This window comes from Helianthus annuus, chromosome 3 (genome assembly GCF_002127325.2).
Source record: "Helianthus annuus cultivar XRQ/B chromosome 3, HanXRQr2.0-SUNRISE, whole genome shotgun sequence".
In the NCBI taxonomy this organism is placed as follows: domain Eukaryota; kingdom Viridiplantae; phylum Streptophyta; class Magnoliopsida; order Asterales; family Asteraceae; genus Helianthus; species Helianthus annuus.
This window is the reverse complement of record NC_035435.2, coordinates 151887407-152031585: the sequence shown is the minus strand read 5'-3', so window position 1 is coordinate 152031585 and position 144179 is coordinate 151887407. Positions and strand designations below refer to the sequence as shown.

The 144179-nt window shown below is 36.9% G+C and overlaps 7 protein-coding genes, 5 long non-coding RNA genes and 3 pseudogenes across 15 annotated transcripts; 5 read left to right on the top strand and 10 right to left on the bottom strand.

Annotated features, from left to right (window-relative positions):
* The first annotated feature begins 2079 nt into the window (after positions 1-2079).
* On the top strand, positions 2080-5133 carry LOC118479288 (annotated as a pseudogene).
* A 4846-nt stretch (positions 5134-9979) lies between these two features.
* LOC110930168 (probable WRKY transcription factor 40) lies at positions 9980-11721 on the top strand. Its single transcript, XM_022173404.2, has 4 exons — positions 9980-10137; positions 10414-10716; positions 10788-10904; positions 11266-11721. The coding sequence occupies exons 1-4, from the start codon at positions 10075-10077 to the stop codon at positions 11518-11520; spliced, it is 738 nt and encodes a 245-aa protein (XP_022029096.1). The 5' UTR covers positions 9980-10074; the 3' UTR covers positions 11521-11721.
* Positions 11722-52709: 40988 nt separating this feature from the next.
* LOC110932291 lies at positions 52710-54882 on the bottom strand. Its single transcript, XM_022175637.1, has 3 exons — positions 54543-54882; positions 54087-54467; positions 52710-52834 (listed from the first exon to the last, which is right to left on the bottom strand). Exons 1-3 carry the CDS (start codon positions 54880-54882, stop codon positions 52710-52712), a joined length of 846 nt encoding a protein of 281 aa, XP_022031329.1.
* Positions 54883-61779: 6897 nt separating this feature from the next.
* Positions 61780-68474, bottom strand: LOC110930167. Its single transcript, XR_002587672.2, has 3 exons — positions 68273-68474; positions 62928-63406; positions 61780-61959 (listed from the first exon to the last, which is right to left on the bottom strand). It is a non-coding gene; the product is annotated as an uncharacterized LOC110930167 (long non-coding RNA).
* LOC110930166 lies at positions 64984-67420 on the bottom strand. Of its 3 annotated transcripts, XR_002587670.2 has the most exons (8): positions 67305-67420; positions 67110-67206; positions 66934-67002; positions 66745-66813; positions 66395-66527; positions 66014-66243; positions 65352-65464; positions 64984-65201 (listed from the first exon to the last, which is right to left on the bottom strand). XR_002587670.2 is itself a non-coding variant. In XM_035987595.1 (6 exons), coding segments are annotated over exons 3-6 (390 nt in total). In that variant the 5' UTR covers positions 66396-66527; positions 66745-66813; positions 67305-67408; the 3' UTR covers positions 64984-65164. The 3 variants fall into 3 exon arrangements, 2 of the variants coding, with proteins under 2 accessions (XP_035843488.1, XP_035843489.1); XM_035987595.1 differs by lacking the exons at positions 66934-67002; positions 67110-67206 and having other exon boundaries at positions 66014-66252; positions 67305-67408; XM_035987596.1 differs by lacking the exons at positions 67110-67206; positions 67305-67420 and having other exon boundaries at positions 66014-66252; positions 66934-67093.
* Positions 68475-71759: 3285 nt separating the features above from the next.
* Positions 71760-74328, bottom strand: LOC118490208. Its single transcript, XR_004888625.1, has 3 exons — positions 74179-74328; positions 72961-73440; positions 71760-71992 (listed from the first exon to the last, which is right to left on the bottom strand). It is a non-coding gene; the product is annotated as an uncharacterized LOC118490208 (long non-coding RNA).
* Positions 74329-78382: 4054 nt separating this feature from the next.
* LOC110932290 lies at positions 78383-79104 on the top strand. Its single transcript, XM_022175636.1, has 2 exons — positions 78383-78779; positions 78902-79104. Exons 1-2 carry the CDS (start codon positions 78383-78385, stop codon positions 79102-79104), a joined length of 600 nt encoding a protein of 199 aa, XP_022031328.1.
* Positions 79105-81969: 2865 nt separating this feature from the next.
* On the bottom strand, positions 81970-84698 carry LOC110930164 (annotated as a pseudogene).
* Positions 84699-90845: 6147 nt separating this feature from the next.
* Positions 90846-93089, bottom strand: LOC110930163 (pollen-specific leucine-rich repeat extensin-like protein 1). Its single transcript, XM_022173395.2, has 2 exons — positions 92804-93089; positions 90846-92713 (listed from the first exon to the last, which is right to left on the bottom strand). Exon 2 carries the CDS (start codon positions 92702-92704, stop codon positions 90980-90982), a length of 1725 nt encoding a protein of 574 aa, XP_022029087.1. The 5' UTR covers positions 92705-92713; positions 92804-93089; the 3' UTR covers positions 90846-90979.
* Positions 93090-93609: 520 nt separating this feature from the next.
* On the bottom strand, positions 93610-96307 carry LOC110932289 (annotated as a pseudogene).
* Positions 96308-102593: 6286 nt separating this feature from the next.
* Positions 102594-102814, bottom strand: LOC110930162. The gene is made up of 2 exons (XR_002587668.2): positions 102733-102814; positions 102594-102634 (listed from the first exon to the last, which is right to left on the bottom strand). It is a non-coding gene; the product is annotated as an uncharacterized LOC110930162 (long non-coding RNA).
* Positions 102815-107242: 4428 nt separating this feature from the next.
* Positions 107243-112225, top strand: LOC110930161. Of its 2 annotated transcripts, XR_002587667.2 has the most exons (7): positions 107243-107839; positions 109427-109548; positions 110595-110777; positions 110897-110973; positions 111063-111109; positions 111543-111586; positions 111984-112225. It is a non-coding gene; the product is annotated as an uncharacterized LOC110930161 (long non-coding RNA). The 2 variants fall into 2 exon arrangements; XR_002587666.2 differs by having other exon boundaries at positions 110595-110973.
* Positions 109760-111975, bottom strand: LOC110930160. Its single transcript, XR_002587665.2, has 5 exons — positions 111835-111975; positions 111683-111754; positions 111529-111583; positions 111385-111453; positions 109760-109812 (listed from the first exon to the last, which is right to left on the bottom strand). It is a non-coding gene; the product is annotated as an uncharacterized LOC110930160 (long non-coding RNA).
* A 7816-nt stretch (positions 112226-120041) lies between the features above and the next one.
* LOC110930159 (histidine kinase 5) lies at positions 120042-127165 on the top strand. The gene is made up of 13 exons (XM_022173394.2): positions 120042-120307; positions 120887-120986; positions 122103-122946; positions 123041-123268; positions 123579-123672; positions 123781-123987; positions 124068-124198; positions 124378-124427; positions 124921-125087; positions 125170-125273; positions 125957-126535; positions 126625-126780; positions 126859-127165. The coding sequence occupies exons 3-13, from the start codon at positions 122179-122181 to the stop codon at positions 126994-126996; spliced, it is 2622 nt and encodes an 873-aa protein (XP_022029086.1). The 5' UTR covers positions 120042-120307; positions 120887-120986; positions 122103-122178; the 3' UTR covers positions 126997-127165.
* A 995-nt stretch (positions 127166-128160) lies between these two features.
* On the bottom strand, positions 128161-130994 carry LOC110930158 (exocyst complex component EXO70A1). Its single transcript, XM_022173393.2, has one exon. It carries the CDS (start codon positions 130554-130556, stop codon positions 128517-128519), a length of 2040 nt encoding a protein of 679 aa, XP_022029085.1. The 5' UTR covers positions 130557-130994; the 3' UTR covers positions 128161-128516.
* Between the last annotated feature and the right edge of the window lie 13185 nt (positions 130995-144179).

Genomic DNA, 144179 nt, shown 5'->3' with positions numbered 1-144179 from the left:
AGTATTATGTAAAGAGAAAATATATTATTTTTGAGAAAAATAATTATATTTTGAGATGAGAAATAAAATATATTAAGTGAGACTTAATATTATAAACACACATGTATTAATTCCCCCATCCTTGGGAAGGAGATTTTCTACCAAGTATATACACGGAACGGTTGTCTAACCGTTTCCCGAAAAATTAAACTATAAAGCTAAGGCACGGCCATCCGTCTAATAGAATTAGCACATGTAGGTCGTTGCGCAGCAGTTGGATATTTGGATTACTTGGTATTGTGACGCACTCACTGTGAGTTCATGTCCCCCTTTTCTCTTAACTGTTTTCAGTTTTATAAACTGCGGGGGTGAAATACATGTTACTATGATTATGAATACTTGATACATGGTATGGTTAGCGTAAGGAGGTTTGTTACTCAGATCATGTGAGTGGGTAGGCACAACTTGAGGCCATTAATCCTCGTAGTAGGACCGAGGGACAGGAGCGGTAGATCTATCTGGGTGTAGCGAGCCCAGCCCCAGGTCCAGCATAACGGACCTCGGGGTGACTTAGTGCCCGACGCATAAATCCGCTAGGTTTGAGTCATCCCTACTTGCACTTCACACATATCAATGGCCTTGCAAACCATTGGTGATCTCTTTTTTTCCTTATTTGCTACATACCAGGTTTTTGATAAAGATAAAGGTTTGTTTACTCACTTTCGCATGAACTCGCTCAACATTATTGTTGATTTTTCAACTTACATGTATTTCAGGAAACTAACGATCTGGCGCGGTATGGCTTGTTTTCCGCTGCATTAGGCCCGAGGTCATCCAGGGTTCGAGGCTTGTGACTCTTTCCTGGACAAGTCACAGTCCTTGAATCATGTTTATGTTAAGTTTGCATTTGTAATGTTTAGACAAGTTTATGGTTGTTGGGTGTTAACCCGTTAAGACAATGTTTTACTATTTTATTTTTAATGGATGATCTTGCATATTTTTAATTCATATAGCTTGTTATGATTAAGCTATGGTATTAAGAAGTCACACCAAATTAACCACGCTTCCGCAAAGCCAGGGTGTGACACTTTGGTTGCTGTTTTTTTTTCAGAAGTAGAAGGCGGAGGTGCTGCTAGGCCCCAACACCAGTAAATCATTTATTTTCTTCAATTTTGTGAAATTGATCTGGGTATTGTTACTGTTAGTCTACCTGTACAGAATCCGATTAGGTGTTGATGTTGAATTTGAATTGGGGGTAGTCTTTTTTTGTTTGTTTGATTGTTGATTAAACCCTTTATGACAGAATTATTAAATTTGCAAGTTGTTATGCTGTTATAGATTGTTTATTTTTTCTACTTTTTGATTAGATCTGTGAATTTAAAGTGTAAACTTTTATATATCTGCTCTGTTGTAGTTCATAAAACTACTTTTGATTGGGATTTTATTCCAAACAGTTGATCTGACTGCTCTTTTTGCTATTTTTATGTTTGTGTGTGTGTTTAGGTGTGTTTCTTTTTGTTTCAAGTTGCTTAAGTTCTCTGTTAAGTTTGTACAATAAAAAGAATCTTTTGATCATAATTGAAACAAATACGAATAAATAAATCTTTAAAAGACCATTTTTAAGATAAAGTTTGATACTTTAATGTTCATTATGTTTAGTTTAGTTGTCTGCTGTTCATAAATCTATAGTTTAGTCTCATGGTGTTCGTTTCATAGTTTTCGGGCCTTAAAGCTGAAAATTTCAAGCATAAGAAGACTAGATATGATTTTGATTATTACTCTTATCAGAACTAATCTGGTTCTATTAGATAAATCATGAATGATGTGATTTCTAAGTTGATTTTGTGTTTTTTCAGGATAGAAGGTATATTCGCTTGACGGTTGATGATCCTGTGAGTAATTAAGGTGGTATTAATTGCATACTTTCTTGATTTGGGTTCATTGTGATCCATGGGGATCTTCGAAGAAATGGGATTTTACGGAAATCTTGATTTCCTTTCGGCTCCCAACTGCGATGGAGAACGGGCTCCTGAAACCGAACAAGACGCACCCATGGAGGAAGATTACAGTGAGAAGAAATGGACGTTGATGAGCTCGAAAGGAGGATGCGGCGAGACCGGATGCTTTTAAGGTGGCTCAAAGATCAAAGCAAAGGTAAAGACGTCGATAACACCAAACAACGTCAGTCTCAAGAACAAGCGCGACGCAAGAAGATGTCGTGTGCCCAAGATGGGATCTTGAAGTACATGCTTAAAATGATGGAAGTTTGCAAGGCTCAAGGGTTTGTTTACGGAATCATTCCGGAAAACTGGAAGCCCGTTAGCGGGGCGTCTGATAATCTCCGGGCCTGGTGGAAGGAAAAATATCTAGCATTTGATCGTATGATTAGATACTCTTATCTAGCATTTGCCCTTTATATTAAACATGCTCAGCTTCTCCCTATCGTATGATTAGATACTCTTACGGAATCAGTTTTTTTCTTTTGATCGTATGATTAGATACTCTTATCTAGCATTTGCCCTTTATATTAAACATGCTCAACTGTTCGTTGTTTTTTAATAGGGAGAAGCTGAGCTAATCTCATCTATTGTTACATTTTTCAAGCGGATTGGGATAACTGCTAAAGATGTTGAGAAAGGTGTCAGATTGTCTCCATTTATTTGGCTGTAATTATGACATTTTTATTGAATCTGTTTTGTTTCTTTCACCACAGGTTCTACAGGAAGTGCTAAGTTTGTATTCTGTACCAGAAGCTTCGTTTGCCAAAGCTTGCATCATCATAGATAAGGTCAGCACTTAAATGCAGAACTGGATCCGGTTTTGTATGTTTTTGTTTTTAAATGATTTATTTAATTGGAAAAAGATGGGGAAAATACCCATGGAGGAGATCAAGAAAGAGCTGAAGTTGGTTGATTTATCAAATGAAGCTATTGAGGATCTATTGCAAGTTCTTTCCATGAAGTCTTTAACGGAGTTGGAAGGTACTTTTTGTTGCTAAATAGCAAGTAGGGGTGAACAAATAAGTGAATAACCGAATTAACCAAATTGTAGCTGACTTAACCGGATCGAACTTCTAACCGATGGTTCGGTTAAGTCACAACAGATTAACTGAAAGTTATGACTTATGGTTTTGGTGTGTGGCATAGCCGCATAGCTGAATTAACCGAACCGAACCAATTATACATATAGCCCAACTGTTTAACAAGTTACTTATGAATCGCTTGAATTTAAGAGTTAAATTTCTTAGTTTAAAAATTTTAAAATGTTGTTGGTTAACTGAACATAAAACCGACCGTGTGTTAAAAGCCGAAAACCGATGGTTAATAAATAACTAATAACCAAAAATTTTGCTTTCGGTTTTGGTGGGGTCTTAAAACTGAACCAAACCATCCCATGCACATCTCTAATAATAGGGGTGGCAATTCTTGTTGGGTCTGGGTTTGTATCGGTGTAGCACTGAACTTGAACACGACCCGTTTAGTTAGATGTGTTAAAAACTCAAAACCCTAAACTGGACACCCTTAGCCACTGTCTGTAACCTGCAAACAACCTGCGTAATTCGTTTAATTCTAATTATAAACGGATTGGTTGCTTGACATAGTTTATGGTGGTTCTGGAGCGGAGCTTTATCAGCATTATCGCAGACCTGCTGTTCTGTCTCATGAAGAGCTTCTTTGTGTGGTAGTCAAGGTGTGTATGTTATTTAGTTTATTGTTATTATTTTTTAGTTTTGGTACAACAAAGTAAGGTCAGAATAGCTGGAAACTGGAAGTTAACAAACCTTGAGATTTAAAAAAAAAAATAAATAAAAACAGTTCTTTAGATCTTCATAGTCCAACTTTAGTTATATCTTGAGAGAAAAATTTGACTTTTTGGGAATAGAAAAAAAGTGTTAAGTTTTCATTGGTTATTTTTTCATGTAGATGATTTTACATCAGTGATCTGGGATTTGAGGACTAAAGATATAGCGCGGGCCAGTTAAAGTACACCCGACCATACTTGATTGAACTCGTGTACTTAGACGGCATTCAAATATCAAATCTTACTCTGATCGATTCTCCTTCGTGGAATGTTCATCCAATATATAGCAGGTATGGCCGAAATGCTTTAATCGCGTGTCGTTTGTGGTTTTCGTTTATAGAATGTTGTTGATTCATTTAGTCCTGTTGATGCAGCAATATAATCATTCAGGGAATTACCATTCATGCACCAGTTAGATCTCGGAATACTGATGGAATCAACCTCGGTAATGACTTATGTATACTTTGACTTTTTAAGTCAAACTTAACTTAGCTTTAATTGAAATATGTTATGCATTTGATCTCAAATGTCACCTGATCAGATATTTTTAGAGATGTCTATGACGCGTCGACTACGCATCTCAATTTTCTGAAATTTTGATCGAGTTAACTCGGATTATCTTCGAAGTGAAACTCAGTACGTTTGACTTGAATAATGCTTTCACTTTCGAGATTAAAAAATATGATCTTGGTAAAGTTTGCGACAAATATTTTTAATAATTATCTAACTAAATTCTTTTTCTTAAAGTAATGTAAATTAACTAAGCTTAATTTCAAAGTCAAAGAGTAATATGTTTGACTTGAATGAACTTCTATTCTTCCAGATTCTTGCACAAATACACGAATCGAGGACTCTTACATTGTGTCCAGGGACGATTGTGTAGCCGTGAAGAGCAGTTGGGACGAGTACGGGATCGCATACGGTATGCAGACCCAACAACTTGTAATCCGACGGCTCACGTGCATTTCACCAACGACTGCGGTCATTGCTTTAGGAAGTGAAATGTCGGGCGGCATTCAAGACGTCCGAGCCGAAGACGTAGCCATCAACTCCAAGTCAGGAGTCCGGATCAAAACCGGTGTCGGAAGAGGTGGGTTCGTGAAAGACATATACGTAAAAGGGTTCACCATGCACACCATGAAATGGCCGTTTTGGATGATGGGTAACTACGGGTCCCACCTTGATGACAATTGGGACCCGAATGCGATCCCCGTTATCTAAAACATAAACTACCGAGACATGGTGGCGGAAAATGTCACCATGGCGGCTAGATTGGAGGAAAAGTTGTCGAAGATGTTAAAGTTCATATGTGTTATTACAAACCAAACTACAATTTCAAATGTAAACTTTTGATTTCAGTATAATGAATTGATCGTCATTAATCAGTTTGATGTAACTTGTGCATTAGACCTTGGGGGTTAAAACTTTGTACTTTGTACCTCAGGGTCAAAATGATTTAGCACCTGGTAAATATTTTCAACAGTGAAAGGGAAAAAAAGGTGATCAACCGAATTGGTGCGACTGGCCGAGCGTATTTAAAATCACTTGTTACGATCAAACTCATTCTGACTCGAGCCTGTTTCAAATCGCTATCCAATCTTAGACTACTTGGTGTGGGAGGAGGCAAGTCCTTGGAGGATACCCTCCTTCAAGCTTGTTTCAAACCACCACGAATCCTAGATAAATGTTGTTGCCCATGGCGCAATGGTTTGACGGTTTAAAGGAATGGTCAGCACTTCCTTCCACATGGAAAGACTTGGACTGTTAGTCAACTTCAACTTCGGTTTGAACCCAACCGATCTGAAAACTCATCATTTTTATTACAAAAGTAATAATAATGCAGTATGGCTTGGTATGAATGTATGTATTCTTTTATTTCAACTTCATTTTAATCAAAATTTGAATTTAGATAAAGATGGTTGAAACTAAAATGTGATGAAGTACATTCGATTATAAAATTCATTCTCAAAGCTACAAGTTAAATAATCAAACAATAATTGCTTATGAATAAGTGTTGTGTTTTCCGTTGCATCATGAACTTGGTTTTGATTATGGCTCAAAACCGAACCGCCCCGTACATAGCCCTAAACTCACCAAACTAAGTGATATGTTTCCCGCCGCATCGCGCGGGTAAACGACTAGTAAAGAACAATAAAGACTCATACTTGTAGTTGTACTGCATCGATTTGAGAACAATATAATAATGGTAATTAACACCATTATAATTGTAGGTACGATTTATGTAATTAAGTTTTTGAATTGCGTTTTACAAAACCATAGTTTATTGCGTTTTTAAATTGTGGTTGGTTAATTGCGTTTTAGCAAAACACATTCTTTTTGTATTTTTGGTTCATTGCATTTTAGAATAAACATATTTTTTGGAGTTTTTGGTCCATTGCGTTTTAGGAAAAAACACGTTATTTTGTGTTTTTATTCCATTGCGTTTTAGGATAAACACATTTTTATGTGTTTTGTGGCCCATTGCGTTTTAGGAAAACACATTTTTATGTGTTTTTAGTCCATTGTGTTTTAGGTAAACACATTTTTATGTGTTTTCACTCCATTGCGTTTTAGAAATAACACTTTCTTTTGTGTTTTTAAGCCATTGCGTTTTAGAAAAAAGACATTTCTTTGTGTTTTCTAGCCATTGCGTTTTACAAATAAGACATTTCCTTGTGTTTTTTGTGCACTGCGTTTTAGAAAAATGTCATTTTTAGGTTTTTTTTCCATTGCGTTTTACGCAACTGAGTTTTTTCCATTGCGTTTTACGCAACTGGGTTTTCAAAAAAAATTTCGAAAATATAGCAATAGTATACTTATTTTAAAGATAAAAAACGTTCGTTTTTTGTGCAATTTTTATAAAAAAATAATGTCGTAAGAAAGAGTTATTAACGTTTAAAAATTTGGGGGGGGGGGGGGAATTGGAGGAGAGATAAACTATTGCATTGGATTGACTAGAATGCCCTTAGACAAACCCACACGTCTCTTTTCTTCCCTTCAATTTTCATCATTTAATCTTAGCTCTTGATTAAATAAATGGATGGTCAAGATTACTTCTTAGTCTTCTCAGCCAAATAAACTTTATATTATATTCTAACTCTAATATTATAATAATACAAGTACTACATACGGAAAATCAAATTTCCCAAACTCAATCCCACTGTAGACAGGCCGCCTATTTACTTTTGAACACTAAACCGATCCCCCCCATTAATAGTTGATGGTGGGTCCAATTAGCACTTTACTTAACACAAACCTAGATATTAGTTTTATGTTTAAAACATCTGATCAATAGTTAATATCCTCTAAAACCACACAGAGTGGACGCAAAAAGTTGGTGTAGTGGCTCCTTCAAGTTGGGAACACCGCCCTCGGGTGAGGTGGTGGTGGTGTGGTGTGGTGGTGAGGGCGGGGTATTTTCCACTGGTGTGGACAGTAGCGAAGCTTGAAATTTCCGATCGAGTGGTCGAAAACGTATATACCCAAAAATTTCTATAAAACGGGGGGGGTCGAAAACGTATATACCCAAAAATTTCTATACGAAAGCTACATACTCTCCACTACTGAGCGAAAAGTTCAAGGGATCGGCCGCCCCCTCCCGCCCCCACTATTCTTCGCCAATGGGTGTGAGGGGCATTTGGGTGGTGATGTGGAGGCTCTTGATTGGTGGATGATGTTTGGGTTGGTTTTTTTAATTGGTTAATGTTTATTTTTTTTTAAACATCACTTTTACGTCCCTCCCACTCAATGTTTTTTTTACCACGCCCCTTTCATGCCCTCCCACTCCGTATAGTCTAAAGGTTATTTTCCGTCACATCAGTATCATAACGTCTATTACAAAAATGTGTAATGGTTAACGCCTCTTAATGCCCTCTAATCTTTACTTTTCAATTTTTTTCTCCTCGTTTGACGTTATAAAATAAACGTCTCGAAAGCCTTCAAGATGTGATTATCTTTAATTCAATAACAATAGCGCCGCCGTCGCCACCACTTACCACTCCTCCACCACCTTTCCAGTTGATATTCAGTGGTGCGGTATTAGAATGCATAAGTTTCAAAGAATAACAAATTAATAAAAAGTAAGAAAAAAAAGCCTCATTTTAGTAAATATAGTTTGAATTGCTCATTTTAATAAATATTTTTTTAATCAACACTATTTTTAGAAAAAAATCAACCGAGCTACCCGTTGATATTTGATTGTCCAATTAGCGCTTTCTTAACACAAACCCTAGATATTAGTTTTACAATTTACACTTATATAAATTAGTAAGTAGCGGGGACGTGGCGAGAATTCGATCGATATTGGTAGAGGGTTGTCCAATTAGCACTTTACTTAATACAAACCCTAGATATTATTTTTATAATTTATACTTATTTAAATTAGTACTGGCGGGGACGAGGCGAGAATTCGATCGATACAGGTATCAACTCGTTACAGTACCGACACATGATTTAGCAAGCGAAAAAGAAAACCAAATAATCATAATAGATATTAAAACAAAAAAAATAAGTTTAATAAAACTGCCAAAAAAAAGAAGATTGTTAATCAAGTGCATATAGATATATAATTAAAAACAATGCAGAATGAGAGTAAACTAATATACAATATATAAGCATTTAACTCGTTTAGTTTTCATTTAATTTAAATTTACTATAATAACTGGTCTTCGTTAACTTTCTAGAAAAAAAAAAACTTTAATACGCAGGTGTACGTTTAGTTTTTTTTGTAGACTATTTTTTGGTATCGTGAGCTATAGTGATTGCTGGTGAACCGACCACTACTGGTATCAAGCATTATCAAAATTGGTATTGGTACTTGTTTATTTTTTTGATCGATGTAAAATATGTGTCGATAACCTTTTGAAAATTTATGTTTTTGGGTTTTCTCATTTGGTTGCGATACTAGGCGCCGGTAACATGTTGAACCGAACAAATCCCGACCGAAACTTAATTCTCTTTTAGATTTGTTTTTTTTGGTTTTCTCTTTAGGTTGGCATATCAAGTGTCAGTTACGTGCCGATACCATAATAAACCGAGCCAATACTGACGCAAATCAAATTACCATCACATCAAGTAGGGCCCAGTACTAATTTGAAAAAGAATCGTTTTTAAAATCATTTCTATAACTTTGATTAGATTTTAAAATTGGCAAACTACTTGTTAGTTGTTTTAAAGAACCAAACGTATAACTTGTCAGTTGTCAATATAATTTTTGTATGTGTATCATGTGCAATGTGTTGTCTATAAGGTGTTGTAGTGTTAAAATTGTTACTTCCGTTTGTGTCAAATTTAGGACAATAAATAAGGGTGTTACCATTACATCCTTAGGTTGGCGGGTGTGTAGCATGAAATGATAAAGTTTTTAATGAATAAAGGTGTCTATATCCATGTTAACAGAAGAGATTAGGACGCTGTTTTTCTTATGGATGGAAAATAGATCGAGATGCAATCTTTAGAGAGGTCTTAGTTGTGTAAATTTAGCTTTGAAAACGTACCTAACGGCTAATTGGTTGTACTTGTATCTCGGCAAAGGCGTCTCTGAGAATTAACGTACCCTGTTCAAGCTTAAAAAAATGTGCCCTTCCGTAATGTTTTATTATTATTAAAAAAAGATTAAATTAGCATTGGGCTCAATAAACTAATACTAAGTGGCCTAAATTCTAAACCATATTATTTGTAAATGGGTCTATATTGGAATTGGTATGTGTTTACTATCTAAAAAAATAACATATATATATCGGATTTTTTTTAAAAAAAATCGCGTGGCCCTCAAAATTACGGGCCTTGTGCGGAGATCCTCCCCGCACACCATCAAAGCCGCCATTGTATCTCGGCATGTGGCTTCTTGCTAAGGTATGTCTCTTGGTGTATATGCATTATTGACTAGTGGAGATGGATATGATCGGGTGATATAGAAATGATACGGATTACCATTGATATAATTTCTTGTGATTGTGGTTGAGTTAACCTTCCACGTTATAGTGAATGTTTCTAAAGAGTTGTACATCTCCATTGAGATTCCAAGAACATTATATATATTATCTAGTCGTATGAATATCAATTATATATGATACATGCATATAAGCACCAAGTACTTTTCTTTACAATAAATAAGTACTATTTCATAACTTCCCGGAACTTTCTCCATGCATATCCCTAACACCCCACCCTCATTTAAAAAAATTAAAAAAGGAAAAGGAGACCTTGACTTTTATCTATTTTTCTATAAAATCTTCACATTATCCTTCTTGTGTTCTTCAACAACTTGACCAACCCAAGACTTGGTTAATAACAATGGTGGAAACTTCTGGTATTGATCTTAACGTCACCCCCTTTCACAAAACTGATGATACCCATGTAAGTATATCACAATTCTATCTATTCAAATCAAAGATATGTATATATTTAGTGAATCCTAATCAAACAAGAAGCTAGCTAAATATTTGTTGTTTCACAAAGTGATCATAATAACTTATTATTGCACAACATGAATTTATTTTAGTAGATTCAGAAAGAAGTACTTGCTGCACAACTAACAAAATATTTAGCATCTTGCTAGCTAGATCACAAGGCTATATTTGGTTATATATGTGTATGATATGTATTTTTTTTTTGTATGTATATATTTACCAGAGTATTAAAGATGATACGGTTGAGGAGGTACATAATCTGAGCTTAGAGAACAAAAAGCTAAGGGAGATGCTAACACTTGTTTGGGACAACAATAATTTCCTCCAAAACCATGTTAAAAAATTAAAATTAATACAAGACCATGATTTGTTGACATCTAGTTCAGTTAAAAGAAAGTTCAGTGAGTGTGACGATAACTGCAACACCAGTGGGAGCAAGGAGTGTGATCATCAAGGATCGTCGAAAATGCCAAACAACGGCATCTCAAAAGTTTATAGACGGACGGATCCATCCGATAAAAGCATGGTACTTTACATGTCTTTCAAGATTTCCTTTTTGTTTTGAATAATGAAATGAAACATATATGTGTTGTGTAGGTGGTAAAAGATGGATATCACTGGAGAAAGTATGGGCAGAAAGTTACCAGAGATAACCCTTCTCCTAGAGCTTATTACAAGTGTTCTTTTGCACCAATCTGCCCAGTCAAAAAGAAGGTCATTTATCTATTTTCGAGTTTTTTTTCCAGATGTTTTAGCAAAATGATAAGTGTTTCTAGCAAGTTTTTAAAAGCGTTTTCGTTTCTAGGGAGTTCATTACATGTGAAATAAAAATAAAAATCTAACACCAGATATTCACATGGCAAACAAACTTCTCGAATACGCTGACACGACAACTCAATAAATGAGTGTGCCATCTTTGAAATAAACTAAAACATCACATGTTACTAGAGAAAAAAAAACATTATGAACAACCTTAATGGCTATGCATCCATCAACAAATTATTCTGGATGTGTTTTAATAACATTTTATCATAAAATAACACATGTTGACTTTGAAGATATATCTCAATTTCAGGTACAAAGAAGTGTGGATGATGCTGGTCTCTTAGTTGCGGTCTATGAAGGCGAACACAACCACGGAAGCACACAGAATGAACATGAGAATGATAATCGAAACAAAAGATTCAGCTCTCCATTGAATGGAGAGAAATTTGATGAGGTCTTAGTTGAAAAAATGGCTAATTCTCTAAAACGAAACCCTAATTTCATCGAAGAACTTGCTGAGGCCATTTTCTCCAATGTTTTGGAACAAGATATTAATTTATCTTGACCATTTTAATGGATATAAGTCTTGGTTCTTGAAGAGATAAAGTAATTAACCTAGCTACCCATATCATATGCTATTGCAAATTGTGGTCTCTAAGAGTTGGCTTGAAAGATTGGTTTCTAATTTTGCAACAGAAATTTCGGTCAGAAAACACTCACAAAAGGGCATTTTTATTTGATCTTTATAAGTGGTTCTTAAAATTTAGCTTGGAAAATGTGATGTATGATATGAGGGTATGGTCAATCCATGTGGATGCACGTCATCTATGGAAGAACCGGTACCTATTCAATAATTAAAGAAGACATTTAGAAACGTTATCTATGGAAGAACCGGTACCTATTTAATAATTACAGAAGAAATTTAAAATAATTTTTAAATAAAAACATACCTTTGAATACAATATAAAAAACTAACAATCCACGGGTGTGTTTTGTATGTGTTTTGAAAGTTAAAAAGATGAAATGATAAAATACTCCACTGTACCAAAAGTTACTAGTTTAGAAATTCGTGTATTACTTAAAATGACTAGGTTGCGGGTCTTAGATCATGAAATTACAAAGCAGAAAAACAATGTTGGGGTCATTGAATTGTGACTAGTGGTGTTCAAAACTATCCATATCCGAAAATCCGATCTGAATTCCAATATCCGAAAATATCTGAAATAAATACCCAAAAATATCTGAATTATCCAAATAATATCCGAAATATCCGATTCCTAATATTAAAAAAAATGAATATTCGGATACCTGATTCACTATCCGATCGAATATCCGAAATTTCAGATACGGATTCGGATAATGAAATCTGCTATCCGAAAATTTCGGATATTCGGTTTTGAACACCACTAATTGTGACACATGCATCACATTTATTGATCTATTAATTAGTATAAGGATAAAGTTTTGACAAGCATGTATTGGAACAAGGAAAGCTCATAAAATCTTCTACAAACACACCCATATAATAACCCTCCACGACGCATAATCAAGGCTCGCTTGTTGTACTTTTTTAAATAGATGATTCATGAATCGTCTAAATACAAGTGGATTTCTCGTAAGTATTATATTGTAAAGGTGTCTAGAAGATAGATCCGAAGTTCATGTAAAATGAATTTGAAGTTGCGGAGTTTTTGAATACATGATTCAATCATGAAGGTGTGATCACCTATTATAGATTGAAGGAGCAACCCACCAAAATCGATTGCGGTTGATGATCATGGTGGTCTAGCATAGGTTGGGTTGGCACCGTCTAAACCTTGCTTTATATGTATGTGTGTTTCCGTTAACTTTTATTTTCTTTATTTATTTATTTATTTTTATGTAAAACTAACATTTTATTTTAGTTGGCTTTAATTTTTTACGATTTTAGTTTGTTTAAAGCTTATAATTTTCAGATTTATAAATAATTTTTAAAACTTTTTAATAATTTATTAAATTTTATAATTTATGTTAAGATACAACTAACTAAATTTTTATACTTTATTTAACCTAGTTACATTAATCATATAAATTCTTTTAGCTTATATTTTTAAATTGCTAGTTACAGACTTTTATATTAATAAACATGTGTTAATTATTTAGATCCAAACTTTTTTAAATTAATGAACAATGCACATGTATTACTAAATCTTCATGTCTTTTCATTATAGTTTTACATGTTTATTTACATGAAACGTTAGAAAAATCAAATACTTCCTTGTAATATGCATCACTTTCATTTGACGTTTAACACCAAAACCTAATCACTTTCTGTTAGAAAATTCAAAGTGACAAATGATTCTTTACTTGTACCTAACAAGCAAATGGTATGACACAAACATATCGTGAATACAATGACATCATAAGATGACATACTGATCTTTCACAAATATTTTATTCCCAAGAGGCAACACCTAAATGGACTAAAATTATTACATTATAAAGAATCAACTTTTTTGTGCATTAGGATTTGTACCCCAAGCTTGGGGAGTTTTTCAAAAAAAAAAAACTTGAATTTTCACATTTAACCCAAATATTTCATATTTTGTATTTTAACCCCTTCTAATTTTTTTTACATTTAACCCAAAGTTTTCCATCTTTTATAATTTAACACACACTTTATTATTTACAACTTTCGTCCCCCATACTTTTTATCGTTCGCAAGTTTTTCGTTTTACGTTTCGTTCTAAATTTTGTGAGTTAACATGTCGTAGCGTGCATGTGAGGTTCAACGTTTTTTGCTCTATTTTTTCATATTTGACAAACCCGTCGCAATGCGTCCGTTTTTTCCCTTTTGAAAAATTCGCTGCAACGGGCGGGTCCTAGATCGACTAAGTTATTATTTTCTGCGTTTTACGTTTCTAGTTATATATTAAGATGATGATATTTAATTAAATGATTAAAATTTTTTTAAATATAAGCTAGACCAATTTTAGTCATACACGTAATCACGCATTATGATTTATATATTTACTAGGTTAGAACCCGTGTATTACACGGGTTGAATAAATGTATTTTTATATAACAATTAATATAAAAATATATATATCTTTAAAAATCTTGTTTATTATACGGGTTGAAAATATATAATTTTATTTATCAAATAATAAAACAATATATAATCAAAAATCTCGTTTATTATATGAGTTGAATAAATGTAATTTTATATATTAAAAAATAAAAAATGTTGTATTTTTAGAAAAACCCCGTGTATTGTACGGGTTGAGTAAATTTAATTTTATATATTAAATAATGAAAAAGTTACATTTCTAAGAATCTCATGTGTTATACGGGTTGAGCACATGTAATTTTATATATCGAAAAATAAAAAGTTATATTTTTATAAACTCTATGTATTATATGGATTGAATAAATCTAATATTATATATTACATAATAAAAAAAAGTTATATTTTTAAAAACCCTTAGTATTACACGAGTTGCATAAATGTAATTTTGTATGGTAAAAAATAAAAATGTTATATCTTTAAAAAACCATGTTTATTACACAACTTAAATGAGTTTAATAAAAAAAATATATTTGGTGACTACTTTTCTTGGTGTACGTCATAATAAAAAAAATTATATTTTTAAAAACCTTGTGTATTACACGAATTGCATAAATGTAATTTTGTATGGTAAAAAATAAAAATGTTATATCTTTAAAAAAACCACGTTTATTACACAGGTTAAATGAATTTAATAAAAAAATATATCTGGTGACTATTTTTCTTGGTGTACGTAACCATTTTTCACATGATTTGCCTCCTATGATTTTTTTGACTCGTTAACATTAATTAATTTTACATAAGTTATTTCTAATCTCTATATTCTTAATGATATTTCCCTAACAACTTATCCATCTTTTTTCTGTCTATAGCTCCGTTTTAATCTCCAAAATAACATCTTTAATTTTACTAAATTATTTTATAATATTACCCACTCATTTAGAGAAATTATTACTATTATTATTATTAATATTATTATTATTATTAAATATGATAAATATTTTAAAATATTAGATTATCTCCTATACTAATTGTTTAAATTTATATTAAATTTAATTTTATAATTATCTTTTAATTGATGGTTTCAATGAATGACATGTGTCCCTTTATTGGTTTCTTTTATTATATAGTATAGATATGACGAGATGGTATATATAATAGAGTAAATTACGTTTTTGGCCCCTGTGGTTATATCACTTTTACCATATTAGCCCAAAATAAGATTTTTTTAACATATGTGCCCCATGGTCTCTATAACTAACTATTTTAGCCCCTGAGTCTAATCAAACCCCAAACTCTGGTTAATTATTAGTCACATGGCAGGCAAATGATGGGTATTATGGTAATTACACCACAAAACCCCTAAATTCCCATCATCTTCTCCAAAGCAGGTACTGAAATTCAACAGTTAGAGAAGAATACAGTTGTAGCTTCTTGTTAATATTCAAGGTCAAAAAACTTGACCTGCCAATTAACCGTGTGTGCCGGCACGAAGTGTAACACCTCGAAAATTCATGTCCAATATCATATCGACACGTGTCATGAACTTAAAACGTGTAAAGGATTGAATTAGAGGGACTAAAGTTGACAAACAGAGAAAGTATGTGAATATAAGGGTTCAAAATGTCAACAATAGATAAATATATCTTTTAATAACCCTACAAGATGTTTATACCCTTAAACGAATAAATCATGGATCATACGAAGCTAATTGTGAAAGAAAGTGAGGAATTACAAACTGCAGGGGCTAAATGTGTCAACATGTTTAAAGTATACCTCTGAGTGATCTTTTAGCGGACCCGAAGCTTTGTAATGATAAATTATTCTCACAAGAATGTGTGATAAAAATTTCACAAGGTTTCGATTAAGTATGAGAAAGTTATGACAATATTCGTATGCGAGGGGTTAAAAGCGTTAATATTGAAATTTAAGACTTTTCGGTAAACGTATGAATAACCGGGGACTAAACAAAGTTGGTTTATGACTTGGGGTCCTTAAAAGTCAAGTTTGGGGGTTTATAGTGCAAGAAACCACCTTAAAATCAAGTTTGGAAGGACCAGGGACCAAAACTGCAATTAATGAAACTTTGTAACCGGATCAGAAGGGCCATGCGGCCCGCGTGAGACCCTTACATATCCTGAAGCGGGCCGCCTGGGACTACCAGATGCAGAAAATCAGGACAGCTGGCTGTTAGAGCTTTGTAACCGACTTAAAATGGTTGTTTTTGATTCTATGGGCTTGTTTGCTGGTATATTAAGGCCTAGGGACACTTGTAATGATCCCATAACCTCCCTAGACTTGTTTGGCATGATCAAATTGATCCAAGAAACCTATATAAGGCCATGAGGTTGTGATCTTCAATTGCCCATTCACTTGTAAACTTCACAACTCTCTTCTTGGAGGTTCCTGGAGCTCAAGCATCCTTCCTAGTGACCATTAGTTGTGCTTAGGACTATTGTAAGTATGCTTAACCTCCTTTAATTCAGTTTTGCTTAGTTTATAAGCATTTAGTCAAACCGTCGTAATTAAGGTTTGACTTCGTCATTAATCTTAATTGCTCCAGTAATTTGTCAATATGAAAGTACCTATGAGTTGGTAATTATGTGGGCATTAAACCCCAAAAAGGTTTCCCTCTGATTTCCACTTTAATTAGGTCAACTGTCGAGTCAAACTTGGTTACAAAAAGTCAACAGGAAGCTATTTTGTAAATAAACACATAATTATTAAGGTATAAGCTATGAAACCTGTTTTGACACTCATATAACTTGGTAATTAATATAAGAACATGTCTAAACATGTTCGACTCGACAATTTTCAGTTTAAGCTCGGTTCGGGGCCGAAAGTCGCATAGTTTGACTTATGCTTTGACTTTCAGTTCTGACCCTTTTAAGCATGAAGTAGGAATGCCTTAGAGCTTTATTAGGACCAAGTTACCTAAAAGTATAACCCTCTGTGATTATACAACTTGGTTCATTGGTTATCTAATTCATATACATGATTCCGTTAAATGCTTAAATGTTGACTATTATGCCCTTTTGACCTTAAAACATGATTTTTGATAAACTGAAAGAATAGAAACCTTCACTACTGATTTATAAACTTGTCCCTAGAATTTGACATTAGTTTGAGGTCTAGATTAAGAGTTATGCTCATTAGCGTAATTAAGAAGCTTTTAAGTATATAAACCGCATAATTAGTATATAGCCTATCTAAACCCAATTTTAATACCAAACTTATTACCCACTGATGTAATATAATATTTTGGGATTTTTGAAGATTTTTATTTATTTTTAGGCTGATCATAACCTAGAGTTCTAAGCTTAATTCGGTAGTTTTCGGTTTTACCCTTTTAAGCCATAAAATGAGTTTTACCAAACCTTTTGACACCAAACCTTTTTCTACTTATCTAATATGATAAATAGAATATTTTAAGCCTTCTGGAATAGCAAAAATATCAGCTTTCCTTTAAGAACCCGGAAATAGCTCAAAATCGCCATTTTAAGCGTTTTTAAGCATTTTAAATGCATAGTATGTATTAAAACCATATTAGACATATAAAATTTGATACATACTGATATTTTAAGTAAACTTTTATGTTCCAATAGTAAGTGGAAGTTTTGAAGTCAGATTCCCGGATTTGACCTTTAAACCTTAAGTGAAATTACCAAAATGCCCCTTTGGAGCATAGTATGGTTAGAAATGATAAATTTCACATATAGGTTATACCCTACTGATATAACTTAGTAAATTAAGTATTTTTTTACTGATTACATCAGATCCGAAACTCAGAAACATGTTTAAACCCTTTTGTAACCTTTTAAGTGACCAAAATACCCTTACGAGGTGTAATTCGAGTTTAAAATCATTTGGGGCATAATAGAAGACATCCTACTGATGTCACAACATATTTAAGGCATATTAACTTATGGAACATGTTCATGACTCTTATGGTTACCCGTTACGCATGTTTCGCGTTCGGATCGGTCTATGTAACTATTTACATATAATAGCCGAAACGGGTCAAACCATATCGTTTTTGTCTCAAAACCCAGAATGTGTTTAAGTTACCCATGTTAAACGAGCTTACAAGCTTGTCGGGTCAAAACCACATTCTAAACCGGTCTTCGCCTTATCGTGCGTTTGAACCGTGTTTTCCTTTTGAAAACTAACCGGTCTAAGTATAAACTTAATTAAAGACCCGTTAGGATTCTAATAGGTTATTATAACCTTCGTTCCAGATTAGGAGCCCAGTAAAAGCTACGTGCACTTGCTGTATTTGAATTATACTATTGCTCAGGTAAATACCCTTAACTTATTTTCCCTATACGGGCTTGGGATACGGTACTATAAAAGTACCGCTTGGTCGGGTGTATGTAGTCATTTAAATCGTATTGTGATTGATGTATTTACATAACCTGTTTGATATGTATTATTTGGTGTATGGCCCTTGGGGGTTAAATGACCATGTCCTGGATATCCTTGGCATCATTCATGAAATGGCCACGACCTAAGCACGGGCTGTAGGCGTACACCTGACAGCTGCATTAAGTAAAAACTGGTATCCCACTATAAGGAATCGACCTTGTGGGCATTATACCTGTGGCGTGTCAGTTAACTTAAGTCCGGCCCTACAAACCGGCCCTAATGGACGACAAATGAGTAAAACTGTATACAAGATTATCTTGAATAATTGTCCCAAGTTATAAAATATTTTTGCCGAAGTGCATTTAAATCAATTTTCAAACTCTTTTCAAAATGAGTCAGTTAAGTTGTATTTACCAGTGCAAACTGACGTATTTTCCAAAAAGGCTAAGTGCAGGTGCTAGACGAAATAGGCTGGCTACTCCAGGCATCATTACTCAAGTCTCGCAAGCTTTAGATGTCAAAGTCTGTTGAACAGTTTTCCTTTTTATTTGATCCGCCTGTGGATCTGTTTCGACTGTGTTGTAATACTTAAAACATTACATTTTTTTCAGTTGAAATAAATCTATATCTTTTGCTTCCGCTATGCATTTTATATGTTGTGTTGTTTGACTTTTGATGATATCAATGACGTCACGATACTCCCCACCGGGCCCACCGGTGACACGTGGTAAAAATAGGGGTGTGACAGGTTGGTATCAGAGCCAACACTGAGTGAATTAAACACTAGCCTTTTGTGTTTAATCTCAGTTACACAATTGCACATTCTTGAGTCTAGACAAGAACATAGGACTAATCCTAATTCGTTATATTTTTGTCTCCCTTGTTATTTTCTGATTAGCCCTTGCATGGGCGAGTCATTTTGATAGAAGTCCCGTTTAGGGCAACCATATACTTGTCTAAATTTAATGGGATGATTAGATTCCTATATTATAAGATCTGCCATTGTGATAAAATGGCAAAATCTAAAAAGGGACAAGACCTAGCTCGGGATAGGGCCAAGATGGTAGTTCTTCAATTAGATTCAGATCCTTGTTAAAATCTCAAATTAGGATTGCCCTGCGTTTAACATTAAAAGAATCTTAAAGGTAAAACCTAGCCTAAATGTCATTGCAGACATGGCCAAGATGGTACAACATATTCAAAAAGATTCAAACCTTGTTAACATCTGAAAGCATGTTAATATGCTTGACAAAGTGTGATCCAATAAAATCAGATAAGTCATTATTAAAAAGGGTTATTCTGAATTCCTTTATTTATATAATCATCCCTTAAGGATGAAGTGCCCACGGGCTATAATTAACGTCCTCTGGGACTAAAGACAGTGGTAACCTGCAACTCCCTGTCAAGAAAAGGTGATGAACTTTGATTCAAACCTTAATACCTTGATTCTATAAAATCTTGGTTTAATAATTAAATCTGTCTACGTGACTAGGCCTTTTGTGCTATTTTATATAACTTAGGGTTATCCTGGATAATTAACTAAAATGGGTATTATAAACCAGAGTTAATAAATCGTTTAAAACAATGGAACTGTATAAGCTTCTATATGTAAACCTTGCCCTTGTTTTCTTTTATGTAGCAATTAAAGCTAGATGGCGAGGTCGGAGGAAGTGAACAGTCATTCCCTGGAAAGCGATGATGATAGGGTTAATATAACCAAGGGAGAGCTCCGTACGCTGATTGATACAGCTGTATCTAAAGCTGTAAAGGAGCAATTCAAGGAGGTTAGTGAGACGTATAGGAGAACCTCTTCGGTACCTCACTCTAAGTCTGTTCCTAAGACTCATTCAGAAGCTCATAGCAAGCCACCCTCGAAGAAGGATGGACCTAAGAAAGAGGATGTCGAACATTCCTCAAACCAACATAGTGTTCCATCCAAGAGAATAGTGTTCAATGATGAGCCACGTACCAAGTCTTGTACTTATAAGTACTTTGTTTCCTGCAAACCCCGGGATTTCACTGGGGAGAAAGGAGCAATTGATTGTGTGACTTGGTTAGATGAAATGGAAACTATTGTTGATATCAGCGGTTGTGCTGAAAGGGATATAGTGAAGTATGTATCCCAATCGTTCAAGGGAGAGGCACTGGCATGGTGGAAGTCTCTCATTCAAGCTGCTGGGAAGATTCCACTCTATAATATGTCATGGGAGCAGTTTGTTGTTCTCATTAAGGAGAACTATTGTCCACAGCATGAGGTGGAAAGGATTGAATCGGAATTCTTATCATTGGTGATGCAGAATTTAGATTGTCAAGCTTACCTCACCAGTTTCAATACCATGTCTAGATTGGTTCCTTACCTGGTGACACCAGAGCCCAAGAGGATTGCTCGCTTCATTGGGGGTCTAGCCCCAGAAATCAAATCCAGTGTTAAGGCTTCAAGACCTACTACTTTTAGATCAGTTGCTAATCTATCTCTATCCCTCACCTTAGATGCGGTTAGGCTGAGATCGCTCAAGAACTCAGAGGAGAGTAAGAGGAAGCGTGAGGAGGATAGCTCACGAGGGTCGGAGAAGAAGCACAAGGGAAACCCTGAGTCCAAGAAGTTTGGGTCTGGAAAAGGTAGTCAACGAGCAGAGGAAAAGCCAAGGTGCTCGACTTGCCAAAAACGCCACTTTGGAAAATGCAGGCTTGAGACCAAGTCTCAATCAGGATCACCTGCATGTGGGTTATGCAAGTCTAAGGAGCATAAGACTATTGATTGCAAAAGAATCAAAGATGCTACCTGCTATGGCTGTAACGAGAAAGGGCACATTAAGACTAACTGCCCTAAATACGCCAAGAAGCCTGAGGAAGCCAAGAAGACCAATGCTAGGGTCTTCCAAATGAACGTACATGAGGCAATTCAGGACGACAACGTGATCACAGGTACTTTCCTCATAGATGATGTATTTGCTAGAGTACTGTCTGATTCGGGAGCTGATAAGTCATTCATAGATAACAAGTTTTGTAAGTTGCTGAATATACCTGTTAAAACCTTAAGTGTAAAATATGAGGTGGAGTTAGCCGATGGAACCTTAGAAACCGCCTCAACCATGTTAGATGGATGCGTTATATCTTTTAGGAACCACTCTTTTCCTTTGTCCTTGCTTCCTTTGAAGTTAGCCGGATTTGATATAGTATTGGGCATGGATTGGTTATCGCATAACCAAGCCCAGATCATCTGCAACAAGAAGCAAGTGGTGATTAAGACTCCGTCTGGTGAGTCACTTACCATTCAGGGAGATACCCGGTATGGATTACCTGGGCAAGTGTCTATGCTCAAGGCATCTAGATGCTTAAAGAAGGGTTGTGTCATTTACATGGCACAAGTGACTATTGATGAACAGAAGCCTAAAGTTGAAGATATTCCAGTCATTTCTGAATACCCTGAAGTTTTCCCTGAAGAACTACCTGGCTTGCCACTAGATAGACAAGTGGAGTTTAGAATTGACATCATCCCCGGAGCCGCACCTGTTGCTAGAGCACCCTATAGGTTGGCACCAACAGAGATGAAGGAATTGAGGACGCATCTAGATGATTTGCTAGCTAAGGGTTTCATTAGACCTATCTCGTCGCCATGGGGAGCGCCAATTTTGTTTGTCAAGAAGAAGGATGGATCAATGCGTCTGTGCATTGATTACCGCGAGCTTAATAAAGTTACTATTAAGAATAGGTACCCTTTGCCCAGGATCGATGATCTATTCGATCAGCTTCAAGGGGCAAGCTACTTCTCCAAGATTGATTTGAGGTCAGGCTACCATCAATTGAAGGTTAAAGATGAAGACGTACACAAGACTGCGTTTAGGACTCGCTACGGTCATTATGAGTTCTTAGTGATGCCTTTTGGGCTCAGTAATGCACCAGCCGCATTCATGGATCTCATGAATCGTGTATGCAAACCTTATTTAGACAAATTTGTCATCGTCTTCATCGATGACATCCTCATCTACTCAAAGAGTCAAGCTGACCATGAGAAGCACCTCTGTTGCATTCTGAAGCTACTTCAGCAGGAGAAACTTTATGCCAAGTTCTCGAAGTGTGAATTTCGGCTTCGTGAAGTCCAATTTCTTGGACATGTTGTCAGTGAGCGTGGTATCCAAGTAGATCCCGCTAAAGTTGAAGCTGTCATGAACTGGCAAGAGCCAAAGACGCCCACGGAGATTCGCAGTTTCTTAGGATTGGCCGGGTACTACAGACGATTTATCGAGAACTTCTCAAGAATTGCAGCACCCCTGACTTTGCTAACTCGCAAGAATAGTAAGTTCAATTGGGGGCCTAAGCAGCAAGAATCCTTCGATATTTTGAAGCAAAAGTTGAGCAACGCTCCTGTCTTGACGTTGCCTGATGGAATTGATGAGTTTGTAGTATATTGTGATGCATCACACACCGGGATGGGGTGTGTGCTTATGCAGAAAGTCAAGGTCATTGCCTATGCTTCACGTCAGTTAAAGGTGCACGAAAGTAATTACACCACCCATGACTTGGAGCTGGGTGCCGTTGTATTCGCACTGAAACTATGGAGGCATTATCTGTATGGAACTAAGTGTGTGATCTACTCTGATCACAAGAGCCTTCAACATTTGTTTAATCAGAAGGACTTAAATATGAGGCAGCGACGTTGGATGGAAACTTTAAATGACTATGATTGTGAAATAAGATACCATCCAGGCAAGGCAAATGTGGTTGCTGATGCCTTAAGTCGAAAGGAAAGGATAAGGCCTATAAGAATCAATGCCAAGAGCATTGAGATAAAGAATAATTTGAATGAAAGATTGTTAGCAACACAGAAGGAAGCAGTGCTGGAAGCTAACTATCCTGATGAGAAGCTAGGAGTAACTGAGGAGCAGTTATCCTACGGCAAGGACGGAATCCTAAGGTTGAATGGACGAATATGGGTTCCAATTTATGGAGGACTTTGGGATGTTATCCTCCAGGAAGCCCACAGTTCCAAATATTCCATTCATGGAGCTGATAAGATGTACCAGGATTTAAAGGCGAATTATTGGTGGATATGCTTGAAGAAGTCTATAGCTGCCTATGTAGCTAAATGCTTGACGTGTGCTCAAGTCAAAGCTGAACATCAGAAACCGTCAGGTTTACTACAACAGCCTGAAATTCCCACTTGGAAATGGGAAACGGTGACGATGGATTTCATCACCAAGTTGCCAAAGACTAATAAAGGAAATGATACTATTTGGGTGATAGTAGATAGACTGACTAAGTCCGCACATTTCCTACCCATTAAGGAAACTTACAGTTCTGACATGTTAGCCTAGTTGTATGTTGATAAGATTGTATCTCTGCATGGAGTACCAGTGGCTATTATCTCTGACAGAGATACCAAATATACGTCACATTTTTGGAAAAGTTTCCAACAGTCTTTGGGCACGCATTTAAATTTCAGTACGGCTTACCATCCTCAGACGGATGGGCAAAGTGAGCGTACCATTCAAACCCTGGAAGACATGCTTCGTGCGTGTGTGATTGATTTAGGCGGTAGCTGGGATAAGCACCTGCCGTTGGTCGAGTTCTCTTATAATAATAGCTACCATACAAGCATTCAGGTTGCGCCTTTTGAGGCATTATATGGTAGGAAATGCAGAACGCCCATCTGTTGGGCAGAAATAGGAGACACTCAATTATCAGGACCTGAAATAGTTTTCGAAACGACGGACAAGATTGTCCAGATTCGTGATCGCCTGAAAGCTGCCAGGGATAGGCAGAAAAGTTATGCTGATAAGAGGCGAAAACCTCTCAAGTTTGAGGTTGGTGATAAGGTCCTACTTAAAGTATCACCCTGGAAGGGAGTGATGCGATTTGGTAAGAAAGGTAAGCTAAGCCCAAGGTATATAGGACCATTCGAGATCATCGAATGTGTAGGATCAGTGGCTTACAAGTTAAACTTACCTGAAGAGCTCAGTGGTATTCACAATGTGTTCCACGTCTGCAATCTGAAGAAATGTCTAGCTGATGAATCACTAGTCATACCACACACAAATGTGCATATAGATGAGAGCTTGAAATTTGTGGAAAAACCAGTATCGATTGAGGATCAGCAGGTAAAGAAGCTTCGAAGAAAGTATGTGCCTATTGTAAAGGTCAAATGGGATGCTCGTAGAGGTCCCGAATACACGTGGGAGTTAGAATCCACAATGCAGGAAAAATACCCTCATTTGTTTCAGTAAATCTCGAGGTCGAGATTTCTTTTAAGGGGGTGAGGATGTAACACCTCGAAAATTCATGTCCAATATCATATCGACACGTGTCATGAACTTAAAACGTGTAAAGGATTGAATTAGAGGGACTAAAGTTGACAAACAGAGAAAGTATGTGAATATAAGGGTTCAAAATGTCAACAAAAGATAAATATATCTTTTAATAACCCTACAAGATGTTTATACCCTTAAACGAATAAATCATGGATCACACGAAGCTAATTGTGAAAGAAAGTGAGGAATTACAAACTGCAGGGGCTAAATGTGTCAACATGTTTAAAGTATACCTCTGAGTGATCTTTTAGCGGACCCGAAGCTTTGTAATGATAAATTATACTCACAAGAATGTGTGATAAAAATTTCACAAGGTTTCGATTAAGTATGAGAAAGTTATGACAATATTCATATGCGAGGGGTTAAAAGCGTTAATATTGAAATTTAAGACTTTTCGGTAAACGTATGAATAACCGGGGACTAAAAAAAGTTGGTTTATGACTTGGGGTCCTTAAAAGTCAAGTTTGGGGGTTTATAGTGCAAGAAACCACCTTAAAATCAAGTTTGGAAGGACCAGGGACCAAAACTGCAATTAATGAAACTTTGTAACCGGATCAGAAGGGCCATGCGGCCCGCGTGAGACCCTTACATATCCTGAAGCGGGCCGCCTGGGACTACCAGATGCAGAAAATCAGGACAGCTGGCTGTTAGAGCTTTGTAACCGACTTAAAATGGTTGTTTTTGATTCTATGGGCTTGTTTGCTGGTATATTAAGGCCTAGGGACACTTGTAATGATCTCATAACCTCCCTAGACTTGTTTGGCATGATCAAATTGATCCAAGAAACCTATATAAGGCCATGAGGTTGTGATCTTCAATTGCCCATTCACTTGTAAACTTCACAACTCTCTTCTTGGAGGTTCCTGGAGCTCAAGCATCCTTCCTAGTGACCATTAGTTGTGCTTAGGACTATTGTAAGTATGCTTAACCTCCTTTAATTCAGTTTTGCTTAGTTTATAAGCGTTTAGTCAAACCGTCGTAATTAAGGTTTGACTTCATCATTAATCTTAATTGCTCCAGTAATTTGTCAATATGAAAGTACCTATGAGTTGGTAATTATGTGGGCATTAAACCCCAAAAAGGTTTCCCTCTGATTTCCACTTTAATTAGGTCAACTGTCGAGTCAAACTTGGTTACAAAAAGTCAACAGGAAGCTATTTTGTAAATAAACACATAATTATTAAGGTATAAGCTATGAAACCTGTTTTGACACTCATATAACTTGGTAATTAATATAAGAACATGTCTAAACATGTTCGACTCGACAATTTTCAGTTTAAGCTCGGTTCGGGGCCGAAAGTCGCATAGTTTGACTTATGCTTTGACTTTCAGTTCTGACCCTTTTAAGCATGAAGTAGGAATGCCTTAGAGCTTTATTAGGACCAAGTTACCTAAAAGTATAACCCTCTGTGATTATACAACTTGGTTCATTGGTTATCTAATTCATATACATGATTCCGTTAAATGCTTAAATGTTGACTATTATGCCCTTTTGACCTTAAAACATGATTTTTGATAAACTGAAAGAATAGAAACCTTCACTACTGATTTATAAACTTGTCCCTAGAATTTGACATTAGTTTGAGGTCTAGATTAAGAGTTATGCTCATTAGCGTAATTAAGAAGCTTTTAAGTATATAAACCGCATAATTAGTATATAGCCTATCTAAACCCAATTTTAATACCAAACTTATTACCCACTGATGTAATATAATATTTTGGGATTTTTGAAGATTTTTATTTATTTTTAGGCTGATCATAACCTAGAGTTCTAAGCTTAATTCGATAGTTTTCGGTTTTACCCTTTTAAGCCATAAAATGAGTTTTACCAAACCTTTTGACACCAAACCTTTTTCTACTTATCTAATATGATAAATAGAATATTTTAAGCCTTCTGGAATAGCAAAAATATCAGCTTTCCTTTAAGAACCCATAAATAGCTCAAAATCGCCATTTTAAGCGTTTTTAAGCATTTTAAATGCATAGTATGTATTAAAACCATATTAGACATATAAGATTTGATACCTACTGATATTTTAAGTAAACTTTTATGTTCCAACAGTAAGTGGAAGTTTTGAAGTCAGATTCCCGGATTTGACCTTTAAACCTTAAGTGAAATTACCAAAATGCCCCTTTGGAGCATAGTATGGTTAGAAATGATAAATTTCACATATAGGTTATACCCTACTGATATAACTTAGTAAATTAAGTATTTTTTTACTGATTACATCAGATCCGAAACTCAGAAACATGTTTAAACCCTTTTGTAACCTTTTAAATGACCAAAATACCCTTACGAGGTGTAATTCGAGTTTAAAATCATTTGGGGCATAATAGAAGACATCCTACTGATGTCACAACATATTTAAGGCATATTAACTTATGGAACATGTTCATGACTCTTATGGTTACCCGTTACGCATGTTTCGCGTTCGGATCGGTCTATGTAACTAGTTTACATATAATAGCCGAAACGGGTCAAACCATATCGTTTTTGTCTCAAAACCCAGAATGTGTTTAAGTTACCCATGTTAAACGAGCTTACAAGCTTGTCGGGTCAAAACCACATTCTAAACAGGTCTTCGCCTTATCGTGCGTTTGAACCGTGTTTTCCTTTTGAAAACTAACCGGTCTAAGTATAAACTTAATTAAAGACCCGTTAGGATTCTAATAGGTTATTATAACCTTCGTTCCAGATTAGGAGCCCAGTAAAAGCTACGTGCACTTGCTGTATTTGAATTATACTATTGCTCAGGTAAATACCCTTAACTTATTTTCCCTATACGGGCTTGGGATACGGTACTATAAAAGTACCGCTTGGTCGGGTGTATGTAGTCATTTAAATCGTATTGTGATTGATGTATTTACATAACCTGTTTGATATGTATTATTTGGTGTATGGCCCTTGGGGGTTAAATGACCATGTCCTGGATATCCTTGGCATCATTCATGAAATGGCCACGACCTAAGCACGGGCTGTAGGCGTACACCTGACAGCTGCATTAAGTAAAAACTGGTATCCCACTATAAGGAATCGACCTTGTGGGCATTATACCTGTGGCGTGTCAGTTAACTTAAGTCCGGCCCTACAAACCGGCCCTAATGGACGACAAATGAGTAAAACTGTATACAAGATTATCTTGAATAATTGTCCCAAGTTATAAAATATTTTTGCCGAAGTGCATTTAAATCAATTTTCAAACTCTTTTCAAAATGAGTCAGTTAAGTTGTATTTACCAGTGCAAACTGACGTATTTTCCAAAAAGGCTAAGTGCAGGTGCTAGACAAAATAGGCTGGCTACTCCAGGCATCATTACTCAAGTCTCGCAAGCTTTAGATGTCAAAGTCTGTTGAACAGTTTTCCTTTTTATTTGATCCGCCTGTGGATCTGTTTCAACTGTGTTATAATGCTTAAAACATTACATTTTGTTCAGTTGAAATAAATCTATATCTTTTGCTTCCGCTGTGCATTTTATATGTTGTGTTGTTTGATTATGATGATATCAATGACGTCACGATACTCCCCACCGGGCCCACCGGTGACACGTGGTAAAAATAGGGGTGTGACAGGTTGGTATCAGAGCCAACACTGAGTGAATTAAACACTAGCCTTTTGTGTTCAATCTCAGTTACACAATTGCACATTCTCGAGTCTAGACAAGAACATAGGACTAATCCTAATTCGTTATATTTTTGTCTCCCTTGTTATTTTCTGATTAGCCCTTGCATGGGCGAGTCATTTTGATAGAAGTCCCGTTTAGGGCAATCATATACTTGTCTAAATTTAATGGGATGATTAGATTCCTATATTATAAGATCTGCCATTGTGATAAAATGGCAAAATCTAAAAAGGGACAAGACCTAGCTCGGGATAGGGCCAAGATGGTAGTTCCTCAATTAGATTCAGATCCTTGTTAACATCTCAAATTAGGATTGCTCTGCGTTTAACATTAAAAGAATCTTAAAGGTAAAACCTAGCCTAAATGTCATTGCAGACATGGCCAAGATGGTACAACCTATTCAAAAAGATTCAAACCTTGTTAACATCTGAAAGTATGTTAATATGCTTGACAAAGTGTGATCCGATAAAATCACATAAGTCATTATTAAAAAGGGTTATTCTGAATTTCTTTATTTATATAATCATCCCTTAAGGATGAAGTGCCCACGGGCTATAATTAACGTCCTCTGGGACTAAAGACAGTGGTAGCCTGCAACTCCCTGTCAAGAAAAGGTGATGAACTTTGATTCAAACCTTAATACCTTGATTCTATAAAATCTTGGTTTAATAATTAAATCTGTCTAAGTGACTAGGCCTTTTGTGCTATTTTATATAACTTAGGGTTATCCTGGATAATTAACTAAAATGGGTATTATAAACCATAGTTAATAAATAGTTTAAAACAATGGAACTGTATAAGCTTCTATATGTAAACCTTGCCCTTGTTTTCTTTTATGTAGCAATTAAAGCTACATGGCGAGGTCGGAGGAAGTGAACAGTCATTCCCTGGAAAGCGATGATGATAGGGTTAATATAACCAAGGGAGAGCTCCGTACGCTGATTGATACAGCTGTATCTAAAGCTGTAAATGAGCAATTCAAGGAGGTTAGTGAGACGTATAGGAGAACCTCTTCGGTACCTCACTCTAAGTCTGTTCCTAAGACTCATTCAGAAGCTCATAGCAAGCCACCCTCGAAGAAGGATGGACCTAAGAAAGAGGATGTCGAACATTCCTCAAACCAACATAGTGTTCCATCCAAGAGAATAGTGTTCGATGATGAGCCACGTACCAAGTCTTGTACTTATAAGTACTTTGTTTCCTGCAAACCCCGGGATTTCACTGGGGAGAAAGGAGCAATTGATTGTATGACTTGGTTAGATGAAATGGAAACTATTGTTGATATCAGCGGTTGTGCTGAAAGGGATATAGTGAAGTATGTATCCCAATCGTTCAAGGGAGAGGCACTGGCATGGTGGAAGTCTCTCATTCAAGCTGCTGGGAAGATTCCACTCTATAATATGTCATGGGAGCAGTTTGTTGTTCTCATTAAGGAGAACTATTGTCCACAGCATGAGGTGGAAAGGATTGAATCGGAATTCTTATCATTGGTGATGCAGAATTTAGATTGTCAAGCTTACCTCACCAGTTTCAATACCATGTCTAGATTGGTTCCTTACCTGGTGACTTGGAGCTTCACGTCAGTTAAAGGTGCACGAAAGTAATTACACCACCCATGACTTGGAGCTGGGTGCCGTTGTATTCGAACTGAAACTATGGAGGCATTATCTGTATGGAACTAAGTGTGTGATCTACTCTGATCACAAGAGCCTTCAACATTTGTTTAATCAGAAGGACTTAAATATGAGGCAGCGACGTTGGATGGAAACTTTAAATGACTATGATTGTGAAATAAGATACCATCCAGGCAAGGCAAATGTGGTTGCTGATGCCTTAAGTCGAAAGGAAAGGATAAGGCCTATAAGAATCAATGCCAAGAGCATTGAGATAAAGAATAATTGAATGAAAGATTGTTAGCAGCACAGAAGGAAGCAGTGCTGGAAGCTAACTATCCTGATGAGAAGCTAGGAGTAACTGAGGAGCAGTTATCCTACGGCAAGGACGGAATCCTAAGGTTGAATGGACGAATATGGGTTCCAATTTATGGAGGACTTCGGGATCCTCCAGGAAGCCCACAGTTCCAAATATTCCGTTCATGGAGCTGATAAGATGTACCAGGATTTAAAGGCGAATTATTGGTGGATATGCTTGAAGAAGTCTATAGCTGCCTATGTAGCTAAATGCTTGACGTGTGCTCAAGTCAAAGCTGAACATCAGAAACCGTCAGGTTTGCTACAACAGCCGGAAATTCCCACTTGGAAATGGGAAATGGTGATGATGGATTTCATCACCAAGTTGCCAAAGACTAATAAAGGAAATGATACTATTTGGGTGATAGTAGATAGACTGACTAAGTCAGCACATTTCCTACCCATTAAGGAAACTTACAGTTCTGACATGTTAGCCCAGTTGTATGTTGATAAGATTGTATCTCTGCATGGAGTACCAGTGGCTATTATCTCTGACAGAGATACCAAATATACGTCACATTTTTGGAAAAGTTTCCAACAGTCTTTGGGCATGCATTTAAATTTCAGTACGGCTTACCATCCTCAGACGGATGGGCAAAGTGAGCGTACCAATCAAACCCTGGAAACTATTGTTGATATCAGCGGTTGTGTTGAAAGGGATATAGTGAAGTATGTATCCCAATCGTTCAAGGGAGAGGCACTGGCATGGTGGAAGTCTCTCATTCAAGCTGCTGGGAAGATTCCACTCTATAATATGTCATGGGAGCAGTTTGTTGTTCTCATTAAGGAGAACTATTGTCCACAGCATGAGGTGGAAAGGATTGAATCGGAATTCTTATCATTGGTGATGCAAAATTTAGATTGTCAAGCTTACCTCACCAGTTTCAATACCATGTCTAGATTGGTTCCTTACCTGGTGACACCAGAGCCCAAGAGGATTGCTCGCTTCATTAGGGGTCTAGCCCCAGAAATCAAAGCCAGTGTTAAGCCAGTATTAGACTCTCTAAACTAGACACGACAAAGCTTTAAATTCTAGACTCAACCTAAACCACACAATCGGCAAGTGTACCAATCAATGTAGTATAACCTAGGAAGTCCGGATATCGAACCACAGGACTCTATGTATCACACAAATTAGACTCTAACAGACACTGACAGACACGACTTAACTTGTTTTAATTGCTTTGGGGGGGGGGGGGTTACGGAAAATCTAGGAAATCTATATTAAACTACTAAATTAAACTAGAACTAGACTAAAGACGAATAAAGACTGAGGACCTTTCTTATATGAGAACGAGACCACCTAGACAAGAATCCTGGATTGTTTTTAAGAGATTACCAATTAAGTTAAGTGCACGAGTTATGGAACCGGGATCTTAAAGTACTAAACCTATTAAGAACCATCGAGGCCCCTCGACCCTTCTCAAGGAGAAACCTGTGGAGCTACCTAGGCCGTTAATCCTACCGGTTATTAGACTTCTTCCCAGTTGTCTAATTATTGTGTAAGTACCCTAATGTTGACCTATTCTTTTCCAATCCTAGATCTAGGGTAGTTTGAAGTAAGTAATTTGACTTGATAGACTAATAAAACCGACAGGTAAACCAAGACACGACCTTTCCCAAGGACTATCTAAAGCAATTCGCCGGGTAAGACCTACCAATAGCCCCTCACTTCCCAGGTATTAGGACTAGTAGAACACTAAGAATTAGCAAATTATTACTAGTTACTTCTAGGGGTTATTGCGCAATTCTCCCTAAAGAGTGAAGGTTTCTAACGTGATGTAGACACTCACCGAAACCCTAAACCCTAATATGACTCTATGTTGTGATATAGACCGTCACTAAGAATCATATGAAGTAAGTAATAACAATAAACCAATTCAAAGTACGCATATACATCAAATCATTAAACCAAACCGCTTACTAAACACAATCACCCATAACAATCATGCAATTAACAAAACCGGTAAAAACTTTATATTAATCCATTCATCAAGTCTAGGCGGTTTATGAAATTAGCCAAGCATACTAAAACGTATCATCAATCCAAAGAAATCTAGAACAGAATTCATTGTAACAAAGTTTCGAGACAAATAACCGACAAAACAAGGGATTAGAAAACCCGATATAATCTTCGATTCTTCGCCCTCGACTCGTACCAATGATTCCTACGCCTTCAAATCTCCGATTGCTTGCCAAGAATGCTCCAAAGTCGCCCAAAAAAAGTCTAAATTCGTAATTAGGGTTCTTCTTAAGTTTCTTGGGAATCATCAATCAAAAACCCTAGCTGCCAAACATTTTCTATGATTCAAGGGCTTAGCGTGACGCGAAGGGGGGGGGGGGTGGCGTCACGCGGCGCCTCCCTGTCCTGATTTTATTATTTTTTATTTAATTTCGATTTCCAGCTTCTCCGACGCGCGTACGAATCCCTGTTTTCTTCTAAACTGCTCGTTTTTACTCGTTTTTCATCACTTTAAGCTACGGGACCTGAAATCAAAGCTTAACGTCAGCAGTATCGAAATTCTAACCTAAACTAGACTCAAAACGACTGAAAACTGACCAAAATATACACTATAAACATATGTACTTTGCAGTACATCAAACATCCCCACACTTACTCTTTTTTCGTCCTCGAAAAAGAATTATGCAACGGAATCATAGACAAATAATCACTCGGGTCGAAAATTATAGGTATAATTTATTAAAAACCAAGGCTTGTGTTAGCTGCGATTGCGAATATACTTGTCCACTTTAAACCCGAACTCAATCCTAAGCCCTTATCGTGTGATTTTAATTTAAGTGCGGTCAATCCACCTAGGGTCTCACTCTCGAATCAACAGTCCACCTACTCCCTCCTCAAGCTTATAGGACTAAAGGAACGATCATTGGACCAATTCCTAACCGTCTTATATCAAAACCAAGAGAGTTTACAATCAGATTTTTTTTCTCTTTTTTTTTCGTGAGCCTAGGCGGTGCTTTCCCTAGCCAAGTGGCAATCCGGCTGTAGAGTCGCTATCCCCAACCACAGATTACTTAGGTTTCGGTACTTATTTATTTATTTTTTTTCTTTTTAGCACGGTCGATTTCACACACCCTAGCGGTAATCTTGCTGTAGAGTCGCTATCCCCAGCTCCAATTACATATGAGTGCATTACTTTCATTCAGTTTCTAGCCCACTTTTTATTCTATTTTTTTTCATAATCACAAACTCTAACGGTTTTAACTTATAACGGTGCCCCTTATACTATTATCGGCAGTTTTAGTTTCCCATATCTCCTAGGCGAAAACCCACTGGCGGACCGACAATTAAGGTATATTAACTCAAAGGGAATTAAAACCAAACCCGGGCCTATTCACATATCCCTAACTAGACGCAAGCTCGATTTATTTTATTCTCTTATTATTATTATTCGAACCCAAGCAAAAATTTATCTTTTCTATCATGTTCCGCTTTAATTTGCAAACTTCTTTTTTATTCGAAAGACATTTTTCTGGTTTTTCAAAATTTTTTTAAGACTCGATTATTTACATGTATCCCATCCCCACACTTAGAGATTGCATTGTCCCTAATGCAAGAACGAAAATACGACTCGACAACTACCTAAAAATAAAAACTGCATACGAAATAAATAAAAAAAATACAACAACAACAAAAAGGAAAACGACTTAACTGAATATGTGAGACTGTCAAAGTGCCAGTCGTTTCCACATAAACGCCCTCCAATACCGAACGTGCTCAGCAAACAATACCAAACTCTCTCACACACGAACGGAAAGCGGCTCCACATCATCAACCTAAAACATAAATACCATACCAAACATACGAGTACCACGTGTTCAACATACCATCATCCAGAGTTCAAATGAAAAATAAAATATATGTCCTACGGATACCACCAAATCGAACTACTGAAACAGCATAAATAAAATAAAATAAAACATGAAAGGATATATATGCTGCTGCAGTCTGCTACATCACTCGTCCTCTGAATCTTCCTCCATCTGCTGGGTCCCCGAACCTCCAGCCTGCTGCCACCGGAACTGACCACTATAAGCATAACCACTTTGCCCCCCCCCTCCACTGGTCATACCCCGGATACTGACCATAGACATATGGGATCTGCTGCTCGCCTCCATAAACTGGTGGAGGTAACAATCCCGCAAAGGGTGGAGGTATCTGAGCATCTAGTGACATACCCGACATCATATACCTGAGCATGTCGTCCTGTCGGTGGTGGCTCTGCATCGTCCACTGGTGGTCAACCCGCATCCTATCTTCAATCTGAGCAAACCTCTGCTGTGTGTAGTCAAAAGCAGCCTCAGGAGTGAACGGGTCAGGTCTCGGCTGTCTAACTGGCTGTTGTGGAGCTGGGACCGCACGCCTCTGTCTAGGTGCCGGCTGTCGAGGCGGAGGAGCGCCCTGTGCGAAGTTCCACTCTGGCGGGTCCGAATGTGTTAGAATACCCGCTAACTGTAGATCCGCAACATCCCAACGAACCGTTGGCATACCCTCATGCATCTGCTCAAGCTTATATTTTGTGAGGGCCCGTATATTCCTTGCCAACCTAGCTATGTAAGGCCCAAGATCCATTGCAGCCCGTTTTCCTCCCCGACGAGGTCTATTGCACGACCATGCAAAGAAACTTGCCAAGTTCCAATTCTGTTTTCCCACCATACACATCAACGCAAAAATCTCCAACCAATTTGCTTTATTCTCACCCGACTTCCTCGCCACAATCGTAGTCGCCAATGACTTCAAAATATACCTATATATCGGATCACGAACCGATGTGATAAGGTTCGTTTGGGCGAACGGCTGAGTCGCAATTGTGTCCCAAAATCTTTCCAAATCCTCCAGGCCTAAACATTTCGGCCGAGGATGATTGTACACACCCCTTAAACCATTGACAAACTATCTGTCTGCACCTCTTCCGGCGTGTAAAAACCCAAAGCCACTCCAAACTGAGCAATACTCATTTCATAAAGATATATACACAATGAGAACGAAACCGCGTTGTTTTCAGCAAAAGCACCCTCTTTATGACGAAAGGTACAATGGAACTCAAGTGTAAGTTCAGTATACTGCGGCCAATCACAATCCATTGCCGCTCTCAGCCTCGGCCCCAACAACTCTGCCACCCGGTCACTCGCTCCCATACTTTGTAACCACTCCCAATCAATCATACGATGCTCCAATGTTTGAGTTACCACATATTTCTTGAGTTTTACCCTCTCTTCAGTATCCTCTTCGAAATCCAAAACTGGGTGATCGACCAACCTCTCGATTCGGGAATACACTCTCCTATCGTTCCCACGATACTTGATCTTCCTTTTTCTTGGGTTTGACGATGAACCTTCACCCGACATGTTTTTGCAAAACAAGAAAGATTTGACAGGAAAAACAATGCAAACTGTTAGTAATCACAAGCTATTTTTGGTGTTTTTTAATTTTTTTTCAGATTTTTTTAATTTTTTTTATTTTTTTATTTTTTAATAGAATTAGCCGTATAGCATTTCATTCACGGCTAATTCCGAAAACATGGGTTACCGTTTACAAAAGCTTAAGTTACACATCATTCTACCCGAATGGAGATTGAGTACGGGCAAAATGTTGTGAACTTGTACATGCATATAAGTAAACCCGACACTAGACTCAAAATACTACTCTACGAAACTACTAGACTAAAAGACTCGAACAACCTACGACTCAATGTACACTATCTCCTCCCGGCACTTTAATTGTCCTCAATTAAGCACAAGTGCCAAAATATCCCCACATTTGAGGCGAAACACGTGAGAGTTTGACTTTTTAAACCTTAACGCAACGTTTGTGGCAACAAAATCCGTTTAGAAAACTAATCACATTTGCAAAAATCAGTTCAAAAACCTATGTTTTTTAGCAAAAATTCTTTAGTTATAGCCAAACAAACCCGTAAAGCTCAAACATGTTGTCTAGTGATCGGAGTGTCGCGCTCCAGTCAAAGATAATATTTATAAGCCCAAATTACCCTTAACAATGTGTTAGTGGTAGTAAGGGGTCGAACCACGAAGAGTATGTGGTTTGTGTATGGATTCGAATGAATTAAAACAATTATCACAATTTATGAAGCTTGCTAAAGTATGTTTGTGTTTTCGTTTGATGGAGAGATATGATTTTTAACTAATTGAATTGATGCAAATGATTAACAACTACTAATTAACGATTGCAAGAAAAATGATTACTAGAACAATAATGATAAAAAGGAATCACGCCCGGTTTCGGTAATTGTTAACCTAGGATTTCTACAAGTTTTAGTTTCAACTCAAATGCATTCGATTAACGGATTTAGTGTACCGTGACTTAGGTGCTACTAACTATCAACGCCCCAAAGAACGGACAAAAAGACACTTTGTAATCAACACAAGTAAATCCCAACAATGACAACGTACAATTACATATCACCATTTCGCAAAGTCATAACTTTTAACATCGTTCGACAATTCACGAATTCGTAACAAATGTAATACTATTGTCAAAGTTTCAAAAACCAAATACAAATTGTCACTAAGATGAAACAAGAACAAATTGAAACCCTAAAATTAACAACTACCTACACCGGGGTGAAACCGAGATGATTAGCCGCTCATGGTTGATGCAACTTGATCACCGGATGCTTGGAATGCGGATGGAGTCATCTTGAAACTTGTAAGAAGGAGGAATGATGGAGAATTAGGGTTTATGGAATGATGATGGTGAAGTGGTGAATGGATTGATGGCTAGGGTTTTGAATCAAGATTGTGATATGATTCTTGATCTTTATTCGGGTGATTGATGTAGTAGGAGATGGAATGGAGATGAATTGGTAGGTGAATTCGGCTCCAAGATCAAGTTCAAATCTCAAAAGTGAGTGTAACTTACGAATTGAATGGCCAACGACCAATAGAAATCGATTTCAGCACCCAAAGATCAAAATTTAGCGTTTGTGAAAACCAATGCCCGTCACCGACGGGCCTGACCCCGTCGCCGACGGGTTCCCAAAACATGATGTTTGGCCGACGGCCAAAATGTCTGCCTATGAGTTTTTCGTGCCGACGGGGCTTTCTGAGGCCCGTCCGGGACGGGTATAACCCCGTAGCCGACGGCCTCTAGAATACCCATTCTCCCAAATTTGTTCCTTGCACTCCCGGTTGATGCGTAACGCGTCCTGGTGCTCCAGTTTTCGACCCGGTGACTTGCAATGCTCCCGAAAAGCCCTTAAACTCCATCAAACCTGCATAAACACAAATTTAATTAAAAGTAGGCTGTTCAAGATTAAAACTCATATAAAAACATAAAGTTATACGATTACAAGCACCGGTTTTCAACCACGTATCATCTAGTTGTCCAAACATACCCCACAAGTCTCAAACAACCCCAAGCAAACCAACCCGAACTATCCGCAAGCCCCATTGTATGTAAACACCCCAAACATAACCACCCGCATAGGCTTGCAACTCAATCATTCTCCACCACTGATCACGAATACTAAGCACAAGTCAAAAGGTCTTTGAAGGGTTGTAACGGGGCTAGGCTAAGGGTATGGAATAGGATATTTTTAAAATGGCTAAGGTGATGAAAAATTCAATTTTTATTACAACCCACTAAACTAAACAAAACTAAATATAAACATCAACTATGAGGCAACAACTTTCGCCTTTTATTCAACAATTACTAAAACATCTTTTTGTGTTTTTCTTAATGAGTTTTCATCATTTTTTTTACAAATGAATCACAACTATACAAACTTAAATTCCTAAAATCGAATTTTCATCACACGGGTTTAAAAAGAAAAGGCTTATGGTTATGGGCTAAGTGGGTTGTCAAATGAAAGGTTTAGGCTCAAAGTTGGCTACTAGGGGATAATTTTTGGGTAAGGATATAAAAATGGTGTAAAAGGAAAAGGTTTACCTAATGCCTTAATCATTCTCGTGCTTGTATTCGGTCTGTGGTCTCGAACGTATCAAAAGTTGCAAGTTCTACAATACGCGACTAATGGTCCACTCAACAAAGAAACATGTAAATGTAGCTCTATGATATAAAAGTGGCTCAAACCTCACGTATAAGGGTATGATATGTGATATGCATGATATACTAGTTTCTTAGGCGGATTATTCTCAAATAACCACCCGCTAAATATCCGTCATGCTATTAATTTGAACTTAACCATGACAAAAGACCAAATGAGTTGTGTCATCCCTCATTGACTTGGTTACTTGTGCTTTTAAGATTACTTTTGAAACAAGACATTTTTGAAAAATTTTTGAAATTTTCCCCCATCCCCACACTTGAGGTAAACATTGTCCTCAATGTGTAATGTTTAAATGAACGGGTCAAAATCAAGAAATTTTTACTACTCCCCCATCCCCACACTTGAAGTACATATTGTCCTCAATGTGTAAGAACTAGAGTTTTAAAAATGCACAAGGGCTGTGACACGACTAACCTTCCCAACATTTCACCCCGGAAATTAAAATACATATTACAATCCACTTATTCCTAACTAACAATCAAAGTAAAAAGAAACACATGCACCTGATTTTTATCGCTTGATGCTCATATCCTTCGTCTCTTCATAAAAATGGTTGTCCCGCAAACATGTTGTACCTACAAATTCTAATCCTTGTGTAGAAGCATGCTTCTCACAACCATCAAAATTTGTTAGTACGTAGTTCTACCCTTTTTATGAACATATTACCAAGTCATGCATTATTTTACTTTGATTTTTTGTGGAAAAAGTTTTACAACAACAACAAACCTAACTCACTTTCGTAGTTTTCGTAGGAATCACGGTTGCATTTAGCTTATGCAACAAGCCCTTTTAAACCCCCCAATAGCTTGGGAGGACGAGAGGTCTCGTGAGGGTTATATAGGGAACACACCCACAAAGTTCATTTAACTAGACATAAATTAAATAAAAACGACAAGAAATAACGGAACAAAATATACAACAACAACAACATAAAATATACCATACCTCTACCGTTGATATCTCTCGTTTGGATCCATTGGCGGGTTGGGTTGGTATGGATAACCAGTGAGGGCCTCGAACATCTCCCTATAGTTATCGAGGGGACTTTGCTCCCCTTGAGGCGGCAGTTGGTACGGGATCGGGATGAAGCTAGACCCTACCGCTTCGGGCCAATGTGGAGTCGGATCGGATGGGCCTTGCGGGTGGGGAAGATCGGGGTAATTTGTCCACCCCGAGTGCTCAGCATATGGGAGGCCAGCTTGGTAATCTCTTTGGTGCCGCTCCTGATCGTGGAGCACTTTGGCGTTATTAATCGCCATTTGTTGAGAGACGTACATGGCACTCCAACGGCCTCGGTTCAATTCTCTTTCTTCCTGTTGACGCGCTGCCTCTGCTTCTTCCCATGCCCGTCTTCGGGCTGCCTCATCCTCCTGCATCTTTGCCAACTGTTCCATGTGTGATCTTTGCATTGCTTGGAACAGTTCTTGCTCTTCCATAAATTTATTCATTCTTTCCCTCTGGGCTTCTTGAGCTGCCCAATACTCTTGCATTGAGGATCCATGCGACCCCTCCCAAGTTTCCCTTCTTCGATTGTATTCCCGTCCTTCACCTATGCAAGCAGAGACATTGTCATATATCTCCTGCTGCCCCCGATTGAAATTTTTGTAGGAGGGTACCCGTCTCATGGTCGCAAAACCCGCCACATCTGCGTTAATTTCCCTATATGGCCTCATGTATCGTTGCCTTGGTCTTTGTGCACCGGAGGGTTCAACTTCCTCCTTTTCGTCCCCCATTTTTTCATCTTCTTCCGATGCCGGTGGTGCTCCAGAAGTACGGATTTCAAACTTGTTGCCCAAATCATCGGTCACAACGTACTTGTTTCCCGAGAACTTAACCTCTATCTTCCAATTCTTCCTCATGTACGCCAAGTTAAATTCCTCCAACGGCTTAGAAACCCATAGTGATTCTGGGGGTAAGCAATTTTGTTACACAATCATGGCGCTAATGAGGCGTGCGTACGGAATAAAACGCCTCTTGGACGACTCCCTAGTAGCCCACGTGTTCATCATCACTATATGTCTCCACGACAATGTTGGGGTTCCATAAAGCAAGGCGTGCACCACCCTACAGTCACTCACTCTAACACCTCCACGATCACCAAACCTCGCCAAGATGTTCTCAACAGAAATCCCTTGAAGAATCTTTCCCTCAAGCGACATTTGCTTTCTTTTCAATTCTCCCCCTTTGTTGAACGGTAAGATAACATCTAACAGTTGCTCGGCATCGTTGTTGTTCAAATGATTATCCAAAAAATGCTCGATGGATGGGTAATCATATGCTTGTACTCCCAAGGAGTCGAAACGAGCAATACAATTCATTGTCTCGAAGGACATTGTCATGTTCCCTCGAGTAGTCTTTCCCACCAACTTCCACTGTGATGGAGATTCATTCTTGTTCACGAGCTTCAAGGTAGATAACCATTCACATACTTCCACTAAGTATATCCTGGAGGTATTATCTTCACACCAATCAAGGACACTTTCCCATCCTAGACGTTCAAACATCTGCACAATCCCGATCTAACGAAATTCTTCTACGTTCACAACCCGTTCACATATTACCCTTGTTGGAACTGAAGTGTTCACACCGTTCACCATCTTCCACATCCACAACTTAGCCTCTAACTTCCTGTCTTGATAACCCGACAACGGTTTGTTCTTCTCGTCATCCCAAATTCTAGCACTTTGGCTATCCCTAAACTTCGCCCACTCCCAATCCTGTCTGTATAATCTTGCATCGTTCTCCTCTACGGAGCTTAGTTGCTCCCACTTCTTCGGTATTATACCGGAAGAAGAACCGACCCCTGATGATGATGCTTGACCTGTAGTCTTTTGTCTCTTGCCACCCGCCATAACTACAATCACAAACAAGCAAACATCAATGTAAATTCAACCTTCATTAAACTCCCAAACTTTGAACATGAGGTGCGATGTTGAAATTTTTAATTAACAAGTGAAAGTAAAATCGCATTTTTAAACTTTCAAAGTCGCAAATTTTATCATGAACTTATTAATTTCCTTGTTAATCTTACAACTTCGTATAATTTCAACAATGTATTCAACATCACTTTCATGTTCAATCATGTGCATAACAAGTGTAATTACTTCACTATAGTTAAAACATGCTCAAATTCCATCAACAACAACTAATCTTACCCAAAATCATGCTAGAACAACATACATTGTTTAAACAACCTACGCTTAAACTAACAAGTTTAAAATTTCGGAAGAAAAACACTAGATATATGAAAATCAAGCATAAATTTAAGGAGAATCCATACCTTTGTGTTGTTGGAACAAGAAAAACTGTGAAAAGATGCAAAACAAGAAGATTGATGAACACCCTTTTCAAAAAACCCTAACTAACACGCCCAGAAATCTTGCAAAATAGCAAGAATTGATGAAAACCGTGTTGGGGGTTTTGTTCCTCTTGAAAAATTACCCAAGATAGGCTCAAAAATCAGATGGATTGATGGAGATTTGAGAAAGTTATGGTGGTTTGAAGGTTTCTAGGGTTTAGGAGAAAAGATGAAGAAGATGAAGTGAGATGAGGGATATGGCAGAGATTTTGTGAATAAGGAATGATGTGGGCTAATGTTTGGTTGAATTTGTGGTCAAGAATGAGTTTAGGTGGTGTTTGGGTAGGTATGGAAGGGTTTCCATTCGATTCTAACACCTAAAAACCGACCCGTAGCGGAGAAAAATTGGGAACCCGTCGCCGACGGGTCCCACCCCGTCGCCGACGGGCAGTGGAAATGAACGGAGGTGCCGACGGGTTAAGGGTCTGGATACGAGATTTTTGAGTCGACGGGGTGTTTCCGGTGCCCGTCCCAGACGGGTTTACCCCCGTCGCTAACGGGTTGCCCTTTTTTTTTTTGAAAACTAGGAGGAAAATTATGACTTTTTAATAAAGGGACTATGTACATTAAAAATTCCTAAAAATTATTAAAAATGTTTTTGTGATAAAATTTTTAAACGCAACAACCGTCAACGGCCCTACCATCCCCCAAAAATTCGTGTATTGTCCTCAATGCACATAACGAAGTCTAAAACATACCTTGCATCTTCATGACCCGTTTTGTGTGCCCGAACTTCACACAATCAAGAAAGGTTAGTATGAAATGGAAACGATTAACATCCAAATACGCAAACAATTAAATAATTATACATAACTTTACACCAAATATTAACGGTCCTTTTCATTCGACGTCATAAATCGGAAAGCTTGCCACAAAGCTCACCAATTCTTTGCTTTCATCCACTTTCTCGTTACCATCGAGAAACGGTTTTAGCCGATGACCATTTACCGTTTGCCGTACCCCGTCCTTCGGGTCCTCGATAGTAACATCACCCAATTGTCCGACCCGGGTGACAACATAGGGTCCCATCCATTTGCTTCGGAGCTTTCCGGGAAAGAATTTGAGCTTCGAATTGTAGAGCCACACCTTTTGACCCACTTCAAACTCTTTCTTTCTCAACTTGGCATCATGCACTCTTTTCATCCCATCCTTGTACTTAGACGCGCATTCATATGCCATCTCCCGTAGCTCCTCCAACTCACATAATTTGAGCTTCCGTTCTTTACCTGCATCATCATATTGCACATTAACCTCTTTAATAGCCCATAACGATTTGTGCACAAGTTCAACCGGTAAATGGCAGTTTTTACCGTAGACCAACCGGTAAGGTGTAGTGCCAATGGGTGTCTTATGTGCCGTACGGTAGGCCCATAAAGCATCGTTCAACTTAATTGACCAATCCTTACGGTCCGCCCGTACAGTCTTTTGCAAAGTCTCTTTGATTTGCCTATTTGACACCTCGACTTGCCTGCTTGTTTGCGGGTGATAGGGGGTAGCAATCCTATGGTCAACACCAAACCGCTTTAGAAGTTTCCCAAACTGAAAATTTTTAAAATGGGATCCTCCATCACTTATGATGACACGAGGAATCCCAAACCTTGAGAAAATATTGGTTTGGACAAAATTACACACTACGGAATGGTCGTTTGTCTTGGTGGCTATTGCTTCGACCCATTTTGATACATAGTCAACGGCCACCAAGATATACAAATTGCCATAGGAATTGGGGAATGGGCCCATGAAATCAATACCCCATACATCGAAAACATCGACTACAAGGATTGGTTGCATGGGCATCTCATCCCTTTTTGAGATACCCCCTAATTTTTGACACTCTATGCAATTTTTGGCAAACTCATTTGCATCTTTGAAAATAGTAGGCCAATAAAGGCCACTATTCAACACTTTATGACCCGTTTTGTGACCACTAAAGTGACCACCACATGCAAATGAGTGTAGATGCTGCAAGACACTTGGAATCTCTTCGTCATCAACGCATCTTCTTATAACTTGATCCGCACACTCCTTCCACAAATGCGGTTCTTCCAACCAATAGTATTTGATTTGGGACATGAAGTGTTGCCTTTTCCGTCTATCCCAATGTGTCGGCATATCACCTGTAACAAGATAATTGACAATGTTAGCATACCATGGTAATTTATCTAATTTCATTATATGCTCATCTGGGAAAGACTCGTTGATTTCTAAGGCTTTCGGATCATCTTCAACCATCAACCGGGACAAGTGGTCCGCTACCACATTCTCGATACCCTTCTTGTCCCGTATCTCCAAATCAAACTCTTGGAGCAACAACACCCATCGGATTAATCTCGGCTTTGCATCCTTTTTCTCCATGAGGTACCTAACTGCAGTGTGATCAGAGTAAATAATCACTTTACTACCCCATATATAAGACCGAAATTTATCCAATGCATATACCACCGCAAGTAGCTCTTTTTCGGTGGTGGTGTAGTTCAATTGTGCATCCGAAAGAGTCTTACTTGCGTAGTATATGGCAACGGGTTTCTCATCAACCCGTTGTCCCAACACGGCCCCCACCGCATAATCACTTGCATCGCACATAATTTCAAAAGGTAAAGACCAATTTGGCGATTGAAAGATTGGGGCCTCCACTAGTTTCTCTTTCAAATTGTTAAAAGCATTTTGGCAATTTTCATTGAAATCAAACGGTTGGTCTTTTAACAACAAATTACATAAAGGCTTTGTTATATCACTAAAACCCTTAATAAACCGCCTATAAAACCCCGCATGACCTAAAAACGACCTAACACCTTTAACAGTCGTGGGATACGGTAAAGTAGATATAACTTGTACCTTAGCACGATCAACCTCTATCCCACGACTTGACACCACATGTCCCAACACAATTCCCTCTTGAACCATAAAATGGCTCTTTTCCCAACTTAGGACCAAACTAGTCTCAACACATCGTTTTAACACTTTATCTAGTTGGTCCAAACAAGTCTCAAAAGATGATCCAAAAATTGAGAAATCATCCATGAAGATTTCAAAAGACTTTCCCACCATATCGGAGAAGATACTCATCATGCACCTTTGGAAGGTGGCGGGAGCATTACATAATCCAAACGGCATTCGCCTAAATGCGAATGTACCGTAGGGACATGTAAACGTAGTCTTTGATTGATCTTCCGGATGGATGGCAATTTGGTTGTAACCAGAATAGCCATCTAAGAAGCAATAGAATTTTTGCCCCGACAATATCTCAACTATTTGATCTATGAAAGGTAAAGGAAAATGATCTTTGGAAGTTGCGGTATTCAACTTCCTATAATCAATACAAATTCGCCACCCGGTTACCGGCCGGGTGGCTACCTCTTCACCTGCATCATTTTTGACGACTTGTATGCCAGCTTTCTTGGGAACCGTCTGTGTTGGGCTCACCCATTGGCTATCCGAGATCGGGTAAATGATACCCGCATCAAGCCACTTCAACACTTCTTTCTTCACAACCTCCCTCATGTTCGGATTTAACCGCCTTTGTGCATCTCGAACGGGAGTCACATTCTCTTCCGTGATGATTTTGTGCATCACCACCGAGGGACTAATACCCTTCAAATCCACAATAGTCCATCCAATCGCTGCCCGATTGGTGACCAACACCTCTATCAACTTTTTCTCTTGCTCCACGGTTAAATTTGATGCAATAATAACCGGGAGGGTATTGCCTTCTCCAACGTAAGCATACTTGAGATGCTTTGGCAATGCTTTCAACTCAACTTCCGGAGGCTCTACTAATGACGGCTTCAATTTAGTGTCAATGCTCTCTGGTAAGCTTTCAACTTGGTGCGTCCATGTCGGTTTTCCTTCTCGAACCGCAAGCACCTCCAAACTCTTCACCTCCTCGTCGATGCTTCTCTCCACTTCCACCTGTGACCTGTCAAACATATAACAATCCTCCATTGTGTTTTCCCCATAAACGATGGTGTCGCAAAGAGGTATACACGTGTCAACAATGTCTGCCATATAGCTTTCATCATCAACTGGAGGGCTTATAAGTCCGGAAAAAACATGCAACCTCAACCTTCGGTTTCCAAATGTCATGTCAACCGTTCCTGTTCTGCAGTCAATTTGAGCATTTGCAGTTGCTAAGAACGGTCGACCCAAAATCACCGTAGGTTGTTTGGTTGGGTCCTTGGCCACATAATCAAGCACAAGAAAGTCCACCGGATAATAAAAATCCTCGATTTTCACTATCACATCCGAAACAATTCCACGGGGTAGTTTGGGTGTCAAATCGGCTAACACCACGGTGGTGTTTGACGATTGAAGTGGACCAAACTCGTATTGGCCATACAAACTACCCGGTAGAATGCTTACGCTAGCACCAAGATCTAGAAGTGCCCGGTTGATTTTAAAATCGCCTACTTGAATTGAAATGATAGGCGCACCCGGATCTTGGAGCTTAGGTGGAAGTGCACCCGAAAGAATCGAACTCACGTTTTCGGTTAAATCTAATTTTTTTGGAAATTTGTGAGCGCGTTTTTGGGTACACAAATCTTTCAAGTACTTAGCATACGACGATACTTGTTTAATTGCATCCAAAAGAGGTAAGTTAATTTTGACTTGTTTGAAAATTTCCAACAACTCTTCTTGTTGTGGACCTCTTTTGTTTACAACTTTTTTCATGGGTCCCTTCAATGCTTCGGGATAAGGGTCGGTATTAACCTCCACACCCTTTTCCTTAGCCTTGGGGACGGGGATGGTCGCAACGGGTGGGTTGTTTTTCTTTTTCAAATCATTTTTATTTTGACCCGTTTGACCATCCTCACGCTCATCTTCACTCGCATCTTCCACCACCCCTTCAACAAATTGGGGTGATGGTGGTTTGACACCATTATCTATGACTCGACCACTACGTAAAGAAATTTCATTTAAATGTACCTCACATGTGTTTCTCGAGCTCGACCCTTGATGCTTAGGGTTCACCGTGGTGTCACTTGGAAGCTTCCCCATGCTTCCCTTTATCTGGGACACTTCTTCTGCTAGTTGACCCACTTGTTTTGCTAATGCCTCATGTGCTTTGTCTCGAATCTCATTCTCCTTCTTGGATTCTTGCATCATCGAAAGCATCGCATCCATCTTTGCATTCAAATCATTACCACCCCCTTGGTTGTTTGACTCGCTTCCATTACCGCCTTGATTATTGTAATTCCTTTGGTACCCTCCTTGGTGATTGTTGTCCCGACCTTGGTATCCTTGATTGTAATTACGTTGATAACCCCCTTGGTTACCGCCTTGGCGATTTTGATACGATGAACCGCTTTGGTTACCCGGTTGAAAGTTCGGGTTCATTTGATTCGCGACATTCCCATATCGGAAGTTGGGATGGTTTCTCAACCCGGGATGGTAAGTGTAACGCCCGGCTCTTTTGTACTTTCCATTTATAGAAAGCTTTGTTCGTAATTCTATTTTTGGAAACCTTGTATTCTTGTAATCGCTCCTTTCATTGTAATCATTATCAAACCGAGACTTGGATCATTAATGAAGCTTGTATTTTGTTACATTTATGTTATACACATTCTATGTATGCTCGTATGTTCGATTTGGTGAATCAATCAATGTCTAATCGTTATTCTTGGAAACTATGTGCGAGACTTGTAATTAATCTAAACTTATGCTTTGAACGTCTTTTGAACGAGAACGATACTTGGTTATGACATTTATACGCTTAAACATACTTTGGTTTTGATTATCATGCTTAACTACACCTTATACTATGTTTTTATATCAAAACAAGTCCCTAAACTCTCAACTTTGCACCTAAAGGAACCAAATATAAACTTCAGGGGCCAAAGTGTAAGAAAAATAAAAGTTTCGGAGACAAGGCCACCGCGTGACGCGAGGGTCCTAGACGTCACGCGAGGGTCCCTTTTCGGCAGACTTGTGTTTTCTTTCAAATTTTGCACGAAATCCAACTCTCCAACCTCACCCAATCACCTTTAATCCACCTCTAATCACCTCCAATCACCTTCTAACTCATTCATTATAAATACCCACCTTCTCCAACCCATTTGACACTTTCACAACTCTCTAATCTTCACAAATTCACTCTCAATCTGCAGTAAATCTGAGTTTTGGACAGATTCTTGTAACTTCACTAAAGTGAGTGTAACTTGCTTATTTCTTAGCCAAATCACTTGGTTCTTCTTCCTATTGCTTTGTTATGTCCTTGGGTTTGAATCCTTGGTTTTTCCTTGGAAGAATCATGCTTGGATTTGCCCTAAAATGGACTAAAACTTTCTGTTTTGTTTACTATTAATCAACAACATGTTATTTCTTATCCAACTTGTGTCTAACACATCTCACACCAATGTCCTAATGCTTACAACCTCTCTTATGGTTGGTTAAGCTTAAAAACATGGTTGAGACACTTAAATCAGAGGTTAAAACCTCACAAACTTTCTGTTTTTAATTAGGGTTTTACCCACAAGTAGTGTTCAAGTGTGAAACTTGATGTATGTGTGATGGTTGGTTTAGCCTAGGCTATCCTTCATAAGAATCCACTCATTACTTGATGTTTTTCTATAGATTAGTTGTTGTTACTACCTTAATACTTGTATGTTCATGACCCTCCTTGTTGTTTATAACAACAAGTGTAGTGGTGAACAATAGAGGTGCCTAAATGGAAGCTTGTTCTTCCTACCTCATGTATGTATTCTATGACACAAAGAGGTACCTAAATGGAGACATTAATCTCCTACCTCATGCTTGAATCATAAGACTTGTAAACTATATAATGTCTAAGTTATTCTATATGTATACATCTAAGTAACTAAGACTTGATGATGACTTAATAGTTATTTGTTAAGTGGACGTTACATCATCTATGACCATGCCCTTGTTACGACTCTAATGGATCTTAGAATCCATGAAATCATACCAACTCTTTTGAGTTTCAATAGTGTCAAGAACAAGAGTTATGTGTACAAGATGATTATTTTCACCTATGTTACTTTCTATATATTTTAAAAAACTCCGAATCTATAATCTTCCGTTATACGCCAAACTCACACACCTACGTTTCCTTGTGTAGAAGGACAAGGTGCTCCGAACTAATTCATCAACAAACTTGCTCTCGGAACTTCAAGTCACCACTTGTAAACCGTGAGTATACTCGTACTTTTCCCCTTTTCACTTTTACCACTTTTGGGGTGTAACATGTTTACCTATTGAAACTTACACATGAACTTTTGTCTAAACACGTGAACATTCCTATAACATGCTTGTATATGTGATGGCTTGATACTTTAAATTTGGGTGATTCTTATGTGTTGAACTTATCATTAACTTCGTACGAGCCAAACCTTGACATATGTAGCGCTATAGGATTAACGACCCGCCTCTACTGAAACTTTGGTTATGTCATGAGCAAGTTGCGTTTTCTTGGTTTGATATGTTAGACACATGCCATATTTAATGTTTATCTTGAATCGCATGCTTGCTATGAGGGATTGTTCACACTTTTATCTTATGCTATGTATGTACCAAACTTGTATACTCGCCTTTGCTTTTGCATTGAATTGTATTTTGAAACATGTTACAGGTTGATGATGATGAAATGAAAGAGGTAGCACGATGCCTAGATACACACTTTAGACGTTAGGTTTAATATGTTGTATCGAATTTTGGTTATGTTAATTTGTTATTTTGATTAAACTTGTTATTTGGATCTTGTATTAATGACTACTTGAAGTTTGGAAATGAAATTTGGATTATTAAATTATTGTCACAAATAGCGTTATGATGTCTCGAGCAATCTTCACACTTCGTCTCATCCCGATGTTTCCGCCATTGGTTGGGGTGTGACATAAGTGTTCGAGTTCATGTCATTGTTCTTTCTATCCCCGAACACTTGATTGACTTCCTCGGTGTACTCACCCGGCCCCGTTGGGCATTGATCGGTCGTATGGCCAATATCTCCACAATCCTCACACACCGCAAACTGCATCGCGTTTACTTCCTTCTTTTTTATGCGAGCCATTTCCCGCTCTAAAGTAGAAATCCGAACCTTAGAATCGAGATCGGGAAGTGATCGGGAAACGGGGTGTTTTTTAGCTCTATCGGCCGACTCTTTCTCTTTTGACCACTTACTCATTCGCTCTAAAAACTCCCAATCATCATCTTCGTGATTGCTCAAGAGAGTCCCATTACTTGTCGACTCGAGACGATTCCATGTTGTATCATCTAAACCCCGTACAAAGCACTTGACCAATTCCCACTTCTCGATTTGATGATGTGGGCATCTTCGCATCATTTCTCTGAATCTAGTGAACGCTTCGTGCAACGGCTCACCCGATAATTGGCGAAAAGACCTAATTTCATCACGAGCATCATCGGTCTTCGCCATAGAATAGTACTCATCTAAAAATGCTTGTTGCATTTCTCCCCATGTGCGGATGCTATTGGCCGAGAGGGTAAGGAACCATTGCTTCGCATTATCCTTTAGTGAAAATTGGAATAAGCGAAGTTTGACTTCTTCTAGAGCAAAGTTGTGTCCCCCAATAGCATTACAAACCGAAGAAAATTCCGCAAGATGTATGTAGGGCTCATCGTTAGACCTCCCATTGAAATGAGGAAGTATGTTGATGTAATGTGGTTTACAATCAAACATCCTTCGCTCACAAACAATGGGTGAATCGTTCTCGGTGACGATCGGCCTGAAACGGTCATTTACTCCCCATGGAGGTTGTTGACGATGATAAGGACCATTGACTTCTTGATCGTCCATTCTTCGGTTATCCCTCTTATCATCTCTTCGATCGTTCCTTCTTTCATCTCGCCTCTCATCCCTTCTCTCACCCCTTACTTGATTCCCACCTTGATTACCTCTTTGATTTCCACCTCCCACGAAACGAGGAATCCGATTGGGGTTTCCATTATTATTGTTATTGTAATACCCTTCATTTCGATTCCGTTGGTTGTTGTTTCGTGGTTGGTGGTTATTCCCATAACCGTCATTCCTTCTATTCCCGTAGCCATACTCTTCCTCCCCAACGTAGTTGGCATTTTGATAGCCAAACTCTTCATCTTCATAATCCCTTGCGTTGTAGACATTGCCCCTATTGATGTATCCCCAATCTTCATCATCGTTCGCTCGATCGTCATAATAACCCCCATCATCCGAGTTTTCCGAATGAATGCTTACATGTTCCGGCGAGTGATAACCGGGAACACTATAAGGTTCATCATCGGGGATTGCATTCCTCAAATCGTCGATATTGAAAAATGGGTCTTCATCCACGGGATTGCCGCGATCACGATTACCTCTACGGTCGGAATTTACATTCCGATCATCAAGGTTGATAGGTAATGACGCTTGTCGGTGAAGGGTTTGTTGTTGGGGTGTTCGTTGGGTGTTGTTGGGATTTTGATTTCGGAAAGGTGGAGTGGGTGGTCTAGCGTTGGTGTTGCCACCCGGTTGTTCTTGAGGTATAGGTTGGGTGTTCTGAGCGGGATTAAAGTTGCTCCGATATTGGAAGTGGTTCTGGTTTTGATTGGAGTTTTGATTCGCCATTGAATCGGTTTCAATGGTCGGCGTGAGTGGTGGTGCTTGGTTGGTTTGATTAGAAGCAAGAGTTGCTTCTAACCGGCTTGCTAGGTTCCTTCTTGCGAGTCTTTCGATTTCCGGTTCGTAAACTAGAGGTGATGTCCGCCCGGAATTGCGCGTATGCATGCACTACCTGTAACCTGCACAAGTAACACACACCGCGTAACAAGGAAAAAGATAAGTGCAAACAAGAAAGCTAACCAAATTAAACAGTTAATCACAAAAATTCAAACAATATCCAAACACAAAGCGCACGCACTCCCCGGCAACGGCGCCAAAATTTGATCGGAGTGTCGCGCTCCGGTCAAAGATAATATTTATAAGCCCAAATTACCCTTAACAATGTGTTAGTGGTAGTAAGGGGTCGAACCACGAAGAGTATGTGGTTTGTGTATGGATTCGAATGAATTAAAACAATTATCACAATTTATGAAGCTTGCTAAAGTATGTTTGTGTTTTCGTTTGATGGAGAGATATGATTTTTAACTAATTGAATTGATGCAAATGATTAACAACTACTAATTAACGAATGCAAGAAAAATGATTACTAGAACAATAATGATAAAAAGGAATCACGCCCGGTTTCGGTAATTGTTAACCTAGGATTTCTACAAGTTTTAGTTTCAAATCAAATGCATTCGATTAACGGATTTAGTGTACCGTGACTTAGGTGCTACTAACTATCAACGCCCCGAAGAACGGACAAAAAGACACTTTGTAATCAACACAAGTAAATCCTAAAAATGACAACGTACAATTACATATCAACGTTTCGCAAAGTCATAACTTTTAACATCGTTCGACAATTCACGAATTCGTAACAAATGTAATACTATTGTCAAAGTTTCAAAAACCAAATACAAATTGTCACTAAGATGAAACAAGAACAAATTGAAACCCTAAAATTAACAACTACCTACACCGGGGTGAAACCGAGATGATTAGCCGCTCATGGTTGATGCAACTTGATCACCGGATGCTTGGAATGCGGATGGAGTCATCTTGAAACTTGTAAGAAGGAGGAATGATGGAGAATTAGGGTTTATGGAATGATGATGGTGAAGTGGTGAATGGATTGATGGCTAGGGTTTTGAATCAAGATTGTGATATGATTCTGGATCTTTATTCGGGTGATTGATGTAGTAGGAGATGGAATGGAGATGAATTGGTATGTGAATTCGGCTCCAAGATCAAGTTCAAAACTCAAAAGTGAGTGTAACTTACGAATTGAATGGCCAACCACCAATAGAAATCGATTTCAGCACCCAAAGATCAAAATTAAGCGTTTGTGAAAACCAATGCCCGTCGCCGACGGGCCTGACCCCGTCGCGACGGGTTCCCAAAACATGATGTTTGGCCGACGGCCAAAATGTCTGCCTACGAGTTTTTCGTGCCGACGGGGCTTTCTGAGGCCCGTCCGGGATGGGTATAACCCCGTAGCCGACGGCCTCTAGAATACCCATTCTCCCAAATTTGTTCCTTGCACTCCCGGTTGATGCGTAACGCGTCCTGGTGCTCCGGTTTTCGACCCGGTGACTTGCAATGCTCCCGAAAAGCCCTTAAACTCCATCAAACCTGCATAAACACAAATTTAATTAAAAGTAGGCTGTTCAAGATTAAAACTCATATAAAAACATAAAGTTATACGATTACAAGCACCGGTTTTCAACCACGTATCATCTAGTTGTCCAAACATACCCCACAAGTCTCAAACAACCCCAAGCAAACCAACCCGAACCATCCGCAAGCCCCATTGTATGTAAACACCCCAAACATAACCACCCGCATACCACTAACATGACTAAAGGCTCAAAAATCCTAACTTTATCAACCTACATTAACCCTAGATCTAAAACATGACTGACCCAACACTACAACTAAGCAATAAAGTTACCTACTAGCGAGAAATCACAGAAATCATACCTTGGATTCGGATTTAGCAAGAAAAATGAAGCCTTGAGCTTGTGGTGCACGAGTTTGTCCAAAAACGCGAGAATGCAGCGCGAATTCGGGTGAAATTGATGGTTAAGATTGTGGGGAATATGATTGTGGTTATTTTGGAAGAAGAATGGAGTGATTTGGTGGAAAAACGAGTGAGTTATGGTGATTTTTATGAAATTCGCGACTTAGGGTTTTTAGATGTGAAAAGGGAAAGTGTTTCAGCGATCAGGTTCAAGAAAACGTTTTAAACAGGTTCAAGGGGGTCTCGCGCGACGCCACGGGTTGGGGGGGGGGGGGGGGAGCTCGCGCTACGCGACGGCTCAAATATTAATTGATTTTGAACCTTTGGGGGTTGCGTGACGCTAAGGCCCTTGGCGTCACGCCAAGGGCCATTTTTCATAGAAGGTTATGTGAGAATTCCTTGTTCATGCCTTAGAAAAATTTTCAACAATTTCCCAAACCATCCAAAACCCATAAAATTTTTTCTAAGTGTCCAAGAAACATACCTGGGACCTCTTTTCTCATGCGTTTTCCGTTCCATAGCGGTGATGAAACCTGCAAAATTCTCAACGACACAAAACAAACACCGAAAAGCTACGAAAATACTCGTTAGAACACGAAAATACTCAAACGATGACTCATATACAAACGATACAAAATGTACACTTGGGCTTTCACCCAAAACACTAATTGGAGGCTTTAGGTGGGATTTCGAGAGGAATTTCCTCCCGCTCATCCTCATTTATTGCTCCTCCAACGTACTGTTTCAACCGATGGCCATTCACCATCCAAGTACGGCCATCCTTCTCATCCATGATCTCCACCACTCCATACAGAAACACATAGTGAACCATAAAAGGTCCCGACCACTTCGATTTCAACTTACCTGCAAAAAGCTTCAATCTCGAGTTATAAAGAAGCACTTTATCGCCTTTGCTAAACTCCTTCACTTTCCTCAACCTCCGATCATGCAACAACTTCGTCTTCTCCTTTATTCCCAATGATCGAGCATACGCTGTATTCATAAGCTCCTCAAGCTCATGAATTTGAAAGAAACGCTTCCTAGCGGCTTCAGTCATGTCTAAATTAACGGTTTTTAATGCCCAAAGCGCTCTATGCTCTAATTCTACGGGAAGATGACAAGCTTTTCCATAGACGATCATAAAAGGTGTAGTTCCTAAAGGTGTCTTGTAAGCGGTTCTAAATGCCCACAATGCATCGTCTAGCTTGTCGGACCAATCTTTCCTATTTTTACCCACTGTTTTCTCTAAGATTCGTTTAATACCGCGATTTGCATTCTCCACTTATCCACTTGTTTGTGGATGATATGCGGTAGACAAACGATGAGTGACACCGTAGCGTGCAAGCAACTTCTCCATCAATGCATTGCAAAAGTGAGTGCCACGGTCACTAATTAAGGCTTTAGGAGTACCGAAGCGGGAAAAGAGCTTTTTGAGAAATTTCAACACTACTCGGGCTTCATTTGTGGGAAGAGCTTGGGCCTCAACCCATTTAGACACGTAGTCAATCGCCACGAGTATATAACGGTTTCCTTTAGAGGTCGGGAAAGGTCCCATGAAGTCGATGCCCCAAACGTCAAAAACCTCTACTACTTGGATGGGGTTTTGAGGCATCTCATCTTTGGCGGAAATATTGCTGGTTCGTTGACATGCATCACACATCTTAACGAACTCCTCGGCATCCTTAAGAACGGTAGGCCAATAGAAACCACAATCGAATACCTTTTGAGCGGTGGAGTGTGCACCGTGGTGTCCTCCCGTGAGGCCCTCATGCACATGCTTTATGATGTTCTACCCCTCCTCTCTTGACACACAACGTCTAAGAACTCTATCTCCTCCTATCCTAAAAAGAAAAGGATCGTCCCACACATACTTCCTCGCCTCACTAATTAAACGCCTCTTTTGTTGAGTGGACATCCCTTTCATAACACTACCACTAGAGAGGTAATTTGCTAAGTCGCAAAACCATGGCAATCCTTCTTTCTCGGCCTCAACAAACTCTATAGACTGGTGAGGGAACGTGTCTCCAATCTCCTCCTCACGAATCTCTTCCCTCTTGGGATCCTCTAGACGCGATAAATGATCGGCCGCCACATTCTCGGCCCCTCTCTTGTCCCTAATCTCAATATCGAACTCGCTAAGCAAAAGAATCCACCGAATGAGTCGGGGTTTAGCGTCTTTCTTTTGAAAAAGAAAACGCAACGCGGAATGATCGTTGAAGACAATTGTTTTGGATAAAACGAGGTACGAGCGGAACTTATCGAAAGCGAAAACTACGGCTAAAAGCTCTTTCTCGGTGGTAGTGTAGTTTTCTTGAGCATCATTGAGGGTTTTTCTTGCGTAGTAGATGGGGTGGAACTGCTTATCCTTTCTTTGTCCTAAAACCGCTCCAACGGCATAGTCACTCACATCACACATTAGCTCAAACGGCAAGCTCCAGTCGGGCGAGATAAGAATAGGTGCACTTACCAACTGTTCCTTCAAGAAGTTGAAGGCCTTAAGACACTCCTCGTCGAAGACGAATGGAACATCCTTCTCTAGCAAACGGGTCATGGGGCGGGTGATTTTTGAGAAATCCCTAATGAAGCGCCTATAGAAACCCACATGCCCTAAAAAACTCCTAATCGACTTAACACTCGTGGGTGGAGGTAACCTACTAATGGTGTCTATTTTCGGACGATCTACCTCAGTACCCTCTCTCGATATCTTATGCCCTAACACTATACCTTCCGTCACCATGAAGTGACACTTCTCCCAGTTTAGCATAAGCTTCGTCTCTACACACCGCTTCAACATCCTCTCCAAATTCTTCAAACACACATCGAAAGAGTCACCATAAACTGAAAAATCATCCATGAAAACCTCCATGGAAGTCTCTATCATATCCTGAAATATGGCGACCATGCAACGCTGAAAAGTAGCTGGAGCGTTACATAACCCGAATGGCATGCGTCGGTACGCATAGGTGCCATAGGGGCATGTGAAGGTGGTCTTATCCTGATCCTCGGTGCGATGGGGATCTGGAAGTAACCGAAAAAGCCGTCTAGAAAACAATAGAATTGTTGACCGGCTAAACGCTCCAACATTTGATCTATGAAAGGCAATGGGAAGTGGTCTTTACGGGTGGCATCATTCAACTTTCGGTAGTCGATGCACACGCGCCAACCCGTGACCGTACGTGAAGGGATAAGCTCGTTTTTTTCATTCATGACAACGGTCATCCCCCCCCCCCTTCTTAGGGACAACCTGTGTGGGACTAACCCAAGGTGAATCTGAAATGGGATATATCATCCCCGCATCTAAGAGTTTAAGAACCTCCTTTTTCACTACATCTTGCATGTTGGGGTTAAGCCTCCTTTGTGGTTGCACCACCAGTTTATAATCATCCTCCATGAGTATCCGGTGGGTGCAATAGGAAGGGCTTATGCCCTTAATGTCGGACAACCTCCATGCAATGGCCTCTTTGTTGGCCCTCAACACATCTAACAACCTCACTTTCTCACTCTCCCCTAACTCGGATGAAATAATAACGGGTAGCTCGGAACCCTCCCCTAAGAAAGCATACTCTAGATGAGATGGAAGTACCTTAAGTTCTAAGGGTGGGGGTTGGGTGGTGTCATCACTAACCGCTAACACATCGGGGATTAAAGGAATCCCCTCCTCTTCAACTTCACCTACACTCTCCAACTCCTCTTCTACCTTCTCTCCTACCACTAGGTCCGCTCCACTAATGTACTCTAAGCAATGGTCGACACACGAGATAAATGAGTTCAAAAAGTAGACGGAATGGCAAGGACCACTATAGTAATCCGAACCACTCGGGTGGTTCATGGAACGGTCTATCTCAAAAGTAACTATCTCCTCACCGACCCTAAGGGTGATCTTACCATCGTAGACGTCTATGAGTGCTTTGGCGGTACGTAAGAAAGGACGACCTAGGATAATGGGGACTCTCTCATCCGCTTCCATATCTAGAATTACGAAATCAGCGGGAAACACGAATTTGTCTACCTTAACTAGTAAGTTCTCAACTATACCCCTAGGGTACTTAACGGACCGATCGGCTAAGGATAATGTCATTCGCATAGGTGCAAGCTCTCCTAGGTCTAGCTTCTTGTAAAGAGAAAAGGGCTTCAAATTGATGCTAGCACCTAAGTCGGCTAAGGCTCGAGTGTTGGTATTACTACCGAATAGACAAGGAATGGTAAAAATACCCGGATCGGTAAGCTTTTTGGGAAGCTTATTTAACACAACGGCGGAACATCCCCCATTCAACGGGACGCTAGACAACTCTCCTAATTTCTCTTTGTTCCTGAGGAGGTCTTTCAAGAACTTCGCGTATTTGGGCATTGATTAGAGTGCCTCTATAAATGGAAGGTTAATCTTCAATTGCTTGAAGATGTCCAAAAACTACCCGTATTCCCTTGAGTATTTTTGGTTTTTAAGGCGTGAGGGAAACAGAACATACGCATGGTTCACTAAAGGTGAAGGTCTAACCTCTATAGGGGTTTTCTCAACTTTCTTCTCACTTTGAGACTCACCGGGCTGTGCGGTACTTGCTGGGCTTAGCCTCTTTTGCACTTTGCCGGGAGCCTCCATTTTGATCTCCTCATCTATCACATCTCCCTCTTCATCAACTACTCTCTCTTCTACACTCGGGTTCCCTACGGTTTTGCCACTACGAGTGGTAATGGCTTTAGCATGGGCATCGGGATTGGGTTGGGTGTGACCCGCAAACTGACCAGGTAGCCTCTCCTCTAATTTTCTAGACATATCCCCTACGACTCGTTGAAGATCTTGGAAGGAGGCTTGGTGGTTCTTAAGCATGAGATCGTGTTCACTGAGGGTCTTTTGAGTGGTTTGGTCCCTAACAATTAGTTGACTCATCATGGACTCCATCCTTTCTAAACTACCCCTAGATCATAGCTTGAACCTTGACCTGTTTGACCTTGGTTATTTGACCCCCTATCCTTGACCTGCCCATTGAACCCTTTGTTGAACTGCCCACCTGAACCCCCACCAAAGAGCGAATTTTGGCCCCTATTTGGGTTTTGAGCCATTTGAAAGCCAGGGGGTCCATTTGAGCGAAAAGTGTTATTATTAAAGTTATTATTATTATTACGCCAACCCAACCCAAAATTATTATTACCAAAACCGCTAGGTTGACCTCTACCAAACCCTCCTCCTACGAAATCGACCTGCTCCTCACCAACAAGTAATGGACACGCATTCGTGTCGTGACCCCCTCGACAATACTCACATTTGTCTACCTTAGCCTTGATTTCTTTAAGTTCCCTGGACATGTTTTCCAAAACATAGGCTAAACTAGGATCCATGGTGACATGGTTCACCCCTCGGGCGGGTGCACTAGTAGTGGTATTGGAATTATCACTTTGATACCTCTGATCGGATCGTGATTGGGATTGAGACTGAGAAAATGCCTCAAAACGCTCTAGAGACTCAGCAACTGTAAGAATACCCATCATATGCCCCCCCGCATTAGTATCGAACCTATCACGAGTCTCTTGGGTGAGACCGTTATAAAATTTCTCACATAAAGCCCAGTCGGAAAGACCATGCTGGGAGCAATGAGCACACAGGTTTTGGAAACGCTCCCAAGCAAGGTAGTAAGGCTCATCGGGCTCCATGCGAAAGGAGTGGATTTGGTCTCTAAGGCGTGAGGCTTTAGCGGGCGGGAAATACTTATTCAAAAAGGCTTGACGAAGCCCCGCCCATGTGGTGAAGGTACCGTTTGGTTGAGAGTCCAACCAAGTAGCCGCATGACCGGCTAATGAGAATGGGAAAAGCTGTAGGTAGGTGGCATCGTTGGGTGCACCGTGAAGGCTAAAGGTAGCTAGCATACGAGAGAAACAGTTGATGTGGGCCAGGGCGTCCTCATCGTCTCGGCCATGGAATTGAATGGTATTGGCAATGGCTTGCATGGCATAAGATGGAATCTGCTATGAGTTGTCATTGACTATGGGTGCAACGGTGATGGGTGAAGCGAGGCCGGTGAAATTTTGGGTGGCTTGCTGATGGACGGTTTGCCTAGGATTGGCCATTGGTTCTAAGTTTCCTGGATTACTAGAGGTGCTAGAAGGAGGACTATCGGGTGGGGAAACCTTGGGTGAAGTTTTAGGTGAGCGGTTTGGCGAAGGTGGTGGTGTAGGAGGTGGGGTGGGTAATGGGGTGGAATCGAAATTGGGGAAACGAGTGGAGGATGAAGAAGTAACCTGAGGGCCTTGGCCCAATTGAGATGATGACTGCTTGACTGGTGGTGGTGGTCCATGCGAGCGCAGATGTGGCATCCACTACAAGCAAAAACCTGAAAACAAGAAAAACAAACACTAGTTACTAAGACTCAAGATGAAAATAAACGACACAAAACAAAATAAACACGTAGCACGTATTTGTCACTGAAATCTATCAAAGCTAATGAACGCGATTACCAAGAGTTCCCGGCAACGGCGCCAAAAACTTGATGTGTGCTAAACAGACTATGAAAATTAACTATATTAGACTCTCTAAACTAGACACGACAAAGCTTTAAATTCTAGACTCAACCTAAACCACACAATCGGCAAGTGTACCGATCAATGTAGTATAACCTAGGAAGTCCGGATATCGAACCACAGGACTCTATGTATCACGCAAATTAGACTCTAACAGACACTGACAGACACGACTTAACTTGTTTTAATTGCTTTGGGGGGGGGGGTTACGGAAAATCTAGGAAATCTATATTAAACTACTAAATTAAACTAGAACTAGACTAAAGACGAATAAAGACTGAGGACCTTTCTTATATGAGAACGAGACTACCTAGATAAGAATCCTGGATTGTTTTTAAGAGATTACCGATTAAGTTAAGTGCACGAGTTATGGAACCGGGATCTTAAAGTACTAAACCTATTAAGAACCATCGAGGCCCCTCGACCCTTCTCAAGGAGAAACCTGTGGAGCTACCTAGGCCGTTAATCCTACCGGTTATTAGACTTCTTCCCAGTTGTCTAATTATTGTGTAAGTACCCTAATGTTGACCTATTCTTTTCCAATCCTAGATCTAGGGTAGTTTGAAGTAAGTAATTTGATTTGATAGACTAATAGAACCGACAGGTAAACCAAGACACGACCTTTCCCAAGGACTATCTAAAGCAATTCGCCGGGTAAGACCTACCAATAGCCCCTCACTTCCCAGGTATTAGGACTAGTAGAACACTAAGAATTAGCAAATTATTACTAGTTACTTCTAGGGGTTATTGCGCAATTCTCCCTAAAGAGTGAAGGTTTTCTAACGTGATGTAGACACTCACCGAAACCCTACCCTAATATGACTCTATGTTGTGATATAGACCGTCACTAAGAATCATATGAAGTAAGTAATAACAATAAACCAATTCAAAGTACGCATATACATCAAATCATTAAACCAAACCGCTTACTAAACACAATCACCCATAACAATCATGCAATTAACAAAACCGGTAAAAACTTTATATTAATCCATTCATCAAGTCTAGGCGGTTTATGAAATTAGCCAAGCATACTAAAACGTATCATCAATCCAAAGAAATCTAGAACAGAATTCATTGTAACAAAGTTTCGAGACAAATAACCGACAAAACAAGGGATTAGAAAACCCGATATAATCTTCGATTCTTCGCCCTCGACTCGTACCAATGATTCCTACGCCTTCAAATCTCCGATTGCTTGCCAAGAATGCTCCAAAGTCGCCCAAAAAAAGTCTAAATTCGTAATTAGGGTTCTTCTTAAGTTTCTTGGGAATCATCAATCAAAAACCCAAGCTGCCAAAGAAGTTCATGGTATCATATGCCGCTACTTACTTGGCCAGAGTAAGCGATTAACACATGACACGCATGACCTTTTTACAGTTTTCACATCACGCCCTATGTAAGTAATACCTCTATCTGTTTTTCTTGGAAACAATATCCCGGATAGGTTTTCTATTCAGGTCTTTCCAAGTTTTCAATCTACATATGCAACTTTCAGTCTCTACATATCTGTTGCATATTACTATTTATGCAATGATTTAAAACGTGCACCTGATAATGCTTGCCCTAACGGGCTTCTCTTGCCATTAGCCTTGTTCGCGGTCGTTACTCGATTTAGTCCTTGATGGGCATGTTCCTCTTGTCATGCCTCGGACTGTTCCTCTATCACATCTTGCATTTGTTTAACCTTTTCCATCTTTAAATGTAAGTGTCCTTCAATCAAGACATTCACAAAGTTAGTAATGTCAACTTTACTAAATGCCCGTATCATAGTACAAGGCTTTTGTACTATATGTGTCAACGCACGAAATGTTGTTAACCATATCTATCATTTAATTTGGGGTAACGTGTATTTCACGATAACCCTATGTGTTGTTTACAACACTTTAATACGCTAAACGATTAACATACTTACACTTACCGGATTTGCGATCAAGCCTCGAACCGAACACACCTTACTCTTTAACTATGAGCTCTGATTACCAACTTGTAACACTCTAGTTATTATTTTAAAGGTTTTCGTATAAATTACGAATACAGACATGTATTTAGTGTTACGTATCCTTAGGAAATTCCGAGTAAATTAAAACTTTTACAATTCATAAGCTATTCTACGAACGTGATTGGGTTCGTCGTTAAAATTTACAACGAGGAAATGTGCGGAAGCATGAGTCTTTATTGTGTTCGGTTCTTCAGTTTGATCGTCTTCCGGCATCCCATAGTGTACCTACATTTCATAAACATGAAATGCTTAGTCATACAGGGTTTTAAACGTGTCTAAACGGGTCCGAGAAACAATTGATAACAAAACAACAATTTCAACCTGACCTCCACCGTAAATTACGGTGGCACCGTAATTTACGGTGGCCACTGGTTCTACATGCCCCTACCGTAAACCAGTAGGGGGCTACCGTAAGACTTTTCATCTCCACCGTAAATTACGGTGGCATCGTAATTTACGGTGGACTCTGCATCCAGCTTTTCCAATTTGCCGTAATTTTGACCCATTCATGTTTTTATCAAACGAAACATGTTTGTTTGATCCTTATTCTCACGGTAATCATAATTTCAATAATTCCTATCATATTAGGTTCAAGTCACGGGTTCCTTACGTATCTTAAAACCGTTTACGCTCATATGCATATTTCGACCCGTTAAGGGTGTTTATGCATATTTTGATCATGAAACGCTCTCATTCATTTCTAGCATTAACATACAACATTTCTTATCAAGTGATCTTCCACCACAAACTTATTTGTGGTGGACTTAAGGGGGAAATCTATATAATCCGAGTTTTTCTCGTCGGATTACTAAATTCACGACAAAGACTCGTATGGAGTCATTTGACCAAAGGTTTACATCCTTTGCGACTTAATACTTATTTCAATTACCTACTTGATCGTAAAACTCGTTTCAAAACTACCTTTAAAGGTTGTTTATTTGAATTAGCCAACTAGGGCGTTTTAGTCAATTTTTGTCATTCTTTTACGACGAAGGACTATTAGTGCTTGTTTGAACCCCAAATCCGACCTTTTAACCATATTCTTGTTTAGAAACCAATATGTTTCTAAAACACCTTAATCATAACTCAACTTATTCGGCTTACCTAAAAGATAACCGGATATCTTATTTTAACCTCGTCTAACAATTATAAAACTCCAAGCTCTACATGATGAGTTGTATTATTATACATACCTGGCTCGGATCAATATATTGACCCGTTTTAATACATTTCCTTAGTGGCTGCTAAGCGATAGCGATGTAAGCATCCATGTGCTATTTATTTCCTAAAATCATGCATCTTGACAACCCATTAGTCGATATCGTCAAAGGGTGATAATTTCACCTTTTGACCCGTTTGGCCGAATTGACCGATTATATTAGCGAGATGATACTCATTACCACCTCGTAAATAAACATATATATGACTCGCTCCGATTTACACCGTGCGGTCACTTACTTAAAATTCCATTTCTTAACACTTTTTAGCCTACCATGGCTTACGTCATAAATTATCTTTTTTTTTTCGTAATACGACAAAAGGATATTATGAAATATATGACTAGTGTAAGATATACTTACTTCGTGTCCGAACTATGTTTTTTTTCCTTTCCTTCTTGATTCGTTTGACCCGCTCCCTCATCAAGCTTCCACCTAGCTTGTTACGCGTCAAACTATCATCATTGTTTTCAAGGTGGTTAGTTTAATCACAATTTAATACGATTATTCCACCTTACGCATTTCATACCAAAGATTACCATTTATCGGATTATAGGTCAGTTTGACTTTTAAAAAGTCAAATGCCCATTAGTATACTAATTGCATATTCGAGTTCATCAACTAGTTTTAGCATTCTTTAATTACCCGGTATGCGTTATCTTTAGACCACCGTTTTAACCAAAGTTCTAACCACGTTCATCATATTTAGAACTCTTTTAAATCACATTTTGTATAATAGCCAAAACATCACAATTAAGTGTTTTAACTACAAAAATTCTAGTTTCGAGCCTTCTTTGAGGCATTTCATCAAACACCTTAAAGGCAGAATTTTACATGTTTATTTATCATGTCTCTAGCTTATCTCTTAGCCCAAATTTCACATAAATCAACCGTCTTACAAAGTGGTTAACTTCTACAATTTCTGAATTCACTTCAAAATTGTCAATTTACACTAGATAGTGGGAATGCCCGCGCGTTGCGGCGGGTGCGTTTGTTTTGTCGCGTCATAGTTGTTGTTAGGATTTGTGGTGTGTGTATGACTCCTGTGGTTTGGTTATACCTTATGTTTTACAACAGAAAGTTTCTCGTTTTCTTTCTCTCGTTTCAGTGAACTTGCGACTTGGTCAAAGTAAAGAACATATAAAGTCATGTTAAAAGAACATTAGTAAAAAAAGATCTAAAACTAACAATTCATAATTGGTACAAAACTCAAAACAAAGATTAAAGTGAGACGCAAGGGTATATTTGTAAACAATGTTTGACCAATACTCACCTCCCCTACAAACAACAGTATGAAAAAAATATGTTACAAGTTTCGTTAATTTCTAGAAAAAGAAACCATGTTTATTCTTAGTCGATTGCGAAACAAGTTTTGGGAGGGTGTTAGATATCATGAAAATACATAACTAAAGACTTAATAAATTGCTATAGTAAAATTTACTCATTAATTAGGTTGTAACTATCATAAAAAAGAGTAAACCAGAAGGATACACGTTAATCTTTCATATTTATTCTTAGCATTTGAGAAATTTCTCTTTTGGTACCTGAAATGAATATCCATCAAAAAGAATTTATTTAAAGATATTTTCTTTTTACTCTTAACTATTACTTAATTAAGTTGCACTTAGAGGGATTTGAACCAACGTCACATTTGTGAGAGGGTAACAATCACCAATGTCACTAAACCACAAAGCCATGGCTAAAAAGTGTATATATGTATAATAACATAAAAATTATACTAAAATTTCGACATAACTATATATGGCTGTAACCTAAGTGGCTAACCTTGGACATTAAATTTCTACATGTTTGGTTGTAAGCCTGTAACATACAATAGCTTCTTTTTTGTACAAGTGAGTAGTCAATGGTTAGACCATGCGCTATGACACTGAATGGATGTGGTATCCGTAACTGACTGGAAAGATAATCCATTGCGGCGCTACATTCTTCACTATATGTGGCTTTTCAAAAGTCAGAAGCCGGTGAAAATATACATGTAATGCTTCATAAAAGATGTGCCTCTCAAAGCACATTACATAATAAATTTTGTATCTGCGGTGGCTATGAATTACATGAACAAGGCAAAGGAGTAAAAACACTTAACCATAAATACAACAAACCTATTAGCTCTGTACACAGCTTGCAAGCTGAGTCAAAACGGTTTAACGGTCCGGACTAATTGGCCCGGTAAACCTTCAGATAGGGCAATGCCCCTATGACATCGTTGTAGTCACTGCGGTCGACTTGAACCTGCATCCAACAATTGATCAAACACCCTTCAAATGTGGTCATTTTATGTACCCAAATCAAATACGGAGCTCGAACCTATGCCTAAAATGCAACATATGATAACAGTTTCGGAGAAAACAAATCTATAATTTCTTAGTTTTGAACACTAACCGTTTTAAGAGACGTGTTCTCTTAGCATTTTTCTTTCTAAGCAAATGTTGTTTCCCAGTTCTCCTCCTCACAATCTTCCCTGTTCCTGTTACTATGAATCTCTTTGCTGAAGCCTACAAAATGCAAATTTCATGATAACAAGATTTGGTTTTTATAAAGCATGTGGAGTTCTGATGCGTTTTCATCCCAAAAGCCGATGTATGATGCGCAATACACACGCACCATGTACGCAATATTTGGTTTTTATAAAGCGTATGGAGTTCTGATGCGTTTTCACTCGGCCCATTCTGATTCGTACGGACCCCTTTGAACCCAGATGTGGTTTGACCCGAACTTTCTAAATTGTTATGTCCAAAAAGTTTTGACTATTACTGTAATAAAGTTGTTTTTGTAATCAAATCATAGTTACAAGTATATATATAGAACTTTTTTGTAGAAAAAGACAAACAAGCAGGCTACAGAGCAACCCAGCCCGAACCAACCCGTTTCGAACTCTACAAAAATGACTAATTTCAATCCAAGCCAATTCTAACCCGTTACCTGACGAGCCCGTGTTGCCTCCTATGTAATTTGTAGATTTCACACAAAAAAATATAAAGTGGGCCCGTTAGACTCAAACATGAGACCTTTTAATCACAAAGGATTTAAATTTATATATATACCTCTCTGTACTTGCTGGTGGCATTCGGTATGCCTTTATACGATGAACATGGGCTCGAAAATTGTGCTGAGCTCGTGTGGCTCCAGTAGCTACCAACACTACCATTTATTGGCATATCATTAGGGCTTTTGCCAGGTGACTTCCTTGGTGGTGTACAAGACAAACCCGAAAACTGTTTCAACTCATCTTCGGTCAACGCCCCTGAAATCGGTCTATCTTTTATGCTTTTTACTGAAGTCACTGTTGATTCGGGTCAAAGTAAAGAACATATAAAGTCATGTTTAAAGAACATTAGTGAAAAAAGATCTAAAACTAACAATTCATAATTGGTACAGAACTCAAAACAAAGATTAAAGTGAAGGGTGCTTAGGCTCAAACTTACTTTGTCACCCATTACATCCATCATTCGTCTCAACATGACCACAACTTGAAAAGATCTCGAACTCAACTCAACATGAGCAATAGATTTGGGTTACCTTACACAAACAGAGCAAACATCTTTTAGTATCGCCATCCTGCACATGTGATGTTTACTTGTAAGCATAAAACATAGTGAACACTATGATGGCGAACGAAATTAAAGTACCAACTACTCCAATAGAAGTAATGGCCATGAAATTGTGGAAAAAATGCTTCTTTTTCACCTTGAACCTATTGAAATCATTTAACGGTACTCCTAAAATATATCTCATTTCAAATAAAGATAAGCAATAGGGACACCTCAAAATTTACCTGATAGTTGGATGTAATTCTCTCCGTGTATTCCATGTGCTTCTCATAGGCCATGTAGCTCCCACTCCCCTTGAATATACAATACCGGATTAGCTACAATTTCTAAAAGTTACACCAATACACATTGAAGATGCTTAAGAACATAAAATTTGAACAGGAACTCTCTAAAGCTAGGTTACGATCACTTACTAAATAGTAATGATAAATCTTATGGTTAGAAGCTCCAGATATAACTATCTCCACTTTTCTTCTGTTATGCTGGTGTCCACATATCAATCCTCAATATCTTATATTATCAAAATCTTAAAATCCTCATTTACTAAAGGATCATATGGATAAAGGGTTCTTAAGTCAAGAATGCTCACCCGACTTATGAAAATGGTTAATGCTATCTATTGTGAATTTTCAAATCTTCTTTTCTTCCCTGGTTTGCTAAATTTTTCATAGGATCATCAAACACCTCTGATCAAAGTTAAAAAAAAAACGAAATCAACAAAACTTCAAATCCAAACAAAACATTATTGCTGAAAACGAAACAGATGGGGTTCGTTGATCGTAACCTTAGCCGCCGGTATTCAAATCAGATCGGTTCTGCAATAGAACCCTAGTTGAAGCCGCCACTACTTGAGCTCAAACCAAAGGAACCCTTGATCGATCATATGCCTAGAAGGGCGAATGGAGTATAGGATGTTTGTGAGGATATGATGAAGAATCCATTAGAATACAGAGATTGAAGAAGAAAAATGAAACCCTAGACCACCGATTCCCCAAATAGGAATAAAATTTAGCAGTTCTTCCCCAAATTTTCTACAATAGTTAAAAAAGTAACATCAAACAAAGGAATAAGGATGAAGAAGCAACAAACCCTAGTTTTGCAGAAAACTAAAATCGTTCTTTTTTCCTGTTGAATCCAGAAATACATCGTCAAATCATCAATTGCATTCAAATCCATTGGGATTCGCCGGTTAGGAACGTCATTTGGGATTCACCGGTGTTTTTGGTGATTTCTGAACTATTACAATTATGACCAATTATTTCTCTCTTATCGATTTCTCTCCTAATCTCTTCGCTTTCCTTTCCTTTCCTTGAGTACCTGAAAAGCTTTGGACAATTAACGCAGGAGAGGGTTTTCCCATACCATTATAACCCTGAGGTGTCTTAAAATATTGAGCCCTTTCCCATTCTACCCCTCTAAAACGTGCTATATTTCTTTGTACATATTGTTTCAAAACTTGTATACAATGTAAAATTACATTTCAGTACATCACTTCTCCTTTTTAATATAGTATAGATTAACAATCTATTTCCTAGTGTTCATCAAATTTAACATAACTCACTAATCACCTACAATGGTGATCATAATTTTCACTAAAAATTCACATGATTTCAGCTTGTGTTTGTCTAGGGTTTGTCCCTAAACACTATAGTAGTTCCTAAATCATCATAACATACACATGCAACTAGAATCTCAGATTATTCAAAATTCATGAGAATTTCAAGTTGAAAGATTTCTCAAAATTTTACATACCTTGTAATCCCCTTGTGATGAGGATCAGGAATCTATGTTTAGAATTCGATTTGGACTTGAATTGAACCTTCAATTTGCAAGATTTGTTGAGTTCTAGGGTTTTCACCCTCCTGGTCGCTCCTGGAGATCGATCCACACACTTAGTGTGTGTGGTGTGTTATTATTTTTTTTATTAAATAAAACTTGTTTCCTTTCTCACGGTTTTGGTCCCTCAAGTTTAGATATTCATAAATGAAACTATAACTCATAGTTTATTATTTAATTACCCATTACTAACTAGGTTAATCTTACCTAGTTAACTTAGTGGGTTCCGGGAGTTAAAAACCCGTTGTATTTTAAGTCCCGTTACTCGGACTTTTACAAATTTCATTTCATTAAAAGCTTTTATTCACTTCTTATTTAATATTAGGATTAATTATTTAAAATCCTAATATTTACCGGGTAAGTTTTACCGCTAACGGTATTTTACCCGTCTTTTAGTGCTAACGGGGTTTGATTACCAAACCCGTTTTCGGGGTGTTACAAGTCTACCCCCCTTAAAGAGGTTTCGTCCTCGAAACCTTTTCTTACATAATTTATCGAGTTTAACTCCATGCATTTGCTCTCGATAATCAATTAAGCATTTTTCCTATCTTAACCGATTGTTAGTATTACCAGAAAAGTATGGTAATACTCTTTTGGTTATTAATCATCTATGTATCTTACATGACATAATGCGACTGGGAATAACGTAATCTCGTTATTTCCACTAGTTTAATTAACTTAGCGATATTCCTTGCTTTCATATCCTATCGAATTCTTTGTGAATCCGTTACTTTGACCCGTTTAAAGGTCTTTAGTGAAATATTTCACTTTTAGCAACAAATTCTTTTGTTTTCAAATTTATCTATTCGGTTCAGCTATACCGATCCCACCGTTTTCGAGCAAACCAAATTTCTTGACTTGAATTGTTGACCTTAACTGGTCTCACTAACTAGACTTATTTGTCCAGTTCCTTTTTACCGCTTGCTTGGTCATATTGTGATTCTACTTCACATTACATTTCTTGACCGTGATTGAGTTACATCATGTTTAATTTATATCAACTTTTCATTTTTGAGAATATCACCTTTCGAATATATCATCTTGCGCCTATCAGTGTCAAGACTTGTATCTTTCATGCTTACTATTTAAATTCCTATCAGAATTTATGTTTGTAAGAACATTATTTCTTACTAAAACCGAAGTTTTAGTTTTAGGATCTTTTCTTTATCTTGTGTCAATCATCCATACCGGGATGTTGACAGTCCGTAATTTAATCCTTTACAGTCTTAGTTTTTATGCGGGGATTCTTAACTGATTTCCGTGCTTTATTCCATCTAACCCGTAGGTTTATCACTTAGCCTTATGGGCTATATTTATATTTTTTTTATTAGACATTCACCTCTTTAAGGCGAAGTCCTTATAACTTCTTTCCATTCATGACCCGTGGGTCGTTTTGGCCTCGTAGACCTTTTGCTCTAATTAATACCTCGTAGGTTATGATGATCCCGTAGATCATCTTTTATTCGAGTCTTCCTTCAAATGTGTATACATTTATATACGCATACGGCGTTAAGGCACCATGTTTTTGCTTAACATCATTTATTATCGTTTTGATATTATCTTTGACCTTGACCGTAGTCTAAGGCTACATTCGTTTCTTTTCGGGCACATTTTCCGACTTTATGATTTCTCACGTTATTTATGCGTCGGTTTATCTTATGCTCGCCATTATCCAGATTACATACATTCGTGTTTGATTATGTCCCATTGCCGGGCTCATTATTCTCTTGCATTTAACACTACCTTTATCTGGCTAGTGCTCATTTGTGCCATTCGGCGTTATATTGTATTCAACATGTTTGACCTATTAATGTGAAATCCATCACTTATAAACAATCAACTTTATTCTTTATTCGACCCATTCGACTTCGAGTAGTTGAACATATTTACTCACAATTTCTATATACGAGATTTTATAGTCATAACTCGTAATCCACGTTACTTTGATCTTTCAACCCGCGTTCACGTCTCTTGGTTTACGCATGTGTTTAATTCTTACCCATCCACCGGGTGTTTTACCGAAATTGTTATTATTGCAACCCTCCCGGTATGCATTAAGACCTCGCCTCAGTTTTTATATTCTGACTTTATCTTTAAGTTCGACGTTTTACAAAAAATGACCCGTTAAGGAACATATTTGCATTTTCCGGGTTCGAGTGTAAGTACACCCCCTCCCAATGCATATCTAACTCATCTTACATGTTTACATTCTCCGGGTTCGAGTGTAAGTATCACTCCCTCCCAATATTTGTCTAAATCGTTTTACATGCTTGATGTTTTCTGGGTTCGAGTGTAAGTACACTCCCTCCCAATACTTGTCTAAATCATTTTACATGCTTGATGTTTTCTGGGTTCGAGTGTAAGTACACTCCCTCCCAATACTTGTCTAAATCATTTTACATGCTTGATGTTTTCTGGGTTCGAGTGTAAGTACACTCCCTCCCAATACTTGTCTAAATCATTTTACATGCTTGATGTTTTCTGGGTTCGAGTGTAAGTACACTCCCTCCCAATACTTGTCTAAATCATTTTTACGTGCTTGTTTGTCCCTTCACCCGGGCTCATTATCCTAATGTAATACGCTCCCGTCACTTGGTTGTGCGTTTACATTATTATCAAATATTTTGCTTATCTGATTCATTTGGGTACTTTTCAATTAGTCCCATTCACCCTGCCCTTACTACATCGGGTGTAAACGTGTCCGCCATAAGAAGTTCATGGTATCATATGCCGCTACTTACTTGGCCAGAGTAAGCGATTAACACATGACACGCATGACCTTTTTACAGTTTTCACATCACGCCCTATGTAAGTAATACCTCTATCTGTTTTTCTTGGAAACAATATCCCGGATAGGTTTTCTATTCAGGTCTTTCTAAGTTTTCAATCTACATATGCAACTTTCAGTCTCTACATATCTGTTGCATATTACTATATATGCAATGATTTAAAACGTGCACCTGATAATGCTTGCCCTAACGGGCTTCTCTTGCCATTAGCCTTGTTCGCGGTCGTTACGCGATTTAGTCCTTGATGGGCATGTTCCTCTTGTCATGCCTCGGACTGTTCCTCTATCACATCTTGCATTTGTTTAACCTTTTCCATCTTTAAATGTAAGTGTCCTTCAATCAAGACATTCACAAAGTTAGTAATGTCAACTTTACTAAATGCCCGTATCATAGTACAAGGCTTTTGTACTATATGTGTCAACGCACGAAATGTTGTTAACCATATCTATCATTTAATTTGGGGTAACGTGTATTTCACGATAACCCTATGTGTTGTTTACAACACTTTAATACGCTAAACGATTAACATACTTACACTTACCGGATTTGCGATCAAGCCTCGAACCGAACACACCTTACTCTTTAACTATGAGCTCTGATTACCAACTTGTAACACTCTAGTTATTATTTTAAAGGTTTTCGTATAAATTACGAATACAGACATGTATTTAGTGTTACGTATCCTTAGGAAATTCCGAGTAAATTAAAACTTTTACAATTCAAAAGCTATTCTACGAACGTGATTGGGTTCGTCGTTAAAATTTACAACGAGGCAATGTGCGGAAGCATGAGTCTTTATTGTGTTCGGTTCTTCAGTTTGATCGTCTTCCGGCATCCCATAGTGTACCTACATTTCATAAACATGAAATGCTTAGTCATACAGGGTTTTAAACGTGTCTAAACGGGTCCGAGAAACAATTGATAACAAAACAACAATTTCAACCTGACCTCCACCGTAAATTACGGTGGCACCGTAATTTACGGTGGCCACTGGTTCTACATGCCCCTACCGTAAACCAGTAGGGGGCTACCGTAAGACTTTTCATCTCCACCGTAAATTACGGTGGCACCGTAATTTACGGTGGACTCTGCATCCAGCTTTTCCAATTTGCCGTAATTTTGACCCATTCATGTTTTTATCAAACGAAACATGTTTGTTTGATCCTTATTCTCACGGTAATCATAATTTCAATAATTCCTATCATATTAGGTTCAAGTCACGGGTTCCTTACGTATCTTAAACCCGTTTACGCTCATATGCATATTTCGACCCGTTAAGGGTGTTTATGCATATTTTGATCATGAAACGCTCTCATTCATTTCTAGCATTAACATACAACATTTCTTATCAAGTGATCTTCCACCACAAACTTATTTGTGGTGGACTTAAGGGGGAAATCTATATAATCCGAGTTTTTCTCGTCGGATTACTAAATTCACGACAAAGACTCGTATGGAGTCATTTGACCAAAGGTTTACATCCTTTGCGACTTAATACTTATTTCAATTACCTACTTGATCGTAAAACTCGTTTCAAAACTACCTTTAAAGGTTGTTTATTTGAATTAGCCAACTAGGGCGTTTTAGTCAATTTTTGTCATTCTTTTACGACGAAGGACTATTAGTGCTTGTTTGAACCCCAAATCCGACCTTTTAACCATATTCTTGTTTAGAAACCAATATGTTTCTAAAACACCTTAATCATAACTCAACTTATTCGGCTTACCTAAAAGATAACCGGATATCTTATTTTTACCTCGTCTAACAATTATAAAACTCCAAGCTCTACATGATGAGTTGTATTATTATACATACCTGGCTCGGATCAATATATTGACCCGTTTTAATACATTTCCTTAGTGGCTGCTAAGCGATAGCGATGTAAGCATCCATGTGCTATTTATTTCCTAAAATCATGCATCTTGACAACCCATTAGTCGATATCGTCAAAGGGTGATAATTTCACCTTTTGACCCGTTTGGCCGAATTGACCGATTATATTAGCGAGATGATACTCATTACCACCTCGTAAATAAACATATATATGACTCGCTCCGATTTACACCGTGCGGTCACTTACTTAAAATTCCATTTCTTAACACTTTTTAGCCTACCATGGCTTACGTCATAAATTATCTTTTTTTTTTTCGTAATACGACAAAAGGATATTATGAAATATATGACTAGTGTAAGATATACTTACTTCGTGTCCGAACTATGTTTTTTTTCCTTTCCTTCTTGATTCGTTTGACCCGCTCCCTCATCAAGCTTCCACCTAGCTTGTTACGCGTCAAACTATCATCATTGTTTTCAAGGTGGTTAGTTTAATCACAATTTAATACGATTATTCCACCTTACGCATTTCATACCAAAGATTACCATTTATCGGATTATAGGTCAGTTTGACTTTTGAAAAGTCAAATGCCCATTAGTATACTAATTGCATATTCGAGTTCATCAACTAGTTTTAGCATTCTTTAATTACCCGGTAGGCGTTATCTTTAGACCACCGTTTTAACCAAAGTTCTAACCACGTTCATCATATTTAGAACTCTTTTTAATCACATTTTGTATAATAGCCAAAACATCACAATTAAGTGTTTTAACTACAAAAATTCTAGTTTCGAGCCTTCTTTGAGGCATTTCATCAAACACCTTAAAGGCAGAATTTTACATGTTTATTTATCATGTCTCTAGCTTATCTCTTAGCCCAAATTTCACATAAATCAACCGTCTTACAAAGTGGTTAACTTCTACAATTTCTGAATTCACTTCAAAATTGTCAATTTACACTAGATTAACAATCTATTTCCTAGTGTTCATCAAATTTAACATAACTCACTAATCACCTACAATGGTGATCATAATTTTCACTAAAAATTCACATGATTTCAGCTTGTGTTTGTCTAGGGTTTGTCCCTAAACACTATAGTAGTTCCTAAATCATCATAACATACACATGCAACTAGAATCTCAGATTATTCAAAATTCATGAGAATTTCAAGTTGAAAGATTTCTCAAAATTTTACATACCTTGTAATCCCCTTGTGATGAGGATCAGGAATCTATGTTTAGAATTCGATTTGGACTTGAATTGAACCTTCAATTTGCAAGATTTGTTGAGTTCTAGGGTTTTCACCCTCCTGGTCGCTCCTGGAGATCGATCCACACACTTAGTGTGTGTGGTGTGTTATTATTTTTTTTTTTATTAAATAAAACTTGTTTCCTTTCTCACGGTTTTGGTCCCTCAAGTTTAGATATTCATAAATGAAACTATAACTCATAGTTTATTATTTAATTACCCATTACTAACTAGGTTAATCTTACCTAGTTAACTTAGTGGGTTCCGGGAGTTAAAAACCCGTTGTATTTTAAGTCCCGTTACTCGGACTTTTACAAATTTCATTTCATTAAAAGCTTTTATTCACTTCTTATTTAATATTAGGATTAATTATTTAAAATCCTAATATTTACCGGGTAAGTTTTACCGCTAACGGTATTTTACCCGTCTTTTAGTGCTAACGGGGTTTGATTACCAAACCCGTTTTCGGGGTGTTACAATTTTACTTTGTTTTTTTTATTTATTATTGGGTTAGAAACTTACGTATTACCTGATGTTGGATAATCAGCAGAAAAAAAAAAAGAAAAGAAATATTTTAGTAAAAAATATTAAATATACAAGAGATAAGCTGGATATTATGATTTAAATTATTATTTCATTGGAGTGTAAAACGGGATAATAGGAGTCTTTATTAGAAGTAAGATTCTAAATATACCACATATATAAAAAATCTCTTTGTCTTTTAATATATTATAATATCAGTTATCTTTATCTTTATCATTAAAATCTCTTCTACAAATTTTAAATTTTTTATTTAATATTATCAATAATTGACTTTACATAATAAATATTTAGAAAAATAAGTGTAAAACGGGATAATAGGATCTTTTATTAGAAGTAAGATTCTAAATATACCACATATATAAAAAAATCTCTTTGTCTTTTAATATATTATTATCAGTAATCTTTGTCTTTATCATTATAATCTCTTCTATAAATTTTAAATTTTATATTTAATATTATCAATAATTGACTTTACATTATAAATATTTAGAAAAATAAGTGTAAAACGGGATAATAGGATCCTTTATTAAAAGTAAGATTCTAAATATACCACATATATAAAAAATCTCTTTGTCTTTTAATATATTATATTATCAGTTATCTTTGTCTTTATCATTAAAATCTCTTTTTCAAATCTTAAATTTTATATTTAATATTATCAATAATTGACTTTACATTATAAATATTTAGAAAAATAATTAAGACTGCCTTATAGAGCGCCATGTGTCCCTAACATGGTTTTTTTTATTATATAGTACAGATTTTGATTAATTAAAAAACATAAATAAATTCATTAAAAGACATTACAATTAAATTAAAAAAGAAAAAATAAAAAAAAACATAGAAAATAAAATTACAAAGTATAATTTTTGACTCGTCATCTTCAAGACCACATTTGTTCTTGATGCGTGCACGCAACTTCAATTGTAGGTTGTGTTCCGCTCCTCGAGTAGTGGGGATTGGTTCCAACAGTATTTCAAGATCAATCGCCATTTGTTGATCCTGTTTTAGTTGAAGACGTTCTTGTCGCTCTTCATCTTGTTTTTGCCTATACTCTAAACGTTGTCTTCCAATGTCGATTAGAGCTTCTAATCTCTGATTCATTTCTATAAACCGATCGTTCAACTCAATATTAATTCGAGCATCCGAAGATTGGCTCGCGTTTGGGGTGGACGATGAGGATGGGCTTCTTTGACTTTCTAGTCTTTGATATCGTGATGAAATGCCATTTTGAGCTCTTCCTCAAGAGATCCCATGGTTTAATGTGCACAAACGGGCCTTTCTTTGCTTGGAATTCCACCAAAGCTTGTTGTTGGATGTGAGCATCGTCTTGGCCATTATCCCTACTATTCCACAACCAAGTGTAGATGCTATTGTAGTAAGATACTTTCACCCTCATATCCCTCCACTTACTAATTATTCGATCCCTAGTACGCTAGTCATCCGTGTTTTCATTTAGGCGAAAAACTTTTTTATAATGAGGCCCCAAAACTCGTTATCTTTTTTATATAAAATCAGATAAAAAAATATGTATATAAACAAATAAAATATAAATTTATAAACAAACATTTACAATAATCTATAAAAAAATTAAATATATATGACAAAAAAAATACTTGCCAACTTTAGGGTTCTCGAATATGTCTAGAGAAGCTTGTGCAAAAGCAAATTCTTCAACCAATGTCCACGGTGTATGCGCTTTCTTTATTTTTGAGTCATTCACGTCTTTTTTCTTATGCGACCTTTTGCGAGGCTGTGATGGTCCCGCCTTGTCCGGTGGCGTCTCAGGCACCACCTCGGTTTATGATTTGGGGAAAGTAAAGGGTTGTGACGTTTGGGTTTGTTGAAACCCATAAGAGATTGTTTATAACCAAACACATTCATAGGCATGTTTTTTATCATGCTAAATAGTACAGGGTTGTTGGCGTTTTCAAAAAATATGGGTTCATAGGATAATTAGCCGGGTTTTGGGTGTTTGGGTTTTGGATGTTGGTCGAGGTTGAGGTGTTGGGACGGTTTGTGGCTTGTTGGGGTTAGGGCTGTTCAAAAAGCTCGCGGCTCGGAGCTCGCTCGAAGCTCGCTCGGATTTAGCTCGGAAAAAGCTCGCTCAATTTGGCTCGGTTTAAAAGTGAGCCGAGCCGGCTCGGCTCAGTTAGAAAGTGAGCCTAGCTCGGCTCGTAACGAGCTGAGCTGGCTCGGTTTGGCTCGCTTTATAGCTCGGATCGCTTTAGCTCGAATTATTTTACTTATAATAAGTTTTAATTTTATATACATTATAATATATTATACAAAAAAAACTGATTATTATTTACATGTATATAGGTTTGTAATTTGATATTTATGGCATATTTGAAGATTGATTACCATACTGATGAATTAATATTGTATTTTATTGAAATTAAAACTTATTTTGCGTTGTTAAACTTGATTTTGGTTTAAATTGTATTATGTTGAACTTATTTTGAATATATTCTTTTAAATATTGAATAATATTTTAGGCTATTAAATTTTAAGAGGTATATATTAGTTTTTTTTATAAAATCGAGCCAAACTAAGCCAAGCCGAGCTAGCTCGGTTTAAAACCAAGCCAAGCCCGAGCTTAGATTTTCAGCTCGGTTTCAAATCCGAGCCGAGCCCGAGCTTGGCCTGGTTCGGTTCGGCTCGGCTCATGAACAGCCCTAGTTGGGGTGGTTGATAGTTGGGATTTAATGGGTTACCACATGGAAACATGTTGAATAAAAATTGGAGAGTATATATTGAGAGTGTATGAAGTGTATAAAAAATTGGTATGATGAAATAGGTTGGTTTATACAATGAGTAAAAATTAAATAAAGTGAACTTTTTTTTTTAAGAAAATCATCATTGTGCAACGATCCTTTCCTTGAGACTCTCCTACTCAGACTGGAAGGTATGGGGGCCGGTTGATGCCCGGCTTGGCCCGGCGCCGGACCCCCACACCGCCCCCTGGGGCTCGGCTCAGCAGAAGCGGTCACCCACAGCCGGGGTAGCCGTGCCCACATGTTTGAAAAGTAGCCGTTACAAACGGCTATATTTAATAAAAAAAAAATCCTTTTTTCTATAAAATCACCTATTTTCAACATTATTTCCCCACTTTCAACCCAAAACCCTCTCACTTTTATACCAATTTCCCCACTTTCATTGTCCTTATTTTTTTTTTAACTCGTACTTATATATTTTATACGACAGGAGCGCACAAGAAATTGGTGAACGATTATTTTTCGGATGAGCCACTTTACAACGCCGACATTTTTAGACGCAGGTTCCGAATGAGTCGCCGCTTATTCACAAGGATTGCCAATGATTTGGCGGGGCTAGACCCGTTTTTCACGCAACGTCCTGATGCTCGAAATTATGAAGGGTTTACAACGTTACAAAAGTGTACTTCGGCCATTCGCCAACTGGCGTACGTGACAGTGGCCGACGCTTTGGACGAGTACTTACAGATGTCGGCAAGAACTACGCGGGAATGTTTGTATCGGTTTTTCCATAATGTGGTGAAACTGTATAGCAAAAAATATTTGCGTAAAACCAAACGCCTATGATGTTCAACAGTTGTACCAAGCTCATGAAGCAAGGCACGGGTTTCCGGGAATGCTTGGTAGCATTGATTGTATGCATTGGGGGTGGCATAATTGCCCGACTGCGTGGCGCGGCCAATATACGCGAGGTGATCACGGCTATCCAACCGTGATACTTGAAGCTGTGGCATCACAAGATTTGTGGATATGGCATTCTTTCTTTGGTCTCCCTGGTTCACTCAACGACCTCAACGTGTTATACCAATCGGCCATCTTTACCGATGTCGTTAATGGAACGGGACCGGACACACGTTTTACAGTTTCTGGGGTTGAGTATAGACGTGGGTATTATCTTGCTGACGGGATATATCCGTCTTGGTCTACAATTGTGAAGACTATTCCATATCGCGAGGACGAAAAACGGAAAAAATTTGCCAAGCGTCAAGAAGCTGCAAGAAAAGACATCGAACGTGCTTTTAGTGTCTTACAAAAAAATGGGTCATCGTTGCACAACCGGCACGTGCGTTCACCCCAAAAAGGTTGCGTCTTTGTATGTACGCTTGCATTTTGCTCCATAACATGATTATTGAAGACGAAGGTCGGGCGATTTGTGAGTATGATGAGAATGCATCTTGGGGGAACACTGTCCCGGTTGATCCCCCACAACATGATTTAAACTCGTTCTCGCTAACAAACGACTTCACGCATGCAAACCTCCAACAAGATTTGGTAGAACATATTTGGAACAACGTTAACATGGTGGACGGTGACGGAGCCGAAGACGAAGACGAGTAGTGTGTTTGTTTTAAATTTTTAAATCTAGTCTTTTTTTTTCAAATTTTAGGTAGCGTAATTTTTTATTTTTTAGGTTATGTAATTTTTATTTATGTTATGTAATGGATTTTATTATCTTCCTTTATGTAGTATTTTTATTTAAATGTTGAATACTTTTTATAAAAAATAAAAGTTAAAGAAATAAAAGTTAAACAATTAAAATGAATTAAACAATAAAAAATATGTGGTGGGGCCCCATCCTCCATCCCCCTCCATCTTCAAATTGGCTCATCCCATGCTAGCCGCCTACGTGGAGGCTCATCCCCGTGGGGATGAGCCAAACCATACCTTCTAGTCTCAGGGGCGGATCTACATTGATGTTAGGGGTTGTCCGGGATACCCCTTAACTTTTTTAGTGAAATGCAATGTGTTTTTTGTTTTCTTTGTTTTATGTGTTCGGATATCCTGAACAAATATTAGGATACCCCTAAATAGAGATGGAGAAAAGAAATGAAATATTTTTGAAGAAAAGTGAGAGCTTAAGACCAGAGTTGCAGAGACTTAGTTGAAGAAGACGACTTCCGATTTTTAAAAACCAAAATTTAATTTGTTATTATTTTGACTTTTTATCTTCTCTTGAAAGCTGGAAAGGGGGCTGCAACCCACGTGCCAGTCACCAACTATCATTGTTTGTATTTTATTTTATATTTACACTTACAATTACATTTTAACTTTATTAACTTACATATAATTACTTTATTATGTGTTAGTATTTAACTAACTTAATTATTTATTACAACCTTTTATCATAAATCATCTATTTTAAACTATATAAATACCAGACAACATTTTTTGTTGTATAAAAATTGCTTTATTGTAGAGATTATTTAGTATTATAAAACCTCAAACAATTTAATATATATTAAATTAAAGTTAGTGATGAATTAGTAGTATATATCAGAAGATACACAAACTTAGGTTAGGACCTGACTAACCCAAACCGAGCTGGAAATTTTTATGTTTACTTGTATGAAATTAAAGGATCTAAAAAAGTGACTTCATACAAATAAAATCATAGATCTGCCACTGAATGTACGTTAAAAAATGCTTCATTTTATGAATATATGGCAAAAAAATAGGATACCCCTGAATTTTTCTTCTAGATCCGTCACTGCTCCTACTTCACCCGCGTTATACAAACCACGAGAGGGGGATAAATCAAAGATCGATCACGAGCAATAGGGGTGATGATCATGGCTTGATCCGGTGTTTTGGGGGAGGTAAAACGCCCTCATTAGGAATGATCTTAAGAAAACGATGATTAGTTCAGTTATGGTTTTTAAAGCTGCTTTTTTGTGCTTGATAATGGTAATTAAATTTGTTCAATTAACTGATTTAAGCAAACCAAACCACCATTGATACAACTTTACACCTATTATATATAGCGTGAAAGTTTGTTGCATTTTTTTATGAATTACAAAAAGACTTGACAATTCCATCATTAACAGAATTGCTAGTTTTGTATTTGACCCACAACCTACATCCATATCCATGTCCATATCCTTTTTATCTTTTTTTTTAAGTGGCGGCAATCTTAAAAAAGAAACAAGAACATACTTAAGCAATCTTAAAAAAGAAACAAGAACATACTTAAGCAAGGTGCTCAAAGATGTTCATACAGTACAGTACATAGGAAGAAAAAGACAGAATACTGAAAACAGATACATGGCTACCAAGACTTGTTAAAACCCCTCCATTGTTCCCACTCCAAGTCCAGAGCAGCCAACCTTGAGTTAATCCACAAGAACTAGTTTAATACCCGTCCGGTGGACGGGTTACGTTGAACAACGTAACAAACAAAGCTAATCTATATTAAGTGTATACAAATTTAAACATTACAAATAAAAGCACCACTCTTTAATTTATAAAAGCAAAACAAATGTCAACGGTTTATACAACCACAAAATGATAGAGAATAAAGCTGATAGAGTACTAAAACATGAAATGGTATCATTTAAATACAAAAGTAAAAGATGGGCAAATTTAACATATATGAATTTAGAATGTATGTTGTTGGCATAGTCATACCGTGGGACCCATGACCCACCCAAAGAACACAATACAGATCTCCAAAATATTCTACTCCTACAAAGAACCTACATGACAAAAGATGTAAATCTGCAAACCATCGAGACTAAGTTAATGCCAGTAGTTAAACATCAAGATTATTTATAGGAGTTCCAAAAAATATATTATATTCAATACATAAAGTTAGGGGTATTTATCAGGTATTTTTAATCGGTGTTTCGGGTTAGTCAGGTTTTGATGGCTCGACACTTCAACCGAGTACCAACTCAAATAAGTTCGGTTATTCGATATTCAATTTATGAAAGGGGTTGCTAAAGAAATTATGGCTGCTAAAACTAATACCAGGTTTCATCAAAACTGTAAGGTATTATGAGATAACTCAATATAGCATACACTACTAACCTTTTCATTTCAAGCAAAATGCATGTTTTTCTTTGGATGAACAACGTATTGCCTTCATGTATTTCGTCCATATATAAGGCTTTTATGGGACCGACAATCATCTAGCCTGCAAACAACTATTCAAGTTAAATTATATATGCAAGAAGATAACACTTTCAATTGCACGGGATGAGCAATTGGTAGCGGTACCTACTTTTTGGCATTTTCGGTACCGGTACCGTACCAACATTTTTGGTACCGGTACCCAGGTCATCTACGTTCGTGGGCGTGGGTGGCCTTTTGTCATTGGGTTAACCCGATTGATCGGGCCTTTTGTTGGTCATTAGAAAAAATAGTCATCATAAACCCTCAAATGCATACAAAAATTTATATCTCATAACGTAAAAAAGATGTACATTTGCTATTGAGTGACTTCAGTTGTGATAACCACGTAATACATTCATTCCAACAAAAACAAACACTAGATTTCCTTTACCTTCTTTACACATGCATTCAACAACTATATCCACAAGGACCACAACCACACGAAAACCAAAATATATGACAATAACTCCATGTTATCTTGGACCAGAAAGTTCCATTGCTTCAACCACAAGTGAAGAGTCTTCCATATAATCTGAATATCTTTGTGGAATACTTTCTAACCCCTTAAATCTTGGGGTTTCAACACTTTGTGATGCTTCCCATCTCTTAACTAACCCTTCTCCTTCCAACATTCTCAATACTTCTGATATTTTCGGCCGATAACCAGGGTTAAATTGCGTACACAATAGCACAACTTGAACCATTTCTTGCAACTCCACCCGATCGAAATCTTGTTTTAACGCTTTATCCACCATTAAGTTTAGTTTTCCTTCTAGATGGAGCTTCTTTACCTGTAAAACAAACCACATTATCGCGATCAGATAATCAAATGTAATAAGGTGTAAAACATTAAGAACGGATTATATAACGTACCCAATCTAGCATTATTCCTTTCTGGTTAGCTGCTCTTCCAAAGTCAACGGCTTTTTGTCCAGTAATCAGTTCAAGAAGCAAGATCCCAAAACCAAATACATCGGTTTTTTCCGATGATTGGCCCGTTGACAGATACCCGGGGCAATGTGGCCCACAGTCCCACGAACAGCGGTGGTGAGATGAGAATCACGGTGGTCTAATAATTTTGCCAGCCCGAAATCACCAACAACAGCCTCGAAATCTTCATCCAAAATTGTTATTGTCTTTTAATCTTTTTACAGCTACAGTCGTGCCGTCATTCAACGTCCCTTTGTAAACAATTCCATATCCACCCTTCCCGAGAATATTTTTTGCATTAAAATGGCCGGTTGCAGCCCGAAGTTCCTTGAAAGTATACCTCTTCAAGTGGCCCAAACATACCTCCGGATCATATTGCTCTGCATATATAATACATTTAACACTTATTTAATAATAACAATAAAACATTACTAAAATGCATATAACACACTAATGACTAACCTTTAACATCAAAGAATATTTGTTGGTTTTTCCTATACCGCTACCATATAAGCAATGTGATGACTATGATTATTAGGAACAAAGCACTGAAGCTTGACCCGTGAGCAACACTCAAATGATGTCTTTTTCCATTTGATGAGGATTGGTCTAATAAATAAATTGTTAGTTTATAACTAATAATCCTTACAAGCAATAATAGTAGTATGAACTGAAAAAGACGAACATGGTATCACCTGTAAAACCATCTGATGGAAAAGAGAGAGGTTCGGGATAAATATATGAACAATTATTCACAGAATTCTGCTCGCAAAGTAAAGCGTTGCCAATGATTCTGAAACCGAAACAACATTAACATTAGATAAAAATAAACAATCTTTTTATCCAAATATTAGAACTTGATTGTTGCACCTTCAAATTGCAATAATCAATTAATTCTAATTTCAAAACACAAATTTAAACACCACTCGAGATGAAGAACTCACCTAAACGTTCTGGCCGATAGTTTTGGCATAGGACCACTGAGATTATTGTATGATACGTCCCTGCATAAGAAAGAAAATTGTATCATTGTATGATATAAAAGTTCAAAGTTCAAACAAACCTGGCAAATCTTTATGTAATTATGGAAGATTGACGATAAGAAAAGTGATATATGTATTCAGGAACCGAGCCGGTAAGCACTATCTGCGAATGGGAAACATATAAACAATTTTAGCTGGATTATTGTCGGCTCATGACATCAAGAAAGAACTATGGATTAATGAATATGCATTCCTTTAGTTTCCACTTGAGATGATAAAGGAAAAAGCATCTTAATAGCAACCTGATTACCTCTAGCAGTTGCAACTTGTACAAGCTTTATTGTTCTAGGCAAAAAAGTATCTACATGACATTGTCTTTATTAAAATGTGGAGACCATTATGTGATTAACACTCACTCAGGTATTTCAGCAAACACCAACACCTGGTAGGCATAAAAGAGAGATAATACAGAAAGTATACAAATTTATTTAATCTAAATTAAGGCTAAAGACTTACCGAAAAGAAGACTTGTTGAAAACTACTACTGGTAAGAACTTCTTGCTTCTGTTCTTCTCCTTTTCAACTAAGATTATACATTAACACTCTAAATAAAAACTATATTACTTAGAGATCAGATAAACATTGTGTGTCTTAAGAGTAAATTTTCCTTTACCAGTCGACGATTCTTACAGAATTGCGTCTTATTATATATTTGAGATGACACTTCACATTCTTTTACACAAGGAACCACCCTGATCAACAACAAAAACCCTTCACAAAAAAGATTATGACTCTCTTCTACTACAAATCAACCTTTGAATGATTTTGGGATATGGTTCTTACCAAATTGACAGGGAATGACTTCAAATGAGTGTCGAAAAGAAACATACAGTTTACCGGAAGATTGAGAGCAGAAATAGTTCTTGAGCAATGCCTTTTATTGAACAGCCAGAAACGTAGTGTTACTTCGCAAGCGGAACTAAAACCTAGAATTGCTTCCATTTCATATGTAAGCATGAACCACAAAAAAAAGAACCCGTGATGACTGATCAATTAACCCTTCTTTGAACACTACAAAGCATGAACTACAATAAAAGAAATCAAAAACTTTTAATAAGGGATTTCTTGCTAAATGCTACAAGATTAGAATCTAAGCCTACTTAATTTTTTTTTAAATTCCACACAGCTCAATGTGTCTTCAAAAAGACTATGAATACCTTTGATGACCATCCAAGATCTATGATAAACAACTTCTTAAATGAAATTACATACCCTCCTCTGACGGTTGAACAATCATTCCTCAATACGCTCCACTTTTGTTGACAACCCACCAACCAGAACTCGCGCCACCAGCAGCGGTGTACCCGTGAATGGCAATTTTGACGCTAACATCGAACAGGTGTTGGTCGCTACAAATCACTCAACATAAACTCTAAATCCTAAATAAAATAATACCGCTAAAACTTCGGATGAAGATAAAATAGAAACAAACCTAGATGAAGTTTTGTGGTAACCGTGAGTTTGATTAAAAAAAAAAAACCCGCTAAAGCTCCTTCTGAACATGCAAAATCATAAACCACAAACAAAACTGAATCTTCAAAATCATAGACCAAATATGGCACCTGCAAAACTGTATAGAGAACTGCAAAAATCGCTCAATTTAAAAAAAAAAACGAATTTTGAACAAATTTAGATTATGCAGATGATTAAGAGGAATCACAATGAAGATTTCTGCAAATCGTGAATTGATGTAAACTGTCACGGCCCATGACCCGGTTTGACCCGTTTCAGGAGCCGCGGGACAGAAATCCCGTGATATTTATTTATGTGATTTTAGCAGCGGAAATTTTAACATCAGGATCGTTATAAAGCTAAAAACTTTTCCCGATTATTTTATTTCACAACTCGGGATAAAACCCCGATAATTTACAATAATAAGATTTTTCTGATAAATCTTTATTTCAAAACATATTTCTTTATTTTATACTGAGCCACTATCTTAAGCTTGAAATGCTCTCCGGCACTTTTCCTGAATTACAGTAGATCACCTGAAACATGTTTGAAAAAGGTTTTGTCAGCGGGGAAATACTGAGTGAATCATTCTATTTACTAAAAACAACACATTTGTTATAATTCACAGTATTAAGAGTTTTTACATATGTTTATTATCAACCAACTACCCACAGTATTTGTCACTCGACCGGATCTGTGACTGTGGTCATATCACCATTGGCTGCCCCAATGAATGACGTATATCACTTAATTTTAGGTTCGCCCACCTAATGTGATTAAAACTGTAGTAATGTGCACAATACCCCACATACTGGCTGTAATTTGGTGATTACATAAACTTAATCATTGTAATTATAATTCTGAAAATAATTTGGAGTATTGTAAAACAGTTGATAAAAAGAGAATGACTCACATTGCAGATTTAATACGGACAGAATATGATTTAGCCTGGTTAACCTAATTTCAATAATAATGCACACAAAACTGGGTTAGTGATCAATACAGCAGTCACGATAACTCACGAAATCAAATTCTCACAATGAACGACAAAGTGCAATACTTAAACATTCATCGATTTAACGACGAACAACAAAGTATAACCCAATGTGGGCGGCACTTAAACATTCTTTGGATATATTGATCTCGGAAAATGAATCGTAATAGCGATCGAATGATTACCCTGTTTTGCGGCAGCAATTCGAAAGCAGTGTGTGTTTAATTGTAGTATAACGACTGTAACTCAACGTACAGACAACAACTTTACGTCGTTTTCATTTCCAATTTCAAGTCCCAAGGTCGGCTATTTATAGTGAATTTTGGGACTCCCTTACGGACCGTATGGCTTTTCCCTTTACGGTCCGTAAAGGGTGCAGTCTATATACCTAAGCTAGCTGAGTTCGGGACTAGCTTTGCTGATTCATTAAAAATTCGAATTTCAATTTGTACAGCAAACTTTAGGGATAATTATCACTAGGGTTTAACCCCCCCTGAGTTTTAGGGGCCCTGATCCTGATTCCGATTGTTTCGAAAATTTTAGGGTTAGTGCGGAATTACTTGGGTGTCTCAATTAGGGTTTCCTTATTGACTAATTATCATTCTAATTATTGATTTTAATGAGAGTTGTTACATAAACTGAAGATAAAAATCTAGAATATAGCTATACCTTCGAATCTAAACAAAAGGAGACTTGCCATGGCGATGATTTCTAGCGACGGGGTTAAACATCAATGATTTCAGGGCTTCAATCCGGAGGGTGGTCGGCTGCGTCATCATCTGAAGAAATTAGGGTTGATATGCATCCATCTGGTTACGATTGTGTGTGTATGTACATACTAGATTAGTGTGGTTGTTTGATGGAGCATGTTGGTTGAATTTCATGGGAGAATTGGAAGAAACCCTCGTATAGCAATTGGATAGAGAGCGATGGAGGGGAATGGGGCAAAAATGTAGGTTTGAGATACATCAGGTCTGCTTTAAAGAAGGAAGTGTAATGGAAGTTACAGGAACGTGGGGAGAAGACAAACGTGGGAGAGATTAAATCAGAAAACCGTTCAAATTTCAAAACTTCCTCATTTTAGGATTACAGTTTTTTATTTGAGTTTAAAGGGTCAAGATCAAAAGTTGATGAGTTTAGATGGCTAAGATTATCCTAAAAGTTGATTAGACTTAATGGATTCCATATATATATATATATATATAATAATAGTGCCTTTGTGTCCCCACAATCCTTGATATTTGCTTCGCCTTATTGTTGAATGTTGCGGCATTTCGTGCTAACCATACTTATTTTTATATCTACGTAATAAAAGAAACTATTAGAGTAATCAATTTTTTTGTTTTCTCACCTCTATTTAATTATGGATAATTATTATTTTAATTAAAGATAATTATAATATTATTTTTTTCGAAAAGTTAACTTCATTAAAAACGCAGACACACCTCAAAACGAGGCTGCCGAAACACAACTACATATTTATAAGAGTAAATTAAAAGTTTTGTCCTTTATGTTTGCACCATTTTGCGAGCAGTGTCCTTTGGAGCAAAAGCTTACAGGTGGTGTCCTTAATCTTCCAAAATCTTGCACGTTATATTCTTTAGCCCTAACTCAGTCAGATTTTTGGTTAAATATGATCATGTACTTTGCACATGAGGGCATTATTGTCATTTAACCTTCCCAGGGACTATTTTGTAAAGAATTATTAATCAAGGACTAATTATATAAAACTGAAAAATAAAAATAAATATATTTATATCTGAGTTCAGTTTAAGCAAAGCTCAATACCAATCATCACAGAAGCAATTATGATGCAGACCAGCATTCAACAAATTGAAGGAAAGAAAGAACAATAAACCTATGTACCAATCATAAGCTCAATCACGCAGATCATCATTCAATAAATTGAATGAAAGAACAATCTTCCCATCAGCACCAACAGGCATGAACTCCCCTTGAATACTCCCTTCATCTTTCGCGCCACTCACAAATACCTTCACAAACATCTCCGCCACCATTTCCGCCACCAAATTCATCTCTCCAACCCTACCTACAACCCAAGCATGCCAGGACTTCCCCACCACCGCCCTTAATCTATCCCCTTGATCCGTATTCACAACCACAACAGTATAAACCCTAATCCCTCCCACATCCTGCAAGTACTCATCAAACACTTCATCATTCTGATCAAAATTAAACTCACTTAATGCTCCATACTTCCATAATATCCTTTTATCACCATCTTCATATTCTACACAGTCATCACCAGTGTCTAAACTAACCGAAACCGTATAGTTTCCATCACAAGTGCCACAATGTGATGACCGGAATTGGATCTCGAACACCTCGTAACTCCGATCGTCTCGCTCTTCATCATTTCATCGTCATTGTAAGTGATTCCGTTGTGTCTCTCGATCTGTTTTAACTGAAGATCAAAAGCCCTCTATCAATTGGGCATTACAGGGGCTTGATCGTCTCAATTTGCAGTTTGTCAGATTAGGGTTCATCTCGTTTATACTTTGGGAATTTCGCTGAAACTGAACTAAGATATAAATATATTTATTTTTATTTTTCAGTTTTATATAATTAGTCCTTGATTAATAATTATTTAAAAAATAGCCCCTAGGAAGGTTAAATAACAAGAATGACCTCATGTGCAAGGCACATGACCATATTTAACCAAAAAATTTGACTGGATTAGGGCTAAAGGATATAACGTGCAAGATTTTGGAAGGTAAAGGACACCGCCTGTAAACTTTTGCACCAAAGGACACCGCCTGCAAAATGATACAAACATAAAAGACAAAACTTGTAATTTACTCTATTTATAAACTTATATCATTAACCAAATGAATTTAATATGAAATTTAGTAATTAATTTTTTAAATAAACTTATATTTTTTATTTAAGACCTTCACAAAGTTCAAAATTATATTGGTTAAAATTTTATAAAGCGTAGAATAATGATGATAATTGTTTTTACATATGAGTGATTTCTAATAATTTTTAAATATTTGATGTGGTTGGATGGTAAAAATACAACATAAAATGTAAAATAAAAAAAATAGAGGGTATTAAAAAATCAAAAGTTAATACAGGTTCAAAGAACTAATGTTTGAAATTAATTTGACAAAAATTATAAATGTCACCTCAATCTTTATTTTTTAAAAACATATTTTGAAAACTGTATATGTTAAGAAATTATATTATATTTTATTCAATTAGTATAATAAATGGGTTTATTCAACCGTGCAATGAATATGGTTTTTTAAAACATAACCTTTTTTGTTACTAATTATATAACATTACATTTATCAACCTGTGTAATATATAGAATTGTAACCTAGTATAATTATATTTTTTTTAAATGAAATGAGCTTAAAATGACACATGTCAAGAAGACCAGATTCAGCGGTTAAACCGAACTGTTATTTTCAATAATCCAAACCGGTCGGTTATGAAAATTTAACAAACATCTTATGTGGCGTTTTTCTCAAATGGGCATAGTGGGATAATGCCCAATAATGCCCCATCAATGATTACCCAATTATTATTTTCTTGTTTTTTAAATTTAAAACTAATGATATTTGATTTGGAATGATCTTATAGGCCAAACAATTTGAAGAAAGGCGTTGATAAAAGCACGCCTTGGAGGATTTTTTTGAAAAAACGCCCCCGGGAAACGCCCAAAAACCCCCCACTACCGGTGGTCTTAGTACCATTTGGCGGAAGATCTTTGTAGTTAGAACTTATAAAGTATACTGAATCATTTTTCTTTCAATTCAAGGAAAATTTCGTTCCAAATGGCTGATAATATCGTGGGTAAAGTATTGAACCACCTTCTCCCCGGTTCACAGTTACATACAGACCTACACGTTGGGCCCTTTGCATGAACCATTGGCAATATTAGATCTTCAAGCTTACTCAGGTTAGGCTTTTTTAGCCGACAGTCATCATGACATAGGATAATAATCCAACCATCCACTACCACTCAAGATGCTCCACAACATTACCTTTATCCTCATGGTCATGGTCAATTCAATTCTACAAACTACAAATTCCACCAAAGCAATCTAATGATGATGAATACTACTGGACTAAACTTGTTTCCTTGTATTTACCTAACAATATATAAATCATGATGATTTTTTTAAGAATATGTTGATAATGACTCCCAAAGCAGCCCCCATGCACTAAAGACATCATTTAAAACCTTGTAATATTGTTGCATTAAAACTAAAGTTAAATACATATGATATACTTGATGATGAAAATTGCACCAAGTTGATCCATAAACATCAACTTTAAGTATATACATCATATACTATATGTACATCTTAAGTATATTTGACAGTTGGATAAGTATAACGGGGCGGATCCATGGTGTTTTTGGGACTTCCCAGGAACCCCTCGGTTTGGAAAAAAAAATGATAAAAATTAGTTGAAACTTTGTATGATTTGGAAAAAAATATCGAGAATTAGTGAAAAGCTAACGAAAGAAACCCCTTGGAAAAAATTACTGGATCCGCCACTAAAGTATATATATGCTGTGAGCATAGAGTGAAATAGAGTCGTCGTTTTCAATATGAGTTTTAGGCGTTGTTTGTTTACATTTCAAGATACTTTTATAAGTTTTTGTTAAATTTCAACTTCATGAAGCATTAAGCTGACAATAACGCATTGTTTTGAGCATATATCTCAAGAGATTTCTAAAAGGAAAAAATTCTAGAGCAACAAAAAAAAAAGTTAAAGAGGTTGAACATGTTGGAGACTACTTAATTCTAAGTTCTCTTGTACTTATCCATTTTACACTTGAATAGTATTTCTCTTGTAAGTATGAACACAATCCATTTTCGATAAAAGTACATCTGCTGCTAAATTTTGTATACATCAGTCAGTCACATTAGGGTGGGGTGTTGCATTCTGATTCCAAAGAAATCACGGTTTCGAATGCCCCAACCAACGCGCTCACCTTATTCTTTCTTTGTTCACGAAGCCTAATTACCGTCTCCTCTATCACATTATTGTACGCCGTATTATCCTTCTTGTCGAGACCAACCCCAACATGGCTATTTATGGCCACCACATCTCTGCCCCTTGCCACCCCTCCATTTTCTTCCTTTTTCTTTTCTTCCACTTTTTTAGATTCCACTATTGCTTCTTTCCTTATTGGTTGTTGATCTTCTTGGGCTACATTGGGCTCCAAGAAGCGACTAGCAATAAGAGCAATCTTGGGCTGTTGTTTGGGCTCTGGTATCTTGTTCATTTCGGGCTCTAACTTCGGCTCTGGCTTATGCTCCACTTTGGGCTTAGGCTTTGGTTCCGGCTCCAACTCTGGCTCGGGCTTATACTTCATTTCGTGCTTTGAATCTAAATCCAGTTCCATCTCTTGCTTATGTTCCATTTCGAGCTTCGCCTCTTCCATCTTTGGCTCCGGCTTATACACTGGTTCTGGTTCTAGTTCTAGTTCTGCTTTTGCTTCTAATTCCGGCTTTTGCTTTTCCTCCACTTCTTGTTCCGGTTCTGACTCATGCTCCACATCAAGATTCGAATCCGAATCTTGATCCAACTGTGGCTTATGTTCGCCTTCAGTTTCCGGCTCTGATTCTGGCTCCGGTTTTAACTCTAGTTTTTCCACCACATTGGGCTCAGGCTCTAGTTCTGGCTCTGGCTCATACTCCACTTCTGGTTTCGGCTCGAAGTCTTGTTCTGGCTCTAGCTTGTGGTCCACATCTAGATTCGGCTCTGAATCTTGATCCAGCCCAGGCTTATGCTCGGCTTCAACTTTCTTCTCTGATTCTGGTTCTGCTTCTGATTCTAATTCATCTTCTTGATCGGTAGCTGCCGGAGACTGCTTAGAATCGGTTTCTACACCATCTTGATCAATCTCTAGATCACTCTCATCTTCATTTTGACTCTTTTCAGAAACTTGATCATGATCTTTTGGTTTTAATTTTGGAGCTAGTTTTGTTGGTTGTTTGGTTAGCTTTTTAGTACTTCCAATGCTGTCCTTCTTACCACTTGTTGGGCTTCTTTTAGTTCCTGGTTTAGGAAGTGGTGGAGATTTCACAATTTCTTTAGATTTTGGCGTCAAATGAGGCGTTTTCAATGATAGGGTTTTTGTGTTGATTTCTTTGATATTCGGAGACGGGCTGCGTAATTTATCTTTAGGATTCGGTGAAGGACTGCGTATACTAGCTTTAGGATTCGGAGAAGGACTGCGTATACTAGCTTTAGGATTAGGAGAAGGACTACGTATGCTGGCTTTAAGATTCGGTGAAGGACTACGTATACTAGCTTTAAGATTCGGAGAAGGACTACGTATACTAGCTTTAGGATTCGGAGAAGGACTACGTATACCGGCTTTAAGATTAGGAGAAGGACTGCGTAAGCTAGGCGTACGCGCTCGAGCGGGAGATGGTGGTTGTTTTTTGGTGGTTTGGTTGGAAGAGTCAGTGTTTGATGCAACTTTTTTGGTTTCATTCGAGGGGGACAAGGTTGTCTTTTCTGTCGAAACAGGATTCGTCGTGGCCTGTTTCTTTGGTTGGGCAGTAGTTGTAGTTGCGGCTTTTCGTGTTGGTGTCGACGAAGATGTCTTTTTGTCCTTCGTGGCCGCTTTTGACGCCATTCGTCGAGCCTGCATTTTGCAAGGAAATACATGAAAATATGATAGGATTCAAAATTAAATCAAAAATAATGTTTGTTTATAGATTGTGGTTGATCATACCTTGTTGATTCAAGTGATGAAAATTGGACAATTAAGGCGTGAAGGGGATCATAGGACATGAAGAAAGAATCATTGATTGTTTTTTTTTTTTTAATTTATGTTTTCATTCCACAAAAGTTGGAATGCATGTGTTGGTTTGAGATGATGTATGCAATTTGTGATGTTCCAAAGAAATTGGCATTGTTTGTGGGACATTAAGATTGTGTTGATCATCATGAAATCATCCTATTTATATGGAATGTCGTTTACCACTAAACTTGCATATTGTTTAGATAACCTAAATAAAATAAGAAGGATATTGAATGTTTATGGGGAAAAAAGGGAGGAGAGTGGTGGTCTTCAATAGCCGCTAACCAAATATGAATAGCAATATAGCATTGTACAAATTATATATTACAAGTTTTATTGCATTGTTATCTTGTAACAATGGGACTTTAATTTACTTATAAAGGTGATATATTTATATCATGTATGTTCATTATTCTTTACAATTTTAAGCATGATAGTATGACCACTAAATGTATATAGAATGAGTATCAATTGGTTTTCTATATTTATTGCGGCTATGCCGCATTTCAAGTATAAATTGTGTCGGGTTGACAGGTTGATGTGTTTCGGGTTGACTAGTTTGGCCGTTGGCGGGCTGGGTTGTTCAACACGAACACAACACAACCTGAATTTTTTATCATGTCAAAAATACAAATACGATTAACACGTTTAAAACTTGATTACTACCCGTCAACTATAAAAGAGTAGATGAACTATCGAATCATTTTTTGTGTTAATTATGTGATTGTATAAGCAAATAACAAACCAAATTTTTATTTATAAATGGTTAACCATCGCTTTTTACCATATCTAAGGGCAATTTCAGACCAAAAACTTGGCCAACCACTGAAAACCATGATATCAAGTATTGCTCAACCCTATTTTCGGCTGTTGAATTCTCATTAGCAAGGAGTAGCTTCATGACTTCATCCACTCACTTGTTCCACATGGATGTAGCGTGTACCATGGTCTATTCAAGTACGGGTGCTCCTACAGTTGAAAATATTCATAAGTAAACATCAAATATCATGTGAAATAGAGTTTGTTATATTACATGCAAAGAATCAATGGATTTGAGGGAGATAAGAATTTACTTGTTGAGTTATGAAGGTCCATTTGGATTCTGTTAGCACCTTGGCGGATTCTGTTAGTAGATTCTTTTCAATTTCATCTTGATTCAAAAGCTGTCCATCTACACAGTTGATAATCATCACTTTCGGAAGTCATAAAGATCGAAAATTCAACTAATAAATAGGGATCAAAACATCACTTTTGGAAATCTTAAAGATCGAAAATTTAACTAATTTTGAATGTAAACAGGGATCAAATAACTAAGTTACCATTATACATCTTGCGAGTTAGTTTGATAAAGATTAAAAAAAAAACCTAGAATTTTCAAGATTCAGGTAGCAATTTGAGAACCCATACGGGCCAGTACTACAAATTGACCCGTTACAATTTGTTTTGGCCTGCTACCCAACCCGCTCATTGACCCATACGGGCCAATACTACAAAAAAAAAGTAGGGGTGTTTATGAAATCGAATATCAAAATTTCGAATTGCTCGAATCGAATTTTTCAAATAGTTTGTATTTTTGCTTGAATTCGAATTAGATTAAGAATCAGCCAATTCAATTTGAAATCGTATTCGAATCAAAATACATATTCGAATTCGGTTAAAAATTCAAATTCGAATTCGAATTCGGATAAATTCTAATAAATTTGTTTTAATTCAAATTAAGTTAAAACATGTAATAAATTCGTTTAAGTTATGGGCTTTTAATGAGTTTGGTAATGAGTTGTTTTCATACTTAGAATAAATTTAGAGATTCATTTATCCTATAGCCCAATAGAAGTTATATATGTATTATATATAAAAATAATAAATAAATATGTATAATTTTAATTGGAATTTCAAATCAAATCGAATTTAAAATTATAAATTCGTATTCGATTTACTTGACTCGAATTCGAATTCTTGATAATCGAAACGAATTCTTGATAATCGAATCATATTAAATCAAATTTCGAATTTTTCGAATTCGAAACGAATTCTGAACACCCCTACTTTACATGTTAACTGTTATGTCACAAACTGGTAGAGATCGACATACCACTACTGTGTGCACGAAAGTAGAGCACTGGAACATTGTATGATAAGCTGTATACTATGTGGAAGTCGTACTGGTGTCCATCATCACTAGTGATCTGCACCTTCAAAATTCAAATTAATTTTTATCAAGATTCCTCTATTTTGTCATTATTGATAATCAAGCACTCTGCAGAAGCCACAAACATAAAGAACGGTATAGAAGTCAAAACATGCATACCAAAGTGGCATTATCAACCGGTTCTTCATAATCGTTTGAACTGCATTCACCATGTTCTTCCTGCATAAGAAACCGAAGATCAGATAACATATTGAATGTGTTTGCGTGTGATTTATGTGATATGTATGAAGTCAAGCCTTGAGAGAACTTTGAACTTTAAAGAACACATTTTGTACAGACAAATATCCATCGCTAACTCCATGAGCTGCAAACCCTAATCTGTTTGAGCAATCAATCCATAACCATTCAGGAAAATCAGAATTAAACTTCTTCCACTTCTCAGCAAAGGCTTTGGCAGCAATTTGGAAATCGGTTGATAAGAGGCTTCAGTCGAAAGTTGCATTGTTGGAAACCATTACTTCCCGAAGAAAGTTTTTTCGCAGTCAACCAATCGGCGTAATAGTAACACCAACAAACAAACGAAACATAGTTCCACTTTTACGGGTTTGTGTGACCAAAAAGAACAGCTTTTAGTCTACAAATACAAGGCAAACAACCCAAATCCTCTGACCCTCACTGCTAAAATTACATGTCTACATATTAGCCATTAATCAAAATTCATAGTTGTTAAAAGCAATCGCCTCTTGTGCCTAAGCCCATTTTTAAGTCGAGGCAATAGCGCTTTAATTCTATAGGTGATGACTCAGACGTAGAGTCCAGGGCGATTCCTAGATTCTGGAGAGTTTCCGGCCAAATTCTCTATATTCCGGAAAGATTCCAGCCAAAATTCTACTTTTATCTAAGGAAAACTACTTTTTTACACCAATACACTAATATTTTATAACTTTTGGTACTAAATGGATGATATTAAATGTTATATAATAGGCTTTGTTTATTTTATTCGTAGAATATTATTATTTTTCTAATACATAATATAAATTTTAGTTTTTTTCATTGTGCGCTTTTTTTTTCTCAGACCCTCGCCTTTGTTGCGCCTTTCACCTAGGCGGGCTAGGCCCCAGGCGAGGCCTATAAGCGCCTTCCATATTCTGCATTTTGTTTGGTTACAGTTGTTGATTATTAGGTCCAGCTTTTTGCAACTGTAACCCTAACCCTTTACTTATCTCCAAATTACCCTTCAAGAGCTTTCTTGCAGACATCAAATTCACAATACCCTCTTCACCCATATGAACAAAAAATCTTACAAACCCTAAATTCAATTTCTCCAAATTAACCCACAACAACCCACATTAATTAACATACAGATACAAATCAATGAATCAATACAGAAACAACATAATTGATACAAATCAATGAATCAATACAGAAACAACATAATTGAACCTCAGGAGACCAAAAAGAACTCAAAAAACACGTAAAGATTCAGACTTTACAACAAAAGAGTGAAGAACTTACGCTTTGGGTGAAGAACAGTGGTGGATATTTTCAAGATCGATGAAAAATGTAAAGTTGAAGTGCAATCGAGTGTTAATAATTGGATTTTGGGTTCGTAAGTGTGTGAGAAATTAAAGAAAATAAGGTTATCCGGAGTGGGCGGCAAACCCACTCGGCAAAGGTGGTTTACTTTACCGCGCGGTAACACCGCCGCCGATGGGTTTTGCTGCTCGGAAAAATCAAAGAAGCGGGGGGGATGGGTTACCGATCGGGGAGAAGGAGGGTAGGGGGAGAGGGGGTGTGTGGGGTGGGGTCCATGCCATCTTAACCAATCACACCTTTTTTTCCTTTTTTTAAAATAGTTTACCAATTCATGAAGTGTCTAACCATTGCCAACACTTTTGAGCATAGTTTAAACACTTTTCGTTGAATTACATGACACACTCTCATTGGTTGATTTTGAAGTTTGCCACTTTCAAGTGTCTAACCACTCCCTACATCCTAAGAAACCCTAAAAGAGGGTAGATACAGGATGCAGGACACGCCTCTTTATTTATTTATTTATTTATTTTTTGAACGGTGACTTTCTTTTTGAGTGACCCAATGTCACACCGCCTAATCGGTGCCTCTTTATGTTTCTGATTTTTTGACTACTACAAAAATTGGGGAAAAACTATAGAGAAGAGAGTTTTAGGTTGGATTTACGTGGGAAGTTAGGAAGTGTTAAATACAATTTATGAAGGAGCATAAAATCTGGGATATTCATGGATTGTCACTATCACTGTATCATGTACTAGGGTTAAGAGGACAAGGGATCACAGGTAAAATAAGGTGGACTGAGGGGCTGTTTGTTTACCTCTTAATGAGGCTCTTAATGATTCAGACCTCTCTTACTGGTTCAGCACTTAATGGTTCAGACTGTTTGTTTCACGAGCAGATGTCTGAATGGTTCAGACATTTACCTCTGAATGGTTAAGCATTGTACAGAGTCTGAATGGTTAAGACCTCTAATCTGAATTGGTCAGACATTTGCCTCTGAACGGTTAAGCATTATACAAGCTCTTAATGGTTCAGACCTCTTACTGGTTCAGCACTTAATGGTTCAGAGCTCTTACTGGTTCAACACTTAATGGTTCAGACCTCTTACTAGTTCAGCACTTAACCATTCAGATGTTGCCAAATAGCCCCTAAGTCAATAAAGAAAGATTGGTCAAAGTTAAAACTCAACCAACCAATTAGAAATCATTTCTTTTTGTTTTCCTTTTCTCTTTTATCATCTATATATATATATATATATATATATATATATATATTTATTTCTTTGGCATTATTTTGATTATCTCCTTCACAAACTTATGAGCAATTTCACAAAAAATCAAGAGAAGCGTTGACCAAACCTAGCATCTCAACATATAACAATGGGTATGAATTTTGTATTACTTTTTTTATAATAAATTAGTGCTGAAGCCATTGGCTTTTGAGGGTAGTGGCACAGTCTTCGTCTGAGGTTGCTTCTATGAAAGCACATGAGTCAGAGATGCCAACAACTTGTATGAGAAACAAATTTTCACATGAAATAAAATCATATACAACTCAATCATTTCGAATCTCAGATACTAATTACTAACTGAAACTAAGTAATCAATATCCAATAATAGCATTTTGAATTTCAGATTACTAACCGAAGAACTTTATCAGCAAACTAACCAAAAATCGGGGAAGAACTAGAGCAAGAATCAAGGGGTTCTTGTGTTCAAATCGGAAGATTGATGTGGAACGACGCAGGACCCAGCCGAAATCTGGTCAAAATCGACTGATGTAAAGCGATATACACCAGCGTTTTGTGCGTTCTCTCTTTGAGTTTAATTGCAGCAAACCCTATTTATGAATTACTGGGAAGCAAGGCTGAAGATGAAAAGTGAGGAGTTGACACGCAGCGTATAATAAACGTGACAACCTCAGTTTAAAACTGATTGAAAATGGTAAATGACAAAAATAACCTTATTGTACCAAACCTCTTTTATCATTTGATATAATAATAATAATAATAATAATAATAATAATAATAATAATAATAATAATAATAATAATAATAATAATAATCTATACATATAAGAAAGTAAACCAATACTGGACACGTGTCATTCATTGGAACTATCTATTTTTTTGTTTTCCCGCCTCTTTTCCCTCCTTAATTATCTCCTACTTAATTATAAATACATATATTATCTCCTACTTAATTATAAATACATATTTTTATATAATTAAATATAGCCATTATCTCCTCCTTAATTATCTCCTACTTAATTATAAATACATATTTTTATATAATTAAATATATCCATTATCTCCTCCTTAATTATCTCCTACTTAATTAATTTTCACTTCACATAAAATTATCTTTAAATTATATAAAGAGTTAATTACATACTTTGTGCAAACCACAGGGACTAACTATGTAATTAACTCTTATATAAATAAAATATTAATACATGTGATTTTCAGTATTCTCCATCGACTTTTTTTAACGAGTTAATTATATAGTTAGTCCCTGTGGTTTGCACAAAATAACAGACTTAGGTACTAATAGTTTAAAATCATCTTCTAGGGTATTAGCTTTTCATTTTGTAACATTTGGACTAACTATGTAATTTTTTTAACCCTCTCAACCTCACTTATTTACATGACATGTATTATTCCTACATACTTTTATATGTTCTTTTAGCTAAGAAACATCTGAATAATCTATCTATATAATTAATACAAATGGATCGTTTTGTCAATCAATATATTGATTAATATAACGGGTTATTTATTAATAATAATTTCAATGATTATTGCTCTATAACTATTTTATTTCTTTTTTTTTTGCTTGTCTCTTATATATTTAATATTTTTTATAAAAAAATAAATAAAGTAAAATGTTATAACTTATGTAATACACAAGCATCTAATTTAACTTAATAATAAATAAAAAACAAAGTAAAATGTTACATCAAAGTTCATTTTTTTTCTAAAAACATATATTGATAATTGTGTGTATTAGTTGATTACATTATTCGTATTTAAGTCATGTAATACTTGTGCTTACCACTGTCCTCAGGGTTCGAGGGACACTTACGTAAAACCTACGTAAACTCATACCTACTACTGTCCTAGGGTTATGAAGGACACTTACGTAAAACTTACGTAAACCCCCGCGTACCACTGTCCTCGGGATAAGAAGGACACTTACGTAAAACCTACGTAAACCTCGTACGTACTATTGTTCTCGGGTTAAGAAGAACACTATGGTTACCAATAGTCTAGTATATATACAAATGTGGGAAGCCCCCACCAATAGAACATACTATCGGCCTAGCAGAGCCTCCTGTTACGACATGAACTTATTTACTGTGAACTCGCTCAACTAGTTGTTGACTCTCTGTTACATGCCTTGCAGGACCATAGGTAGTAAGGGAGCTTGCACGGGAGGCGCGATCGTTGTGGGCACATGGACTGTTGAGTTCCATGATAAACATTTACTTATGAGAACATGATACTTATGTTCGGTTTTTACATTAATGCTTCCGCTACACTATTGATTATGTTTGGTTTTGAAAACACCTTTCGTATTGATGAATGACATTTACTATTTATACTTATGTTCAATATGATTGGTGGCTTGATCCTGGTCATGTCACGCCTCCAAGCGGTGGTACTCCGCGTGTGGATTTTGGGGGTGTGACAGGCTGCTCTCGCGTTGCACGCTAGGCTCATATGGAGATGTCGCGTGGCGCGACAGAATCTGGAAATTAGTATAAATAGGGCATTCCCCTGCACATTTCAAGTCTCTCACATTCTTTCTTTCTCTCTGTCTCTATAGCCGAAAACTATAGTCAAAATACTCCCTACAACACGAAGCTCTACCCCGTTGTAAGTATTTTAACCCCCGATCACTAATTCGTTACCCAACCCAATTGATTTAGGACCTACCAACGCATGTCGAGGCTCTGCCTGACTAAGTTCGTTTGGGTTCTGTCTCGTGTTGTATGGCTAATGTGATTTGGGTTATCTTACTAAAATGCATGCATTGTATGTTTTCAATATAAATTCAAAGAAATAATCAGGAGATATCACCAGGAAGCCCCTAAGTCTACAATTTGAGTCCATTCTACTTTTTCTCACAATTTGTTAGTTCATTCTCTTTTCTCACAGTTTGCGAGCCCTTATTTCAAATGTTTTCCAAAACCCTAAATGTTTATCAGTTATAATTGCAGTGATTAAGTCTTTGTATTCTAGAATTGCTGCCAGTATTATGGGGTTTGTATACAGTACTTGATAACCTTCACAATTGGGCACGGGTATCCAATGTGTGATATGACCATAGTCACAGATCCGTTGAGTGATAAGTACTGAACGAGTAATTGGGTAGATATAAACACCGATACCAATTGACTGTTGCTCGCGGCTCCCGCTCCCGGGGTAGGGGGTTGCGACAGATCACTTGCCATATTTTCATTTTGCCAAAAAGAAGGTCGTTTCTGGATTTGGTTTAGGATTTGTGTCCTTCTTTAATGTTTTATGTGTTGTCTTCTTTAATGTTTCTTTCAAGAATCCCATACTAAACAACTATGTGTTTCAAGGGTTGAGTGTTAAGAATGAGACCTCTGTGTTTTCTTCGTCCTTATCTTTTGCTAGAATCCCCTCTATCAATTCCACTTTTGTTCAAAACCGCCTTTAAAAACCTATAATTGATGTTAAAAATGGTAATTTTAGTGGATAAAATGTTGATTTTGAGGGTACCCATTTCAGAAAAAGTCTGATTTGGACGATACCCATTTGGGCAATTTCTCAAGTGATGGTGGTGGTGGTGCGGCGGTGGTGGTGCCGGAGATGAGTGTTGCAGCGGTGATGGTGGTGTTAGGATTGGTGGTGTGGCAGTGATGGTGATGGTGGTGTTAGGGTTGACAGAGAAGGAAGAGAGAGAGATAGGAAGACAGTGTGTGTAAGATAATAATAATAATAATAATATAATAATACACATGGGCATTTTAGTCTTTTAATGAAAAACTAACAAAAAATTCAAACTGAGGTAGAAATTTGGACTCAAATAGTTACGAAAAGTTGCTATAGGGACTCAAGTCGTTAAACATTTTGATTTTGAACTCAAGTGGTTAATACTACTAAAATACAATGACTTAAAAAAGTAACTTACCCCTTTGTTTTTATGTCAACTTGCATACATTTGCAGATTTCAAATCTGCTCCTTTTGGCCCCATATCAGGATGTAAGTTGTGGGGTAAATTAGTTTTTGAGTCGTTGTATTTTAGTGGTTTTAATCACTTGAGTACAAAATCAAAATGTTTAACGCCCTGAGTCACTACAACCACTTTTCTTAACCATCTGAGTCCAAATTTCTAACACCATCCACCAAGTCTGTTAATTATGAGGGTAATTTGGTCATTTACACACAAAGTACAAGTCTTATATGCACATGAGTACAAGTAACAATTCTTTAATGCATAAACTGTTAATATATATATATATATATATATATATATATTTAGGGGATGGTTCAAATGAAAACCACTTTTATTGTGAAAACTCGAAAACTAACTAAAAAAAGCCTAAAAAACACACAAAAAAAAATTTTCAATTTTTTTTATAAAAATCGCTGGTTTTTATATATAAAAAAAAACTTTTTCTCAAAAAAAAAATTGTAGTACACATGTGCACTACACAAATTTTTTTTTTTTTAAATTTTTTTATATAAAAAAACCTGCGAAATTTGGTTTGCGAAAAAAAAAATTGTATGTTTTTTTGGCTTTTTTAATTAGTTTTCGAGTTTTCACAATAACTAGTGGTTTTCATTTGAACCTTCCCCTATATATATAATCACATATATATAATAAAATAGACACCTACCACCACTGTCTCACCCCACCACCGTCTCACATCCACCACTAGTGCCGCCCCACTACCCTATTAACCTAATTGACGCCAGAAAAACAAAATCGAGAAATGTCAAATTTCAATTTCAATATCGGTAATAAAGTAAATAAATTAATCAAAACGTAATTGTAATTTTAGTTTTACTGTACCTTTTGTAACCGAGAATCGTTCCTCTGGTGTAGAGTCTGAAATTGAAAAATAAAATGTGGCAAAAAGTGAGTTTTATATATGTTTTAATGTGAAATTGAAATTAGGGTTTGTAGAAAGAGATTATATATAATACCTGACTCGTTCTCCTTGACGACCCTTCACCATTTTGGTTGAGCGGATACTTACCGACCGCCGGTGCTGATGAAGAAGATACAATAAACCCTAGATCGCCTAAGGAACTAATAAGGAGCATTTATATGTGTGGATTGTTTTTGGACTAAAAGTTAGTGCCTGGGATGTTATAAACCCTAGATCCCCTCACCACCATCACCAATACCACCACCATACCTCTACCACCGTGGGTTTTGCAGACCTGTGCGGTTTAAATGTTGCAACAATCTAAAAATTGAAGATCTGTTTAAATGGAGTTGCCGGATCTGTTTAGTGGTCGGCGTTGCAGGTGGTGACAGTGGAAGTGCAGTGGTGGTGGGTGGTGTGGTGTTGATGGTGGAGGTGAGACGGTGGTGGGTGGTGTGGTGTTGATGGTGGATGTGAGACGGTGGTGGGTGGTGTGGTGTTGATGGTAGAGGTGAGACGGTGGTGTGGTGTTGATGGTGGAGGTGAGACGGTGGTGGAGGGTTTTCAATAGCGGTGGTAAGACAGTGGTGGGTGGTGTGGTGGTGACAGTGGTGGTGTTGATGGTGGTGGGGGATGCAGGTGGTCTAGAGAGAGAAAGAAAGATGGGAGAGAGATGAAGGGTGCAAAATGTTTAGAGAGAGAGAGAGAAAGAGATAAGGGGGAGAAAGATATATAAAAGAGAGAGAGAAAATCTAATAATAATTTATTTTTTTATTTTTCAACTATAAGGGTATTTTGGTCATTTAACAATACTTAACAAAAAATTCTAATAGTGTTAAAAATTTGGACTCAAATGGTTAAGAAAAGTGGCTATAGGGACTCGGGGCGTTAAACATTTTTATTTTGGACTTAAGTGGTTAAAACCCTAAAACACAGGGACTCAAAAAGTAATTTACCCTATAAATATACCATGGATGATCAGAGAGGTGTGCAATCACTCTCAAATCAAATTATTTTAATGGTTCTACCTAATAATTCAATCGGATACAAGTCTAATTGAGAAATCGAACCACACTATGTGTGTATTGCAAATTCATGAATGAACCAGAAGAACGAACTTGTGACCAAAACTGTCTGAGAATTTTAGGGTTAGGGATGAGTAACTACCAGAGGCAGAGGCAGATATCTTTATATTAAAAAAAAAGCCTCCATAGGCAGCTCGACCCCCGCCAGGGGCTGCCACCCCTTGGACCCTGCTCTTAGGGGCGTTGCCCCCGGACCCCTGTCAAGGAAGCGTTGCTCCCTTGGAACCTCATTCGGAACTATGCCCAAACGCTCGGAATTATAACCACTTGAACAAGCGTGCACTACTCCACCTTCTAAGTTGTTCGATATATATTATAACTAGGTTAATGCCCGCGTAATACGCGGGCTTCAACCAAAACCATATTATTTACTTTGAAATGAACTATTTTGTACAAATATAGAATATGAGATTTCTTGACAGACTACCGATACATGACAATTATATATATGATAATTATATAACTTACAGTCTCAAGAAGTTGTGATGCAACACTAACAAAAGTTGCACAACCACAAACTTCTTTAATATAAAAAAGTCATTTGCAAGACCATAACAAATATAAAAATGAACATGAAAATGCTCATTATACACCAACCTTAATAAGATATTTCACCATCAATGAATTCATCGTTGTCCATTGAGGTTGAAAGCCGGAAGTGGAAAACAAATAATCATGAATAATTGATAGGGGCACTATAGGTGGGTTGGGTAACAGGTTATTCAAGTTGGTTCACCCTGCCCCTAAAATAGCCGAGTCGGAATTTTTGCTGATTTATTGGACACCTCTTAATCTCTTTGTTCAAATTATATCTATAATTGATGATTCACCTTTTGTAATCCTATTTAACAAACTTAATTATCTGAAAACTTTCTACAGAACTGGAACAGCATTCATCTTGACCTAACCACTTTTTACATGTTACTAAACATGTCTGACTTGCCTAGAATCAAAATAACAATCAAATAATACCTTCCATGAATAAAAGATATTAACAAACCTTGTGTGCGAATAGCTTTAACTTTGGCTTTTAAAACTTTGTATGTCCAATAGGCATTGATCTATAACATTTCTTTGTTAAATGGTAGAGGCTTAGCCACAACGTAGCTGTAAATGTATGACTCACAAGTAATATGTGTGCTGCAAGAATAATAAAATAAAAGTACAGATAAACATGCAAATAAACATTTCTTTTATTTCCCATGTTTGTGTCAAACCCATGACAATAGAGCTACCATCCAGTCCGGTTCAAATATCGAACCATTGGTTCAGTTCTACACTATCATTTCAAGAAAAAAGAACTCGAAACATTATGCTCTCAGTTGGAGGCTGCGACCAAAGCCATATGCTCAATCAGATCCAAAACCCGATTGCTGCACAAATCAATTTTAAACACTCGTTAAGTAACCCACAATCCCACAACCAGCAGCCAGACGGGCCCGAATGACAACTAATTTCTTTGCATTCTAAACAAAAACAATATTTGTTTAATATCAAAGTATAATTAGTTTAACTTATAAGAAAAAAATGACTGAGCACACTAAAAGAAACGACAAAGCAATATCAAGTACCTTTCCATTCTTATAAGAAAAAAATGACTGAGCACACTAATAGAACAAAAAGTCAGGAAGGAAGGTAGTACGGGTGAAGAAACTGAAAACAAAGAAGGTTCACTTACTTTGAGGCTAAATTGTTTTTCTAACATCAACATGTACAAAACCATATAAACAAAAACTGAATATGCCATGTCATCGGGACAATCTTTATAATAGAGGAGTTTGCAGTTTGTACATCTTGCAAATCATCATGTCGTGTACATCTTTTATAAACAGTAAAGGTTTCCGAATTAGGACAAAACAATAGAAGCAAGTGATTTTCATAAATATGTTGTGATGCACAAAAAAACATACCTCCAAGGCCATGACAGCATCTTCCATTCCCATTAGTTGGCCATATAGTCATCACACTTGAGAGATCGGCTTGATAGACCAAAAACAAATTTCCCAAATGACCAAATTAAAAATATAGTGAAAATTTATCATTATTTATTCTTAAAGAAAAATAAAAGATATAGCCAACAGAAGATTCTAAAACGATCTCACCTTTGACCAAGAAATCTTCCAAATTTTTTATGACATGTTTAGCCGGAAAAATGTGTAAAATCCAAAGCTAACTCATAGGCATTTTGAATATCCGGAACCCAAACACCTCTTGTAGAGTATCAATCCTACAAAAACACAAGTCCAACATCCAAACATTACGCATGAAACATATAACACGCATTAGAACAAATAGTTTATCCTATTTGATTCTTTGTCATTACCTTTTTTTTCCACCATAAGAACCCGTTTGGGAAAACTCACAATGCCTTACCAACATTTTTAAAATTCATTTACTTAAAGGTAGTACCATTCTTTTAACATTCCCAGTAGGAAAAACTCATGATAGCTAGCTTACGAATGCCACTCATGCCAGTTGCAATTTTTAGGTGAATATAGTTGGAGCTTATAGTGCAACAACGCAAAACCAACCTAAGTCAAAATGCCCAAAAACTATTTAATCAAACTGAGACATCCACTGACAAAAGGCTTTGAGATTTACTCCCTTCTATCCTGCATTTTCTAACTTCCATTGTTTCATGAATGCATAATGTAAAACTAAACTAACTTACACATACACATTTCTGAACACACTGTAAGCTCCCAATTACCTAGAAACAAACAAAATAAGTTAACAAAGAGATAGCATACTAAGGATGAGCAAATGGTACCGGGTACCAGTACCGACTTTCCTGAACCGACTCGATTTTCGGTACCGATTCGGTACCGACATATAGCGTTTTTGGTACCGGTACCCATCTTTTGGGATTTTCGGTACCGCTTGGTACCGAGCTCATCCCTATTGCATACAACCTTACATACCCCGCGTGTGATATAACAGTATGATTCTGTATGATTCGGGCATGCCTATATATTGTAGAGTTCCATGACACTACATTTCTAACTTGCATTACATTAAACAACTTACGGGCGTCTTCTAAATGCCCTTGATTCATATACCTTGTGATCAGCCACAGCCACAGGTGAGTAGAATTTCATACCTATTTCAATAAAAGAAACATATAATATAAAGTGTTAACCATTCTGCCATTGAATAGATTATTTGTAACTACACTGAAACTGATGAATTAGATATTTCCAAGGGGAATGTCTTACACACCAGTTGCGTTTTAAAAACAAGCTTGTAACTATGTGAGATTGTTTTATTTTAAGCCCCCAAAATACAAAAGTCTTTGTTTACACCCGTAACCCGTAAGCAAATGGTGCATTTTTTTGAACCATGATTAAACTAGTTTAATACCCGTCCGTTGGACGGCTTACGCTAACAGTGTAACAAACAAAGATAATGTATATTGAGGGTGTTCAGCAACGCTTTTCCTTTTCTTCTTTTCCATATCCTTTTTTGAAAAGGTTGCAACCATCTAACTCGTTTTGTTGGACTCGGTTTTACCCAACATGTACTTAACCCCGGTTTTACCCGACATGTACTTTACTAAATTCTAATATATTTGATTTTACCCAACTCGTTTTGTTGGCACATAAAAATTGGAAATAGAAATAATAATAATTGGGCTTATAATCTCTAACCTAATAAAATGAGTTTGATTTACACTTGGGCCCAACCCATTTATTCAACCTAAATATATAAGTCAGTGTGTTATACTAAAAACCCTAAAACCATAAACACACATTCAGCAGCCGACATCATCTTTCAACATCTGCTTTCTCTGTCCGATCATCGGCGACCGGTACCGGTTACGGCCGGCTACCGGGGTCCCGTGCTTGCTCGCATGTCACCCCACACAACCCCAAGCTCCCTCTTCATCTTAACCCGCCGCACATACGCTGCCCTGTCCAAAGAGAGAGAGAGAGAGAGAGAGAGAGAGACATCGGAGAACAGGAGAGATCGGAGATCGGAGCACATACGCGGCGACTTTAATTCCTTCCGACAAGTTCACCGGTAAAACATGGTGGTGTTCTTGATGAAATAATCCAATCATTGCAACATCAAGTTGAGGTAATTCTTGTTGTTAAGTTACTTGGAAGATCTTTTGTTTTAATAGGAAATTAGGGCAAAATTAAATGATGAAATTTGGGATTTGTTGAATTTCTGAAATGAAAACATTTTTTTTTTTGTCAAAGTTTGGTTCTTGTGAAAAATTTGTGAAAATCTTGGACATGAGTTTATGTTTTAGGGTTTATGTTAATATTGAGAAATTTTAATTAGGGTTTTTTGGATAATTGTTTAATGAGGTGAGATTTGGTTAGAGATAGATGAGAATGTTCAAAGAGAAATCATTAATCACAGCCTAATAATTATTTTGGTTTCATAGTTTTTGTTAATTGTATTAGTCATGATATTTAATATTTTTTTATTGTTTAATACGGATTGGATATATATCAATCTATTAAATCGTTCTTGCTTGAATTGCATGTTTCTTTAAGTTGTTTTATTTTGACTACCGTTTGTGACTATATACACCGTTAGTGTCTTAACTATTTATATAGTAACTCAACGGGTTTGGCTAGTATTTACTTAACTCAATGGGCGGATCTTAGTATGGGTAGGGGTGCACCGCCCCTTGTTTTTCCGCTTCGTAGTGTAGATTTTACCGAAAACTCTAAAAAAATATACGTATTGAGCCACCCCACAAAAAAAAAACCACGTTTATCCTTGCTCTAATGTATCAGTTCTCTTTGCATATATGTATCTAAAAACTATTGGAAAAAAAGGTTATTATACTTCTACACCGTTGGATAATAAGTGTCCTTTCAAAAACGCAAAGAAAGCTAATAGTGTTTAGTTATTTACACTTTATTTAAATCTGGTCATTCACAAAATATATACAATTCACAATAATTATACCATGTGTAGTGGAAGACACAAATAATGCTCCCACCCTTGGGCATTTTACGTCATGTGTCAGTCAAGTCAGCAATAGTGTATTATAGGGCGTTTTTTTCTAAAATGGTTGTAGTAGGGATGTGAGCATTGTGGGGCATTATGTTAAAACTGGTGTAAAAATTATATAAAAAAACCATCAGGAAAAGGGTATTGGCCTACCAAAAAGTTGAATACATGTCGTCGGCCAAACAATTCAAGAAGAGGCGTGGAAAAAAGGACGTCATATGCTTTTTTTGAAAAAAAAAAGCCTCGGAAGGCAGTTGATAAGGGGCGTTTTTTTGGGAAAAACGCCCCAAAACCCTCACTACGGGTGGTTTTACAAAAATTAACAAACTATACATCATTCTATACATGTAGGGTATCTATTGAATGCTGATTTTCATATTGTAATAACTTTGATAATAACTACTTATATTTGTCCACTTGATAAGATCGACATACGAAATCATAGTAGTGGGTCTCCACTAAAGATAATTTTGTATGCTAGAAAATGATTAACAATAAGACAAACTTACAATAGGCATTTTAGTATGTATGTTCAGATTTACAGCTATAGTCCGAATAATTTAAGACTTGGTCATCGTTTATACATAAACACTTTTTGATATAGTAATACATACATGATTTTTAGGTTGTAATAGCTCTTTATTATTTATACATAAACACTTTTTGATATAATGAACTTGTTGGAATTTTCAGGTTCCTAAATGTATCTTTATTTGGGCAAAATGGGAGGCACTCAGGCTGCTAAATGGGATCTGGGCTGGCATAATATATTGGAGTGGATTTCAGCTTGTTAAACAAATGACGTGCTGACGCAGGTATATGATCCTTATGCGTTTAACTTCTTTCAGTCTACGCATATTATGCCTAAAACATGTAGTATTAAGATTTGTATGCCTAAATAAGAAAAGGTTATGCCTAAAAATTCTCTAGTTCTTGTGGACTTTGTAGTGAAGATGTTGAAAGTTTGAAGAAGCTTTATCTACACAATCCTTACATAAATAAACATTAAAAAAGAGAAGCTTTACTTGGGTTTAAAGAGAACGTAGGAAGAATGTAGGAATCTTTATATACGTGTAATCCTGAATTAAAGTCAGCATTAGAAATATCAATGTATCTAAAACACATAAACAATAAAAATGAGAAGCTTTACTAACCGTTGTTTAATGATTTGAGAAGTGCATGAATGTAAAAGTGAAATATGACATAGAAGCTATATTTAAAGTCTTCAATGAAAGCAGTTATTTTTACTTACAAGAGCGGTTAACTCTACCCACTATCACCATGTCTTAATCCCACTCACTCACTTCCTACAATTTAGGATTAAATAAGTTACAGGTTTTCCTATGGTTACAATTCATTTATTTTAAGGCAACTTATTTTTTACAATCTCCAATTATGTATTTTCACTTCAAAATTCCAAATCTATTGGATTTAATTAGTGGTGGGCTGGTGGCAAAGTGGGCAAGTTGGATGGGTTTGGGTAATGGGTCAAGATGGGTTTTGGGTTAGGATGGTTAAGATGTGTTTAGGTTAATGTAGGTTTGGGTAAACATGAGATGAAAAAATAATTAAAAAAATAAAAAAAAATTCTAAAAAACTAATTTAAAAAATAAAAAAATGCTAGGTTCAACTCAGCACTACGTACGATATGGGGCAAGTATAGTGAAATACAGCGGTGAACATATTTTGATCTTTTTTTTCTTTCTTTAAGTCGAACCCATTATGGTTAGCACTTGTTTTGATCCAACTTATTTCGTTAGAACTTGTGTTGACATGTTAACCGACCCAACCTGTCAGTTTTGCCTGGTTTAGCTAACTAATGTTGTTATTCTTATGTGTTTTTTTTATTAATTTTCGATAGATGAACTACAGTCCAACAGAAGCAATGTTACAAACTGCTATGAGAACCTTTTTGACTTGCAAGACTACACGTATGTTAAGCTCGATCGCCTTGATGAGTTGGAGATTACAAAATTCGGTAACATCAAACCTGGAAGTTTGTTTTTTGAAGCTTATGTTGGCAAAGTCATGTATGCTAAAGAAAGTAAGAGTGTACCGATTTCCTTGCTTGAATTTTTTATTTAATTTGTTTTCTAAATCTTACTCTTACACCATGTTGTATGAGCGTTTAACATCAAAGCTTACATTTGATGCTTGTTTTAGTTGCAGTTATATGAAGTAGTTGACTGGTAAGGCATCTTGTAGAATTTGCCACCAGAACTTCAGCGCTACTGTCACAGGTATAAACATATATTTTTATTTAAAAGTAAAAAAAATATGTTCATGGTTCTTGATGTTTTTTTGTGCTTCTTGATTTCATTGAACGCAGGGTCGGGCCAATGCGTTTGAAGGCCCAAGGCGAATCTAAATGCCGAGGTCGTTTCCGATTACTGATTATATTATAATATTTTAAGTACATAATAAAAAGTATAAGGGACCAAAGTTGAAAATAAGAAAGTGTTGGGGTTAAATTGAAAAGTTGGAAAACTTTAGGTTAAAACTAAAAATGTCAAAAGGTTTAAAATGAGAAACATAAAAACCTTTGGGTTAAAACTTAAAAAAAACAACTTTTTTTTGAAAAACACCCAATACACATCTTACAACCATCAAAGCAACAAAAATTTGGAAATTTATAGTTTGGAAATAGATACCTCATCACAAGCTGCTCCATGTTTTTTTATTGTTTTCTGCTCATCATCCAAATTAGCAAGTCCCATTTCCTGAAATAAGAAATCAATGAAAATTGATGATCATGAACATATCAAGAGTTATAAGTTTATATTAACGGTATTAACCTGATTACATGCAGGTCCATTATGAACCAACGTTTTCTGCTGCTCATCATCCAAACTGGTAAGTTTCATTTCCTAAAATAAAAAATCAATCAAAATTGTTGATGATAGAAATATCAAGATTAATAAGTTTATATTAAGAGTATCAAATAAAAACCTGATAACATTCTGGTCCACTTTTTATGAACGGATTCTGATCCGCATCAGTCAAATTGTTGACGTTGATCTCCTAAAACAACAAAATCAATACAAATGTTTAGTGTATGGATAGGGACAGTAGCAGGTTTGTAAACAAATGCTTTTACTAACCTTTGCTGAAGTGCCCGATAAAGTTGCTAAGGGAGGTTGATTTTCATTGGTAGAACACTTTTGGTCGCCTAGTTCGAGTTCAGTTATACTTTGCTTCATTTTTTTTGCTGAAATGCTTGATCGAATATGTTTGAAATTGTTACATGCAGGTGCATTATATAGCACAAGATCATGGGCCTAAATTTCTGGAGAAAACTTGCAAGAGAAGTGGAGATCATGGGCCTAAATTTCTGGAGCAAAACCACCAGCAGAAAACTGCAAATAACCTCCATTAGAGTGGTTATTTTTGGGAGTTTAAAGGGCTGAGATTTAATCTCAGCATGATCCGACGGTTGAGATGGATTTCAAAGTTAACTCCCACTTAATGGGTTCCATATATATATATAATATTAAATAATATTAAGTAGCACATGGCGATGTTGTAACTTGCGCTGTAAAAGAAGTACGTGTCAATTCGTAGACGGTTGCACTCTTGCAAGGAATAAAAAAATTAAAAAAAAAAAGAGTCGACTCCACGTTCTATCTGTAAATGCCTGCAGATTTTAAAATATAAAATACGAATCCTGCTTAACCAATATTGCTTTTTTTTGATAATAACATGTGAATAAAATCAAATGTTTTTTTTATATATTGGTTCCCTCTTGTTTTTCAGTTTCTATTGCTCAGTTGGTATATTTAGATATCGTAGTTTGCTTTTATTAAAGATTATACAATCTATACATACATATTATAAATGTAGTAATAAAATTGAAACAAATTAACCACTTTACCGGGTGTGTTTGCTATCACTGATATTACAGTGAGTACGTTTATTTGTTTGTTTGTATAGTTACTATATTTGTGTATCTCCGTTTAAATTTGTTTTAGGGTCTACATATTCACACACCCAACTCCCTATTTCCACACTCTTCAAGACGCCTTGTATAGACCTATACGAGGCGTATTACCTTTTTCAATTTCCAAGAGAATCTCTGATTATGTCATATTTTGTCTTATTTGCCTCGTATAGGCCTATACTAGGCGTCTAGGCGTAAAAAGACCACTTAACCCCTGATTTAGGCCTATACTGGGGGTAAATTGGTCTTTTTTACCTCTCATATATGCCTAGTATAGGCCTATATGAGGCGTATGTATGTAATTCAAATTACCATTTTACCCCCTGAGTTAGGCCTATACTGGGGGCAAAACAGGGTTATAATGGTCTTTTGGACACCAGTATACGCCCAGTATAGCCCTATACTGGGCGTCTATTTTTATTTTTATTTTTTGTTATCTCTTCTTAAATATTTAAAAAGAGAAAAAAAAATTGACGCCCAGTATAGGGCTATACTGGGCCTATACGAGGGGTCCAAAAGACCATTATAACCCTGTTTTGCCCCCAGTATAGGCCTAATTCAGGGGTATAATTGTCTTTTGGTCCACATAGACACCCAGTATAGCCCTATACTGGGCGTCTATTTTTATTTTTTTTTGTTTTCTCTTTTTAAATATCAATAACACTAATATTAACTATAAAAAACTCATATTAATAACAATAACACTAATATTAATTATAAAAACTCATATTAATTATAATAACACTAATATTGATTATACAATGCCTATACGAGAGCTATACGAGACATATACTACACTATACGATACGATACAACACGATAGGCCTATACAAGACCTATACGAGACTTATACTACACTATACGATGCGATACAACACGATACTATAGGATACGATACTACATCCATAGGCCCATACAATGCCTATACGAGACTTATACTACACTATACTATACGATACGATAAAATACGATACGAGAATATATGATAAGATACAACACTCGTATAGGCATGTAGGTGTAGTATAGGCCTCGTATACCCGTATAGGCCTATAGGCTTATACAAGACCTATATGGGACCTATACGAGACTTATACTATACACTGTACGATACAATACAATACGATGCCATACTATACGATACAATACGATACTATCGTATCATATAGTGTAGTATAGGTCCCTTATAAGTCTTGTATAGGCCTACCGACGTATACGGGTGTTGTATCTTATCATATAGTCTCGTATCGTATTGTATCGTATCGTATAGTATAGTGTAGTATAAGTCTCGTATAGGTATTGTATGGGCCTATGGATGTAGTATCGTATCCTATAGTATCATGTTGTATCGCATCGTATCGTATAGTGTAGTATAAGTCTCGTATAGGTCTTGTATAGGCCTATCGTGTTGTATCGTATCGTATAGTATAGTATAGTATAGGTCTCGTATAGGCATCGTAAATTAATATTAGTGTTATTATAATTAATATGAGTTTTTTTATAATTAATATTAGTGTTATTGATATTAATATGAGTTTTTTATAGTTAATATTAGTGTTATTGATATTTAAAAAGAGAAAACAAAAAAATAAAAATAGACGCCAGTATAGGGCTATACTGGGCGTCTATGTGGACCAAAAGACCATTATACCCCTGAATTAGGCCTATACTGGGGCAAAACAGGGTTATAATGGTCTTTTGGAACCCTCGTATAGCCCCAGTATAGCCCTATACTGGGCGTCTATTTTTATTTTTATTTTTTTGTTTTCTTTTTAAAAAAGAAAACAAAAAAATAAAAATAAAAATAAAAATAGACGCCCAGTATAGGGCTATACTGGGGCTATACGAGGGGTCCAAAAGACCATTATAGCCTTATTTTGCCTCCAGTATAGGCCTAATTCAGGGCTATAATGGTCTTTTGGACACCAGTATACGCCCAGTATAGCCCTATACTGGGCGTCAATAAAATAAAAATAGACGCCCAGTATAGGGCTATACTGGGCGTATACTGGTGTCCAAAAGACCATTATAACCTTGTTTTGCCCCCAGTATAGGCCTAATTCAGGGGTATAATGGTCTTTTGCTCCACATAGACACCCAGTATAGCTCTATACTGGGCGTCTATTTTTATTTTTTCTGTTTTCTCTTTTTAAATATCAATAACACTAATATTAACTATAAAAAACTCATATTAATATCAATAACACTAAGGGGCTGTTTGGTAGCCTCTGAATGGTCATTAAGAGGCTACCTCTTAACGGAACTATTAAATAATTTTACCAATGAGAAGGTAGAAGAATGTGACATGTGATGATTTATCATTCAGATGTTACCTCTTAACCATTCAGACTTGAGGTTACCTCTTATTCATTCAGAGGTTTTAAACCATTAAGAGCTAGCATCTGAATTGTCATTAAGAGGCTACCAAACAGCCACTAATATTAATTATAAAAAAACTCATATTAATTATAATAATACTAATATTAGTTATACGATGCCTATACGAGACTTATACTATACTATACGATACGATACAACACGATAGGCTTATACAAGACCTATACGAGACTTATACTACACTATACTATACGATACGATGCGATACAACACACTTCAAGCGCACCTCTGTATCGACTGAATCACTCTAAGGATCTAATCGTCTTTCGATTTTTTGATCAATTCGATTGCAGTCTCCGAAGTCCTTCTTGATCGATGGTCCCCATTAGCATTAGTGCTAATTAGCAGCCTTTGGTCAGGTGCGTGACATGGGCAGATGCTAGTTGTTGCGCGAGACAGGTGCTCACCACTTCGTCAGCAGGTGATAACAGCCATCTTTTTAGGTTTTTAAAACCATCAGGACAGAAGATACTACATCCATAGGCCCATACAATGCCAATACGAGACCTATACGAGATTTATATTACACTATGATACGATAGTATCGTATTGTATCGTATAGTATGGTATCGTATTGTATCGTATAGTGTATAGTGTATGGTATAAGTCTCGTATAGGTCCCATATAGGTCTATACAAGACTTATACTACACTATACGATACAATACAATACAATACAATACGATACTATAGGATATGATACAACGCCCGTATACGTCGATAGGCCTATACAAGGCCTATAAGGGACCTATACGAGACCTATACTACACTATATGTTAAAAACAACGTAATATTTCTACGATCGAATATTTTTAAAGGCCGATCTTGAAAACGGTAAAATATTTTTATAAAAAAATGAAACTTTTCTTTAAAAACAACTCAAATTACCCCACCAAAACACCCATTTTTTTACTTAAAAAAACATCACCCTTCAAAAACAATCAAATTACCCTACCAAAACATCCATTTTTCAACTCAAAAAAACACCAACGAGGGGTCCTAATATTAATTATTTAAAATAAAAAACTTGTTTTTGTATAAAAGTTTGCTAAAACGATTAATCTAATCTAATACTAATAAAAAGGTCTACTTAATGCCACATGGCATTCTCATACAAATAAAAGATTTTACATAATGCCACATGGCATTCTCAACTTCAATTCACTAATATTATTATTATTAATTAATTAATACAAAACAAAGAAAAATTTCTTAACAACTTAATACTAATAAATGTTTTATTGTCTACTTAGATATTAATCATTTACTTTTGAATTATCTAAATATATATAATTAGTTATTAGTAACAATTCTACTTAATATTAATGTGACAACACCTTCTTATTCTTTAAAATGATTTTTTTACTATATGTTTAAAACATCTATTAAATAAATTATTATTTTATATTATAATAATAAAAATGGTAAAGAATAGGTTAATCCGATACTTGAAAACCGGTTTACTTCCATGCGTTAAAACACTTTTAATGTTATTAGACTCGTGTAATACACGAGTTTAAGGATAGAATATATTCACAATAATTTTGATGCAAATCTATACTCGCCAGATATCCTAAATGGAGTTATATTGATCGAAAGAATAGTTTATGTATGGAACTCTACTACAGATCCTATCACCGGGTGATCAGGTTATTGAGACACTCATATTATCCGGAGGTAATACTGGCACTCGAATGTTTATCCCTAGATTTCGTTTAATACTGCTAAACAGAAGGCTTACATTTAAATTGAAAAGAAGACAGTTTCCTCTCGCCCTATGTTTTGCCATGACGATAAATAAAAATACAAGACAATTTCTATGTAAAGTTGGTTTGTTTCTAAAAGAATCGGTTTATACGCATGACCAACTCTTCCGTCATCTATGGTAAAAAAAAATTCACTTATATAAATTTATGAAGACAACATAAAATTAAATAAGTTATAATTTTATATCTTTAAACCCGTGTAGTACACGGGTCTAATAATCTAGTATTGTATAAAAAGTTTGTTAAAAAAAAACCCTTATATACGCCTAGTATAGGCCTATACGAGGCATATAAGGGGCAAAGGGTCATATATGAGACCTATACGAGGAGCCCTATACGCACAGTATAGACCTATACGAGGCATATTGAAGCAGTCAAATCAGAAGTGACATGAGTCAGACACTGACTTTGATGTAACCCTATATGCCTCGTATAGGCCTATACGAGGCCTATACGAGGCAAAGGGTGTCTAAATAGGCAGATAGGGTGTGTGAATAGGTTGAGCCTTGTTTTATTTGATTTCACTTACATATCATGTAACAATTATAATAATGGGTTAGTATCAAATAAAAAGTCTCTTAAAAATAAGAAGTCGTAAGAGAGGTATCAAACGGACCTCGATTGACCTCATTCAAGTGGCACTAGAACAGTCTCATCGAACTCTTCGATGTGAGATTTTAGGCTTTTGTTTTTATTGTTTAGCTTGTATATTTTAGACTTTTTGTTTACATCATTGTGTCTTTTTATTTATCATTGTGTCTTTTCTATATTTGCGTCATTGTGTCTTTTTTATGACTCATTGTGTTTTCTTCTTTAACGTTGTGTTATATTTTTCGCCATTATCTTATATTTTTCTTGACATTGTGTTATATTTTACGATCTATTATGTCTTTATACACTTCTTATTTTTAGAAGTTTTACTCTTATAATAATTACTCAGTATCTTATAAATGAACTCAAAACTGAATGCTAACATTATTTTGTTTCCTCTATGTTTAGTTATAATTTTTATCTGAAAATTAAGTTATATTCAAAATAATATATTTTTTCATATTGCGAGACTAATCATAGTAATTAACAAACAAATAAATTATTAAATATTAATTATTATTGCATAGATGCTCTGTATATGGATCTTGCGTGCTCGTTACTGAACAGTTTTCGAGGAGAAGTGAAAATGGTAAAAGAGAATAAAAATAAATTAATAGTTGAATCATCAATCCACATGTTCTGCATATTAAGCAAAATATCAGATCAGTGTCCTAGCAAGACCCGAAAGCAAAGGGAAACAATTTACAAAATAGAGGAACCAATATATCTAGTTAATGTAAGCATTGATTGAAATACATAAATCAAAAGTTGGTTTTAAACTTCTAACATGACTATGCCCATAGCATTATAGCCTAGTGGTATCTTGGTGGTGGGATAAAACTTATGACCATTAGGTCATGGATTCGATTCTCACAAGGGGGTTTTTCCCAAATTATTGGATTTCCTCCTGAATTGGTGTATAGGCATTATTGCCTAGTGGAGATGGATATGATCTGATGGTTTCACTAGTAGCACGATGATACTCTAGTGATCCGTCAGTGATCCAAATTTGTCGTTCAAAACATAAAAAAACTTCTAACATGACTTCAAACTCAACACGAACGTGTTACAAAAATAATTAGATTTTGGTTGTTATATCTAACTCGTTTAATAAACATATTTAATTAAATGATCCATGTTATTGATTTAAACATGTTGATCTTATCTTTAAGAGTTATCAAGTCATAAGATAAAATAATTGAAATTACTTGCATTATAGACAAATTTAAAAACTTTAATATGCGAAAAAAAAAATAGTGATTCTTTTCGTATACTTTTCACTACTAAACTTTATGTATTTATTACCTGTCTTGAATGGTGGCATACCTACACGTTTGAGATGGCCGAGAATTATTTCTTTTGTTTAATATATATACAATCCAATCCTGATTGACCCTTAAGACTAAACGGTATGGGGGCGTCTTCATGCCCGTCCCCATCTCGCCGCCCCGTCTTTCCCACCTCCTTGCTTCGGCACCAGGCCAGGCCCGTCATCTCCATCCTCCACAAGCCAGGTTCGACGCCCCTCACTTCCACACACACACCTATACATACATACATACATACATACATACATACATACATACATACATACATACATACATACATACATACATACATACATACATACATACATACATACATACATACATACATACATACATACATACATACATACATACATACATACATACATACATACATACATACATACAAAGGGGTTCATCCCCCACCCAATAGGTCCATCCCCTTTAGGCCCCCGCTTATGTGGCGGTGACGTAACGACCCATCTCCTTGGGGATGAGGCTCACTATACCAATTAGTCTAAAAAAATTTAATATTGAACCCCGTATAATTTTGAAATCAACCCTAAGAATTATTATTGGTGATCCCCAAGAAAAAAAAATAATAAACACATATACAAGAGTTATAAACTAATTATTTATTGGACCAACACCCATTGTCCCAATAACCAATTTAAAAAATTAAGCTCTTTACTCCGCTAGCTCAAGAACCAATTAACCATATAACCCAATACTCATTTCAAACAGATAACCTAATAAAGAGTTAAATTACAAGACTGTCATAATGAGGAACGATTAGTCGTTCAGAAGCCATAATCGCATTGCTGCCCCAAGCCTCTAACTACCCAATCCGCCAGAGTCATTATTGTCAAAGCTGCCTCTCGCCAGAGGTGTAAACGAGCTGAGCCGTTTACAAGCAACTCGAGATCAGCTTGATGAAAGCTCGATCAATTCTTAAACGAACTATTATGATTTTTTTTATAAAGATTGATGTATTTTTAATTTGTATCTGAAATTTTATTTGATTGTTTTTTGTAATTATATGACTCAAGTCGACCTGATCCAAGTCAAAAAAAAATTATCGTAGACAACCAACGTCCAAAAAAAATCCAACCCCATAAACAAATTATGAATTCGACACTAGAACACTTAACAATATGTAATTCAAATATTTTCTTCGAATATGTTCACTCCAACAAAATTCCCAACTTAGGAATCTTTCAAACCTTTACAAACTTAAATATTTAACTACTTCTTATACTCAATAAAAAATCAATGAGAACAAGAAACCAGACAATTGTCAGCAACACATTTATGTGTTGTACAAACTAAAAATATACATCTTGTTCATTGCACATGGACTTTTGAGCTTCTCTTCTTCACATGGCTCATCTCTTCCCATTCTCTATGCACCAACACCATTGATTAAACTTAAACTCTTTGTTTATTCATTTGACTCATGAACCACTTTACAGATCTGCACACAAACAAAAGCTCCACACCATACATATGCATTGCAAGATCAGATTGCACCCATTTGTTTTCTTCTCTCACCTGTGATCCAAATGCCAACAATCAACAAGGTATTTGCCAGAAACAGTTGGTGGATTTTTTCAACCATTAGTGGATTTGTTTTGCCAAATTTTGCATAATATTATTCAATAATATTAACTTGTTTCTTCATCAACCCACCCACCACACCAAGCTTCCATTTTTCATATAAATTTCAGTAATTTATTATATTTTAACTGAAAAAATTTGTTGGGTTTGGTTCATATGTTCTTTATTTTTGTGGGTTTTTTATTCTTTTTTGCAAAGCAATCAACACTATTGATTTCTTGGTTTCTCTATTTGGAAGTTGGAATACCCGCCAATTTTTTATTTTATTTTTTTTATAATTTAGGGGTTTAACCAACTATCAGCTGTAATGATTGGTGTGTTTTAATCTTTTGTAGATAAATTTTGTGGGTTTTTTTTCTTCTCATTTTTCAAAGATTGAACAGCATTGAGTTCTCAAGTTTCTTGATTTGGGCCCCACTATGATGTGAATGTATAAAATGTATAAAATTTGGAAATTAACCAACTTTTATCTAAAATGTTTGTTGGGTTTCAAGACTCAATCATTTGTTGCTAAATTTTGAGGGTTTTATTCATTTTTGCAGGATTTTTGAGCTTTCTTGATTCAATAGTGTTCATGTTCATCTTTAAGCACAGAAAGTGAGCTGAGGATTTGCACAGCTTGCTAGTAGATTAAATTGACCAGTAAGTGATTGGTTTGATGAAACAAATTGCGCTTTTCGATTGCTTCAATCGTTTCTATAATTTTGTATGATGATTATTACTCGAAACAGTTATCATTGGCGCAGCTTAGTGGAGGCGGGAGGGGGCGGCCGACCGCCCCAAACTTTTCGCTCAGTAGTGGGGAGTATATAGTTTTTGTATAGAAATTTTTGGGTATATATGTTTTTTACCCCCCGGTTTTATAGAAATTTTTGGTACATCCGTTTTCGACCCCCCGATCGAAATCCCAAGCTTCGCCACAGTTATTGATAGTGTGTTATGTGAGAAGTGGGCACTATTTTTTTGTTATCAATAGTTCCTGTATGCAAGTTGTTTTTTTATTGTTTTATGACTCAAATCTTTGAATTACAATTTATGTTAGATAGTATGTTAGGAGACTATGAATTTGAATGACCTAGGTAACCAAGTTTTCAAGTTGAAATCTCCATTGATGGTCAATTTTAAGAGTCAAAAGTAGAGCTCATTTTGACTTCTAGAGTGTCGAACGAGGTAGTTATAGACGTCTAAATTGACAAAAAACTGCCTTGTGTAAACCAAAAGTTTGATAGGTAAGGTAAGTATTAAATTAAAGTACGATAAAGAAAAAAATTGGAGGTAATAGGTAAGAACACATGGTAATTTTTTTTGAATTTTGAAAATTACTACATTTGAACCTCAATATCGAGTTGTTTTTGGATGATATGTTAGTTATAAAAAGGCATTTAATGATGAACAAAACATTGGGTATAAGAATTAAGAACTAAGAACTTGTGGTGGTTTCGAATTTGATAACTACAAGGGGCGAAGTATAGAAGGGGCGGGGGGCGTCCGACCCCCCGAACTTTTCGCTCAGTAGTGTTATATATGTAGTTTTCGTATAGAAATTTTTGGGTATATACGTGTTCGACCCCCAGGTTCTGTAGAAATTTTTGGGTATATACGTTTTCGACCCCCCCCCCCCGGTCATTCGGGTCAAGCTTCGCTACTGATAATTACTATGGTTGAACATTAAAAATCAAAGCTGACTTTGTTTGGGAAAAGAGGGGGTGTTTTATGAATTTATGACAATTTAGTAACTGGCTGATCATTTCAATGCAGAATCAATTGATAAATATCATTCACATACCTAAATATCGGTATATGATCATCCAACTATTCTGAACTCGAGTTCAAAATGGAAGACGACAATGCGGAAGACATGGAGGTCGAGATACTGCCTTCAATGTGGCCCGAAGACATCGATGCAGCTGGAAAAAAGTTCAATGTGGAAAAACCAGGAGTTGATCAAGATTTATTAGAAGATTTTAATTTCAATGAAGAACCAAGTATAGTTGACTTCAAACGCCTACTTGAGCTCACAAATTATAGCGAAAAAGGGTCGTCTCAGTTATCGTACCTTGTAAAAAACTGGGAATGGAAGCAAGAAAATGCTGTGAGACTTTTGAGAGAAGAACTTGAGAATTTGAGGAAACAACAAGATAAATTTGAGCTAAAAAAATTGGAGATTTTGGAAGAACATCGGTTTGAAGATGATAACTATGGAGGTGATAAACGTCCGGTTTCTATACTTGATGAAGTTTATGATATCTTTCAAGATGTTCCCAAGAGAAGAAGTGATGTTATAGTTCAAGATGAAAGATTAGAGATAGACGATGAATGTGATACAACTACGGTTAAGTATTGGAAACAACGCGCTTTGCATTTGGAGAAATTATTGAATGTAAGTGTTCAACGGGAGCAAATACTTTTGGAAAAACTAGAGGAAAGTATTGAAAACCTCGAGAAGCAATCGTCACCGGTTGAAGAACTTTCACAGGTCTTGAAAAGAGCTGATAATTTCTTGCATTTTGTTCTTCAAAATGCTCCCGTTGTCATTGGCCATCAAGATAAAGAGTTGAGATATCGGTTCATTTATAATCATTTTCCAAGTTTGAGAGAGGAGGTAAAATGATATTATGATCACCAAATGATTATATTTATGAAAGTTTAATACTTTGAAGAATCACTGATGATTTCGATCTTGTAACATGTTTTAGGATATTATCGGGAAAACAGACGTTGAGATCTTCAAGGGTGGCGGTGTTAAGGAATCCCAAGATTTCAAAAGAGAAGTTCTTGAAAAAGGGTTACCAGGAAAGCGGGAAATTACATTTGAAACCGAACTATTCGGGGCCAAAACTTTCTTGATATATGTCGAGCCTGTTTTCAGTAAAGTAGGCGAAACGATTGGTGTGAATTATATGGGAATGGAAATAACAGACCAAGTAAGACTTATTGTCATATTTTCTTACTAGTCATTTATATAGGTGGCAGTTTTAATACGGTATATGAAAACGGGTCGATTTGGGGAACGAATAAGCTATCAAGTAACGGAGAGGTTATTATGTTTATATTGCATACATCTATCTTTTAAAAATATTATAGTGAGTGTTGACTTGTTTTGACCCGAACTTGAAGATGCCCGTTTAATCCGAACCCGTTGTTTCCCATTACCGGGCACATTACGCAATCTCTTGTCATTAATGTGTATGTTTTCAAAGTTGTTACTCTTGAATGTGTCGGAAAATCATGTAGGTGGCAAGAAGAGAAAAGATGGCAAAGCTTCGAGAGGAAATAGCCGTGCAAAAGGCCCGGGAGACCGAGCTTAACAAAACTATTCATATAACAGGTTTGGTGGCGTTCTTTGCTTTCACCTTATACGAGTATGACTGTATGAAGTATGAACCACCATTACAACTTATTATTATTGGTTACTGATTATGAAATTTGACTTTAGAGGAAACGATGAGAGCAAAACAAATGTTAGCAACCATGTCACACGAGATAAGATCTCCTTTATCCGGAATCATTAGCATGGCGGAAATTTTATCGACTACAAAGCTTGATAAAGATCAGAAACAACTTTTGAGTGTCATGTTATCTTCGGGTGATTTAGTCCTACAACTTATTAATGACATCCTCGACTTTTCTAAAGTAGAATCAGGTTGGCTTTCTGTCCTTTCTTGTAGCATATTTAGTTTACCTTTTTCCATGTTAAGTTTAATCTTTAGTGGTTATATTAAGGTGTTATGAAGCTTGAAGCTACAAAGTTTAGACCGCGAGAAGTGATCAAGCATGTACTCCAAACCGCTGCAGCGTCACTCAAAAAGATGCTTATCTTGGAAGGACATGTGGCAGATGATGTCCCCATTGAGGTGAGATGTTTATCATATACACCTCAAATAGTTTTTCTTTTGTCCCATAAAAAGTGTTTGTGCGTCAACCCGACCCATTTCAAACAGTTACCCAACCCGCCAAACCAATCCACTCTCTATGCTCTTACAAATTGTTATGATAATGCACCCTTTAAAAATAATATGTTACACATTTGCAGATTATCGGTGATGTTCTTCGAATTCGACAAATCCTCACCAACTTGATCAGGTAGCTCCATTTAGCGCTCAATCTCAAAATAACAATTAGGAAAAGTTACAAGTTTTGTCCTTTATCTTTATACCACTTTTCAGGCGATGTCCTTTTTAACGAATGTTGACAGACGGTGTCCTTTACTAGGTATTTTGTTGCAAGTTTAGTCCTTTACACCCAACCCAGTTAAAAAACCCTGTTAATTGTTGGGTATAAAGGACTAAACCTGCAACAAAATACCTAGGTAAAGGACTAAACTTGCAACAAAATACCTAGTAAAGGACACCGCCTATCAACAATTAACAGGGTTTTTTAACTGGGTTGGGTGTAAAGGACTAAACTTGCAACAAAATACCTAGTGAAGGACATCGCCTGTCAACATTTGTTAAAAAGGACACCGCCTGAAAAGTGGTATAAAGATAAAGGACAAAACTTGTAATTTTTCCTAACAATCCTAACAATTATGTTACGACCTCAATTCTTTTACCAGATTTTAACTCGTTTCGTGCAGCAATGCTGTAAAATTTACCCATGATGGGAAGATTAAGATAAATCTTAACGTGATAGCGGACCCATATCCCAAAGCTCAGATAACATATGAGGAGAATGAACTACAGTCGCAAGAAACCGTGGTCTGGATACGATGTGATGTTCAAGATACCGGTATTGGAATCCCAGGTGCTTTTCTACATCCTTAATCTTCTCAAAAAAACCATTTATCTGCTTTTTAGCTCACATTTTTGTCACTGTTTATTGACAGAAACTGCATTACCGTCGCTGTTTAAGAAATACATGCAAGCTGGTGCTGATACAGCTCGAAAATATGGCGGGACTGGATTAGGTTTAGCCATATGCAAACAACTGGTAATGTTTCTTCAACATTCTTCTTTGAGTAAAATGCCATTTTCGTCCTTGAGGTTTGGCCAGTGGCCACTTTTGCGACTTTCGTCCAAATGTTTGTTTTTTCGCATCTGGATCCAAAAGGTTTGAAATCTTGCAATTTTCATCCAACTTGTTAACCCCATCCATTTTTCTCCGTTAAATGAGAGGCATTTCTGTCTTTTTTAGACACAATAATTCTGTTGCTCCACTCCCCGACGTTTCCGCCGCGGTTTCGTTGTTTTAACGCGGTCGGGGTGTGACAGAAGAGAATGTCTAAAAAAGACAGAAAGGCCTCTCATTTAACGGAAAAAAATGGATGGGGTTAACAAGTTGGATGAAAATTGCAAGATTTCAAACCTTTTGGATCCAGATGCGAATATAAGAAATAAAGATCCACCTTTGTTGACTTTCTCCCCACCCAAACCCTTTAATCATCACAAAATTGTCTAAAAAGACGAAAATACCCCTGACTTAACGTTAAAAAATTGGATGGAGTTAACGAGTGGTTTGAAAATAGCAAGATTTCAAACCTTTTGGATCCAGATGCGGAAAAACAAACCTTTGGATGAAAGTCGCAAAAGTAGCCAAACCTCAGGGACCAAAATGGCATTTTACTCTTCTTCTTGGAAAAACTATGTTTCATACACATGATTTCTTGCTAATAGGTTGAGCTCATGGGTGGACGGCTAACGGTTTCTAGCAAAGTAAATCATGGATCTACGTTCACTTTCATTCTACCCCACAAAGTTCCACAAGCGTGTGACAGTTCAGATGAAACCGATGACTACAAAGATAAAGATGATAATGGTTCAATGGAAGAAGATGATCTAAAGTGCGGGTTTTTCCAGTTCAAGACACGGACTTTAGGTTCTCTTTTTTCTTCTAACGGATCTGGCCCGACACACGAGTTAACAAGAAGTGAATCTGACAAAATAGACAGAATCAGTGTTCTAGAGAATAACAACACTAACCACATGAGCGTAGATCAAGACCGTCCATTTCACGATCCTTGTATCCAGAAAAACCGTCCCTCGAATTCAAACAAGCTTATGAAGATGGATTCTGGTACGACTACAAGCAAATCATCGGCAAGATATAAAATCCTTCTTGTTGAAGATACTGTTGTGAATGTGATGGTTGCAAAGCGGATGATGAGACAGTTGAATCAAGATATGGATGTTGTGAATAACGGGGTTGAAGCTTTGCGTGCGGTTCAACGTTGTGATTATTCGCTCATTCTTATGGTAATCTATCACCTATTAGTGTTTTTACTTCTTATATTAAATCACCATCAATGTAGTTGTGTATAAATGCTGTAAATTTTATGTTGCAGGATGTATGCATGCCTGTAATGGACGGTCTTCAAGCTACTCGCTTGATCCGGTCCTATGAGAAAAACGGCAACTGGGATGAAGCACGATTAGCCGGAGTTGACATTCCCGATCAAATATCGAAGGAGCAGCCCAGAAAGAGAATTCCCATTATTGCTGTAAGTTTAAGATCCAATATCCATACATAAAGGGTATTTTAGTCATTTTAACTCGTGCTAACCACTATGGTTTTGTAGATGACTGCCAATGCAATGTCGGAAAGTGCGGACGAATGCTTCGCCAACGGTATGGATTCGTTCATAACAAAGCCGGTTACGCTTCAGAAGTTAAAACAATGTCTTGAACAGTATTTGCCTTCATACGGCGCCTTGTGAATATACATGTGGAGTTTGTATAGCGAGTGTATACGAGTTGCTTAGGGAATTCTTTTTTATTGTTTTTCCCTATTTGGGGGTTACGGTTTTGTCCTTAAAGTTCCGGTTTTAGAGTGGTTGTATGGACAAATATCGAGTTAGACCTAGACAAAAGAAAGTTACCATGTGGCTTCTAGTTGTAGTTGCGATTATGAAATAATTTGATACCGAAACTAGTTTGTTACGACGTTTAGTACCTCTTTTTATCAAATCGGTTTTCGGGTTATTTGTGTTATTTGAATCTAGATTTTTGAATTTTTATCAATTTAAAGAGTTTGATGTTTTAAATTCTGTTCAGGTTGCTTCAAATCAAGCGAATTGCGCAAAAAGAAAATAAATAATATATATAATAGATAAATAAATGTATTGTTTATAAATAAAGTAGTTGAAATATATATATGAGACATTTGGAAATGTTATCAAGACAACCACCAACATAGATCTACATATAAAGTACACATTTACATTCACAAGTTAAAAAATACATAAGGTCTAGAACGCATGGGTAAAGTTATCCTACAAAGTATAAATCTAGGAAGGTATAAAGACACAATGGATCGTAAAATATAGCATAATGTCGTCGAGAAATATAACAAAATGCCGAGGAAAAAAGACACAATGATGATAATAAACAAAGGACAATGCGAAAAGACACGATGATGATAATAAAAAAAGGACAAAATGCTAAACAAAAATTCTGAAATTTACAAGCTAAAAATCCAAAAACGAAAACCTAAAATCTAAGATCGTAGAGTTCAACGAGACGGTTCAAATGCCGCTATAATAAGTTCAACCAGAGTCCATAGTCCGTTTGAGAACCTTCCTATGACTTCCTATTTTTAGGAGACTACGTATTTGAAGCTGAATTTGAGCCCATGCACACAAGCTTACTACATGTACTTTAAGCTTATGACATTTTAAGCTTACTTACTACAAACCCGATGTTCGAAAAGAGCCCAGGCACACAAGCTTTCTTACATTATCAAGACATGAACTTGTGGTCAACACAAATCTTGTTCTCAAACATTATCAAGACATGAGCTTGTGGTCAACACAAATCTTGTTCTCAAGAAGGCTTAAATCTTTAAATAAGAGAACCATCTAGCAGCATAGAGAAAGCACACATATACTTCAAGATTTAATTAAAGATATTGTAATAAAATTATGGGGCCAGAGTTCCTAGATGCACTTGTACCAAAACAATTGTACACAACAACATAACTAAATTCAACAAATCTTCCTTGCTACTAACCCTATAAAAAAAAAACAGAACCAATAATTATGGATTCATAGGAACAAAGATACCTATAGATTCATGAGTTCAGTTGTCCACTGTCCACCAACCTGATAAATATATCATCAAGAAACCGAAAACTCCCATATCATAAACCAACTTCAGGAATCTGAATCTTCTTCTTTTACACTTTTGAGTTCCTCAATATGTACAAAGGAACCGCTCTTGGTAGACGACAAGGGTGATGTCACGCCGATGCAATGGGAGGTGTAGGAGACGGAGATAACTGTTCTTCAACGCCGTTGCTGAATTTACTACTGTGTTGTCGGACTTTAAAGCTGCCATGTCGCATGGGTTTTGGTATAAACAGGGAATTAAGCATTTTTTCGAGAGACTGCGCAGTGAACTTTGCGTACTTGCTAGCACTCGAATCTTGTTCAACAAGTGGGCCGTAGTTCTGCATATAGCTTCGGTAAACAGGGACGATTGCTTGAATTATAAGATGGCATGTTTTTTCCCGTAGCTCTTTATCCAATAGAACCCAATTCGAGTGCTTTTTGTAAATGTTATCGAAAGCTTCGTTAAACGCTTTGAGCCGCTTTTTCACAAGATCGCGCGCAGTCGCACGCCCTCCGGAGAACAAAATCAAGCCTTCGCGGCTTAAATGAGACGGAAGTTTTCCCCAACTTTCTCGAACAAAAGTGGTGGTATAATATTCCGCGTACTCTTGGTGTCCTCTTAACCATTGATCACCTAATAAAGCTCCGATCTTTGTGCCTTTTAGATGCTTGTAAAGATGCCAATGATTATTCATCAAGAAAACGTTCGCTTGGATGGGATCCTCATACGATTTTGACCAAACGTCTAGATTCAATTCAATGGCTCGGATTAAATTAAGAAGCTCGTCATGAAGAAGACTTTCTTGAAACTTTTCATGTTTCCAACTTCTTTCGATCGCTAATACTTGGTTCAAGATCGGCTTGTAGTTGCTTCCCAGAAGCCGATTAGTGTAATCGGTAATAAAACTAACAAGTCTCGGTACACCGCCATCTGGCGGTGCCGGTGCTTGTCGTTGTAACTCCACTTGAAGCAAAAGCTCCCAGAAAATTTCGGAAGCACCTTCGATCACCCTTTTGATAAGATCCCTTGTGAGGTTTTGAATTTCAGCACACGCGGCCCCACCGAAAAGACGGTTAAAATCCAATCTTAACCTGTTTAAAGATGCGAAAATGTCTAATAATTTCAATAACTTTATTGGATCCTTCTTACTCTCGGTGACCGTTTTCCCAAACTGGAGGAACGCAAGCATGCCCGCTTGTGCCGCTATATTTGCGAAACAACCCCGCCATACATCCAATCCCAACTTCTCGAAAACATCGTTGCAAAGCTTATATTCAGCCTCGAATAAATGCTTAACCGCAAACTCTAAATGCTTACTCCAATTCGCTATGTAACCCTCAATGTTCTGCACGTTATTGAACTCCGAAACTGAAATCTCCAAATAATCCAAGTTAAGCGCCCGTAAACTTGCTCTAACAATCGAGCTACGAACATCAACGTAGATAGATTTGCATTTTTCTAGTCTGTTGTTAGCAATCAATCCCCCGATAATTTCTTGCAACTTTTTAATTACAGGAACCGGCAACGGAGACGGGGAAATACACGCTTGTTCGTCTTTCAAAGGGGACGAAGACATAGGTAAGGGGATACTGTTTTCAGTCAAAAGACGACGAAACTCGCCTTCTAATCTATCTAACGCAGCCTCTAAAAGCCCACCGTCAAGCCGACCCTTTTCTTCATTCTGCAACTCTTTTAAATAATCTAGCGCTTTTTTCAAACTAATCGTATACCGTTTATCAGCCACGTTATTATCCTGTAAATACTCGACGATATCATCCAACCACTCGATCGCCATCCCACAATTATCCGACAAAAACTGCAACGCCTCCTGCAAGTTATCCAACACCTTAAGGTACCCCGAAAGATCCGACTGCGGATCCGACAACGACTTTTCCAACCCATGAATCGCATCGAACACCTTCAAAACCGCAGCTGCCGGAACAACAGCCTTGTTAATATGCCCACCAACCGCATCAAGCGCGTCCCTTTGCGCGCGAATCGGACGCACCGCAGCTTCCAAACCCGGTAACCGTTGATTAATCTCTTCTAACCTAGGTCCAGCTTTTTGCAACTGTAACCCTAACCCTTTACTTTTCTCCAAATTACCCTTCAACAACTTTCTTGCAGACATCAAATTCACTATACCCTCTTCACCCACTGACCCCATATCAACAAAAAATCTTACAAACCCTAAATTCAATTTCCCCAAATTAACCCACAACAACCCACATTAATTACAGATCTACCACACACCCAACTAACGTATAGATACAAATAACTGAATCAATACAGAAACAACATAATTGAACCTCAGGAGACCAAAAAGAACTCAAAAAAACACGTAAAGATTCAAACTTTACAACAAAAGAGCAACAAAAGAGTGAAGAACTTACGATTTGGGTGAAGAACAGTGGTGGGTATTTTCAAGATCGATGAAAAATGTAAAGGTGAAGAGCAATCGAGTGTGAATAATTGGATTTTGGGTTCGTAAGTGTGTGTGAAATTAAATAAAGAAAATAAGAAACCCTAAAAGAAAAGAGGGTAGATACAGGATGCAGGACACGCCTCTTTATGTTTCTGACTTTTTGACACTACTTTTTATCGCTTTACAATCTTTTTTTCTCTGTTTATAGCATAAAATGATAGAATAAAGTTTTTCAAATGTTTTTCTCACTCTTCAAGTACAATTGTGGTAAATAGCACTCGTGTTTGGTTGCACTAGAGAACTATGTTAGGTTTAAATAATAGGTGTTCTGTGTAATAATTGTTGTAACTAACTATGGCTTGAATAAATGATTAAGTAATTAAAAGAAATAAATGATTAAGTAATTAAAAGAAATAAATGATTAAGTAGTTAATAGAACTATTAAGATCTACCTAAAAAAAATTATTACACCTATTGTGTCTATATTCAAGCGATCGCCTCTGGGATGATCGGTTACTAGAAGCTTTAGGGAAGAAAATTCAATGGTGGATAATATAAGAAACCAAAAGATGGAGAAGCTGTTCATATGGGGATGAAAACCCGAATCTGATGGGTAAATCTAAACCCAAAACATTTAGGACGGATTTGGCTAGGGTAATTGGGTATGAGATTATTTTTTATTTTTTTATTTCTTTATTTATTCTTTTTGCAGGTTTGGGACGGATATAGGATTTGGTGATCTACTCATTTACCCGACCTGATTACCACCCGTTTACCTTATATACCCGGAATAATTTATTTTATTTTTATTTTTTGAATATGTGTTTATGATAGATGTCTTTTTATTAATATTAAGACAATTAAATCATCTACCCAAACGCATACACTTTTTGTTGTAATCTTTTATATCATTTAGACTAGATTGTAATCTTTTGTTAAGAATCATCAAAAATTGTCATACACTATTATTGTCATCTATGCATTTAAGTACTTCTTTTATATATATATTTGGGTAATTTTTCTATACGCTATAGTCATTTGAGACATTGTAACTTCGTTAATGTGACGGCCACGGTAAAACTTTCATCCAAACGTTACCGACATCAGTCAAATTTTCAAGACGAAATTATTTTCAACTTGAGGATGATGTGACAACCGATAATTTTCAGGTTAACTCTGTGAACAGAACTTCATTATCTCAAAAACATTGTCTAGAACATTCACTTACCCACTACACATGATTAGGAAAAAAATTAAACGTGTCATCAATTATTATGTGAACACTCGCGTAACAGTAATTCGGAGAATTACCGAACTGACACGATTTCATTTCTGAACGTTGGTGATTAGGCAAAAATACAATCCCGGAATAATAATATTAACTTAAATGTTGAATATTATGTATTAATTGCGAAGTATGTGCATCATGTGAGTTTTTATGGAAATCGCCTATCACTACGTATAATTGTACGGTTTACGTTTTATAAAATTATAGAGGTTTTTAATAAAAAAAATTTAATGGGGAATTTTATTAAATAAATATCTTATATAATTAAGGGCTTATAAATCCGTTTAGGAGCCCAAGGAATTGTTTAAACCCAAATATGAGCTAACGGGCTTCCCTAATAGACTTTAAAAAAAAAAGCCCAACCCAACCCACTCCCCCTTGTGTCCAAAAAGAACCCCACAAACCCCAACTCCCCCAGTTTGACATTCTTCATTTTCCTACTCTCAAACCCTAGTTCAATCTGTGATCCATTATCTCAATTTCATGTTTTTAAGCTTCAATTTGAAGTTCATCACAAAACCCTAGTTTTTCAAAAAGAGTCCATTGAACTAAATATGAGTTGTTTGATGTTTGTTGGTGATTGATTCATTAGGGTTCTGTATGCATGTATTTGAGCAATCACTTTTAGATTTTGATAATTTGTGTTAACTTTCCCAAAGATAAAACTTTGATGATTTGGATTTTTATATATGAATGTGTAGGATGATTTGGATGAGTTTGATGATTTATTCATGCTAGTAGATGTATATAATGATGTTAGGAAGCAATTTTATGATGAAAACCCTAAGGTGCATGATAGTTCACAACTTACTAAAAAGGGAAACTTTTTGGTGTCAAAACTTGTAGGATTGCATGTTAGACACTATGAATGATTACAATTGATTTTTATATATTAGATAGGGTGTATGAAACTATTACATGCGGTTAGATCACTAGTATGCTAGGTGAAAGCTTAGGGTTTCCAAAAAGGGAAACTTTGTTGAACTTGAAGGTTAGAGATTGTATGAACTCATAGGAATATTCTGCAAAATTTCCCGAATTTGGTTTAGTCATAACCTAAACATACTGGTGCCAAATAGGGTCATTCTTGAGTCTAGGATCATCTACTGGATGTGTATATGATCCACAAAAATTTTCATAATTTTTCATGAAACTTAACTATGTTTTTGTAAATTTTAAATGATGGGTGTCAATCTGAGTTTTTTGATCAGGAAATAGGGTCCATGACAAGGACTATAACTTGATCAATTTTGGGAGTTAGGACATAAAATTTTTACAGTACGTACTCCTAAGAGCTGGTGAGACACTTCAATTGGCCTTGCATCAATTGGAGGAACATGGATTTTTTTTATAAATTTAATGGTAAACTACCACCCAAAAATGACATTTTTGACCTTTCTATTATGTATGATTTTTTATGATTATTTTTATAAACATTCAGACCTCAATAAAATTACACAAGCTCGAATATACTATTTCGCACATCTCATAAAATATTCATAATTTTTCTGCATTGTTTACTATTTTAAATAAAATACACAAACTGACTCAAAAACTAAAGTTGAAGTGTGATAGCTGAAACTTTTTTTGTTAACACTAGAGTTTACATCTATTTGACTATGCAAGGTGTCTTTAGGATGTAAAACTGAAATAAATGCTATCAACAATGTTATGTGATGTGTTCTATGATGTGGGGTAAAATACACATTTTTGTCCCGTGTAAATTGTATAATTTTTGTATAAGTTTTATTTGTTTTTATTTAATTTTAGTATTATATTATATTATTTTGTGTTTGGCTAGGTCCTAGTGCAAATGGAGCAAAAACGGGTAATATGGAAATAATCAGCCAGTTGGGCAGAGTGAGGTACCAGGGACCGAATTAAAATTGCCATTATTTTTCTCGAGTGGGCCGAGCCCGCTATTTCTATATTATCTAAAAAGGGTTGTTATCTATATATTATTTGTGGAGTTGGAAATCAAATAAGAAAAGCCATCAGTCTACAGTCTACGTTGAGTGAGTTGGGCCATGTGATCCATGATTCATATATAACATATATCTTTTGAGGGACGGAGGCAACATCAGCTAGGGGACGCAGACGGACGAATTGTGACGAAAGTTGGAGTTTTGGAAGGCTGTTTTGGAGTTCTAGGACATTCGGGAAGCCAAGGAATCATCGGGGAGCATTCGAGAGCACTCGGGATCGAAGTTCACGGGTTATATCTTCTTGTTCTTCGGTTTTCGTTTGTTTTTGATTGTTTAAAGATGAATTCAGATTTGTTTAAGTTTGCTATTATGTTTTTGACAATGATTATTGGCTAGACTTCTTGTTACTACCTAGACATGGATGATTGATTGCTATATGTTTTGATTATATTATGGATTTTTGGAAGCTATGGTTTGTTTATAAATTGTAAACGGCTTGTTCTATCGGTTAGGTGTGTTTGCGTGCTTGATGTTATTTAAATATTGATTATTGCTTCGCATGAATCTTGGTGACGGTCTTTATCACATAATAGAGTCATGCTAGGGTTTTAGGTTTTGGTGAGTGTCTATATCACATAATAAATCTTTAATCCTTTAGGGTGAAAATTGCATAAGTAGCCTTAGAAGTAATAATTGGTAATCTTATAAAATCAAGTGTTCTACTAATCATCAATAGCTGTAAGGTGCGAGATTATTGCTAGGTCTAAGTGATTAAACCGCAAGGTGGGTCCTTCTTAGGAAGTTAACCTTTTGGCTGCTGTCTAGCAAGTCTAGCTGAGAAAACAAGCCTATCCTAGGTTTAGGTCTCGTAAGGGAGTGAGCCTTTTAGGATACTTTTATAAACCCATTAGATGTCTTGTAAAGGAGTCTAATAACTGGTAGTTTAACAACCTTTAGGGGATCTTAGCGTGCTCTTGAGAAGGATTAGGGGTCCTTAGATTTCCCGAGGGGTGAGAATTTCAAGATCCTGGTTCCATAGCAAAAAACTTCCAAATATAATCATAACTAAAAGCAATCAGGATTCCTGTCTAGGTAGTTCCTTCATCATCCTTGAGTTCAACCTTCGTGTGAGTTTGTGTCTAGTTCGTTTAGTTAACTTAGTTAATTTTTAATTATAATTTTAGGATATTTAGAAAACCCCCCAACCAAAGAAACAATTAGTTAAGTCGTGTCAGTCTAAGTCTAGATAGAGTCATTAGCGTAATCAGTAGAGTCTCTTGGGTTCGATACTCGAACTTCCTTAGGCTATACTACACCGATCGGTACACTTGCCGGTTGTGTGGTTTAGGGTTTAGAGAGTCTTAGTTTTATAAATTTAAAGCTTAGAGAGTCTAGAATTAGGGTAATTTAGTTAGTCTTAATTAACCAACTTTTAGCACATCATTCTACAACTTCTCTTTGCGTGAATATGAATTAACATGAAGTCACTAAGTTAGTCAAACATGTGAGTCTTTTCTAAAACATTAAAACAACGATGTTGTTTGGATTACTTGGATTTTTTGAACCTATACAAACATACATTCATAGACATTGCATGTGTTAATACACTTTAGGTGATAAGTGCATGTCTCCCAAGTTATAGGGTCTTTATTGTACATATGTTGAAAATTAGTCCCAAGTTTATCCTAGGGACATTTGTCCAAGTTTTAGATGGTTTCTTTAGACAGAGTTTTTGTATAGGACTAAGGTCAGAGTTTGTTTGTGTAGACCTTTTGTCTGAGTTTTGTCTAGGTCAAAAGGTCTGAGCTTTGTGCTATATGTTTTGTCCGGGCTTTCTAGTTAGTCTTGAAAGTCCGGGCTTTGCATTGTATATATACTTTAATGTGGAATAGACAAGGTAACGATTCTGTGTGAATTTCTGTGCACCTAACCCTAATCATTGTGTATGTTTTGTCTGGCGGCTGCTTTATGTGAGTGACGTCATTCATCTTCATTTTCCTCATCAAGAATATTCAGTGTATTCTTGATTTCTCTCACAAATCTTTACATACTAGTGTTTCATCTGCAGTGGTTGATCATCAGGTGGATTCCGCACACCTTTTGGTTGCTTTAGCTGAGTGAGATCTTGGATTAGGAGGCCTTACAAGTGGTATCAGAGCAGTGTGCTCATACTACTGTAGGTGTTCTTAGTTTGAAGGTTTTGGTGAGAAAAGTTCATACTTTGATAGGGTTTTAGTGAGACTTTAGTGAGTTTTTGTGTTTTATTCATGATTCTTCATTCATATCTAGTGATTTGATGATGGATTTTGAGTAGTTTGGTGATTTTTAGTGTTTTCTTCATCTGGGTTTTACAGGGGTTTTTGGTTCTTGTTCATACAGAGTTTTGAAGGTGAAAAAGATTCCGAGTTTGATCTTTGGAAGCCTTGTCCGTGGTTTACATTCTGTGTTTGTGTCTCCGGGGTATTGTTGAACCAGTGTGAAGTCACATTGGGGAGATAGTCCGGAGATTGGTTCTTCTGAGTTTTGAGAAACTCTTACTTTGTTCTGAGTTTCAAATCTCTATTTCTGTCCGACCTTTATTCATTGTCTGAATTTTATCCTAGAGCTTAGAGTCCGAATTTCAATTTTATTTATTAGGTCCGAACTTTTTTATAATTTTATTTAGTCAGAGGTTTTGTTCCTTTTTGTGTTTTTATTGAAGTACTAGTCAGAGTTTCTTTGAGTTTTATAGTTACATAAGTCCGAATCTTAATCTTAGGTTCTCAGGTCCGAGTTTTTGGTTCTCTTTGTTAGTGTCTGAGTTTTTAGTGTTTTTTAGAGAGTCAGAGTTTATTAGGGTCAGAGTTTTTAGTGTTTTTTAGAGAGTCAGAGTTTATTAGGGTCTGAGTTTTTATTAGGTTCTACTAGGGTCTGAGTTTTTATTTGAGTCTGAGTTTTTGTTTCCTCCGAATTTTATAATATATTAAGTAGTCTGAGTTTTAACTTCTTTAGATAGGGTCCGACTTTTCTAAGAGTCTGAGTTTTTAACTTCTTTAGATAGGGTCCGAATTTTCTAAGAGTCTGAGTTTTTAACTTCTTTAGATAGGGTCTGAATTTAGTCCGACTTTTAGCTTGATTTTTAGTGTCCGAATTTTTTTTATATATATAGTCCGACTTTTATATCAGTTAATCAGTCCAAGTTTATTAGTTTAGTAGTCCTTTAGTCCGAATTTTAAGATTATTGAGTCTGAGTTATTTAGGTAGAATCCTAGTCCGAACTTTAATAGTTAATTGTTTTGTCCGATTTTGATTAGTCTCCGAATTTAAAAAAAATAGCTTTATTCCGACTTTTTAGTAGAGTCCGACTTTTGTAGGTCCTTATTTAAGTCCGAATTTTAATCATTTTCTTATTTTCTTTATTTAGTCATTAGAATCCGATCTTTGAGTTATTATAGAGTCCGAATTTTTCTATTTTGTTTAGTCCGAGGTTTTTGTTTTTTCATTGTTACTGAAGTATTAGTCCGAATTTCATCACTATAGTCCGAATTCTATAGTGTGTTCTCAGTTTAGTCAGAATTTGTAGTCCAAAGCTTACTGTGTCTGAATTTTAACCTAACCTTTAGGTAGTCTGAGTTTAAATTCCTAACAGTGTAGTGTCCGACTTTTTCTGTTTGTGTTTTATTTCAGGTTTTGTGATCTGGGTTTCACACTCTGATTAAAGCTCAGACATTTCACTCCGTGCTTTCTCTCCGAACTTGGACTTAGAGAATCTGTTCAGTGACACAGCAAGCAACCTACTGTTGTTTCTGAAATGGCAAACAACAATCTGACTGCAATGGTGCAAAACCTCAAGCACAATGCTGAGGTAGGAAGTAGCGACAAACCTCCTTTGTTGATAAACGAGCTTGATTTTCCTGAGTGGAAGGAGCGTTTCGAAAGATATGTACGAGCAAAAGACATCAAAATCTGGTTGTGTATCGTTAAAGGATGTGGAGCTACTCCAGTACGTACGTTGACGATTGATACATATTTGGCACTCACTGACGACCAAAAGAGATTTTTTGACTGTGAAGAGAAAGCTATGTCAATGATAACGATGGCAATGTCGCAATCTATACTTCATATGTTCCGTAAGAGAAATAGTTCAAAGGAATTGTGGGATAGTATGATACAGCGATATGAAGGAAATGAAATGTACAAGAAGCGACGTCTCGAACGTTTGAAGACTCAATTCGTTGTGTTCAAGGCTTTGAGAAATGAATCATTTGATGATACAGTGAACCGATTTTATCATCTGCTGAGCGAACTTGATAGAAGTCAAGAGGGTATCTACACTGAATTTGAGAAGGTTGAGAAGTTTCTGAATTGTCTTTCCAGAGAATGGAATATGTACACCGCCTTGATTAGAGAGGGTGTTCTTTATGAGGAGCTTTCATTGGAAGAAGCTGTTCAGAAACTGAGGGGTTATGCTTGGAATATGGAAGATCAAGCATCTAAATTCGAGAAGATCCAAGATCCTCAGTTATATAAGGCTTCGAAACCAACAGATAAGGGTAGTAATGGTGGAATTGGTGTTGCCTTGTATTCGGAGAATGAGGTCCTGCAAGTGAAAACGCCTTTATAAGCAACAATGACAGTTCAGGTGGAACAACCAATTCCAATCAAGGGATGTACTCTTCGAGTGGAGCTCAGAAATCTCAAGGAACAAGCTTGAATATTCCTAAGATAGATGCAAGCTGTTTGAAGTTGATTGAAGAAAACATGAGTCTGTTGGCATCCTTCATGACTGCCTACGAGAACTTCTGTCTTGGAAAGCTCGTTGAACCGTCAAGTCTCGATGAGGACTTTGATCAGATAGATCAAGACGAAATGGAAGAACTTGATCTACAACTCAATATGGCACTGTTAGTCCGAAGAGCGAAGAAGTTTCTGTTGAAGACGGGTAGGAAGTTCATAGGAGGTCAGACAAAGACTCGAATGGGAGTCGACATGTCCAAAGTGTCACACCCCGATTTCCACGTGTATCACCGGTGGGCCCGGTGGGGGATTACCGTGACGTAGTTGGCAACAATATAGTCAAACCACAATATATAAATGCACAGCGGAAGCATAAAGATATAATTCAACCATTTACTGTAATATCCAAATGTATCACAAGTAGTTGAATAGTATCCACAGGATGGATCAAAATAAAATAAAATGTCGTTCAACAGATAAGACATCAAGCTTGCGAGACTTCTTAATGATGTTATGGAGCTAATGCCAGCCAATTGCGTGTAGTACCTGCACTTAATCTTTTTGGGAAAATACGTCAGTTTACACTAGTAAATACGATCAACTGACTCATTTTGTAAATGATTGAAAATTGGTTTAGGTGCACAAGGCATAAACATGTTTGTTTAACTTGGGAAAAATTATTTAATATTATAATCTTGTGAACGAATTACATGTTCCTTCTTTGCGTTCAGTAGCCCGGATCGTGCCGGGTTAAAGATCAATAGACACACCACATTTGCGTAAAACCGAGGCGGGTAAACCATCGGCTACGTCTTTTAATAGTATAGACATCATACCGGGTGTACGCCTACACCCGAGAGTCAAGGTCGTGGCCATTTCTTCGAATGATGCCAAGGATATCCGGGACATGGTCATTAACCCCCCAAAGGCTTTTAAGTAACAAGACTGTTTAAATGAGCCGATCAAACTATTCAATTAACCACCTAAACGATGGAATTATTTGATGCTCAATCAAGCGGTATTTTATATACCGTAACCCAAGCCCGTATAAGGGAAAATAAGTTAAAAGTATTTACCTTTGCAATGTATATTCCTTAATCAATTAAGTCACTGATATCTTTTACTGGGGCTCCTTATTCTGGAACGAAGGTTTTAAAATAACCTATTAGAATCCTAACGGGTCTTTATATTAGCCGCAGCCTAGACCGGTTAGTTTCGAGGGATAGATATGGTTTAATCGCGTGAAAGGCGAAAACCGAGAATGGAATGTGATTCTGACCCAACAAGTTCGGAGACTTGTTTTATATGGGTTTAATATTCACACTCTGGATTTTGGGGTCGAAACGATATGGTTTGACCCGTATCGGCTAATTTATGTAAACTAGTTACATAAGCCGAACCGTGCGCGCGATAGGCGCAACGGGTAACCGTAGGAGTCTTACGCTGTTTTCCTAAGTTAATATACTTTAAAGAGGTTGTGGTATCAGTAGGATACCTTCCATAACGCCCGCAACGAGTTTTAGTTCATTATACGCCCCGTAGGGGTTTTCCGGTCATTTTAAAGACTTTTAAAGGGATTTCTGAGTTCTACAGGAAACCTGAGTTTCCCGATCAGTCTAACAAGTCTAAAATATCTTATTTATTATTTAAAATCAGTAGAAACTGGAATCGGGTCAAAAGACCTTGTAGAACTCAAGTTTTGGCCGAGAAGGGCATATTCGGTATTTACCGAACCGTAGCCATAACCGCAGGTTATGAGCAGGTTAAAATTTATTAAAAATCTTTAAAAATCCTAAAATATTATTTTAATACAGTGGGTAAAAGTTTTGGTGACGGAATCTTGGTTTAGGTAGGCGTTATGCTAATTGCGCCGTTTATTACAAAAGTTTCTTATAAATGCGCTATTTAGCATAACTCCCATTCTAGACCTCGGATTGGCGTGAAACTTTAGGGACATGCTTAGAATTTAGTAAGCAAGGTTATGGTCCCTTCACGTGTCCGAAATACTCGTTTTATTTTAAAAAGGGCGTTACGGTCAACTTTTAAGTAATTAACGGAAATGCGTAAAGGACTCGAATAAACAATGAACCGGTCACAGAGGGTGATACCATCATGTGACCTGGTCCTAAGAGAGTCCTAAGGCATATCTACATTGTACTAAAACGGGTCAGAACTGGAGTCAAAGCAAAAGTCAAACTTTTGCGACATTCGGTTCCGAACCGGGTCAATATAGCAAATGGCCGGATCAAACGAGCGTAAACAAGTTTATATACTTATTATCATGTTTTATGATCATCAAAACAGGTTTCATAGCATATACATTACAAATTATGCACAAAGTTGCAAAACGACTTTCTGTTGACTTTTTGGGTGCACGTTTGACTCGACATTTGACATAGTTAGAGTGGTGATCATGGGGAACCCTTTCAGAGGTTTATTACCCACATAAACACCAACAAATAACTACCTTTGATTCGACATAAGACTGAGCCATTAAGGATTTATCTTGAAGTCAAACCGTAGTTACGACGGTTTGATTTCTAGCTATATTACTAAGCAAACAAGACCATAAATGCTCTAAACAACTTACAGAAGCTTGAGCACGATTTGGAATGCTAGAAGAAGACTTGGGAGCTTCAGAAATGATCAGAGAAGGTGTTTTGAGTTGTGATTGAGTTGTGAACTATGTAAGCCTATTTATAGTGTTCAACATGCCCTTAGATCATTACAACACATACTACAACTGAGTATGGATGATGGGCAGGTGGCCTAGATTGTTATGGGTCGAGTAGGGGGTGCCCATGCCTCACTTATTGCCTAGTTGATCCTTCACAAGCTCAAAAGTCATGCAAGTCCAAAGTTTCTGCATCTGGGCGTCCCACGCGGCCCGCATGGACGAACCATGCTCTTTGTACGCGTGTCACACCCCAACCAATGGCGGAAACATCGGGATGAGACGAAGTGTGAAGATTGCTCGAGACATCATAACGCTATTTGTGACAATAATTTAATAATCCAAATTTCATTTCCAAATTTCAAGTAGTCATTAATACAGATCCAAATAACAACAAGTCTAATCAAATCAACATAACCAAAATTCGATACAACATATTAAACCTAACGTCTAAAGTGTGTATCTAGGCATCGTGCTACCTCTTTCATTTCATCATCATCAACCTGTAACATGTCTAAAATATAATTCAATGCAAAAGCAAAGGCGAGTATACAAGTTTGGTACATACATAGCATAAGATAAAAGTGTGAACAATTCCTCATAGCAAGCATGCGATTCAAGATAAACATTAAATATGGCATGTGTATAACATATCAAACCAAGAAAACGCAACTTGCTCATGACATAACCAAAGTTTCAGTAGAGGCGGGTCGTTAATCCTATAGCGCTACATATGTCACGGTTTGGCTCGTACGAAGTTAATGATAAGTTCAACACATAAGAATCACCCAAGTTTAAAGTATCAAGCCATCACATATACAAGCATGTTATAGGAATGTTCATGTGTTTAAGCAAAATGTTCATGTGTAAGTTTGTTGATAGATAAAACATGTTACACCCCAAAAGTGATAAAAGTAAAAGGGGAATACGAGTATACTCACGGTTTACAAGTGGTGACTTGAAATTCCGAGAGCAAGTTTGTAGATGAATTAGTTCGGAGCACCTTGTCCTTCTACACAAGGAAACGGAGGTGTGTGAGTTTGGCGTATAACGGAAGGTTATAGATTCGGAGTTTTTTTTTAATATAGAAAGTAACATAGGTGAAAATAATCATCTTGTACACATAACTCTTGTTCTTGACACTATTGAAACTCAAAAGAGTTGGTATGATTTCATGGATTCTAGGATCCATTAGAGTCGTAACAAGGGCATGGTCATAGATGATGTAACGTCCACTTAACAAATAACTATTAAGTCATCATCAAGTCTTAGTTACTTAGATGTATACATATAGAATAACTTAGATATTATATAGTTTACAAGTCTTATGATTCAAGCATGAGGTAGGAGATTAATGTCTCCATTTAGGTACCTCTTTGTGTCATAGAATACATACATGAGGTAGGAAGAGCAAGCTTCCATTTAGGCACCTCTATTGTTCACCACTACACTTGTTGTTATAAACAACAAGAAGGGTCATGAACATACAAGTATCAAAGTATTAACAACAACTAATCTATAGCAAAACATCAAGTAATGAGTGGATTCTTATGAAGGATAGCCCAAGCTAATCCAACCATCACACATTCAACAAGTTTCACACTTGAACATTACTTGTGGGTAAAACCCTAATTAAAAACAGAAAGTTTATGAGGTTTTAGCCTCTGATTTAGATGTCTCAACCATGTTTTTAAGCTTAACCAATCATAAGAGGGGTTGTAAGCATTAGGACATTGGTTTGAGATGTGTTTCACACAAGTTAGATGAAGTTTGCATAAGTTTGAAACAAAACAGAAAGTTTTAGTCCATTTAAGGCAAATCCAAGCCTGATTCTTCCAAGGAAAAACCAAGGATTCAAACCCAAGGACATAACAAAACAATAGGAAGAAGAACCAAGTGATTTGGCTAAGAAATAAGCAAGTTACACTCACTTTAGTGAAGTTACAAGAATCTGTCCAAAAACTCAGATTTACTGCAGATTGAGAGTGATTTTGTGAAGATTAGAGAGTTGTGAAAGTCTAAAATGAGTTGGAGAAGGTGAGTATTTATAATGGAAGAGATTAGGGGTGATTGGAGGTGATTAGAGGTGGATTAAAGGTGATTGGGTGAGGTTGGAGAGTTGGATTTCGTGCAAAATTTGAAAGAAAACACAAGTCTGCCGAAACAAGGCGCTCGTGTAGCGCGAGCATCAAGCCCCATACCCGTCGCGCTACGCGACGGGGTCCAATTTTCTGGATTAAGTTTGAAAAATGACAATTTGCCCCCTGTAGTTCATAGTTTAGGGTTTTTAAGAGTTTTTAGGGGATGTTCTTGTCATATAAGCATTGTTTAAGGGCAAGACAAGTATGTTTATCACAAACCAAGTATAATTGAGTGCATGAATGTCGAAATTAAGTATCGTTCTCGTTCAAAACACGTTCAATGCATAAGTTTAGTTTCATTATAAATTTCGCACATAGTTTCCAAGAATAACAATTTGACATTGATTGATTCACGAAGTCGAACATACGAGCATACATAGAGTGTGTATAACATAAATGTAACAAAATACAAGCTTCATTAATGATCCAAGTCTCGGTTTGATAATGATTACAAAGAAGGAACGATTACAAGACTACAAAGTTTCCAAAGATAGAAATACGAACAAAGCTTTCTATAAATGGAAAGTACAAAAGAGCCGGGCGTTACAACGCGGGCCGCCTGAGTTTAAATATCAGACGCGTATCAATAGGTGGCTCGCGGCCCGCCTTCACTTAACCCAA

Bases quoted from the DNA above. Each gene is read 5' to 3' on its own strand.
- LOC110930168 (XM_022173404.2), top strand. From the start codon at position 10,075: ATGGTGGAAACTTCTGGTATTGATCTTAACGTCACCCCCTTTCACAAA. The intron at 10,138-10,413 runs GTAAGTATATCA...TATATTTACCAG, and splicing joins ACAAAACTGATGATACCCAT to AGTATTAAAGATGATACGGT. The intron at 10,905-11,265 runs GTCATTTATCTA...TCTCAATTTCAG, and splicing joins TCTGCCCAGTCAAAAAGAAG to GTACAAAGAAGTGTGGATGA.
- LOC110932291 (XM_022175637.1), bottom strand. From the start codon at position 54,882: ATGTGTGATGCATGTCAACGAACCAGCAATATTTCCGCCAAAGATGAG. The intron at 54,468-54,542 runs GTTTGTCTACCG...AACGAATCTTAG, and splicing joins ACGCTACGGTGTCACTCATC to AGAAAACAGTGGGTAAAAAT. The intron at 52,835-54,086 runs GTAAGTTGAAAT...GTGTTTATGCAG, and splicing joins GAGATTGAAGCTTTTTGCAG to GTTTGATGGAGTTTAAGGGC.
- LOC110930166 (XM_035987595.1), bottom strand. The intron at 65,465-66,013 runs GTATATATATAA...TGCATTTTGTAG, and splicing joins CCACCAGCAAGTACAGAGAG to GCTTCAGCAAAGAGATTCAT. The intron at 65,202-65,351 runs GTTAGTGTTCAA...TGTTGGATGCAG, and splicing joins AGAACACGTCTCTTAAAACG to GTTCAAGTCGACCGCAGTGA.
- LOC110932290 (XM_022175636.1), top strand. From the start codon at position 78,383: ATGCTTGGTAGCATTGATTGTATGCATTGGGGGTGGCATAATTGCCCG. The intron at 78,780-78,901 runs GTGCTTTTAGTG...TGATTATTGAAG, and splicing joins TGCAAGAAAAGACATCGAAC to ACGAAGGTCGGGCGATTTGT.
- LOC110930163 (XM_022173395.2), bottom strand. From the start codon at position 92,704: ATGGCGTCAAAAGCGGCCACGAAGGACAAAAAGACATCTTCGTCGACA.
- LOC110930159 (XM_022173394.2), top strand. From the start codon at position 122,179: ATGGAAGACGACAATGCGGAAGACATGGAGGTCGAGATACTGCCTTCA. The intron at 124,199-124,377 runs GTGAGATGTTTA...ACACATTTGCAG, and splicing joins CAGATGATGTCCCCATTGAG to ATTATCGGTGATGTTCTTCG. The intron at 124,428-124,920 runs GTAGCTCCATTT...CGTTTCGTGCAG, and splicing joins ATCCTCACCAACTTGATCAG to CAATGCTGTAAAATTTACCC.
- LOC110930158 (XM_022173393.2), bottom strand. From the start codon at position 130,556: ATGGGGTCAGTGGGTGAAGAGGGTATAGTGAATTTGATGTCTGCAAGA.